The sequence below is a fragment of the Mustela nigripes genome, chromosome 12, assembly GCF_022355385.1.
Source record: "Mustela nigripes isolate SB6536 chromosome 12, MUSNIG.SB6536, whole genome shotgun sequence".
NCBI classification, from domain to species: Eukaryota; Metazoa; Chordata; class Mammalia; order Carnivora; family Mustelidae; genus Mustela; species Mustela nigripes.
The window spans coordinates 49,922,286-50,046,532 of NC_081568.1; the positions used below are offsets into that span (position 1 = coordinate 49,922,286).

General features: G+C 41.1%; 2 protein-coding genes across 14 annotated transcripts; one reads left to right on the forward strand and one right to left on the reverse strand.

Annotated features, from left to right (window-relative positions):
- Positions 1 to 25,595: 25,595 nt before the first annotated feature.
- On the forward strand, positions 25,596 to 69,677 carry TTC1 (tetratricopeptide repeat domain 1). Of its 4 annotated transcripts, none has more exons than XM_059417288.1 (8): positions 25,596 to 25,695; positions 27,092 to 27,456; positions 47,235 to 47,295; positions 49,145 to 49,257; positions 54,454 to 54,490; positions 57,549 to 57,697; positions 61,026 to 61,080; positions 69,044 to 69,677. In XM_059417288.1, the coding sequence occupies exons 2-8, from the start codon at positions 27,124 to 27,126 to the stop codon at positions 69,175 to 69,177; spliced, it is 882 nt and encodes a 293-aa protein (XP_059273271.1). In that variant the 5' UTR covers positions 25,596 to 25,695; positions 27,092 to 27,123; the 3' UTR covers positions 69,178 to 69,677. The 4 variants fall into 4 exon arrangements, with proteins under 4 accessions (XP_059273271.1, XP_059273270.1, XP_059273272.1 ...); XM_059417287.1 differs by having other exon boundaries at positions 25,639 to 25,721; XM_059417289.1 differs by lacking the exon at positions 25,596 to 25,695 and adding an exon at positions 25,701 to 25,791.
- On the reverse strand, positions 64,030 to 114,950 carry PWWP2A (PWWP domain containing 2A). Of its 10 annotated transcripts, XM_059417279.1 has the most exons (5): positions 114,297 to 114,950; positions 93,704 to 94,668; positions 81,733 to 81,852; positions 80,916 to 81,072; positions 77,174 to 79,367 (listed from the first exon to the last, which is right to left on the reverse strand). In XM_059417279.1, exons 1-4 carry the CDS (start codon positions 114,878 to 114,880, stop codon positions 80,933 to 80,935), a joined length of 1,809 nt encoding a protein of 602 aa, XP_059273262.1. In that variant the 5' UTR covers positions 114,881 to 114,950; the 3' UTR covers positions 77,174 to 79,367; positions 80,916 to 80,932. The 10 variants fall into 10 exon arrangements, 9 of the variants coding, with proteins under 9 accessions (XP_059273266.1, XP_059273262.1, XP_059273264.1 ...); XR_009407414.1 differs by lacking the exons at positions 77,174 to 79,367; positions 80,916 to 81,072; positions 81,733 to 81,852 and adding exons at positions 64,030 to 65,255; positions 66,814 to 68,537; XM_059417283.1 differs by lacking the exons at positions 77,174 to 79,367; positions 80,916 to 81,072; positions 81,733 to 81,852 and adding exons at positions 64,030 to 65,255; positions 68,403 to 68,537.
- Positions 114,951 to 124,247: the final 9,297 nt, after the last annotated feature.

The following is a 124,247-nucleotide window of genomic DNA, read 5'->3' on the forward strand; positions in this document are numbered from 1 at the left end:
TCCTCCTGCTGTGGGCAACACTGTGGGCAATGCCTGGCTTGGTCCTAGGGACCCCAATCCTAGCTGGAGCTCTGTAGCCGGGAGGGTAAGGTGGGTCTGGCACTTGAGAGGGAATGGGACTCAGGCAGAGAGCTGGCTTGGTTCCTTTCACCTCCTCCCTGCATCCCTAGGCCAAACACTCCATTGTTCACCCGGGGCCAGGGAGCCCGATAAAGAAATGCAGACCGAAGAATTTTCTGGATAAGATATGGATCCCTGTGATCAAGCAACATATATGAGCACAAGAACCCTCATAAGCTCTGCTAACTAGGGAGACTGTCTGGGGAAGAAGCACTGAGGAAAGTCACGCAGAGAGGTGGAGCACACCTGGGAGAAAGTAACCTCCATTCTAGCCTCAGGTCTTCTGCTGATTTACTGCTTTACCTAGAGAAAGCCACATTCCCTTTCTGCATCTTGGTTTCCCATCTGTGGTAATGATGGAATTGATTCCAGGGTCTTCTCTGCCTCTGAAAGCCTCCAGTTTGCTAAAAGAATAATAATAATAATAATAATAATAATAATAATAACAATAACAGTACTTATAATAAATATAAATATACAGGCTAGGAAACAAAACAGAGCATTTTTCTTCCCAGAAATTCAAAAAAAGCATGACAGGAACATACCCACCTCAATTCCTTTCTCTTCCCACTTTGCTTTTGTTTGTTTGTTTGTTTGTTCCTGAGCTTCCTACTTTCTCAAATGGCAGGAGACTTTTCTAATAATGTTAGTGCATCAGACATTTATTCTATGACATTTATTCTGTGACTGAATAGAAAATGCTTAGTGAAAAGGAGCAGTAGTTCAGGTAACTGAAAAGTGTAGGGGTATCAGGTATGGATGCATCCAGGAGCTTAAACAAGATGGTCAGCTTGCTCAGAAGGTTCTGACTCTTTCATTTAGCTTTCATCTTAGCTCTGCTTATCTTTCTTCATTTCCTTCTTGCAGATAACTTTTTCACACCATTCTTACAACTTGAAACTCCCCCAAAAGGAGAAATATCTCCCACCACTTCTGACAAAATATATAAAAAAAAAAAAAAGAAGTAAAAAGTCCTGAAAAGCTAGATGTTCTGTGTCAGAGATCCCTTTGAGACTGATGAAAGCTTTACATTCTTCTGCCAGAAAAAAAAAAAAAAAACGCACTATATATATAATATTTTTATACAATTTCAAATGACTCCTCCCTGTTTAAAATCCCATGAACCAAGCATGATATCCAGATCCACAGGTTATTCGAGCTAAACTGGATTTTCAGAATTATCTGGGCCAATCACTTCATCTTTACAGATAGGGAAACCACGGTAAATAACTTGACTAAGTGACACTGAACTAGGACTAGGACTCCACTCTGTTGCCTCCCTGTCCAGTACCTTTTACACTCCCTTATGCTGCCATGTTGGGGTTGAGTACATCCTCTAATAGAGAGAAGATGTCTTCTTGGCTCAATACAGATAAGAGTCCTAGGAAAAGAAAACCCTGAATCTGGGCGCCTGGGTGGCTCAGTGGGTTAAGCCGCTGCCTTCTGCTCAGGTCATGATCTCAGGGTCCTGGGATCGAGGCCCGCATCGGGCTCTCTGCTCAGCAGGGGGCCTGTTTCCTCCTCTCTCTCTGCCTGCCTGCCTCTCTGCTTGCTTGTGATCTCTCTCTGTCAAATAAATAAATAAATAATCTTTTAAAAAAAAAAAAAGAAAAAGAAAAAGAAAAGCCTGAATCTAATTTCCAGAGAAGCAGCAGCAGTCCTCTGAAAACATTTTGTTAATAACCCAGATCTTTCAAACAGTCCTTACATAGACTCCTGACATAATTGTGGCCCAGAGTGAAGAAGGAAAGGACAACAGAGCCTCAACCCCTTGACTGCTCTCCTCCCCAGCTCCTCCTTCTGGCATGCCCTAAGCACCCAAGGATTCCACAGAATGAGGTTTGAAAAGCACTGGTCTAGTGCAAGCAAGTGGGACCTGGAGTCGGTTGGACCTGGGTTCAATTCTTGGCTCTGTGTCACCTTGAGCAACTCACCCCTGCCTCTCCTGGCCTGTTTTCCCATCTGTCAAAAGGACATGATCATCACAGACTATCAGGAAACCCGAAGGATTCAATGAAATAATTGTGGTATAAACACCAAACTGCAGCTCGCTGGGCAGGATCAACCTGTAATTTGGACCAGAGATATCTGAAGCCACAGACACCAAAGGCATTTCCTGAGCTGCTCAGTTCTGATGACCTCAGACATCACTGGTGTTTGGAGGCCACTCAGGAAGGCAGCGGCACCCTCCTGCCTTTTTCCAGAAGGAGGGTTGGCCCAGCAGAGGCTCACGTCCTCATACGATGCTTGGTTCCAGATCAGACCCATGTCAGAGTCTGCATCACGCTACAACTTCAGGTTACTTCACTGTGGCCAGGCTGAGAGAGGGCATGGAATTCAAGAGCCCTCGGGGGAAAATGGCCTCTCTACTCTGACCTCCCCACCGGCAGCAAGGCAGCCCTACTGAATCTTCTCCAGCCACCCAAACACTCCTGGGTCATTGTCTCCCCTGGGACAGGCACAGGAATACATCTGCCAACCAAAGTAAAGAGGCAAGTGGCTTGGCAAGGTGGGGTAATAGTTGATCCTGCAGATTTGGGTTCAAAGCCCACTTCTGCCATTTAATAGCTCTGTGACCTTGAGCAGCTCATGTTACCGGTCTAAACCTCAGTTTTTTTTTAACTATAAAGTAAAGATAATAATAGTACCTACCTCAGAGGGACACTGGGCAGATCAAATGGGTTCATGAGTATAAATCAACACTTTGTCCGTCACTTGGAAGGAAGTATCTGATGAGCGATAGCTATTAGGCATTAACTATTCAGTCTTTACTTTAATACGTGAAGTTTAGAAAATCTGAATAAATGGACAAAGAAAATAAATTCTCTGTCATTCACTAGAGTCCAGGGTTTTAGGACTCAGTGTCTACCTTGAAGAAGAAAGACAAGCTTATGACAGAGTAAAAGAATTTTGTATCCTACAGCATGAAGAAACACATTACTCGAAGAGGGGATCAGCCCAAATTTGGAGGGAAAAAGGAAATTGGATAAAAGTTATAGAACATTCCAGGGTGACAAAATCAGAATGGGTGCATGAGGGAAGTCTGGATGTCTTAAGACTTGTGCATCCTATGATGGGGGACAAGGGCAGGGGGGCAGGGAGGGGGGCTGTGGGGCGCAGAGTTGCTCTGGGCACACACCTGGGTTCAAGGCTCAGCTCTACCTGATCCAAGTGCCTTGGCCTCCCTGTGGCCAACTGCCTTGCATGTAAATTGAGAATATAATTAGCACATGCCCCACAAGTTTGGGATACAACAAAACATGAAAGAGCTTGGCCCAGAGTAGGCACTATTTTTATTACTTGTGGGTGATGTTATATATCCCTCATTCCAGCAGTTCTCAACTTTTCCTGCATCAGCAGCTCCTTTAAGAGTCTTATGCAAACTAGAACGAAATGAGTGTAACAGCCCAACTTCACCTACAAGTCATGCCCCCCAAATCTCAACACGTGAAACCGGGTTATAAACTTCTCAAGAGATTTGACTCCCTGAAAATACAAAAGTAGTCAAATACAGAGCGAGGTACACACAGAGAAGAATGTCTTCGACCCTGCCCTCCCAGAGCTCAGCCTGGATGAGAGGTGGGCAGGCACCAGCAATCCCACTGGAGTGTACAACTGGAGTCAGGGAACTAGAAGCTTCCTTCCTTGGTGAGCCCCTGAGTGTCAGGCTCCATCTTCGGTCTGGAGCTTGGTGGTGATGGTTAAGTGCCTTGGGTTCTTGGAAAGGGGTTGAATGGCACTTGGGCAAAGCATTGAGCATCACTCCTCCAGCTGAAGAACAGGCCTTGTCCAGGCTGCCATCAGCCTCTTGGTGGCAAGAAGTAGAACAGCAACCACTCCTCACTGCAGATTGGGGGTTAACTTCCACCTGGTCCTGGAAACAGATGTGGAGGCCTCCTGCTGCCCCACCTCCTCTCAGCAGGTCCCTTCGGGACCCTCTCGACCCTACCTCACCACGCCATGGAATCTTTATATAGCCCAGCTGAGGGTAGGGGGAGGATACAGAGGGAAGCTTGGGTTAGTGTGGAAGAGCTTGCGTCCTTCTAGGGTTTTCCCATCTTATACCTGGCCCTGCCTTCTGAAACTCTAAAGTCAAGAACTTGACACTGTTTCTTTGGCTTTCCCTAGAAAATCTTCCCCTAGGAAATGAGTGACTTACTTGGCTAGAGTCAGAGAGCCTTGGTTTGCCAGTTAATTTGTTAAAGTATAGGTGTTGGGAGGTGGGATGGTGAGACAGAGACAGAGGTGTAATCTGCCTCCCTTCTCTCCTGCTCCTCTCCCCAACCCTCCCTCCCCTGCAGCCAGGCTACCTCTGTTGTCCCTTAGGTCCAGGAGAGCCCAACTCCCCACTCGGGGCCTTTGCACATCTGGTCCCTCTGCCTAGAGCCCCTTCCTCCGTCACCTCCTTCACACCTGTGCTGCAGTGTCACTTCTCAGTGGTCACCTGATTTCTCTGACCCCACCGCCAATGCCACCCAGCCCGCCCTGTGGCTCTCCTGCACTTTATTTTTCTCCATAGCTCTTGGCACTACCTAGCGTGTTATGTAGCCAAATTGTTGACATGTTTTATTTGTTCCCCCACACACACACTAAAATCCCACACTCCACGGGGGTGGAGATTTTTGTCTATTTTGTTCACTATTACAGTCTCAGCCTCTAAAGCAGTGCCTGACACATGGTAGTTGCTCAAATACCTTTTTCCAAATATTTTTGAATGGATGAGTATCTATGTCCCAAGCATGAGTATGGATGTGCTATAATAGCAGAACAGGGGACTTGGGGAGCTCATGGCAGGGGCTCCTGCCTCTAATCTGATGACAGAGGAAGGGACAATTCTGATCAGGGAAGGCTTCCTGTAGGAAATGACATCTAAAGAATGTCAGCTGGGCCCCCACTGCCTGACACTCCCTGTGTTTCCGTCATTAGTGCTCTCACACACCCATCAGGGGAGATGGGAGTCTCAAGGCCAGGCCCTAGGTCCCCACCCCTTTCTAGGCCTCTGTTTACTGACTGACCATCAGGAACACTGAACCAGAGACAACCGCTAAACTGTGCCAAACTGTGACTCCAGCTTTTCTTCTCCTCCCACAAGGGCGCAGTCCTCAGGGACAAGCTGTTTGGGGCAAGAACTTTTATGGGATTAGTAAAACAAACAGCTTTGATTCCTGCTAATGGGCTCATTCAGAGAAGCAGTGTCCTTATAAAAGGCCTGCTTGAGAGAAGAGGACAACACGAAAATCTGGTGACTGTCCTCACGTGTAGTGCACCCCCTCGGGAAGCATATTCCGTCTCAGTCAAGTGCCCCCTGAGCCAGCAAGCGCTCACCCCGTGCACTCCATGGGCTCCCGTACCCTACTTCATTCACCCGTGTGTTCTCTTGTTTATTTCACAAATGATCCTGGAGCACCCACACAAACTGGGAGCCAAGGATACAAAGAAGATCACCCAGCTTTGCTCTCATGAAAATTTCAGTCTGGAAGAGGACGCTGGACTCAAAAAACCTTATTATATACCAGGTAGAATGAGGTTCTGGTAGCACAGGGGTTAAGCGTGAGAACCAGAGAGTCAGATAGAACCGGGTGTGAAATCTGATTCACCCATTTATTAGTTTTGTCTCCTTGAACAAATCATCTGCTGTCTTGGAGGGGCAGTTTTCATGACCTGTGAAATAGGAATGATCATACCTGTCTTCAAGGGGTTGCAGGATTTCTTCTCCTTTAGTGCCCATGGTTCTTGGTCACACCACTTGGAAGAATGAAGAGGTAGACCAGATGAAGAGTGGTGGGCAGCAAAGCAAGGCATACTGAGCCATAGTAAAGTGATAGCACAAAGTTCCGGAAGAGGGAGGGGACCCAAAAGGGTTGCCACTGGATTGGTTTTCATGGGCTTGTTTATGGGCATGTTACAGGCAGGTATAATCTGATTAACCCAATCAGGTTTTTGTCACCTATCTATCACATGGGAAAGGGGGGAGGGCTCCTTCCCGGGTGGTGTAAAATCCTTGTAAGAGTGGTTTCCTTTTAGGGCAGGGGTGGGAGGGGTGGGGGGAGCCCCTTGTTCCTGACTGCCTTTCTTCCCACTACCCTTCATCAGAGAGTCATTGTGAAGATCAGTTTCAACAGGTCATGCTGTGTGCTTAGTATAGCCTGCAGCACCTGGTGATTGCTCAGTAAAAGGCCATTGTGATACTCAGTGCCATTGAAGCCATGGAAATAAAGGACTTCAGGAATTTGAGGGAGAAAGGGTTCCTGTCCATCTACACAGAATCAGAAAGGCTTCACGGAGGCAGTGGCATCAGAGCTGGGTCTGAAGACATGGCTAAGTAGTGATGAACAAGAAATAGGAGCAGGGGAAGCCATCTGCTGTTCTATGAGGAAGCTGAGGCCAGATGTAGATGTCTCTGCCAACTGAGGGCCCAGCCAGCCTCCACCATCAGACCTGTAAGTGATTCTTGAGTGAGAACTGCTCAACTGAGCCCCATCAACCCCGAGAATTATGACAGATAACAATCAATCACTGCTGCTGTTTCCCACAAGTTTCTTACACAGCAACGGACGCCTAGAAAGGAGAAAAGATTTCTGTGTAGGCAGTCTGACCCGGGAACCCCTGCTTATAACCATTACCCTTAGTGCCTCACTTGGTGTCCCAAATGCAATTCATTCTCTCTTGACAGAGCTAATGAAATGCTGGGCAAGATTTGAAGTCTGGCACCTTCTGATCTTGACTTGCCAAGGAGATGGAGGATGATAGGAAAGAACAGGAAATTGGGCCAGGAAGGGATGTGCTTTGTGGTTTGATTATTTTTCTCCAGCTTTACTGAGATGTAATTAACAAATAAAAATTACATGTATTTAAGGTGTACACATTGATGTTTTGATACATGAATACACTGTGAAATGGGATTACCACACTTGAGTTCATTAACATACCCATCACCTCACATAGCTACCTCCTAGGGATACGGGTCAACAACACTTGGAGTCTACTCTCAGCAAATTTCAAGTATACAATGCAATCTTTTGAACTATAGTGACCATGCTGTAACCAAGATCTCCAGAACTTACTCGTCCTGCCTATCTGGAACTTCGTACCCTTTCACCAACATCTCCCTTTCTTGCCTCCTCCAGCAACCACCATTCTACTCTTCACTTTTTATGACTTCATCTTGTTAGATTCCACAGACAAGTGAGGTCATACAGTCTTTGTCTCTCTGCGTCTGGTTCATTTCACTTAGCACGATGTTCTCTAGGTTCGTCCATATTGTCTCAAATGGCAGGATTTCTTTCTTTTTTAAGTTTAAATAATATTCTTTTATATACAACTACATGGTTTTCCCCCCCCCCCATCCAAATTAGGGGAGGCAAAGGGAAGATAGGCTCCCCTATCTCCAGGACCCTGGGATCATGACCTGAGCTGAAGGCAGATACTTAAGGACTGAGCCACCTAGGCATCCCTCCTCTTTTTTTAACACTTCTGTCACACAGCTTCCAATCTGGCTGATCACTCTCCTTCTGAACAGCAGAGAACTTTCTCCTCCCATCCCCTCAGTGCTAAAGCCCCCCAGAGCTCAGTTCTTTGGTTCTTCTCTCTACTCCCTGATGACTGCCTCCACTCCTGTGGCATTAAAATTTATCCACACAGTGACCACTCCCCAACTGTGTCACCAGCCCCAACCTTCCATTGGCATCTCAAACTTAACAAATCCCCTCTGACCTCTTATTTCTCTTCCACAACTGCTGCTCCCCTGGTTCCATTTGGTGATCAGATGTCATCCCCTCAGAGAGGCTTTCCCTGATCACTTGTTCTAAAACAGATCTCCTCTCACTGCGGCTCCTTACCTGGCTTTCCCTTTTCTACAGCACTTGCCATGAACTGATCCTGTTTATTTATTTACTTACTTGTTTATTGGCTGTCTCCTCCCTCAGAAGTGTGAACTCCACCCAGGCAAGAACTTGACCCATTCTCTTTCCTTCTGGATCCCCAAATCAGAGAGTAGTAATCAGCACACAGCAGGCACTCACTCAAAATTTGTTGAGTGGGGCACCTGGGTGGCTCAGTCTGTTAAGCATCTGCCTTTGGCTTGGGTCCTACTCTCAGGATCCTGGGATAGAGCCCCATATCAGGCTCCCTGCTTGGCGGAGAGTCTGCTTCTCCCGCTACCCCTGCTCTCTCTCCCTCTCTCAAATAAATAAATAAAATATTTTAAAAATTATATTAAATTTTTTAAAAATTTGTTCAGTGAGTGAATGACATCTTAGTGTCTGGTCCCTGATCAGGCCCCAGGTAGTGGTGTGCTGAAGTTGCCTTTTACCAGCCGTGAGGCTGATTATCACATGTCTTTCCAGCTTTACACTAGGTGACATCACACCCGTGACTTAAAGCCTGCAGCCCTGGGAATATGTATGCCACAGAAACTCACAAACGCTGCAAATCAGGGCTTTGGTTTTCTTTTTTGGAAGGCAGTTTACCAGCACACCACTTCTAATCTCTGAAGAAGCGCTTTCCTCAGAGGGCTTTGGGTCACTTGGGACCCCAAGCAATGCCACCTCTGGGCCCTGGTGACAAAATCTGACCCTGAGCTAGAAACAGGGGCATTCTGCTTGGAACAAAGCCTGGCTGGGGCCCCTTGAGATCTGAAGGGAAGACACTTCCAGCTGGCCCTAGAGGGTTTGCAGCTTTGAGAGGGCTGGGCCATAGTCCCAAGGGCGAGAGCTGAGGAGACTGAGCTGGGTAGTTACACTTCCCATGACTCCCTCAGTCAGCTTACTGGAAGCAATTGTTAAGGAGGTGGAAGGAGAAAAGGGATTCACAAGAGTCCCGCAGAAATACTTGGGAAGACTTTTTAAAGAGGATCTGAAGTGTAATAGGTGGGGATGACTAGACGGAAACTTTGATTATTCACAGGACCCTGCCACGGGCTGGACTAGAGTTAGTCACTTTGGAAGGGGACGGGTTCTCTTGTAGAGAAACTACCTGCTTTGGGTAGCAAGAGCTGAGGCTGTGGTTCTCAAACTCAGAGTAGAAGAACCGCTCAAGGGTTTATGAAGAATACACACTCACCTCTGCCCTCCTCCAGCTGATGTAACATGTGAAGGTGAAGCCGGATAATTGCATTTTTAGCAAATGTTCCAGGTGGTCATTTTGAGAAGCACTGTACTTCAGTACTGCCCGGACAGGAACAGGACTAGGTTTTACTCCCTCAGGATCCCCTATACGTCTACTGTCTGCGGAGACCCACTTTGCTAAACATCCAGTTGAACGAGCTGATTCCTCTCTCCCTAAGTCCTGATGGGGTAGCTTCCAGGGGTGACATGCCTGCCATCTGTTAAACTCAGGATGGCTTCAGAGAAAGTGAGCCTCTCATCTGACCCAGAATCTCCATCGAGGAAAGAGCCAGGACTGGAGGCGAAAGTGCAATGTCCTAAGAAGCTCCAGGAGCTCATTTCCAGAAATCAAACAGCAGTTGTTTTCATGCTTTAGTTTAAATCACGCCAAGAGATTTCAATCTGCTCCTTTTACAGGCTCACAATAGTATTTGGCATTAGGTTTTGGCGTTTACTGCCACTGCACAGAGCTGGGATCGCCAGCCCAGGACCGGAGCGCAGTGCCCACCCGGGTGCGCTGGTCTCTCCTGCGAGCGCAGCGCGCGGATGCCTTGGCGTCTCCAGCCACGCACAGCAGAGGACGAAGCCTCCCGGGGCCGCTCCAGGCCGCCCTGAGCCAGGCGTCCTTCCTCCTTTCGTGCGGAGACTGGGAAACAGTTCTGTAGACACTGCAGTGACGGAGACCACTCCACGCTCCCTTCCCTGAGCAGGTGCTCCGAATGGGACAAGTTTGGCGTTGAGGCGGACCCCGGCGCCACCTGCTGTCCCTCACGCCTAAGCGACAGAGTGTAAAAGAAAGGACAAGGAGACAGTCTCTCCTACGAGCTTCCAGGAGGAACCGCTGACACCTTGACTTTAACCCAGCGAAACGAATTTCAGATCCCAGCCTCCAGAAATATAAAAGAACACGTTTTTAGTGTTTTATGCCACAAAGTTTGTAGTGATTTGTTACAGCGGTAATAGGAAACTAATTAGGAATTACTAATTATAACAAGAAGCACATCTTAGCAGGCATCATACCCTAAAAGTGATTCGAGACTCCACATTCAACAGCCATTTACAATGCTGAGGGTCTCTGTGTGACTGGTCCTTCCCCTCTTCAGGAGGAGACAAGTCAGAGGCAGGAAGTGTAAGTAACAGTGATTTACTGAACTTCCACCCTAGAAGGGAGAGGTTGGGTTGGGCTGCGTTGGGTTCCTAGAGAGCCTGGAGACTACAAACGAGGCTAAAGCCCAGGCTGCTTTTTTCTACCTGGGCTATGTGGAGGTGTGCTAAAGGCCCCACAGTGCTGGAGGACAAACGGCGGGCATCTTCCGCAGCATCGATTTTACTGGATGAGGCGAGATTTAAAACATTTCAATATAAAACTAGAATTTTAAGATCAAAAAGAAACTTCGAAGACATTTTCCTCTCCCTTTAGCCATTTGCAATTGTGCTTCCCAGGTATACATTCATCCTGAGGTTAAGGCTATTTTGGTGGGAAAATCCAAAAAGCTCCAGATTAAGTGATGTTGGGCAAAGTGTGGAACATGCAGTTGGATAAACCTGGACCGCACAGAGGCCTCCAGGCCAAGAGGCTGCTGCAGGAGATCTGAGTGGGGGGGAAGGACTGCAGCCCACCTTGAAGGATCTGAAAAAGCAAACAGAACAGATGGGAAGGCATTCCTGGAGGGAGAAATTCCCAGAACACAACCTTGCAGGTTGGCTACTGTGTCCTTAGAGAAAAAAAGAAAGAAACAAAAAACACATGCAGAGTGGCCTGGGTTTGGCAAGCCTCTGAAAGCACAATAGGGAATATTTTTTTTTTTCATTGATCATCTACTGAGCATGTAGAGACAGAGACAACTGCATACAGTGCCAGGGTTGGGGGGGGGGGGTGAGGTAGTACAGATATTTTGGAGGGCAACTTGGCAATGCCTAAAACATTTTTTTAAAGACTTTATTTATTTATTTAACAGAAAGAGACACATGGAGAGGGAACACAAGCGGAGGGAGTGGGAGAGGGAAACGCAGCCTTCCCGCTAAGCAGGGAGCCCGATGTGGAGCTCTATCCCCGGACCCTAAGATCACAACCTGAGATGAAAGCAGAAGCTTAACGACTGAACCGCCCAGTGCCCCTGCCTAAAACATTTTAAGTGAATGTCCTTTCAGGGGTACATGTAGGCCCCTGACCTACAGACGGTGCTACATGCGTTTGAAGATGTACAGGGTGTTAAATGACGCATGGTCTGCAGTAGAGAAAAACAGAAGTGATGAACTGTCTACCCTTGTCTCCCCTCAGCTATGCAAGAATGAAATCGATCTCATTATGCCCTCCTGCTTCTTACTTTTTAAGATGCTGTAAGCGCTCAGGTGGTTTGCCCTAGGCCCACTTCATGATGATTTAAGCAAAACACTGAACGGGCCGTAATACTGAACCACAGAATGAGAAAGTACTCTCTTTTCAGCCTCTTTTACCTCTGATTATGTGATATTAGAAGTCTCACTTCAGTGCTCATAAATCCTTAACACCCCCTCACACTTGCCAATCTCTCCCCGCCACCCCAGACCCCTGTTTGTTTGTTTGTTTTTTTTTTAAGTAAAGAGGTGGCAGGGCTCTCAGCAGATCACCTCAGAATTCCAGTTTAATAATGCTGTTCTGTTTTCACTGTATTCAGTTTTACTGAACACTTCTCTTTAGAGCAAGTGGCACTGGTGTTTTAACTGTGCCGATGACATAAAATTTTCCTTTTAAAACAAATTTTATTAAGTGATGATATCAGTTTCAATTTACATAAGTAATAGAGGACCTCAGAAATGGCAAAAATCATGATGCGGATATACTATTGACTGTGGTTTGGGGAGATGGTTAGTACACTGTTCAATTACTGCTATTAATTCTCAGGAACCGTAGCCCATCAGACCTTGAGAAATTATAGGCTGTGGACAGAGTTCTGGTTTAGACTCTGATTTTACCAGTCCCCATTCTCCCCCACGCTGTCACTGTGTCACTGTAATGGAACAAGGAGAGTGAACCAAGGAGGTCTGTGGTTTGGAAATTAAAGCTGAGCAGACAGGAGCTGGCTTCTGGTCCAAGACTCTTTGAGCTGACCCTGTAGGTAGGTAATGGGGAACTCTGCTGTGAATCCATCATAGAAGGGCCCAACAGGGGAAGGGATGGCAGTCTGCAAAATGAATGCCTGGTCAATCTCACTGCCTCCAAAAATCCTACCTCACCCTTCAGACATGAAAGAATCTTCTAGAAAGAGATCTTCATGAGTTGGGCTCACATTACTAGTCCTAGTTATCTTCCCAAGAGGATGCCACTGGCAGGATCAGTCCCCAGGAGAAGTGAGGTCAAGATAAATTTGCGAGTACTAAAGTTTTTTCTTGTCTTCCATTCTATTCCAAGAACCCTCAAAGCAGTGATTACTAAGAATCCCCCAAATGAATACCATCTCTATATCTAAGATCTAAAGGGCTGTTCATTTTAAGTCATAACAAAACAACTGTCTGTGCTTTACCCTTCAGAAAAATCTTCCTAGATAAGAGAAAACAGTGTGAAGGTTTCCCAGTTCATTCAGACTGATGACTTGAAAGCCCTGGGATTTTAGAGTAGACAGCTGGGTTCAGTGGCTGACCAGCTATGTAGCTTCCTGGGGGAGAGGGGACTCTAGAAGAAATGCTAAAACGTCACTGGGATGAATTCGTAGAAAAGCTAATTGGTCTCATTCCTGTTCCAGAAGATAGTTCTTGGAGATTAAAAAAAAAAAAAATCAACTCTTGGCTAACACAGACCTAACTCTGTACATGTTTGGTGAGAGTCAACAAAATGTTGGTAATCACAGCATAGAGCATATCACAGCATAGTTCTGCCTGTGTTTGGGAACATTCTCATACAAATGCTTCTGCTCCTTTTAAAAATAAAAAATAAAAAATAGGTGTTCAAACAGTGATTGTATTTTGGCTCAAAATATGTCACAAATCAAAATATAACTTTGTACAGCCCCCTAGCAGAGCCCAGCTGAAAAAAAGCCCTACTAATTAAACTCAGCTCCTAGGATAGAATAGTCGTGTTTACAAATGTGCAAGAGATGGGCAGTTAGAAGCTGGCTCCAGCCTGAGGGACAAGACAAGGACTTCAGGCATAGGTGGAGGTCCTTGCCACATCCTTGTACTGCTCCTTTGTGTGATCCTGGTCCTCAGCATCATTCCTCGCAACCAACCCCGTCATCCACTCTCGCAGACATGAGAGGGAAGATCAAAGTTCTGACACTGGTCCAGCAGAAGCCACCAACTCTGGGTAAGAAAACTCCATCCAAAAAATAAATCTCCCCACCAAAATAGGCCCCAGTCCCTGGGTGTCTTCTGCCCTGAAGTCAGGAGACAGGAGAATGAAAGATAGACAGCTGACATGAGTCAGCTCATTTTTTGCTGTTTCTTTTTGTCCACACCAGAAAATAATGAATTTCTTTTCTTCCTTAGTGCCTGCTGGTAAAGAGTGATTGATTCACTTGAACCATATGGGTGGAGTAGAACAAGAACACGAAATAATTGATGTTAGGCTCACAGAGTCAATGGGTATCTCACCGTAGCTGAAATTCTGAAACCAAACAATGCATAGTTTGGGCCTGTTTCTGAGGACTGGGTGATTTGTTTCATTATCTTAATTTTGCACCCTTTAACCTGCATCCCCAAAAGTTATCCAGTTCAGAACAACCACAAAAGAGACTGAGAAAGAGAATAAGGCCAGGAAACAATGAGAGATGCTCTCCTGGATTTCTTCTTGGAACATTAGTTCTGCTTTACCAGTGCAAGGGGTCACTACTGAGTGATTTATCTGATTCTCTGAATTTTTATTTATAGAAAATCAGTTCTTCCTCATCCTCACTAAATGACATCTACAGGGAAAAGCTTGACAATTTGCTTTTGGGGTGAATGTGGGCAAACAATTATTTTAGTGACGTATTCATGGGAATGGAAACAAAACTTCTTAAGAGAAGGTACACATTAGCCACCCCTGAGCCAAGGAATTTCAAAAGCTGATTGAAGGGGGAAATAAAGAGATTGAGCACATATTTCATATTTTCATGAATTGTCCTGCTCATATTTTTATATAATTAAGTTAGTGTATTAGTCAGCTCATGCTTCCATAACAAAATATCACAGAAGAATTTATTTTCTCACAGTTCTGGAGGCTTAAAGCTCAAGATCAAGACATCTTCGTGGTTTCTACAGAACCTCTCTTTGCCTTGCAGATGGCCGCCTTCTTGCTGTGCTCACATGGTCCCTCCAATCCATCAGTGCAAAGGGAAGGAAAAGGACCCATTGGGGAAACAGCTCTGTCCTGCGACAAGCCTGTAGGCCAAGCATTTCTTTGGGAAACCCAACCACATCTTTACCCATCGCCCCGTCACCAAGGCCCATGGGCTTATGCACGCCCTGACTGCCACCAGCCCCCTAGCTTTGCGAGGGGAAGATACAGCACAGGGGCCACTGGAGTGGGGCAGGGGCGTTATTTGGTGTTGAAGGGCCCTTCTCAACCTCCCCACAACCCCTCCAATCACTTCTCATACCACACTCTTCCTGGAAAGTCAGCGCTGCTGGCAGGAACCACTCTCAGGGGCTGATGCAAGAAACCTGAGGAATATGGAGAAGTTGCCTTCGTCCCCGAATTTATACAAACCGCCTAATTGCCCCCATGTCTGTATTTGCTAGCCACTAATTATTAGGTGTTTTGTCTCTGTCAGCATTTTTCATCAAGTGTTCCTTTCGCTGAGACATGACAGGCATTCAATCAAGGCTGACCTGGAGGCCTGTGTAGCAGAGCCGTGACGGGATGCTGGGGTGGGCTGGTGAGGCCGTGTGTGGTTTGGAAGCTCGGAGCCAACCTGCCGGAAAGCACACTGAACCGTGGGGCCCTGGAACAGTGAAGGTGGTAAGCGCTGCCTCCTTCTGTGCACCTGAAATCCAGCCAGACACAGCCTTAAGTCCTCTCAGCCTTGAACCCTCACCAAGCAACCTTGCTTGGGGCTCTTCTAGAGGAGAGCTTGGAGAGACTCTGTCACCCAGCCAGAAGGAGGACCGTGTCAGTGAGGGAGTGAGTTTGGCTGCACATAAGAGAACATATGTAGCAGAGGCTTGAATATTCATAAGATATCGTTTTTCTCTCATGTGGGGAGTCTGGAGGTAGGTCATCCAAGGATGGTGTGGCCGCCCCATACTTCTGGGAAAGGCCCTTCTAGTGTTTGCCTGTACCATCCTTCTAATGTGGCCATCATGTCCCTCTCCCACTCCCAGATTGGAAAGGGACGAGGGCAAAAGCACAAGGTCAAAGGGCTGGCTCTGTCCTCCCCTTTTTTGTTTTTTTTAAGGTTTTATTTATTTATTTGACAGAGAGGAATCACAAGTAGATGGAGAGGCAGGTAGAGAGAGAGAGAGGGAAGCAGGCTCCCTGCTGAGCAGAGAGCCCGATGCAGGACTCGATTCCAGGACCCTGAGATCATGACCTGAGCCGAAGGCAGCAGCTTAACCCACTGAGCCACCCAGGTGCCCCTCTGTCCTCCCTTTAAGGACATTTCTAGAAAGTCCCATCTGATTGCTTCTGCTGTGTCACTTAGACACTCTTTTCTGCAAGATGGCTCTTGTATGTATGATATTGTGCAAAGTATTTACATATATTAGTGTGTTTATCCTTCATAACAGCCCCTGTGAGGAAGGTCTTTCCAACCCCTAGGTTCTAGTTGTTTGTTTGCTTGTTTGTCTTAATGTAGGGCTTGAACTCATGACCCTGAGATCAAGCATCACATGCTCAACTGACAGAGCAGCCAGGCACCCTCACTCCGGGTTCTAGCTTAGTCCCTGCTAGTACATGGCCAAGTCGTCCCAGATAAATCTTTCTCTCCCTGGACCTCAGTTTCCTCATCTGTTTATGAGGGATTGGGCTAGAGTTAAGAGTTCTTACTTGGGGTCTACAGACCCCTATAGGGCCATGGATAATATTCAAGGGGGAGAGTTAGGAATTCGAATGGGGAAAAATATTACATTCTTGTATTCACTGACCTCTACTTGAATTTTAATATTTCCTTTTATTATGACTGTAGGCAACAGACTACAGTAATATTAGAATCTGTGACTTCTTCAGCAAAAGAAATCACAGACTTTTTATAGAGTATTATAGTTGTTTTACATATGTTAAAATATTGTTTATGCTCATCACCACCGCAAAATTATGGTAGTTATTATACCTGCTATATTTAATGGGTTAACTATATACATATATAACATATGTATATCACAAAAATTTATTTTTTAATATTTCAGTAACTGTATTTCAATACAATTTATCTTGTTCATAACACTGTGTATTTTGTTTTATGCATTTAAAAACTTTTCTAAAAGGGATTCAGAGGGTTCAGCAGACTGCCAAAAGAGTCCATAGAACAAATGAGGTGAAGAACCCCTGAACTATGAGATTTCTATGTCCTTCTGGCTATATACGAAACTCTGCCACTAGTTATCATGGCCATGCTGAACACATCCCCTCAGTCTTGTCTTCTGTAGAATGGGAATAATGCATGCTTTGCCTAGCTCAGAGCTGCTAGAAGAACAGAAGTAATTACAGTAAGCATACTCAAATACAAAGTTTATGCGTGTTCAAGACTCTCTGAAATGCTAAGTAAATGCTGAGTGTTTAATTATCCAACTTTAAACCTATTTTCCAGAGACACTGATGTTTTTCTATCACTCCTGGATAAGTGTCCCACTCGAGCCATATATTTTCTAGTGCCAGATTTGGACTGAACTGGTATAAAATTCAATAATAATGGGGGAAATGCACCTTAAGTGCACTTAGTTGAAGCTACTTAAGACCACAAGGAGACAAAATGAGACTTCACCAATGGGTCATACAGCTGTAATTATCTTAGACTATTTTGAAATATTTGAGCCAACATACCATGGTTTAAAAAAAGTCATGGAACAACCAGTCATTTCCTCTGCCATCTCTAAACATAGGGATAATTAGACAAATAACAGGGAAGTTGAGAAAGTTGGTTTCCTTCCTAATCTGTGCCTTTAAAATATCTGTGGATACTTATTACCTTCTTATTCATCCAAGGCAGCCATAATTCATGTTTTAAACAGCAAAGTAAAGATCTACAAATACCTTATTTATTAAATTATATATTAGAAAGGACCTTAAATTATGGTTGGGTTAGTACTGAGTGCTTTCACAGTCTTTTTTTTTTTTTTTTTTTTTTTAACCCAGAAAATGAGCCATTCTTCAGTTCGGATATTTTATTGTTACTCAGAATCCTGTAGAGTCATAAACTAGCAGAACAGAAATATAAAAGGGCACAAGAGAGCCTGATTGGGCCATATGATGTTCAGCTCCCAGCAATATTTTCCAGGCACAAGGGGTTCTTAAACTCACAAACACAAGGTACTTAGCCAAAAAGTCTCTTCCTAAGTACCAAAGCTGGTACTTTGATCAATTTTCCTGAGGAGGTGTAGAAATACATACCCTGGGGTGTGGGGAGAATAGTCAGTTTTCACAAAGGAAGCTGCCTTTTCTTCTGGCTTGGAGAGAATTTTAGTCTGATGCTGGGGTCTGAGCTATGTAGAGAACCTAGTGAGAAATTAGACTCGGGGAAAATTTTTATGCTACTAAAAAAGAAAAAGAAAAACTTACTTTCTATTTTAAAAAGAAATCAACAGAGAGTAAACCCTGTTTGTTTTTTGTTTTTTGTTTTTTGTTTTTCATTCTGAGGCTAATAGAGTATCATTCATTCATTCACTTCTTGATGAGTGTTTCCTGGCTGCCTACTTTTTGGCCCTTGCCCTTGTGAAATGTAAAGGCTAATGTTGATAACATTAAACATTCTTAAAGATGAGTTCTGTTCTAAGTACTTTACACATGTTAATTTATGTATGTTTCCCAATCACCCTAGAAGGAAAATATTATTATTATACCCATATTATAGATAGGGAATCGGAACCTTACTGAGGTTAAGAAGCTCGTCAGGGGCTGAGTTGTTATTCAGTCTTGCCCAGTGTGACATTACAATCTGTGTTCAAAAACACTCAGCCCTCCAGCCAAGTCCAGCCCAATGTCTGCTTTTGTAAATAAAGTTTTATTGGAACACAGACATTGTCATTCATTTACATGGTGTCTATGACAGCTTTCATGTGACAATAGCAGTCCAGCAGAGACTGTATGGCTCAGAGAGTCTAAAATATTTACTTCCTGGTCATTTACAAAAAAAGTTTGCAAACTACTGCTCTAAAACTATGCTATAGTTTCTCTCTAGAAAAAAGGGGGGGGGGACACACATAAGAGGTAAGTAAAATAATTGAAAATAATTTTTTTAAAGTGCCATGATTTGTGAAATGGAGTGCTGTGAGAGAGTAACTGAAGTGGTAGGGTAAGATTAGAAGTGTCCTCTTAATAATGAGAGCCCCCAGGATGCCTGGGTGGCTCAGTGGGTTAAGCCTCTGCCTTCAGCTCAGGTCATGATCTCAGGGTCCTAGGATCAAGTCCCACATCGGGCTGTCTGCTCAGCAGAGAGCCTGTGCCTGCCTCTCTGCCTGCTTGTGATCTCTCTCTCTCTCTCTCTCTGTGTCAAATAAATAAATAAATAAATAAATAAAATCTTTTAAAAAATTAAAATTAACAAATTTTTTTAATAAAATGAGAGCCCCCAGAGCAGGGGCCTCCAAGCTAAGATCTGAATCCTGGGATGTGCTTCTTGCTGAGGAATTTGTACTTTACTTAGCTGTCCAAGTATCAACTGTCTCTGCCTTGACCTGAACAGAGGATGACAAAGAAACTGTTCTCCTTTCTGGAGTGAAAGGGTTTCCTTCCCCCTTCAAAGGGAGCCTGGGAGGATTCAGTGAGGGGAATGACAGATGAAAGTGTTCAGCACAGTGCTTGACACTCAGTTGGCACTCAACAAACATGCCCTTCTTCCTTCTGACTCCTGTCCTTGCCATCTGATGAATCAAAATTGGCTCTCTGAACTTGGAAAGGTTTGTACCTCATGAATACAGTGCTTTCAGCTTTTAGGTGGACATTGAAATTTAATATAGCACAATGAGGTTGGAGTATGGTTCCTAACTCAGAAAAAAATTGTTTGGTCTAGCTGATGAGTCCTGAGAGAAAAAATGTGCGAGGTCAGTCATTCCATTTGTGGTTGGGGCACAAATTCCATCTCTTGGACAAAATGACCAAGGCTGAGGGCAAAGGGGGGTTGGGCAGTCAGGCCAGTGGGTGCACGATGCTTACCTTGGGAGTTTTCTGGATGACTCACTCCAAGACAATCAGTCTCCATTTTATATGGGACCTTCATCCATCCATCACAAGTATTAAAGGCCTCATCTTTAGCCAGGCTCTGAGCCATTTGCTTGACACTAAAAAACTACAGAGTTTTCCTGCCAAGTATATACCCACATGTATTTTTATAGATATAAATCACCTTCAAAATCACTCCTTTTTGCAGTTAAGCTTATTCTATCTCCTCACCCCCTTTCTTCTTTAGAAAAACATAGACTTTGTGGTTTGACCCAGCTTCATGTTCTTGTTCTGTTCTATTAGCGGGGTTACCTTGGGGAAGACTTTTAACCTCTCTGAGCCTCAGTCTTATTTGTAATAATGATAACTACCAAACGTCATCCATTGATACAATATTTGATTGCCTACCGAGTGCCAGCCACTGTGCTTGCTCTCTGAATTTCACAGCAAAAAAAGACAGCCAAATATTTGGTAGTTCTGACAGTCTAGTAAAGGGAGTTATAATACTGGAGTAAGTAAATACTCAAGATTGTTACAGACAAGATGAATGATATAAAGGAGAAGCACAGGGTGACATAATAGAGTAAGCTACTTAAGTGATACTAAGGAAGACCTAAAGAAAAAAAAAAAAAAACGAGCAAACCACGGGAAAGGCTTTTAATGTCTTCAGACGGAGAGAATATTGAGTACAAAGGTTTGGAGATGGGACAAATACTGTTGTGAAGCAAATACTGTTCCTTGACTCTTTTCAAGTCAAAAAAACAGAAAGTAATATAGTAAGTGAAAGTGGCCACAAGAGAAGGTCAGAGAAGTGGGTGGAGACCAGATTTCATGGGACTTATGAATCATGATAAGGAATTTTGGATTTTATTTTAATCAGAGCGAGAAGTCAAGGCAAACAATTAAGACTTGTACAAGATTCGTGTTTGTTTGTTTGTTTGTTTGTTTGTTTTGAGAGAAAGAGAGATAGAGCATGAGCAGGCAGGGAGAAAGAGAATCTTAAGCAGGCTCCACGCCCAGCACAAAACCCCATGCCGGGCTGAGAGATCATGACCTGAGCCAAAATCAAGAATTCGACTCTTAACTGACTGAGCCACACAAGAACCCCAGGATTCATCTTTTGGAAGATCAGTCTGGTTACTGCATGGTGAAGGGATTACAAGAAAAAACAATGAAGGAGGCCAGGGCCATTGTAAGGATTACCTATAATTACGAATGGAAAATAATGAGCACAGCCCCTGACACTATGAATGTTAGTTAGCTGATGTTCTGCAAAGTCTGACCCTAATACAGTAGACCCTAGCTTCACGTGGCTGTTGAGCATTTGAAATGTGGCTAGTACAACCATGGACTTAAATTTCTCATTTTATTTAATTTTAATAAAATTTAAAGATGAATATTTGATTCAGTCATTGGGAAGTATATTTGAAAAAAACATAGATTTGCGAATCTATGTAACTGTAAATTTTATGAACTCTGATTCAAGTATTTTGGATGAAAGCCTAATGTCCAAATTGAGATGTGCTATGAGAGTAAAATATTCCCATGATCCCAAAGACTTAGTATGAAAAACCAAATAGATTCTCTTAAGTTTTATACCGATTACATGTTCAAATGAGAATATTTTAGACACATTGGGTTAAAGAAAATATTGTTTAAATTAACTTCCCTTCTTTTACTGTTTTCAATGCTGCTACTAGAAAATAGAAAGTTATATATGTGACTCACACTGTATTGCTATTAGACATGCTCATCTAAGGGAAAACAGAAACCCAGAAATTTAAATGCACAGAATTTAGCTCTTGATTGTGCTTCCTATCAAAAATCTCAGTTTGAAGTTTGGAACTGGGAAAAAATCAAAGGCAATAGTATACTTTGGAAACACTATACAAATACGTGATCTATATCTTAATTACGTATTTTATATAATACCTCTCATCCTCAAGGAATTCTTTTGGCATCCCTGGCTATTCCTGGATGCCAGACCTTGCTTTGGCAAGTTCCCCCTCACCCCACTCTGGGGGAATGTGGAGAATAGAGTTCAGGACTCAGAGGATCCCAGGACATAAATCTTTATCTTTAAAGCTGCACTCAGTAAGCCCCATGGTATGAATATATCCATTTTGGGCACAGAAGAGACTGAGTCAGTCAAGCATGGATTTAAATCTCTAGCTCCAGGGAGAGGAGATGCACAGAGCTTTCCAAAAGTTTAGCACGATGTATACATAAGTCACCAGGGGAAGCAGGAGTGATTTCCATCTCTGCCTGCAGATTCTCCACAAAGCAATTTATTTTGTGTTAAAGTTTGTATGAGGGTTTGTAGGAAGTGCTTTAGGTTTGTTATTTCATTTAAGCTTCATGAAACCGGGGTGCCTGGGTGGCTCAGTCCGTTAAGAGTCTGTCTTCAGCTCAGGTCATGATCTTGGGTCCGCAGATCAAGCCCCATGTCGGGCTCCTGCTCAGCAGAGAGTCTGTTTCTCCCTCTCCCTCTGCCCCTCTGATCATTCTCTGTCTCTCAAATAAGCAAATAAATAAACTGTTTCAAATAAAAAAAATAAGCTTCATGAAATCTTATGAAATGGATATCAAGGTTCAGTGACTTGTCCAAGATCAGATCACACAGCTGCTAAGAGGGAGAGCAGGGATTCAGACCAAGGAAGTCTGACTCCAAAGCCTAGACCCTTAACCACTATACTGGACAGTAATTCTGTTGTGCCAGTGTGTATAAGACTCCTTCCCTTGTATCATCTCATGCCACTAAGAACCCAGCTGCTCCAGAAAGAAAAGCAAAGAGAAAATGTTTCCTCTGCTATTCTCCTGGTTCATTGTTGTACAGACAAAGGTCTTATATGATGCCTAGCATTCATTCATCATTCATTCATTCATGTGCAGCTTCCATTCCCTCAACATACATAGGGGCTCCGTCCTCTGTCTGCAGGGTGTAAATAAAAACTTCAGAAATATTATCACTATTAATATTGATTATCATGAGTAATGCCATTAATCAAATTACCAGTACTCTTAGTAATTGATCATAATATTGCTAATACTGTGAGAACTTCATTAATAATAGTAATGCAATGACCACAAATGTTTATTGAGAACTTACCATCCATACTAAGGGCTGTTAATATTAAAGTATCTTTTTCTATCTTGAGCACTTCACTTGTGTTTTAGATAAGATATGATACCATTTAAATCCTACAATAATCCTATAAGATGATTCCAGAAGTCTCAGAATCTTTTTATACAACTCATCAGAGCCCCGAGTTACCCAATGTTTTGGCCGTAAATTTCTGAAAGAGAATCACCCACCCATGTGATAGCAGGATGGTCACTGAACCCGTACAACTGGAAACAAGACAGACATGGTCTCTGCCCTGGGAAAATAACAACAGAACAGCCCTCTAGATGAAAAACATTTCTTTCCTTTTACATAGTGTCTATGAGCACTAAGACAAAATTTCCATGTTTCCAGGCTCTGATGGGTGAACTTCCATTTGTAAAAATTTGTTTGCTTTGTGTTCCTATACTTCAGCAACATCCAACTATGTATCGTTCCCAAAAATATTCCTGAGATTTTTAGGATGTCCCCCCATCCTTCCCTGGTTTTTTTCCTCTTAATGAACTATTACTCTTCCCACAACATAACTCAAATATCTTATTAGTGAAGACTTACCAAACTAGGCCAATTGGATGTTGGCTCCTCATGGTTTAAAAACCAAAAAAAAATAGAGTGTGGATTGCTTCTTCCTTCAGGCTCAGTAGTGCTTTTATCTTATCCCCAATCTCCTCCTCCCCCCAATAGACACTGAGCTCCCCGGAATGGGGAGGGTGGGGCAGTGCCGTATTAGGTTTCCCATAACCAGCTACTGTCACAGGGCCTGTCACATATTGTTATTGTCTCTAACATTCATTAAACACTATGTGTCAAGCCCCGTGCACCTTGTCTTCTAGATTATATCATTTCTTTCTCCCAGACTTAAGGAGGAGGTACCACTGTTACCTAACCCAATTTTTACATGTGGGGCAAATTTATATATCAAAGTTTAGAAGCATTAAGTAATTTACATCAAAGTCACACAGCTAGTCAAGTGGCAGAGCCAGAATTAGAATTCAAATAATCAAATAATCCACGTAAAACAGTTTTTACAGCATGTTACACCTAATAAACACACAATCAGTAAATATTAGTTACTAGAATTATCATTTAAAGTTGGACAGCTAGTAAAGTAAAAAAGCCAACATTGTAAAGTTTATTTTATTTATTTACTTATCAATTTTGCTCCAAAATTCATAGCCTTTCTATTATACCAGAATTTAAGTAACAGGACTTATTTTTTTTTAAGATTTTATTTATTTGACAGAGAGAGAGAAATCACAAGTAGGCAGAGAGGCAGGCAGAGAAAGAGAGGAGAGGAAGCAGGGTCCCTGCGGAGCAGAGAGCCTGACTCGGGGCTCGAACCCAGGACCCTGGGATCATGACCTGAGCCAAAGGCAGAGTCTTTAACCCTCTGAGCCACCCAGGCGCCCAGGACTTATTTTTTTATTATTATTGAAGTATAGTTGACATACAATGTTATATTAGTTTCAGGTGTATAACATAGTGATTTGACAATTCTTTACATTATTCAGTGCTCACCACATAACTGTAGCCCCTATCTATCACCAATACAAAATTATTACAATATTATTAGCTATATTCCCTATACTTACTTAGCTATATTTCCTGTACTTTTCATCTCTGACTTATTTATTTTATAACTGGAAGTTTCTATCTCTTAGCACCTAACCAGACTTCTTAAAAGTTTTAAGAAACCTAACTATTGAACAGTTTTTAAGTTCCTGCCATATTTTTAAAATTTTAAATATTAAAAGTTTCCAAAATTCTGATATATTTTTAATGTTTTTTGTATATGGAAAGTTTTGACTTACACAAAAATGCAAGGGTGTGCATAATCTCATTTAGACATAAATTTAAAAAAAAAATGTTTGATATCCTTCCTGAAAAAAGTTCCTCTCAGCTATCTCTTCAATACGTTCTGTGAATTACAGAAAACTATTCTGCTGTTATCGCTGATTACCTATCTGGCTATCTCAACCAATATTTCAGTTCTATATTCCCAGCATGGGAATCTAATGGAGTCTAAAGATTCAACAAACATTTCTTGAATGAATGCGTCGGGTAACTGTTGGCTTTTGGTTCTAGGATCCCTTAACTCTCTTAATTTTAGTGAGGACCACAAAGAGCTTTTGTTTTTGTGAGTGTTATACTTATCAATATTCATTGTATTAGAAGTGAGAGCTGAGGGGTGCCTGGGTGGCCATAAAAGACGCCGTAAAGCATCTGCCTTCGTATCAGGTCATGATCCCAGGGTCCTGGGATCCAGCCCTGCTTGGGGCTCCCTGCTCAGCAGGAAATCTTCTCCTTCTCCCTCTGCTTGCCACTCTGCCTACTTGTGGGCCCTCTCTCTCTCTCTGTGTCTGTTAAATAAATAAAATAAAATCTTTTAAAAAAAAGAAGAAGAAGTTAGAGCTGAAAAATATTTAATATTTATTACTTTAATATAACAATACACCTATTATATGCCAACGTACTCTTTTTATAAATCACTGTATTTTCCAAAACAAAAAATCCGAGTAGTGAGAAGAGTGGCATTGTTTTGCATTTATGCAAATATCTGGCTTAATAGAAGACCGCTCGATTCTCATAGCTCCTTCTACGTTTAATACATTGCGCGATCACATGACACCGCCTCTGCAAAACACTGTATTTTTGAAAGGGATGTGGAAAAGCAATTAACTTAGTATTATGATGAAAACTGTTTTGATCTAGTAATGGGCCACTGGAAAGGCACACTTTGAGAACCATTAAAGAAAAAACTCTTTGGACAAGGTTTATGCTTCAGGATTCCTCTATACATTGTTAGCATAAGAGATCACAGTGAAGGAGTAAAAGTTAACGGCGTGGAGGCAGTCTCTTTCTTCCGTGCTGAGTAATGCAGAGTGTCGCCGTAACTCAAGATGACCACCGTCACTGGCATTTCAGTCCGTACACTGACGTCACACAACGCGACGCGCTCTCTCCCGGAGACTTCCACTACACTTCCCAGAATGCTTTGCCAACGACGACGCCATTGGTTGGTGTCGAGGGAAGTGCACTTGACTGAGCGGAAATAGAAGATCCCGGAGACTGGGAAGGTGAGGACGAGAGGGACTGGGAAGCTGTGAGTAGCTACGTGGGCTTGTCCGCTTTGGTTGTGAGAGACTCAGCTACAGGACGAACTGTTGGGAAATGTAGGGTGGCCCCTCCGTACTCTGGGGACCTTAAACTCGCGTTCTTCCTCTAGACCTGGCGGCAGGGAGAAATAGAACATTGCTGTGGAGGCGAAATCTTCGTATTAAGATCTTGCTGTTGGAAGTTTTCTTGGGACGAGCTGGGACGAATTCGGGCCCTTGTCGCGACACAAGGGGTCGTCGGCGTGATTTTGCTGCGACCCGAGGGGCGAGGGGCGGGGCTGCCGACGGTCTGACTCAGCTTCTGCAGCAGTGGTTTTCAATTGGCTGTACATTAAAATCACCTGTGATGTCTTTTTAAAAATACAGGTGTTCTGGGCCTAGGCCAGAACAACAAATCAGAATCTGTGGAGAATAAGGTGCGGGCAGCAGTACTTGCTAAAGCGTCCAAGTGTTATGTGGTCTAGCCAGGGTTGAGAACCACTCTTTTCAGTGTCTGAGTCTGACCCCCACGGGGATCCTGCGTAGGATCAGCTGCGCCAGAATTCTCCTCCCACTATAACCTGCGTTGGTTCTACAGCACACATTTGAGTGAAGTTGATGATCACTGGGCACCGATTGCGTTTTGAGCCCCATCGAAAACTTACACTTGAGCTTCATACGGCCTGAAAAGGCAGGCCGGCATTTTTTTCTTTTTTTGACTTAGAATCTGGCTCTTAATTCTGAATAAAGGTTAGGGCTGTTTCATTTTCTCGCCACTGTTTTAGCTTATCTTTTTTGCTACGCGGACAAAATTCAAGCGGTGGAACGAGGAAGAGCCACGTAAAAACCCATCTCCGGGTGGGAGGGTGGGGGAAAAAAACCGTTTCTTTTTTGCTTATATGAAATTCTGAAAGGAGAGTCAGTAAAATGTTTGGCATTATTTACGGGCTTATGATAACCAACTTCTTTATAATGAATTTTGGTGAAAGAAAATTAGGGTGTATTTTGGGTTTTGATGCAGAAGTTTATGTGTAATAGATAGGATTTTTTTTCAAATACAGGTTTCCCTTGCTATCTGAAAGTTGAGCATCCTGTCAAGCCTTTCCTAAGCTGAAAATGGCCTAAAGCAAAGGTTATCCACATGCACCGCCCCCCTTTTCAAAAGGTGGAGTTATACTGCTTAGCTTTTATGAAAAACCTACATTAATATTTATCTGTTTTTACTAATTGAAAGAAATCTGAAGGGGATTTTCACTTTTATGAAAACTGTTAATACTAATGTAGATATCTTAAAAGCTAACTGGCATAAAGCAGACATTTGGAAAGTGGTGGATATTTGCATGAGCACCATTACCTAACATATTTTCTTTTTTCCCAGAGCTTCAGCTTCACCTTCCTCACTGACACAGCATGGGGGAGAAGTCAGAAAACTGTGGGGCTCCAGAGGATCTCTTCAATGGTTTGAAAATTACAGATCCCCAGGAAGCAGAGTGTGCTACCCCTCCGGTTTCCAGTCCCAGAGATCACCATCTACAGAGCAAGCTGTTCAAGGATGTTGAGTCTCATTCCCAGGAAGACCAGGGAGAAGAGGAGTGTTTTCATGACCTTAGTGCTTCATTTGAGAAGGAGGAGCCAGGAGCGGACAAGGTTGAGAACAAACCTGATGATAATGTGAATTCTTCTGAACTTGATGAAGAATACCTAATAGAACTGGAAAAAAACATGCCAGATGAGGAGAAACAGGTAAATATTTATTGTGCACAATCTGCAACATAAACTGCTTTTTAAATTGAATAAATGTGGTTTCTACAGTATCATAGATTGGGTCATATCTATGGTGAAGAGTTATGTGCCCATCTGTGTCCATTTCACTTTAGTAGTGGTGGAACTCAGATAAATCAGTAGCATGGCAGGGAAGCATTCAGTCTCTGCTTAACAAACATTTCCTCTCTTTTTTTTTTTTCTTTTTGGTCAGCTTTAAGTTCTTATGTCTGTTTTATATAATTTTGTTTTCTAACACCCATATATACCTTCTAGCTTAAAAAAAAAAATGACCTTTTGGGGCGCCTGGGTGGCTCAGTATTTAAGCATCTGTCTCTTGATTTTGGCTCAGGTCATGAGATCAGGGTGGTGAGATCAAGCCCTGCTGAGGCTCCAAATTGGGCTTGGAGCCTGTTTAAGATTCTCCCTCTCTCTCCATCCCTCTCTGCAGCCCCAGCCCTTTAAAAAAAAAAAAAAAAATGACTTTACTGATGGTTGGCTGAACCATTACAGGCTGAAATTCTTGTAAGGGACATTTTCTGGTGAGACTTTAGAGTTATGATATGCTGCCTATTTGTGTTAATTCTTTGATAGCAATAAATGACTACCTGAATATCCTAGTGGTAGTTTGGTTGCAGAGGGCAATGACTGGGGCCTGTGTTATTTATATAACATCCTTGAGGAACAGAATTGTGTGTGATAGTAGTTATTTTTGTTAGCACCTATAGTGTACCAGCCACTGAGCTTAAAAAATTATTTCTGTTTTCATGTATTCTTCACAACACAGCCTTGAGACATACTGTTAGCATTCCCCACTGGAGAACAAAACTTAGTAACTTGCCTAAGATCCCACATCTAATAAATGGTAGAACTGATTCTCAAACTCAGATCTGTTTTAATGTAAAGTATAATGGAATTTAATAGCAAAAATAGTTCTTTCTACAAAGCAGGTACACTAATAAAATGTACACTTTCCTGCGTCTTTGCCCCTGAGCCACATTCTTAACTGGGTAAGCCTTCACTTTTGAAGAGAGAAGTCTTGGTATCCGCCCACATACCCTTCCTTCTCATCTCATAAGCAAGGTCATCTGAAGAGTTACCATAATATCTGAGCTTGTCTCAAAGAACTTGAATGAGATCTGTAGCTTAGGCTTCTGAAGAACTCACTTACAAAACAGGGTATGCTATTTGGGTAATGGGCCAAGATACTAATGTGCATTATTAACAGTGGGAGTGGGGAGGTAATGTGACATGGAGAGGAGCATCTTGTCTCTCCTTAGGCATTTTTCATTTTCAAGTCTGTAAGTCTGTTAGTTTTAACATGCATGTATTAGCTTTTGTGCTAATGTGTGCCATCAGAAGAGAAGAATAAAAGGCAAAAATGAGTTAGTTTCATAAAATACCTCAGCAGAAATGGCTCAGAAAATTAAATCATATACTATTTGATAATTAGGGAGGTGATTTTCCAGAAAGTGTTTGGTTCAGCTTTGATTTCACTTGTGCAGACTTTTTAGAAACATTAAATGTCTGTGTTAAAATGTTAGCTTGTTTTTCTGATACTTAGTACTTAATATATTTTATATTTTTTAATATATTTTGCCCTGGTACTGAATTTTCTACAGTGCCATTGGTTTGACAGTTGTGTGGTTTGTCTCAGCTTCCCATTTCCCAGTTTAGTAAAAACTTTGTGCCTCCTGGTCAGGAATCATATTTTAAGTTCTATAAATATTTAAAATAATTTTATTACCTATAAATTGAATATTCTAAATAGCACAATGCCTTTTAAACTTTTTTCTTCCTTTTAAAAATTAAGATGTAACTTATATATAGTGAAACTGTTCAAGTTCTGTGTACAGTTCAGGGAGTCTTGACTACCATATGCACCTGTGTAACTCACCCTTATCAGGATCCACAACATCTCCATCATTCCAGAACCTCCCTTTGTGCTTCACCACTCATTCCATTCTTCCAGCCCTACCAACCCAAGGGCCCACTGTTCTCTTTCCTGATAGGTTGGTTTTTTCTGTTCCAAACTTTAGTGTAAATCTCGTTTCAAATATAAACATTTTATATTTGTATATAAACCTCTGTTTATCATAGCTTAATTTGAAAATTTATAACAATATCTCTTATTGTTGTGAAACAATATGCTGTGAAACAATGTGCTGTGGTATTAGCCATTGTTATATTAACTCCACTAAGGAAACAACCTCCGAGAGTACAGACTGCCTTTACCTAATTGTGGTTCTACTCTATGAGATATTTTTATGCTGTTTTGATAAATATCTTGTGAAATTTTTAGAAAGCAAGCAGAACAGATGAAGAAATGTCTCCTCACTGCACATGTGTTTTGGTTTTATAGGCCATCTGAAACAGGATACCTTTGATTCTTTTAAAATAGAACAAAATTGAGATAATCAGCAACAATAAAATATACACAAATGGCCAAAAATGTGAAGACTTTCAGCCTCACTAATAATTTTTCTTTTGAGATTTATTTCTTTATTTTGGGGGGAGAGGTAAAGAGAGTGGATGCATACATAAACACACACACACCCAAGCAGGTAGGGGCAAAAGGAAAGAGTCATCAAGTGGACTCCGTGCTGAATGTGGAGCCCCACGTGGGGAATCAGTCTCATGACCCTAAGATCATAACCTGAGCTGAAACCAAGAGTCGGAGGTTCAACTAACTGAGCCACCCAGGCGCCCCCCCACTAATAATCCTTTAATGCAAATTAAAGCACTATGTCTTGGGTATTTATCTGATGTCAACAATGAGAGGACTAGGAGTGCATGTACTAATTTTGAGAGTTTAAAGTGCTATGTCATTTCTGTGGGATACAGGTGTCAAATTTTTATATGGATGTTTCTTTAGGCCAGGGCCATCAATAGAACCTTCTGCAATGACGGGAATGTTCTATGTCTACTCTGTTCAATATGGTAGCTACTGGCCATCAGCTATCATGTTTTAATAGTCATGAGCTGGAGCATTTGAAATGTGACTAGTAGAATTGAGGAACTGAATTTTAAAATTTTTTATTTCCTCTAATTTAAATAGTCACATGTGGCTAGTGCATACCATATTGGACAGCACAGCTAAACCTCTGATTCTCTTTAGTCATTTATTTTAAGGAAGTTACTAGAGATGTGTACAGATATATATAAAAATGTGTTGCAGCATCCATAATTTTGGACATTAGAAAAAATGTTCAACAGAGGGTATTACTTGAAACAATTCTGCCATTTTTACATGGTAGCATATTATGCAGTCATTAAAAAGAAAGATAAATCTTAATATTGACAGGGAAAAAAATGCCTGTAATGTTAAATGAATTAAAGAGGTGTGATAGGGGCACCTGGGTGGCTCAGTGGGTTAAGCCTCTGCCTTCAGCTCAGGTCATGATCCCAGAGTCCTGGGATTGAGCCCCACATCAGGCTCTCTGCTTGGCAGGGAGCCTGCTTCCTCCTCTCTCTCTGCCGGCTTCTCTGCCTACTTGTGATCTCTGTCTGTCAAATAAATAAATAAAATCTTTAAAAAAAAATAAAAAATAAAAAAAATAAAGAGGTGTGATAATATGGCTTATAATAAGAGATATGTATTTGGTTTTTGTCAGTTCCTGGCAGAGAGATCTTAAAACCCTTGGAATTGCCTAATAAGAGATAAGAGTATACTTTGTTATTTAAAACAAGTCCCTTTCAACCACACATGAGGTGATTTTTTTTGGAAAGCCCCTAAAGATGAGGTCTGGTTGTCAGAGTTTGGAGCTTTCAGTGCCACCCTACCCTGCCCCCACCTCCGGGAAGGGGACAGGGGCTGGAGGTTGAATTAATCACTTGTGACCAGTGATTTGACCAGTCATGCTTATGTACTGAAACCTACATTGAAGACTCAGAGAGCTTCCACACTTAGTGAACATGTAGAGTTGCAAAGAGGGTGACACGCCCAGGGGGCATGGAAGCTCAGTGCTCCTTCCCATGTACCTTGTCCTATGCATCCCTTCTGCCTATTGCCAGAGTTACAGTCTTTAGAATAAACTGGTAACCTGGACTTGCAGTTAGCATCTGAAGTAGTAGGGGTGGCATTGGGGCCAGTCTGGTGGCACCGAGCCTTTAATTTGTAGGATCTGACGCTATCTTCAGGTGAATCATGTCCAAATTGAGCTAAGTTGCAGGACAGCAGCTGGTGTCTGCTATAGAGTTGGAAGTGCTGGGTGTGGGGGAAACTCCTACACATCGGGTCACAGAAGTGTTCCATGTGAGGTTTTTTTTTTTTTAAAGATTTTATTTATTTATTTATTTGACAGACAGAGATCATAAGTAGTCAGAGGCAGGCAGAGAGAGAGAGGGGAGGAAGCAGGCTCCCCGCTGAGCAAAGAGCCTGATGAGGGGCTCGATCCCAGGACCCTGAGATCATGACCTGAGCTGAAAGTAGAGGCTTTAACCCACTGAGCCACCCAGGTGCCCCTCCATGTGAGTTTTGACAAGAGAGGAGACACACAAGATATGTTTTCCCTTTCCAGCAAGTTATAGTCAGTGATGTTTCCTTTTAAGTTAAAAACCTATGTGAAAATATGTTCATACAGAGAAGTTTGGACTGATACAGGATGTGATTATTAACTAATTTTTATTTATACACTTTTTTGACCTATAGTTGACATACAGTGTTGTATTAGTTTCAGATGTTTAATATAGTCATTTGACAATTCTATATGTTACTCATTTCTTACCATGATAATGCTTACTATCAACATACAAAGTTACTATTATTGATTGTATTCCCTGTGCTGTACTTTTCATCCCTGTGGCTTATAACTGGAAGTTTTACCTCTTAGTCCCTTTCACCTATTTTTCTGATTCCCCACTTTTTTCTTACAATAAGCATGCATTAAATAAACAACACAAGTTACTCCATTTTAAGAATATAAATAAATAAAAATTTATTGTTTACCACCAGCATGAACTTTTTACCAAGAAGCATATAAAGCTGACCTTTGAGGATTTAGAAAGAAATGTTATTATAGGATCTGTGTATTGGTAAATGTTTCTCTTCAGGAAGAATCAAGTATCAATAGCTAAAGCCTGTCATTCAAGCTGACTTGACCTGTCCTGTGCTGAGAAGATAATCCCGGGTCAGGAGGAGTTCCAGTTCTCAGCAGAACTCATAAATCATGGAGAGAAGGAAGGGAAGGGCAAAAACAAAAACAAGAGTAATGGAGGAGGAAGGCAGTGAATATTTTTTTTTTTTTTTTTTTTTTTTGGTGGGCAGCAAAGTCAAGTTTATTGAGTGATAATAGTACAAAGCTCCCAAAGAGGGTGAGGACCTGAGAGGGTTGCCTGGCAGTAAAGATTTTTTAAAACAGGCAAAATCTCTTAAGGAAAGTACTGTGTATATGTGTGTGTATATCTTAACCTTTTGTGAAAATTTGAAAGTTGACATGACTACCCAGAGGAATGGGATTTTAGCAAACATTTGAGATGTACTAGATCTGTGAAGCAAGTAAGTGATTATTAAAAGCCTGGTTGAAGTAAAGGACAAATCTGGTAGCACATGAGAATTGTTGCTATAATATTAAATGCAAAGATAACTTTATATTATGGGAACCTGTGAACATACTGGATTTTGGTGCTGTCGATCCTATAATAGAATCACTTTTTATGGGCTACTTGTCACAATGGAGTTCAGTACTCATGTGTATATTCTCTAGATGATTTCTTTATTTCTTTTTTTTAATTTTGTTTATTTGAGAGAGAGAGAGAGTGTGGACTGGGGTGAGGAGCAGAGGAAGAAGCAGATTCCCCACTGAGCAGAGAGCCCAGTGTGGGCCTTGATCCAAGGACTCCAGAATCATGACCTGAGCTGAAGGCAGACGCTTAACCAGGCGTGCCTCCCTAGTAATTCTTACATGCTCACTGAAGTTTGAGGACCTCTGTCTTGCACATCATCTTCCTTCATCAAGTAGCTGTTGAATAAATGGTGTGATTATCTCTGCTGTAAGGGCCAGTAATTGATCTTACAAGTTACAGTTTATCTCATTCATTTATCTACTCCAGAAATATTCGTATTTCTTCCATTTGTTGGACATTGTTTGAGGCTCTTAAGAATACAGTGGTAAACAAGACAAGAGGATTTCTCTTCTCTCATAGCTGGGAGATATTTTTTAAAAATTTAAAATAAAAATAAAGAAATAAATGATAAGATGAAGTGATGAGGGGTGGGATTGGAAGGATGGGAAGGACTACTTTGGGTTGGTCAGGAAGGGCCTCTCTGGAGAGGTGTATCAGCAAAGACTGGAAGGGAAAAAGGAGTTAAGTATGTGACAGTCGGATAGGGAACTGTTCCATGCAAGGGGAGAAAGTAGTATATAACACAATTCCTTGGCTACTGTGGGTGGATGGTGATACCGTTTATAAATACAGAGAAGACGTGGGGATTTTGAGTTCATTAGCGCTCTAGTGATTTAATTCTTGCTGTAAATAAAAAAGTTTATTTGTAAGCCAAAATGAAGATTTAGTGATTTTAAAAAGATTTAGTCATTTGCTGCCTCCTGCCAGTTGTTTATACATGGTATTCATTTGCAAATAGGTCCACGTATAGATCGATTTAAGTAAGGGATACAAAAGTCTGTTGTTTGGTGAACATGTACTCAGAGTGCAAGGTTCTGGGATTTTAAGACCTTTTCCTTAGTCTCCGAAAACATAAAGAATTGTTCGTTCCTTCAAGACCGTTTATGTTTAACCAGGAACCATTCTTGAAGTATTGGTTTGGAGCAGTTCTTTATCAGTTCTTTTCCTACCTCTCATTTTTCCTAACTCCCACAGTACTTAATCCTTTTGATTTCTACCTTTCTGCTACCTTTTTGCATTATTTGTTGATGTAACAATGAGCGTGTTTGCAGGGAACATTCTCTTAGTCACTTCCAGAGAGTTTTCAGTGACTTTTCTGTAATGGCCTGCATATTCTGTTAACCTTATGAGAAAACTCTTTCTGATTTGTTTCCCTTTTATTTAATTTTTAATGGACATTCTTTTGAACTAAGGTTGCCACATTTATTAATTTCTTAGAGTTTACTAGTATTGGGTTTAATAAACACTATTTTTTTTTTAATGAACACTATTGACAAGTGATCAAATAAAATCCTAGAACTTAAGAATTGGAAGGGACCTTAGATTTCTGACCTGAGTTTAAGTCAGGGGAAATAATATTTCCAAAATGTTTACTCCAAAATATTTGGAAGTTAGTGGGTTGTTGTTGGGTGTTTTTGTTTGTTTGTTTGTTTGTTTTAAGATTTTATTTATTTATTTGAGAGAGAGAGCAGGGGGAGAACTAGAGGGAGAGGGACAAGCAGACTGTCAACAGAGTGACCTTCGATGTTCCTTGTGTTTATTAAGGAAGATCACTTTATATAGATCAGTGGTTCTCAAACTTTATCATATCTAAGAATCACAGGAAATATATTAATCATGCAAAGTCCTGAGACGTGTCTGATAGCACAGACTTGTTAGGTGGCAGCCAGGAATCTGCTTTGTTAATGAGCATCCAGGATCATTTTGATATAGGTGGAACTGTGGCACTCTTTGAGAGACAGAAAACCAGACTGACACACGACCAAGCTTCGAAAACACAAATGTAACCAGTATACTGACTGCATCTAACATCAGAAGAATAGTTTACAAATGGGATGTTTTTCTTTTACCCTCATCTGTGCTTGGGGTCTCAAATAGACTTGTTGGGCAGAATTTAAACAGCACTGAAGTAAGGTCTTTTAAATTGAGTTTTGCAAATAGAATTTTCTAAGCTGAGAAGGAAATATTTCCAAGGTTAGTTCCTCATAGAGCAGTCGTCTTTCCTGAGAAATACAGAACTTAATGAGAGGTCAGGTTCTAAATACAGCTTACATCCAGAGATCTTCCCTCCAGGCCCCCTAGACGGTTTCTAAAAGTGACTTGTGAAGAGAACAAGTGTGTCTGTTTGTGTAAGGCTTCCACGTCTAATTTCAAAGAAAACAAAACTGAAGCTTTTGTTTCTTTTTTAATGATAAGGGACTGGCGTAATTTTCCATGTGTAATTTTCTCATCTCACCTGGATAACAGCAAAGCAGCAAAGTTTTGTTGCATGTGCTTCCATTTTCCAGCCCTTTAGCAAGTATGTAAGGTTTTTTGTTGGTGGTGGGGTTTTTTCGTTTGTTTGTTTTTGTTTTTTGAGGGTTTTGTTGTTGTTGTTGTTGTTGTTGTTTTTTAAAACACTCTCTTTGACCCTTATGGTACTTGATCTCTGGCCGCAGTGCTTGACTTGTTTTATTTTGTAGCAATTACTTTACAAAACTGCAGGGGGAAGCAGAGAGCTGCTGATAGATTTATGATACAGCCAGGGCTGTAACCACAGATTAGTAGAACCTCTGACCTTCCCTGTTTGCTTGCCACTCAGATTGCTACTTATTACTGACAACACCACTGGGCATGAGTTATTTCATCTTCTGCTTTGAATCAAATCAGCCTCCTCAAACAGTGGAACTGCTGGTTATTCACGGCCTACGTTCCAGAACCACAGTGTCACGTGATCAGAGGGAGAAGGGGAACAGTCACTGGCAAATAAGCCACAGATTTCAGGGTTGTTTCCTAAAGTTCAGTAATTTTTCATGAGTATGACTTTGTTATAAGCTTTTAGTCAGTTTTTGGGTCACCAAAGTGGTTGGTTTTTATCATTTTGTCCAATTTATAGTTGCTTTTTAGGTAGAGGATTTGGTAACCTCCTCATTTTGCCACATCAGAAATCCCACCCAGTATTGAATTTTGATCTGTGTAAGTATTTTACACATTAAAATATTAAAATTAAACCAGAACAGATGAGGAAAAGAATTAAGCCTTAAAATGGATTATACATAGAAGCAAATTAATATAACTATATCAAATTGATTACATAGAGAAAACAATTCCAGTAACTTTGGGTATAGTACTTTGACTGTTAACCCTGAGTAGAATATACTCTGAAGTTAGAACTGCAATGAAATTTTGAACTATACATAATAGGTTCATTATAGGTAATGATATTCGTGTAGTAATTTCAGCCCTTTTTTGTTGATTTTTGGATAGAGCGAATGAGTAAATATTATTGGAACCAGGGTTTTCAGTGTGGGAAATGGTGAGCAGGAATCCAGTGGCGTTCACTTGTATGAATACATACAAGATTCCGTGTGTATGTATTCTTTTGACTCATGAGATTTGGGTTTTTTTTTCCTTTTTTAAAGATGTATTTCCGGGGGCGCTGGGTGGCTCAGTGGGTTAAGCCCCTGCCTTCGGCTCGGGTCATGATCCCAGGGTCCTGGGATCAAGTCCCGCATCGGACTCTCTGCTCAGCAGGGGGCCTGCATCCCTCCCTCTGTCTGCCTCTCTGCCTACTTGTCATCTCTCTCTCTGTCAAATAAATAAATAAAATCTTAAAAAAAAAAAGATGTCTTTCCGGCCTTTCTTATGGAGAGGGCCTAAAAGCAGTGACTTGCTAGTAACAGGGAACATACTAGCATCCAGATCTTGGTTTCTAAATACCATTCATTCCCCATCAAAAGGATCCAGGACTCCCTGGAGAAATGGCTGATTCCAAGACCAGAGCAGGCATAGTACAAAGTATTGCACCTGGAACACAATATATACTTGGCAGCAAAGTCCACCCTTAGGAGGGCAGACCCAGGCAAAGATGAATGCAGCTTCTGGAAGTCAGCTGGGGAGACTCAGGCAGGAAACCCCAGAGCGTGGTCTAAAACGGCTCCATGGGAGGAAATGTACAATTATTTGAGGGCCTGGACAGGGGCCCCTCTTGCTAGGGTAAGGGCTGCACAGTGTTTTATACCCAAGAAATCATTTAAACATTAAGTAATATTCCAAACATTGTGCAATATTTTTATTGCATATATATACACATTTTTTAAATATATATAATGTGAGACAGAATTGAATCCCCAAATTAGAGGTACTAATGTACAGTGTGTTCAGAGAAAGATTGTGCAAGGAAGGAAGTAAAAGGTATCTCTGGGGAGGAGGTAGGCTTTGTGGTGGACTTTGAAAACAGGAAAATTTGATTTGGGCAGTTAGGAAGAAGTTACAGAAGACAAACAGGTATTCCAGGGTAGGGATGCATAAACAAAGGATTGGGATGAAGGATAGGGAGTGAGTGTTGAGAGGCCATAAAGAGATCAGATTGTCTAGAGGAGGGACTTTTGTTGGATGGTAATGAGAGATAAGGCTGAATAGATTGGAATAGAATTTTGGTGTAGTGTTAAAAAAAGAAAGGAAATGAAGAGATTTCTGAATCTTGATTTTCTTACCTGTAAAATGGGTAGTTTAATACTTTGATGCTTACATCTCAGAATTGCCTTGCAAAAGCAATGAGCTAACTAATACATGTGAATACAGATTTTAAGAAGCTATAGTGATGTAGATTATATTAAATTTTGAACTCCAGACTGAAAAGTTTGCAGTTGTGGTAGTAACTGTTGAAATAAACTCTATTCATCAAGAGCATTGTCTCTCTGGGGTTTTCTTGACAGCTCTTGTGATGATTTATAATGCAGAATAATACCCCTATTTCTGCCTGAGTTTTCAGTGATGGGGAGGAGTACTGAGTAAAAGAGCCCTGTAAAATTTCTTTGGTTTCTCTTGTTATGGAAATGTAATTCTAGAGCAGATGTTTCTCTGTGAGGTCTCTGGAGTGTGTTAAAAGACATTGTTGGAGGGGTGCCTGGCTGCGTCAGTCTCTAGACCCCACGACTCTTGATATCTGGGGTTGTGAGTGCAAGCCCCACATTGGGCACAGAGATTACTTAAAACGTTGTGGAGACATGAGAGGACTCCTGACCACATTAGACCAGAACCAGGAACGATTTGAACCTGGTAATGCTGCTGAATGTCAGCGCTATCAGCTCATGTACGTGTGTATACTCTTGGCAGTTAGCATGCTAAGTAACACTTACTCCTACAAAATCTGTCTTTGGGTTCCAGTGACGTTTACACAGTATGCATGCCATCTTTTGGAGAAAGAGAATGTTCCGGCAGCAGCATAAACCCTAGTCTTTGTACTGGGATCAAGTTAGTCTCTTGGCACAGCTGGGAGATAGTACAGCTTTCTCTTAAAAGTGCTATTTTTAGCTGTTTCCAAGGAGATGTTCAGCATGATATTGATAATTGCATTAATCCTCAATTTACACAATCTGTGGAAGCAGCAGCTCTTTTCCAGTGTTTACTGCTTAATGAGCCACTGAATTGTGATTTGTCAGCCAAAAAAAATAAAATGCCTTCCTTCAAATAATTGGCATCAGAAATATGTTCAGGATCTCTTCCCTTTACCAGTTCAACTCTTAGTCCTAGTTACAAAGACACCGAGCATAGCGTAACATTTAAACTTGTCAAATCACTACTTCATACACCTGAAACTAATGTAACATTGTATGTCAGCGACACTCAAATTTAAAAATTAATTTAAAAAAATAGGGAAAAAAAGAAACTGAACTTTTCTCAGTCTGCCTGCTCAGGCTGGCCAATACAGGTAATTCCTTCCGGGTATACCTTGGATCTAAGCTTTGCCTACTGGTATTTTAATGTTCTAAATTTACCAAAGAATGATTAAACTCCTTACAAACACACATACACACACACACACACGTCTAATCTGGTGGTCTGAGTGCTTCATCTGTGTTCATAAAACATTTCTGATGAATTTGCAGTGGAGAATAGATTATAAATCAGAAAGTAGCTTGAAATTAGAGTTAAAATAGGGGAGAATGTAAGTTCCTAAAGGATAGATAATAAATTCTAGTAACTTGATGAGTTGTTTAAAAAAATTTTTGTTTTTGAAATAACATTTCTAAATATTTTAAAGACCTTTAGGACCTATGTTGCATTTATTTTTATGATTATGTAATTTTCTCTTAACTTAATATGCTACATGGCATTAATATATATTGTAACATCAAACTAGCTTTTCATTTCACTTTTAGAACATTATTGGTCAATTATGCATGGGTGTATGATTTAAAATTGGCAAAGAATTTGCTATTACTTATAGGATTTTAAGTTTACTTTAATTGAAATTATTTTATAATTCTTTAATATCATTTTTTTCATACTCCTTTCATCCATTCTCCCACTCCCTAACCCTGCCTCTGGCAACTGCCAATCTGTTCTCTGTATCTGTGAGCTTGTGATTTTTTTGTTGTTTAGATTCCATATTTAAGAAAAATCATAAGCTATTTGTTTTTGTTTTGTTTTGTTTTGTTTAAGATTTATTTATTTATTTGACAGAGAGAGATCACAAGTAGACAGAGAGGCAGGCAGAGAGAGAGAGGGAAGCAGGCTCTCTGCCAAGCAGAGAGCCCAATGTGGGACTTGATCCCAGGACCCTGAGATCATGACCTGAGCCAAAGGCAGCGGCTTAACCCACTGAGCCACCCAGGTGCCCCTGGTTTTTTTTTTTTTTATTGACTTATTTCACTTAGGATAATGCCCTCAAAAACCATGCATGTTATGGTGAATGGCAGAATTTCATCTTTTTATAGCTGAGTAATATTCACTGTATGTATCTATATGGCACAATATTGTTTTTTTTAACTAGGTAAAGAACTTTATTAACCTTATTTCAAAGTTTATTCCCAGGCTTCTTCACCTTAATTAGCTGCAAAGAATGAATTATATAGAAGCAAAAACCGAAGAGAGCTACAGTGTCCAAGGGGCTTGGGCTTAAAAATATTAGAGATCTAGATTTATCAGATCCATGAAAAATTTTTTTAAAACAGTCATAATTTAAAATAGCTGCCAGGGTGCCTGGGTGGCTCAGTCAGTTAAGCGTTTGCCTTTAGCTCAGGTCATGATCCCCTGGATCACATCGGGCTCCCTGTTCAGTGTGGAGCCTGCTTCTCCCTCTCCCTCTGCCGCTCCCCCTGCTTAGGTGTGCCCTCTCTCTCAAATAAATAAAATCTTTAAAATAAAATAAAATAAAATAAATAGCAGCTCCCAATAACTCTTTTAAGTTTTACCTTCCAGAAGTTGACTCAGTTCAGTTTGCTTCATTCTTGGCATCTTCATCAAAATTCTCCACAAGATCTGGAACTTCATCATCCTCATCCTTTCCGATGGAAAAGTGATGCTTTTCAAATCCACACATTGTTTGGGCGGAGCTTCAGCCAGTCTTCTTAAACTAGTCAGACTGCCTTCACGAAATTGGTGTGAGATAGTAGCGTTTCTATCAGCTGCTGTCTCAGCATGGCCTGGAACGGTGAAGGCGTTCACTTCCCAGGTTGTCTGAACTTTGGCATTGTTAAAGTGGATCAGTGTTCTTTGAACATACTCATTTCTTCAGTACCAGAGATAGTGTTTACCCCAACTTCTTTAAGGCAAACTGAAGTTTTTTTATCATCTGTCGTAACTGTTTCCTGAGCCACTTTCTTTCATCAGGCTGTTCCTTTCCCACCATTGCATACTTGTACTTAAGAGTTTGGTGAGTTTCTCCTGGTCATGAGAGTTTCATTCATTTTGTTGGACCAAAATGGGAATGAGCAGGGGACTAGGGTTGGCATTCAGAGGATTTCAGGCAGACCAGCTGAGATTTAGGTGGATAGACAGCAGCTAGAAGGAGACTGGAAGTGATGGCTATACCATTTCTTTGTCCCTTCATCCACTGATAGACACTTAGGTTGTTACCATATCTTGGCTGTTGTAAATAATGCTGCAGTGAGCTTAAGGGTGCATATATCTTTTCAAGTTAGTATTTTCATTTTCTTCAGCTAAATACCCAGAAGCTGGGTGCCTGGGTAGCTCAGTTGGTTGAGCCTCTGCCTTCAGCTCAGGTCATGATCCCAGGGTGCTGGGATTGAGTCCCATGTCCGGCTGCCTACTCTGTGGGGAGCCTCCTTCTCCCTTGCCTTTGCTGCTTCCCCTTGCTCGTGCTCTCTATCAAATAAATAAAATTCTTCAAAATACATACATACATATATATGTATATACCCAGAAGCTGGTCCATATGTTAGTTCTGTTTTTAGTTTTTTAAGTAGGCTCTGTGCCCAGCATGAAGCCCAATGTGGACTTGAACTTAGTGACCCTAAAAATAAGACACGACCTGAGATCAGGAGTTGGATGTTTGACCAACTGAGCCTCCCAGGCACCCATATTTAATTTTTTAAGGAACCTCCTTTCAGTTTTCCATAATGACTGTGCCAATCTGCATTCCCACCAATAGTGCACAGGGGTTCCCTTTTCTGTACATCCTCATCAAGGCTTGTTATTTCTTGTCTATTTTATAATAACCATTTTAACAAGTGTGAGATGGCATTTCATCATGGTTTTGATTTGCATCTCCCTGATAATTGATATTGTACATCTTTTCATATACCTGTCGGCCATCTGTATGTCTTCTTTGGAAAAATGTCTATTCATATCTTCTGTCCATTTTTTAATCAGATTGGGATTTTTGCTCTTAAGTTGTATGAGTTCTTTACATATTTTGGATATTACCCCCTTATCAGATAAATGATTTGAAAATATTTTCTCCTGTTCAGTTGGTTGCCTTTTCATTTTGTTGATTCCTTTGCTGTGCAGAAGATTTCAGTTTGACATGTCCCCATGTGTTTATTTTTGCTTTTGTTGCTTTTGCTTTTGGTGTCAGGTTCAGAAAATCATCAGTAAGACCTGTCAAGGAGCTTACTGCCTATGTGTTCTTCTAGAATTTTTTATGTTTTCAGGTCTTATGTTAAAGTCTTTAATCCAGGGGCGCCTAGGTGGCTCAGCCAGTAACCATCTGCCTTTTGCTAAGGTCATGATCCCAGAGTGCTAGGATCAAGCCCCACATCGGACTCCCTGCTCGCTGGGAAGCCTGCTTCTCCTTCTCCCACTCCCCCTGCTTGTGTTCCCTCTCTGTGTCTAATAAATAAATAAAAATCTTTTTAAAAAAAGTTTTTAATCCATTTTGAGTTAATTTTTGTGTATAGTATGAGAGACAGTGGTCCAGGGTTTTTTATTTTTTAAAGAGAATTTTTTTTTTAATTTGTCAGAGAGCACAAGCAGGGGACAGCAGGCAGAAGGAGAAGCAGGCCTCCTGCTGAGCAAGGAGCCCAATGCAGGGCTCAGTCCCAGAACCCTGGGATCATGACCTGAGCCAAAGGCAGACACCTAACTGACTGAGCCACCCAGGCATCCCAGTGGTCCAGTTTCTTTTACAGTGTGGCTCTCCAGTTTTCCCAACACCATCTATTGAAGAGACTATCCTTTCCCCATTGTATACTCTTGGCTCTTTTGTCATAAATTAACTGATGGCACATGCGTGGGTTTATTCCTGGCCTCTCTAATCTGTTCCATTGATCTATGCATCTGTTTTTATGCTAATGCCACACTATTTTAATAACTGTAGCTTTGTAATATAGTTTGAAATCAGGGACCTTGGTGCCTCCAGCTTTGTTTTCCTTTGTTAAGGGTTGCTTTAGCTGCTTGGGATTGAAATCACTATTTTTATTTCAGTCTAGTTGACACGCTATGCTGCATTAGTTTCAGGCGTACAACAGAGTGATGCAACACAGTGTTATCTGTTATGCTGTGTACACCACAGGTGTAGTTCCCATATGTCTCCATATATCACTGCTATAATATCATTGACTAATTCCTTAGGCTGTGCCTTTTATTCACTCCATAACCGAAAGCCTTTATTTCCTGTTCCCTTTCACTCATTTTGCCCAACCCTCAGCCCCCTCCCTGCTGGCAACTGTCAGTTCTCTGTATTTATAGGTCTGTTTCTGCTTTTTGTTTGTTTATTCATTTGTTTTTGTTTGTTTAGGTTCCACTTATGAATGAAACCATATGGTATTAGTCTTTCTCAGTCTGACTTATTTCATTTAGTATAATATCTAGTAGGTCCATCCATATCGTCTCAAATGGTAGATCTCATCTTTCTTGTGGCTGCATAATATTCCATTATGTATCTATAATACTTCCTTATCCATTTGTCCTTTAAGATTTATTTATTTATTTTAGAGACAGAGTGTGCCCATGAGCAGAGGGAGGGGCAGAGAGAATCTAAACCAGACTGCCCACTGAGCACAAATCCTGACGTGGGGCTCCATCCCATGACCCTGAGATCATGGCCTGAGCCAAAATCAAGATTCAGATAGATGCTTAACTGACTGAACTGCCCAGGCGCCCCTGTGTCTGTCTCTTGATGGACACTTAGGTTGCTGCCATATCGTGGCTGTTGTAAATACATGCTACAGTAAATGTGAATAAGGGTGCATATATCTATTTGAATTAGTGTTTTCCTTTTCTCTGGGTAAATACTCAATTGTGGAATCATTGGATCATATGATGTTTTTAATTGTAATTTTTCGAAGAACCTCCATACTGTTTTCCACACTGGCTGTACCAATTTACATTCTCACCAATAATGCACAAAAGGTTCCCTTTTTTCCACTTCCTCATCAATACTTGTTACTTCTCATCTTTTTTATTTTAGCCTTTCTAGCAGGTATAAGATGATGTCTCATTGTGGCTTTGATTTGCATTTCCTTGATGATTAGTGATACTGAGCATTTTTTAATGTGTCTGTTGGTCATCTGTACATCTTCTTGAAATAACTTTTAGCTGGATTTGTTATAGGGTTTTCTTGGCTTCTAGCATCCAACTTCCCTTCCTATCTGGAGGAACTTTCCTGCATTGTAATCATGTTTGTGGGCAGTACCCCATGTTCCTCATTCCATTCTCTGACAGCCAAGGCCTATGAGCTATGCTTGACTTATTGGATGCTTTATTTCCTTTCTTTCTTTTTTTTTTTTCTTTTTATTTCTCTTTATTTGAGAGAGCGCAGGGAGTCTGATGCAGAGCTGGATCCCAGGACACTGGAATCATGACCTGAGCTAAAGAAAGACACTTAACCAACTAAATCACCCAGGTACCCTCACTGGATGCTTCTGACCAAGACTTTGAATCTCAACTGGGGCAAAGAAAAGGAAATAGGATTTATTTGCTACTATTACAGCGCTGTCTTGGGCATATTCTTCCACTAAAAGATAATGAATGCTTTCTTGCTTCTTGATTAACAGAGTTACCTGAGTCCTGCCCTTTTTCTTAGCCTGTGTTTCAGGCCTCCGGGTGATTCTGTGAGCCCCAATATCTTTCTAGTGAATCTTCCCTCTAAATTTTTTTTTTTTTGAAGATTTTATTTATTTATTTGACAGAGACACAGTGAAAGAGGGAACACAAGCAGGGAGAGTGGGAGAGGGAGAAGCAGGCTTCCTGCCAAGCAGGGAGCCTGATGTGGGGCTCTGTCCCATGGTCCTAAGACCAGGCCTGAGCCAAAGGCAGACCCTTAATGACTGAGCCACCCAGGCGCCTCTTCCCTCCAAATTTATACCTAAGATACAGTCTTTTTGCTTGCATCCAGAAATCTTGATAGCATAGAGAACATTATGATCTAAGCACCTCTGTCCTAGGTAGTACTAAGTAAATGTGACTATAGTCTTACATTTTGATTCTCATCACCACCACCCATATTATTCTTTTTTTTTTTTTTGATTCCCTTAGGATAGCCCTGTTCCAGATATGTTCTAGCTAAAAATGAAAAAATAAAAATAGTGGCACCTGGGTGGCTCACTGGGTTAAAGCCTCTGCTTTCGGCTCAGGTCATGGTGCCAGGGTCCTGGGATCGAGCCCTGCATGGGGCTCTTTGCTCAGCAGGGAGCCTGCTTTCCTTCCTCTCTCTCTGCCTGCCTCTCTGCCTACTTGTGATCTCTGTCTGTCAAATAAATTGAAAAAAAGAAAAAATAAAAATAAAAATGAATTACTGTATCTGCTGTACATCTGGCACATGGTAGATACCATAAAAATGAGATTCATTTTATACCTACCTTTTAGTTTTTTTATTGAGATTCATCATCCAGAGTATAATAATAAGATATTTGGGAAACACCCTTGTTTTAACAGTGTTTCTACAAATCTACAGAGATATAATATTTTTACTTTGGTTCCCTAATCTTAAGAATACCAATCATTTAGGCTCCCGACTTCTCCTGTGCATGAAATACCCTGCTATCTATATTTCCTTCCTTTGAAGTTTTTATTTAGTCAGAAGCTTTAAGAATGAAGGTGGAGATTTTTGGATTCTCTCTCTTTTTTAAGCTCTTTGAAAAGGAGGCAGGTGGTAGTCACTTGTGTCAGTTCTGCTTGTGCCGATCATATTGCTAAGATATTCAGGGCAGAAAGCACACAGGGACTCAGCAGGTGCCATCATGGCTTGGCAGAATAACATTCATTCTGCCTGCCCTTGAGTATGATGGGTGTTTGGCCATCTCTGTGAATGTCTGAGTTGTTAGAAGAAGCTCAGAAATGAGAGATGTATCTGGGTTTCTTCAGACGCCCCAATAGTAGCCTGAACAAAATTATTGCTCTGACCCTATAGGTGAAGTCGCTTCTTGTAGTGCACTCTGCCAACATATTGACTGTCTTCAACATGACAGAAACCACATAAACCATTTCCTTTTTTAAATTATTTTACAGAAAGGTAATAGCTCATATTTATTGAACCCTTATTTTCCAGGCACTGTATTAGGAGCTTTATGTATATTTTCACATTAATCCATAAAACTATAAAACCTCATATTTAAGATTAAAAAAACTAAGGCTTAGAAAGATCTGGAACTTGTCCAAGATCATTCATTTAATAAGTAGCAGATTCAATAGCCAAACTATGGAAAGAACCTAGATGTCCATCAACAGATGAATGGATAAAGAAGATGTGGTATATATATACAATGGAATACTGTGCAGCCATCAAAAGAAATGAAATCTTGACATTTGCAATGATGTGGATGGAACTAGAGGGTATTTTGCTAAGCATAATCAGAGAAAGACAATTATGATCTCCCTGATAAGAGGAAGTTGAAAGGCAATGTGGGGGGGCTGGGGGGTAGGAAAGGAATAAATGAAACAAGATGGGTTCAGGAGGGAGACAACCCATAAGAGACTCTTAATCTCACAAAACAAACTGAGGGTTGCCAGGGGAGGGGGGTTTGGGAGAGGGTGGTTGGGTTATGGACATTGGGAAAAGTATGTGCTATGGTGAGTGCTGTGAAATGTGTAAACCTGGCAATTCACAGACCTGTACCCTTGGGGCTAATAATACATTATATGTTAATAAAAAAAATTAAAAATTATAAAAAAAATAAGTAGCAGATTGAGAATTTGAATTTATGGTGGTGTACATGCCAGTGGGCGTGGTGTTTAGTTTCATTTTGAGTAAATGGAAATTAAGTGATACCCAAATTGCTATTCCATGCAAAAGATATAAACATAGGAAACCTAGGTTTTGTGTTTTAAGCCTCAAGAATGCAATTGATGGGGCGCCTGGGTGGCTCAGTGGGTTAAGCCTCTGCCTTCAGCTCAGGTCACAGTCTCAGGGCCCTGGGATCAAGCCCCACATCAGGCTCTCCACTCAGCAGGGAGCCTGCTTCCTCCTCTCTCTCTCTCTCTCTGCCTGCCTCTCTACCTACTTGTGATCTCTGTCTGTCAAATAAATAAATAAAATCTTAAAAAAAAAAAAAAAAAAGAATGCAATTGATGATTAGCCATATGGCCACATGCTTCTCTATGTCTGAGATTTAGATAAAACTGACCCAGCTCTCAAAGTCAAGTTGAAAAAAACAAAAGTCAAGTTGCTGCCTCTTAAGTAGCCTAACGAAAGCTAACCTTTTTGTTTGCTTATATTGTGGGAAATGATGTAATTGTCGGATCTCTTGCAGAAGAGAAGAGAAGAGAGCACTAGACTAAAGGAGGAGGGAAATGCGCAATTTAAGAGAGGAGGTAAGGCACTTATATCAGCACTGATGTCTGGTCATCTTGATTCCTCATTCTGTCTTGGAGTGTGAAGAAACACCAAAAATATTTGTAAACAGCAAACCTAAACTGCTAACAGTACATTGTTGCTTCCCAACGCCTTGGAATTTGATTTTTCACCAGGTCCAGATAACCTGCACCTAACGGTGACCAGTTACATTGTGTCTCTTGGCACCTGCATACTTTTTCTTTTATGTAATCCACTATAGAACCAGAGGTAGGGCAGACTTTTCAGCTGATACTTTGGAAAACTACTCTGAAACATTAAGAGGCTGGCTGTTTCTTTGATGTAAAAGTAAAAGCAGGGTCCCCCTTCCTCACTTGGAACAATTCTGTGAAAACTGGCCCAGTGGTTCTAGCATGGTCTGGAAAGTGTTTTGCTTGTACTTTAGTCTTTCATGTGCCTTTTTCTTTGGCTGCCTTAAGTAGAGAGATGTTCTGCTTGTCATCCTGTGTTTCTTATATTTGCTTAAGAATAATTAGTGTTCATTGAGTTAATTTGTGGTAACTATTTGATCTTATAATAACCTTCTATCACATATGTAAAGTGTATATGCTTTAGATGTCTGGGTGGCTCAGTGGGTTAAGCCTCTGCTTTTGGCTCAGGTCACGATCCCAGGGTCCTGGGATGGAGCCCTGCAGCAGGGCTCCTTGCTCAGCCGGAAGCCTGCTTCTGTCTCTGTCTCCCATTCCCCACTACTTGTCTTTCTCTCTAACAAATAAATAAAATCTTTTTTTTTTTTTAAAAGATTTTATTTATTTATTTATTTGACACAGACAGAGATCACAAGTAGGCAGAGAGGCAGAGAGAGAGGGAGAAGCAGACTCCCCACAGAGCAGAGATCCCGATGCGGGGCTCAATCCCAGGACCCTGGGATAATGACCTGAGCTGAAGGCAGAGGCTTTAACCCACTGAGCCACCCAGGTGCCCCAAATAAAATCTTTAAAAAAAAGAAGAAGAAGAAGAACTATATCAAAATGCATATGCTTGGGACATCTGGGTGGCTCAGTGGGTTAAGCCTCTGCCTGCAGCTCAGGTCATGATCTCAGGGTTCTGGGATCGAGCCCCAAGTCGGGCTCTTTGCTTGGTGGGGAACCTGATTCCCCCTCTCTCTCTGCCTACTAGTGATTTCTCTCTCTGTCAAATAAATAAATAAAATCTTTTTTAAAAATGCATATGCTTTAGAAAACTAGGAGTAGTAACATTATCCCCTACTTTTTAGATTTAAAATTTTTTTCGTTACATCTGGTTTAGCAGTCATCACTTTTTTTTTTCCTAAGTACTAATGGTTCTGATTTTGAAAGTTTATCTCTTTGTATTTTAGTGTTAAATATTTCAGACCTGAGAAAGGCATGAACAGGCAATTTTATTTTAGTACCCTGACCATAATTCTGTGAATGACAGAGAGTAAATAAATTTATCACCATTTTCTCTTTTAAGGTCTGTAGCCAACTACTGATTTTTACATTGTTGCTCTTAGCTCCATAAAATGTGTCTCCAGACATTTTAAGGAAGCAGTTTTGGCCAGCTTGACTGCATGAAAGCATATCTTTAATGAAAATATGTACATAGATTTTTTGTCTTTATCCCAAGCCATTAATCCCAGATTTTAGTCTCTTTCATCTGTCCAGTTCCCTAATCCCCTTTCATTATTCCTTACTAAATTGATAAGCCAAATAAAAGTTAAACATACAGAACATTCTACTTGAGACCTTTGTTCTGTGAATGGAAAGCTATGCATTCTGAGATACTATCAAATACAGTAATACCAGGAATAAAATCATAATGACCTCTTATCTTTTACCTTATCCTCAGATTATACAGAAGCTGAGAGTTCTTATAGTCAAGCCCTTCAGATGTGCCCATCCTGCTTCCAGAAAGACAGGTCTATTCTGTTTTCAAATAGAGCTGCTGCAAGGATGAAACAGGTATGTGTCTTTGACCTTTTCTTTTTAAGAAGCACATGAACTTGGAGTGTTTTCATAGGATAGATTCTGTTTCAAATTAGCAGAGGGGCTGTGACTCTTTGATCTCAGGGTTGTGAGTTTGAGCCCCATGTTGGGTATAGTGATAAGTTAAAAATAAAATCTTTTTAAAAAAGAAAAGGGGCTTAAAGTTGCTGCCTCCGTTTTCCTGCACATGTATTTCCCTGATGTAAAGGGCATAGGGAAGATAGGAAAGTATTTTGAAAAAAACCTGAGTCAGATTATTGCTAACATTCCTTATGAGAGTGGCTGATTGAACGCCTTCATGGCGAAGGGCTGACAAAGTCTCCACCAAACTAGGGCAAGTTAATGAAGCAAAAAGCCAAGTAGTGCATGTCTTAGAAGAGCTACAGCTGCTTAATTTAGGTCTCTGGAATTCTCAATAAAGACTCAAAGGGAGAAGGAAACACCAATGAAAACTCTGGACTTGGGGGTGCCTGGGTGGCTCAGTCATTGTGTCTGCCTTCAGCTTGGGTCATGATCCTGGAGTCCTGGGGTCTATCCCTGAATCGGGTTCCCTGCTCAGCTGGAAACCTGCTGCTCCCTCTCCCACTCCCCCACCTATGATCCCTCTCTCCCTGGGTCTTTCTCTGTCAAATAAATAAATAAACAAAATCTTCTCCCAAAAATTAAATAAATAAATAAACAAAACTCTGGACTTTGAAATGCTTATTGCTAGGATTCTGATTCTCTGCCAAAAGTGTGGACACAGGGAGAACTGTCCAACAGTTGGGATGAGAGGTGCCCCTAAATGTAAAATAGGTGTCAGGGAAAGTTCAAGAGCATTTTATATTTCTAAAGGATTGAGAACTGAGTTAATGAAGGCAAATGTTCAGGTGTACTGGTTTTGTACAACATTGGTACTAAAAGTTAGCAACCTAGATGGCTCAGCTGGTTTAAGTGTCTACCTTGGGCTCTGGTCATGATCTCAGGGTCCTGGTGTCACAGGATCACAGGGTTTTTGTCTCCCGGAGTCAAAGAATGAATCCCGCGGACACAGAAGGGCGAAGTGGAAGTTCATTAAGTGAACGTGAGAGCAGAAAGCAAAGAAGAAGCTCTCTAGAAGTAGAGAGGTCTTGATAGGGCCTCACTGAGGGCTTTTATTGGCAGTCTTTTATTGAGAACTGACTGGGAAGCTTGTAGCCTTGAGCTTCTCGTGACGCCTTGATTTGAGCATGGACTACTGATAACAGCCTTAATGACTTAATTCCTTGAGGTTTGGCCATTTTCTTTTCTTTTTTTTTTTTTTTTTAAGATTTTATTTATTTATTTGACAGAGAGAGATTACAAGTAGGCAGAGAGGCAGGCAGAGAGAGAGAGAAGGAAGCAGTCTCCCCGCTGAACAGAGAGCCCGATGCGGGACTCGATCCCCGGACCCTGAGATCATGACCTGAGCCAAAGGCAGCTGCTTAACCCACTGAGCCACCCAGGCCCCCCGAGGTTTGGCCATTTTCTATGATAGTGTAGCCCCCAAAGAAAAGTACTCCCTAACACCTGAGGCCAGGTAGTCTATTTCCTTATATCTTGTTCACTCTAGTTTAGCACTTCTGCCTGCCAAGAATAGTGTCAGAGCCCAGCCAAGGGCCCCTACTTCTCCCTGCCTATACCTTAACCCTGTCCTTATTTACTGGGATTGAGCACCACATTGGCTCCCAGCTCATTTGGGAGCCTGCTTCCCCTCTGCTGCGCCCACCCTCCCTCCTTCCTGTGCTCCTGTAGGCACTCTCTCCCTCTCTCTCTCTCTCTCAAATAGATAAAATATTTTTTAAAAAATAAAATAAAAGTTAGATTTGTTGCTGATTTGTCTGCTATTCCTATTTAGTCAACATGTCAATTTAAGTGGATTGAAATGATGTGAAATTTTGGCAGCGGGTAGGGGGGAAACCATTTGTTTAAATATGGCTATTTATATCCAAAGCACAAAGAAGAGATTACTTAGCATACCTTTAAGCAACCACAAAGCAAGGTCACGATTGGGTTAAATTGGTTGTTTGTTTGTTTTTTTTTATTGTTTGTATCAGGTATTTATTATGTCACTTTTTCTTGTTGCCTGAAATTCTCTAGAGCCTCTACCAAAGTCATTTTTGATGACCAGGGTTTTTTTTAAAAAGGGGTGAGGTAGGGAATACTTGAATGACTGCACATCAGGAAAGGGTTTGTGTTTTGTTTTTTGGTTCTTTTCGTATGTTTTATTATTGAATTCAGTTTCTAAGGTGAAGTATTTTTAAAGTGATTCATATCGAATGGGAGAAGAAATAATTAGAGTATACAAACAGACATTTTTGTTAGAAGAAATAATACAGGGGCGCTTGGGTGGCTCAGTTGGTTAAGCATCTGCCTTCGGCTCAAGACATGAACCCAGGAACCTGAGTTCAATGCCCACTCAGTGGGGAGCCTGCTTCTCCCTCTCCCTCTGCCATTCCCCCCTTCCACTCTTGCTCTCTCTGTCAAATAAGTGCTGTCTTTTAAAAAATAAAATAAAATACTTGTTTTAAGTTTACATAGAACAATATTCATTAATATATTCTACCACTGATCGGAATTCACACTTAGCTGGAAAAAATCTTTTTTGCTTTTGCTTCTTAGAGATACCTTGTCACATTCTCAGACTGGAAACTAATTATGAAATAAGATCAGGAATGTCTTCGATTTCAGGAAAAGGCCATTTGGCTCCTGAGATTTGGGATTCTTTGTTTCCATGGTTGCTAAGTTATTGATACTGCTTAGGTTGAGCTAGCATAATCGACCAGTTCTTAAGTTAGGAAATGTGTATGGTCTTGCTGGTCTTTTGTCTGTCACATCTGAGGAGAACTCAGAAGAAGTTGTTTTATGACTATTTCCTATATGAAGGGTAGGTTTGTTGGTACATGTTTTGTTTTATTCTTTGAAATTGTACTCTTAATATTTTAAGAAGATTCTATAATTAGAGACGTGAGTACTTCCAGGATTAATGCACTAAAGTGATTTAAGGAGCATATTCTGAGGCTTTCAAGAAGTGGTGGGTTAACTGCTTTAAGAAGAATTTCTGAAGGCACATTTGCAGGCTCAGCATCCCTGACTGAGTGACCCTGACCAAGCTTTACATTTCACATCTGGGAAGAAAAGGCAAACTGGAGTTAAGGTAGAGTTTCAGCTCCAAGCCAGGCTACACAAGAGCAGACAAAGCCCTAAAAGTGTAGGCCCAAAGTTTTGTGTACATTATGGTATGTGTATCTTATATAAGTTATGAAAGGGTGGAAAATAGGTTCTGATTTTTTTTATACACAGCCCTTTGGAGACTACCACTCTTAGCCGCAAATAACGCCTGAGGGTGACTGTGACTGCAAAGGATTCTGTGGTAAAATACCATAATTACTTGATCTGCGGAAGCTGATTATTGATAAGCTGCACTGCAACTTAGTGGTCTCTTAAGGGCCCAGAGAATACCACCACAAGTGTACACATAAGTTGTAAAGATTTACTCCTGTTCTAAACACTTTAAATTGTGAAATTGTGTGTCCTAGATTTATAGGAGTACAGTAAATTGAGAAAATACTGACTTACCCAAAGTTATACAGATTTCTTTACCATAGGACTTCATAGAGCTTTTAATATGTGAATTTTTAATGATGAGCGTTGGAAGAGATAAACTATATTTAGTGCCTCGCAGATGACTCTGAAACCTTTTTTATTTGTTATGGGTAAAATAAAATTTATTTTATACAAATAAAAAACCTTTTTTATTTGTAATGACCTAAAATTCACCATTTTAACCATTTTAAACTGTATGTTTCAGTACCATTACGTATGTTCACAGTATTCAGCCATTTACCACTGTCTAGTTCCAGAACTTTTCCATGGCCCCAGAAAGAGACCCTCTACCCATTAGGTAGTCACTCCCCATCCTGGAATTTTGATTGAAGTCTGAAACTCAGTTTGATAGACATTGATCTAAAGTATTGTGCAAAATATTTAGTATTTTCTATAGTAGCCATTATGGGAGTGTTGAACATTTATTTCTTTTTTTTTTTTTTTTAAGATTTATTTATTAGTGTGTGTGCACACTTTTGAGAGGGGATGGGGCAGAGGGAAAGAGAATCTCAAGCAGATTTCCTGCTGAGCATAAAGCCCAATGCAGGACTCAACCTCATGACCCTGAGATCATGACCTGAACCAAAGTCAAGAGTTGGATGCTCAACCCACTGAGCCCCAGGCTCCCCTACTGAATATTTAGTTGAATTAACATTTCTGTAATACTGTAGAAAACTTCTAATTTGGGGAAAATAGACACTTTAGAGCTTGAGGGGCTAAATAGCAGGTCACTGTCAGAACTGGAATTACAATCTAGTTCTTTAGATGTCCATCATTGTTCTCACTGTGCCTTGCTTCTAGATTCAGTGAAGTAAATTAGATATCTTATTTTATGAAATGTTTTGTATTTTTGTTTCACCGCTAAATTAAGATTTATAACCAAGGGCTGCCTGGGTGGCTCAGTCAGTTAAGCATCTATCTCTTGATTTCAGCTCAGGTCATAATCTCAAGAGTCCAGGGATGGAGCCCTGCCTTGGGCTCTAAGCTGAGCGTCAGAGTGTGCTGGAGATTATCTTCCTCTCCCTCTGCTCCTGCCCCTACTTCTCTCTTTCTCTCTCAAATTAATAAATAAAATCTTAAAAAAAAAAAAAAAAGATTTGTAACCAAGACTAATGACGAGCCACACTGTGTGTCTATAATGAACCATCTGTATGCTTTCTGAAAGATACCACCCTGGGTGTGATAATATAACAGCTTAGCCAAAGAGGAGAGTTATCAACAGTTACTCATAGTCACTCATTTGCCCTGCTTATTGATCATAACTTTCTCTCAGTATCAGCATTCTAATGTGAAGTACCTTACAATATAATAGGTCAATTCCAACAGTCTTTAAAGATGTTAGGAAGAAACAACTTGAATAATTTGTTGCTAGGAGGTTTGCACATCAGAGCTGTCACTGTATTTTGAATTTAAGCTTATTGTAAATAACATGCATGTTTCCATGTGATTTCTTTGAAGAGCATTGTGCATCTCCATAAGCAGTTATTAATGGTCAGCTTATGTCATTGAGCCTTTGAGCCATTAAGATTGAAGTAGAGTGTCACATATTAATGTTATATTTCCTTTTAGGACAAGAAAGAGATGGCCATCAGTGACTGCAACAAAGGTACAACTTTTTAGTCTTGTTACATGTTATATAAAAGAGCATTACCTCAGCTGGACAAATAGTCAGGTGTGTGTAGTTGACCCTTAAACTGCGTGGATCTACTTATACATGGCTTTTTTTTCCCAATAAATACAGTAAAGCACCCGAAATGTATTTTCTCTTACGATTTTCTTTTCTCTAGTTTCCATTACTGTAAGAGTACAGTATATAATACATAGAACATACATAGTACATATTAATCAACTTTTTATTGCTGTTAGGGCTTGAGGTCAACAGTCGGCTATATTAGTAGTTAAGTTTTGAAGTAGTCAAAAGGTATATGGATTTTTGGCTGTGTGAGGGTTGGGGTCAGCGCCCCTCGTTGTCCAAGGGCCAACTGCGTATGTGTATACCCTCACTCTGGGACCTTTAAAGAAGCTTTTATAGTTAAGCCTTCTTAGAGGTGCTGTGTAGTAGTCATCTTAGCATAAACACGCATGTGAATGGATAGTTCTGTCAATGTATCCTATATTAGTAAGTATGTGAAGAAAAATTCAAAGCTGCCTTGGCAACAGAAGCCTGTGGAACAGAGTTCACTTCCTGTTAATGTCTAAATTACTGTCTTTGGGGATTGAAATTGAGGATCTTAGGTGCTACTAGGGCATCTGTATCTGTGTGTTCATAGAGAGGGGGGCAGCTGTGGTGAGGGGCAGCTTCTGTTATGGAATTGGTATTCCCCTCACATGCAGTAATGCTTCCAGACCCACTTGCCATCATTTGAATTACCTTTTCAGGTTCCACACAGTGAACTGAGACTTTGCTCTCTGATACCTGAATTCTATTATGGTCTTTTCATCCCACTAACTTATAGAGATGCTCCCAGCTGTAGAATGTCTTTGGGTTTTGGTTGGTTGGTTGGTTTGGGTTTTTATCCAGAGTTTTCCTGATAGCCCAGACCATTGTCTTTCCTTTCTAACCAGCTTGGTTTGGAGAACACACATCATCACCTTTCCTTATATCTTACTCTTGAGTTTCTAGGAAATTACTAGTTTTTAGAATTTTTTTTTCAGTCTTCCATCTTTTGGATAATACATTCTGAGAGAATTGAAGAGTTAGTAGGTACTTTGTATGTTTATCTAGTCCTACTTATGCTCGGCATGAATTCCTATCCTTTTTTTTCTTTAATTACCTTCTCTGTTGGCTTTCTTTCTTTATACTTGGTATTTCTTGATATCTGAATGAAACTGCTAGTACCTTTGAATCTAGCAAAGTTCTTTTTACCTATTATATGTTGGCTGGAACTAATTCTGTTCCATGCAAACTCGACATCTCAAGATTCTTGGATGTCTGGTAAGCATTATAGATTTAAGGTATCCAGAACAGACTGGAACCTCCCCAGTCCACTCATCCACATACCCATAAACAACTTGCAGTTAGGCCTTTTTCATTCTTATAAATGGCATTACCACCCATTCACTTGCTTATTCTCTTTTTTTCATTCCACATAGTTAAATTAATTGTAAGTCCTGCTGGCAGACTTTCTAATTCAAAGACATAATCTTAATCTGGCTTTTTCTCTCCCTCTCCACAGTGACCAGCTTAGCCAGCATTCTCTGTCATCTGGACTACTACAGTAGGCTGCCAGCTTTCTTACTGCTTTCATTCTTGTCCTCCACACTGCAGCCAGGGGGAGAAGTCCTTTAAAACTGTAAATCAGATAATATCTCTAGTCTGCTTGAAACCATTCCAGTGGCTTCTCATCACACTTAGGAAAAAGTGTAACTTCCTTCCTGGCCAACAAGGCTTCCATGATCTGGTCTTTGCTTGCATCACTAACATGCCAAGGTTGTTACTGTTTTGGAGCCTTTACTCTTGTTGGTCCCTCTTCCTGGTATATTTCTCCTTTTAAATGGCTGGTCTCCTTCAGATACTGCCTTTTCATAGACTTTCACCACTGTCTGAAGTTAACTTATTTCCCCTTTCACTTGCATTTACTACCTTGTTTCATTTTTCTCTGTAGCACTGTGACTCTCTGAAATTACATACCTGTATGCTGTCTCCTCTTGCCTACTAGAGTAGCTTAAAGCTTTGTGGAAGGAGAACTCTGTCTTGTTTACCACTATACTCCAGAGATACACTACATGAGATACAGATATTAGGTACTAAAGAAATCATTACTGAAAACATGTATGAATAAAAACTGAGTATATTATTTGAAGGAAAAAAGTTACGGAGGCATGACCTTGCTTTCTAACAGAAAAAGAAATAACTCAAAAGAGTAGGAGAAATGCAGTATAGTTGATCCAAAACGTGGGCATAGGATTTTTAGAAGGGCAGGCACTGCTGGATAAAGGAAAGGATATTAAGCATCAGTGACCTAAAGGTGTTGGAACAGAAGTCTGAAGGAACAGTGAGGGTTTAGCCAAAAATATAACCTTGGTAGTCAAGGCATAACCTCGGTTGTTCAGGCCTAGAAAAGAGAGAATGATAGCAGAGTCTGCCACCAAACTCTTTTCCTTCCATTCTTTAATTTGTACTTTAAAATTCTCTCTCACTTTTCCACTGTGAATGTGGGTTCTGTGTTCTCGCCTATTCTGAACTAGACAAAGGGCAGGTATGTGAAAACAGGACTTCAGGTGTAGACCTGGGTTTCCTAAACTACAGCCAGCAAGCCGGATCCAGCCTGCCACCTGCTTATGGACAGGCCCCGAGCTGAAAATGGTTTTACATTTTTAAATGGTTGGAAATCAAAATATTTTGTGACATAGGAGGATTACATGAAATTCAAAGTTCAGTATCCATAAGCTAAGGTTTCTTGTAGCACAGCCATCTTTATTTACTTCTATATGGTCTGTGGTAGCAGGGTTGAGTAGTTGTGACAGAGATGGTGTGTCCTGCAAAATGGAAATTATGTATTGTCTTGCTCTTTACAGAGAAAGTGTGCCAGTGCCAGGTGTGGCCTTTGACAAATGACTTTTCCTTTTAGACCCTTGGAGGATGGTTAATAAAGAAACACAGTATCGCTGGGCACATAGGCCCTTTTTCTTCATGGTAACAATGATTTCTTCTCTTTTTACAGCAATTCAGTTAAACCCCGGCTATATCAGGGCAATATTGAGGAGAGCGGAGTTGTATGAGAAAACGGACAAGCTAGATGAAGCCCTGGAGGACTATAAATCCATATTAGAAAAAGATCCATCCATACATCAAGCAAGAGAAGCTTGCATGGTAAACCTGATTTTTAAAAAATATTTTTTGTTCTGTTCCCTGTGTTGCTACTCATTGAATCTTAAATAATCCTCTGGGACCAAACTACCTTCCCTTTATATATTTTTAAGGGCGTACCAAATATATGGGAGACCTAACTTTGAAGTGGTGGTCACAGACCCTCTGTGACCATGTACCATTTAATCTCCATTCTTTAAGTATTAACTATGTAAGCCTTTAATCCATAGGGTCAACAAGAACTCAGTTTCATTGTTGGGCTACAGAAATCTTGTACAATTTTAGTCCAAAATGAGTCTGAATATTAGAGGTAATAAACTTCTGGTTTTCTGCCCATCCTTTTCAGTCACCAAGTTTCTATTTACTATCATATGGCCAGCATACTTCCAATTAAATTTATTCCAGATTAGCCTTATCGTTATTAAAATTACTTTTGTCCATGACACTATAGATCCTCTTGGTTCTAATAAACATCATAATATTTTTATGTCACTTGTGAATTAGCTAAATGTTACTGATTTTCTCCCCCTTCAAAGTAACTTCAGGGGTGCTTGGATGCTGCAGTCGGCTGAGCGTCCGACTCTTGGTGTCAGCTGGGATCATGATCTCAGGGTCTTGAGATGAGGCCCCATGCTGGGCTCCACAGGGAGTCTGCTTAAGATTCTTTCTCCCTCTGTCTCTGCCCCTCCCACTCGTACTCTCTCTCAAATAAAGTCTTTTAAAAAAAAATTTTTTTTTTAACTCTCCAGATCTGTGCCTCTAGTTTAGCAGTGCTCTTAATCTCTAACATGCACAGCAACATATATTCTAAAAGACATGCTACAGAATCGGATGTATAAGCATTATTGCCCCCCAAATAGTGGGTATTCAAATAAGTTTGGGAAACATGGGCTTCATGAAATAGGTTTCTTCATGCCAGACTTTTCAGAGAGCCATTAGGATGAAGAGGTCCATCATAAATGCCTATGCACAGCAGAGATCGCAGGCCTCCAGCAGGGGGGAAAGGAAGCCACAAACCTGTTTTATTTAAGCCAGACTTTTGTTATGTTTGGGTTTGTTTTGTTTTGTTTTGTTTTTTTAAGATTTTATTCATTCATTTGACAGAGATCACAAGTAGGCAGAGAGGCAGGCAGAGAGAGGGGGAAGCAAGCTCCCTGCTGAGCAGAGAGCCCTATGCGAGGCTCCATCCCAGGACACTGGGATTGGGACCTGAGTCGAAGGCAGAGGCTTTTTTTTTTTTTTTTTTTTAAATCCTCTCCCCTCCTTTACCTTTTCATCCCTGCCTTCCTGATTAAATCCTGTTGACCCCCAGATCTTAGTGGGGAGGTCTTGTCCTCAGGGAGATATTTCTGATGCCTCCCTGGTCCCTGGGTTTGGGTGACCTTGTTCTAAACCTTCAAGGGGCCCTATAATTTTTCTTTAAATAGCTTATTTATTGGTGTACCTTATTCACATTTATTTATGTGATTATTTGTTAGTACCTGAGGATTTTGTTCCCTGTTATATCCCCAGCACCACATGTGGATTATAACAGTTTACTACAAATTGAGGAATGATGAATGAGCCCTCCAAGCCCCACGTAGTCTGACCCCTGCTTTCTTTCTGACCTCACTTCCACCACTTTACTCGCTCTCACTCTCTTAGAGCCCCACTGACCTGCTTGCTTTTCCCCAAACCTGGGAGGCATGCTCCTGTGTCCAAGCCTGTCTCAGTCTTCTTGGTCTGTCATAACAAAATAGCACGGACTACATGGCTTAAAGAACAGAAAGCATTTGTCTCAGTTCCAGAGGCTGGAAGGGATCATTAAGGTTCCAGCAGGGTTTGCTGTTGGGTGATGCTTCTCTTCCTGGCTTATAGATGGTAGCTGGGTCCTCACATGGTCTTTCCTTTGAGCACAGGGAGGATGAGGAGGGGAGGAGGAGCAGGAACCGAAAGCAGAGGCTTAATCCACTGAGCCACCCAGGCGCCCCTGTTGTTTTTTTTGTTTTTGTTTTTGTTTTTTAATTAAAACCAACATTTAAAAATGGGAAGATTTTACTAGATAAAAATCTAAGTCAGACCGCTCTTAAAAATTGTGAGATGTGGACATCCTGGGTCCTTCTTGAACTGCTGTATATTGGCATTCAGTTAGAACTCTTCACTTCATCACTGACCACACCACTCTCTATTGCCTGCCCAAAGGAGGATTCCTTTCCTTATTTACATTTCCTGTCTGACTGCTAAGAGTGTTTGAGCCCCTGCAACGCAAGATTTCCCACTCATTTCAGACTTGAGGAATGTTGACTGATCTGTCCTAGGTGATTTGGGTTTTGTTTTGCTTTGTTTTTACATTTGAGATGAATTCCTTCAATAATAAATGATCTTTTATTTATCGAGAAGTAGAATAATGGTAGACAGACTGATTTGGATTATTAAAAGACATAAGCAGTATGAAACCGGCTTTAATCCTTTACCTGACTTTTAATATCTCTGAATGGTGGTAGGATTGACTTTAATTTGAATGAGGAAAAGGAATAGTTCTTAAAATCTTAGCCAAACTCTTCGTAGCCTTTATTCTTGTTAACATTGGTTTTAAACCTTCTGTAAGAGGGAGCCTTTTATATTGGTTGTTATGTGCATAAAGAATTTATCTTATTTTGAATCATTATAACTGGGTTGTTAAAACTAAAATTGCAGAGTACTTATGGCCAATTACAGAGCTAAAAGCAGCTATGTAAGACTCTAATTTAGATCATTGGTTTTCAAGTGTGATGATTTAGTTTCCAGGGACATCGGCAGTGACTGGAGTGGTACTCTGGGCATCTAGTGGCCCAGGGATGCTGTAAACCTCCTACTGCACAGTAAAGAATGACCTAGTCCAGAATGTCAGTAGAGTCAAGACTTAAAAATCCTAGGTAGGCAATTCATTTAGAGATATCCAATATTGATCTGACCACCTCTTAACAAATTAGATTATACTAAGAAAGGACTTCAAGTTAAAGAATACAAGTCAGCCAAAAAATTTAAAATATGTAACCCGTAGTCCTACCACCTAAATACACCACTACAAACATCTGGAATGCATTCTTTCAGAAATTTTTTTGTCTGTATATTTACCAGATTTTTATTGAGGTCCTCCCTGGGCCAGTGTGCCAAGAACTGGGAATATAACAGTGAACCAAACAAAACTCCTGTGTTTGTGTAGCTCACCCACAAATACTATTTTTTTCTGTATTTAATAGGATCTTACATATGTACATCATCTGATCTCTCACATTAAGCTTGTTTATCAAATTCAAAATAAAGCCAAAAGATTTTTCATCAATCCTTGTTTCTCCTCTTTTCCCCTCAGAGATTACCTAAACAGATTGAAGAACGTAATGAAAGGCTAAAGGCAGAGATGTTAGGTAAGTTGGCTTCCCTTTCCCATGATCCTAGTAGCTAGGAGGCGGGGTGAGGAACAGCAGGATTTGGTATTTGCTGGAGGAGAATACAACAGTTAGAAATAGCTTTGGGAGGGGCACCTGGGTGGCTCAGTGGGTTAAGCCTCTGCCTTCGGCCTTCGGCCTGAGGTTATGATCTCAGCGTCCTAGGATCGAGCCCCGCATCAGGCTCTCTGCTCAGTGGGGAGCCTGCTTCCCTCTTTCTCTGCCTGCCTCTCTGCCTACTTGTGATCTCTCTGTCAAATAAATAAATAAAATCTTTAAAAAAAAAAAAAAGAAGTAGCTTTGGGGTCCATCATTTGTTGTGTGAACCTTACCATGGTGCTAGTGAGGTCTGAGCTGTCTTTGACTCCAGAAGGGTTAGAGTGGCTTAGAGAGGATGCCAGCTTTTGAAAAACAAAACTTCTATTTTGTTTTTCTTGAGTAATTTTCCTACGTTCAAGAATACAAACGTGATTCAACCTGGGATCCCACTAACCTCTATTTCAGATTATGAGTTTCATGAAAACAGTTGGGTTTCTTCACTGAGTAAACAACTTAAGTTCTTAATTTCATTAGAATACAGAAACTGCAAGTCAAAATCATGTCAGAACCGACAGAATGTTTGTTTTGAAAATGGCACTGAGAGTGCCTTTAGTGTTTGGAGAGGGCAGCAATTAGGAGTAAATAGTGAGGGGACGGAAGACTGTGAGTGGAGTGCAGGGCAGATGAACTCATGGGTTAGTTCTCGTGTCTGACAAAGCATTTTATAATTGGAATCAGAGAAGCCCTTCCATGAATAGTCTGCTTGACCAAGGGGAGTAAAAGTTCTTGGACAGAGACCTACCCAACATACTCTGCTCATACCCTGTCTGAGATATCCCTGCTCAAGATCTGTTTTGTGTTCTTCCTTATGAGTATTTTCTAAAATTACCATGTAAATTGAATTTAATATATTGCAATCACATGGTCCTAAAGGAAAAATCTTAAATTGAGGTTGGCTACTTATGGCCTTTAGGCGTTATATCCAGATAAAGAGAACATATTTTCCAAAGGATCACTCTGCTAGCAGAGCTGATTGAGAAGCCGTTAAACATAGACAGTCCACAACCCTGTGGCCCTTGCTGAGAACTGTTTTTAGAGTTGGGGAGACTTCTGGAGCCCACCGCAGTTTTTCCAAAAGACACTCCCTAATTACATATTTAAATTTGACACCATGTTAGAGCAGAAACATTATTTTGGAGGTGCTCTTTCTCAAAGAAGAGGGAAAAGAGCATTTTCCACCTATTCTAACAATGACTCTTTGTTCTAGAAATAATATAGTATGTGTACTTAGCTGTGTTTCATGCTGAGAGAGATGATGTTGGGGTGGCTGTGGTGGACTTGGAGAAGACTCAGGCATTGTTCTATGGGTCCATTTTTTTGAGCCAGTATGAAACCCTAAAGGGATGGATGTAAACTGAATCTTGAAGCTGTTGTCAATTCCAGATGGAATCAAAACTTCATTTTTCCTTGCCTGGCTGGCTCAGTCACTCTAAATTCTCAGGAGCTCAAGTTTCTGTCTACTCAGCTTTGGGTTTTACTTATATTGTCCTCTTCGTTTGAAATATTCAAGTCGAATCCATTCTCAGTTGCTTCTGTAAGGAATTCTCCTCTCATCAGACGTAAGCAGTTTACGTTGTGTGGTAAATATGATGTCAGTTTGTTGTTACACAGAAATAGTGTGAATGGCTAAATTCCTTCATCTTCTTCCTAAGTATAATGATCATGAACAAGATATTGCTTCTAGGCGTTCCCCACCATCGGAGAGCCTGAAAGGGAGAAACGGCTCTCTGTATGGAACCTCAGCCCCACAAAAGCTTCCTAAAGTTTTCCCCTCCCTGTTACAGAGGACATAACTGTGCTTCATGCGCTGTGAGATCCTCTGCAAGATAATGTCATCCCTTAGACATTCCGAGCAAGCTTTGCAGTGGACTGCACGATTTTTAGTGCTGGTTTCTCTGGAAACGCTGGCCTCTGCTGAAAAATTGGCAGTTAAAGATTTGAAAAACTGTTCAACACTGCTTGTTATTGGCATTTACGAAGTTAGGTAATTATTTAGCAAGGTGAGCTTTTATTTAGGTTTGTTCAATAATCTTTGACTTGCTTTTTCAAGTCAAGTAACTTGACTTCTTTTTTGTTAGAAGAGCCATGTAGCTGCCTCCATGGGGGAAAAAAAAAATCCCAATTGGAATAAAGAAGGGGGCAAAACATACTTAAACATATCACTCCTCCCTTTCTAGCCTATCATTTAGAAATATCATTAGGACAGGCATGGAGACAGAGTGGCCGTCAGTCCTAGTGCTACAGCCCTTTGTAGTCACAGGGAACAGCTTCAGATTTGGCTTCAGATTTGAGGAAAGCAGTCAGCAACTGTTATGTTTCCTTTTGTCCTTTTCTCTTGGAAGATTACCCTTGATGAGGTAGGAAATGTAAGTTTTAAAAGGACCTAGGGTATGATCAGTGGTGCTGGCCGGAGCACCCTGGGAAGCTCGAAGCTTTTTTAAGGGACTGGTAGTACTGGTTAGTAATCAGTGCCCTATTTATTTGGCTTTGCTCAAATCTAGTGATTTTCACTTTTTTTTTTTTAAATAGGAAAACTTCTCTTTACTTTTTAAGATTTCATTTATTTATTGGAGAGAGAGACAGAAATAGCGAGAGAGAGCAGGAGCAGGAAGGAAGGAGAGGGGGAAGCAGGCTCCCTGCTGAGGAGTCTGACGGAGGACGTGATCCCAGGACCCTCGGACCACAACCCGAGCTGAAGGCAGACGCTTAACTGACTGAGCCACCCAAGTGCCCTAGAGAACTTCTTTTTTAAAGATCTTAGCGATTACACCAAATTAGAACGGCTAGTAAAATAAAAGCAAGGAAAAAAACTTATATGAAACCACAAAGTAGAAAACAAAGAGTGGTATTTTATTTGTATCAGTTCAAATGTATAGCATTTATTATAATCAGAATAACCAGGCAAGTTTGATGAACGTAATAATTTGAAATGGGATTTGGATGGTAGGCACAGCCTCCTGAGTATCTGTATCTAATTTATTTCTGAGTTTTCACTTCACAACCTTAAATATTTTGTCCACCTAGGTAAATGGTAAAAACAATTTCAAAGGTAGAACTGATGAGACCTTTTCAGAATCCCTGAAGCTCCTCAGCTCAGCTGGCGCACACCGAGGGCCGAGGTTCAGTGTCTGCTCTGCATGTAGGAGCACCTCGAGAAGCCTGGCTGCTTAACCTTGTAGGGGAGACAGACCAGCGCCTTCCTGGGGTTCAGCTCTGTACACACTGGGTGATGAGCTGAGCCTCATCTTGGCAGCAAGATGAGGGCCAGAGCTGTGTACTTGGGAGGCCAGATGATGATGCTGACAGATCTCTGGATAAGCCTCAGTTGCAAACAGAAAAGGATGGGATGAAGGCTTTTGTTGTCATCATTTGTAAATTGTTTTGTCCTATATCCTGGCCTGGCCATGATATCTCAAACAAGTAGAATTGCTAAAAATCTGTACATGTATGTTTGCGGTTCTTTCTTAATCTCCTGTCATCTTGTATTGAACTGCGAGGTGGAAGATAAAGTTTGCTTTCTCCAAAAAGTAACGTGGGCTATTTTCACATCATGTAAGAGGGACACTCCGCCCAGGCAGCCTGTCCCACCAGTCACTCGAGACAGGTGTCCACAGTTAGTTTTCAGTACCAGGCTTCTCATCCTGATTCCACTGGCCAGATACAAAAGCAAGTTATTTGGGAGGGGCTGGATCGCAGAATGCATTGCTCAGCCCAGTTTCCCGTGAGAACTCGTTCAGAATGCACATTGTTCAGATTCCATCCCCATCCTGCTGAATCAGAGATGGCGGGGGGTGGGGGGAGTGGGGCGTAGCACTCAGAGTTCTGATAACCCCTCTCCGTGTTTCTGGGCCACGCTGGAGTTTATCCAGCACTGTGTGGGCATGTGACTGCTGTGTGGGGACAGAGTCCAGGTAGCCCAGGAGAGGACCTCAAAGGGAGTGATGGAGGTGCTTTGTGGAGATGCGGCCAGGTGTGGTCAGCCTCTCTGCTCTGAGCAGTTCCTCCTGAGCAGAAGCAGTGTGTCATGAATTTTGCCTTCCCCTCTTGTGCTGTAGCTGCAGCAGAGAAAAAAGGAAAAGCAGATATTTCACAATGCACTAGACTTGAGATCGCAGACAGCTTTCTGTGGCCAGCCATTCCTTTCCACGTTCCATTTCTGGTGTTTATTAGGACAAGCTGTCACTGGAGAAATGAGTCAGCTCACTGTGGGTTGTCACCATTTACCAAGTAGGTAGGGGTACAGGGTTCTAGAACCAGCTCCCTTACCCAAGGTCACAGGAAAGTCTTGACATTGTCACTGACTCTTAAAATTACTGAAGCCATACATTCCCTCAGGGAGTATCAGTGTGTATATTTTCACCACTTTCTGCCTCATTTCCTTGTTGTCACTCCTTCACCTCCTCTCAGGAGAACCATTCCCACTTCTTTGACAGTTCTGTCAGGCTTATTTCAGCCTCCAGTTTCACCCAAGAGCTCATCTAGGCATTTGATTTGGCTATGATTTTTATCTTCCATATTCTGCGCTGTCTCGTTTTTTGATAAGCCTTTTTCTTAGAGGAAACCAAGAGACAGCTTTTGTGGCTTAGGGCCTGCCTCATAAGAGGAAATGCCATGTCAGGATTCAGCTATATCCCATTGGGCCCAAACACCAGGGATCTTGAGGTGAAAATAAATGGCATTCCTGGCTCCCCTCAGAGTAAATGGACCACTCCACAGTGAGTATCTCCAAAGACAAGTTACACATGATGTGTCCATTGGGTTATTGTGATATATTGTGATACAGTGATGCTTAGAGGCATAATATCTCTTGTCCTAAACATTCTTGTCTGAGCACAAGCAGTTCTGGACTCTTCTCTTTGCCTGCAATCTAAGCAAACAAGAGGAGATTCTAAGTCAGGGACATGTTGACACGTTCTGGCTGAGTGATGGTGCCAGATCTGCTGCAAGTAGAAATCAAGAAACCCAATTGAGTACTCCCCAGATAGGGAAGGTGTCGAATGTGGCAAAGGACAGTGCAAAGGACAGCAGAGAGGCTAACTTGGCAGATGATCCTGTCTTAGGGACTAGAATGCTGCACTAGTCTCGAGCGTCCAGCCTGACTCTAAACAGCATCAGGGAAACTCAGTGTGACTGTGTATCTGTTTATGAGCAGGACTTGTTCAGTGAATAAATGCCTTCTTTCCTGTGTGATGTTGTACTAACTTTCTGTGAGAACCACCTCCAGGGTTTCCTCTTCTGATTCATTCATCCCTTTGCCATAGTGTTATTAACTGAGAGCTCAATTCTCAAACCATCAGCGGCCTTCCCTGTGGCACAAGAACCAGAGACCTGTGGCCTGGCTCACAGGATCCCTCCAGGACATGCCCTTCCACCTGCCTTTGAGTCCACTGGACACGCTGCTCGCCCTTGCCTGCCCTTCTGTATGCATTTATTCAAACCATGTTTGCCTGCACTGTCCCTTCCTCGGTCTCAAGTGTCTACAGTCCTGTCGGCCCTTGGGTGGTGATTCAGATGCGCACTCTTAGGCGGGAATCTGCCGGGTCTCCCCTCCTCCCTGCCCCCTGGGAAGGAGTCCTCTTATTAGCTCTCCTGGCACACTGTATCTCCGCTTACCTCTGAACCTTCGGCTTCCACGTGCACAGCTGTCTTCCCCTCGCATCTCAGCTGCTTCTTGTGCCACCACACACAGCAAGATGCCACACATGTGAACTTGGGACTGTGGGTCAAATTCAGGTCTGGTAATCTGTGGTCTTCTGATGGCAGACTTTCCCACTCTGTGTCTCTAGTAGGTGTCTCAGGCACTTGGCGTCCCTTGTGTCCTTGAGCAAGCGGAACTGCCTGTGCTCTCGTCATAAGATAATAGAGTAAAACTGCTGCGGAATGTTAAAAAGGCTGAGAAGGAAGGAAGACGACTAATAGCTCCATGTGTAGGTTGACCCCACAGAGAAGCAGAACCATGATTGGAATAGAAGGATGAGAGACTGATTGGGGACGTCCCTACAGCGGGGATGGGCGGAGAACTGTCAGGTGCCTGCAGAGGAGAGAGGAAGCCCATAGGAAAAGTCTCACAGCAGTGCAGTGCTAAGAAAGTTCCAGCAGAGACCGTGAGGACCCACAGTCACCTGTCAGAGTTCCTGGGCTGCCCCTACGGTGCTCGGTCATGGACAGGTACGCGCCGCCTGCAGTGGGAGAAGCACGTTTTCCTGAGTGCCTCTCCACAGAATCAGTTCAGCTCAAAGGGCCAGGCTCGTGGTGGTGGGCCGGGTCTGCAGCCAGTCAGGCAGAGGGAAAAACCTGCTGAAGGCCCTCAGTGTCCCTCTCCATCTGCAGCTTGAATGCTTGGCCCCTTACCATCTGTGACACGCGGTGGCACGCCAGCGCCCGGTACCTCCTGGTCGGTACCTCTGAGCACTGACGCGTGTGGTCTGTCCTGAGACGCCTTCCTCTCAGCCCCTGCACAGGCCGCTGAGCTCTCCTGCCTGGGGCACGCCCATCCTTGTGTCTGTGTGTCCTGGCCAGACTGAGAGCGTCCCAAAAGCCAAGAACCAGCTTTACTCTGTAGCTCCTGTCGCACCACAGGGACGATACTCTACAGTGGCTGCTCCGTGGTCACCGCGCCGCAAAATGGCCTTGCGGTGGCCCTCCATCCAGGAGCGCCCCGGCCTCTGCCAGTCCCAGCAGCTTGGGCGATGGGGTGCTATTGCTCCCGGGCAGCATGATGTGAAGACGTTTTGAGATTCAGTCTCACGTCACTCACTCCGAAGAGCCAAGGCTTGTGCCAGCGGTGACATTTCATTTGGCTTCTTGAACTGCTTGCTCCCTTCCCGGTTCTCCTTCCTCAACCCCAGGACAGACTGCCAATGCTCTGGGTCCCTCCCACTTGCCCGAGGACGCCCCCTCCTTTTTGTGCTTGTTGTGTCCCCTACCTGTGCATCCGTCCACTCGAGACCGTGCCCTGGCCGGCACCTGTGTGCAGGGATGGGCTGTGCCGGCGAGTCTCGGTAAACAGGCACGCCCGGCACATGTGTTCAGGTTAGGGTTGGGAAGCCTGCCTGCAGAATGCTCAGCCTAGGTTCTGGGAGCTTCCTCAGAATATGGAGAGCTTCTGGGGGCTAAATCTTAGACTGAGACCAAAAATTCTTTCCATGAATTATTAGAAAAGGCCTTGACATTTAAAGGCAATGTGTCTGTAAGTTCTTTACCTGGGCTTTACTTCAAGGTGGAGGCTTCAGAGGGATAAAGTTGATACACGTGGGAGGGCAGGAAGGAACCTATAGCTCCGATGATTAGGATTTCTTTCCCTTTGACCCCCATTCTCCTCTCCATTGGAAACAGACCTGCAAGAAAAATTATAACAGTTTAGACAGGGTCATAACTGTGTATTATTCTATCCCAGTCAACATTTTCCAGAACACTCTTAGTTTCAAATATTGCCGCATAAGTCCCTGTAAATCTCTCAAAGGTCCTGAAAACCCCAGCTCGAGGCATACAAACTCCTTGGCGGTCAGTTTGGCCATCATTCATCCCAGGGTTTGTGTCCTTGGTTCTCTAGCCAGACTGGACAGGAAGCTGTGCTTTCCCAGAGGGAGCCAGCAGGGCTCCCTCACAATCATCTCTGAGATCACAGGCATGGCGGCGGGGGCGGGGGGGGGGCGGTACTGAAGTGATGACATTGCCAAAGGGACTGACTGAAAGTTTCATAGTTTTAAAAGCAGCAGTTGCTTTAACTGCAGAGAGATGCTTTTTATACTTTATAATCAGATAATAAGGCAGGACCATTTGGGGTCTGAATTTTATTTATTTATTTCCCATATTTATCTGAATTTTCCCTTTTACATTGCAGGTAAACTAAAAGATCTTGGGAACTTGGTTCTTCGACCTTTTGGACTCTCCACAGAAAATTTCCAGATCAAACAGGATTCCTCTACTGGTTCCTACTCCATCAATTTTGTTCAAAATCCAAATAATAATAGATAACAATGTTAACAGTAGCTTGTAAAGCTGGCTTAGAGATTGTGTGCTGCTTACTATTTAGCAAGGGGGAAGGCCCTGCCAGTATTTAACTTTTAAAAGCGTTTTATCTCAAAAATAGGCTATCTCCTAGGGCCCAGTGCTCCCTTTTCCCTCTTGTTTTATAATCAGGGTGAAATGCACTTCTGATGTCATAAGCCTGATTTGATTCCCATTTTAAGGTGGTGTCTGTGCAGCTGTTGCCCTTGGTTCTGGCTGTTCTCGGCTTTGTCTGGGATGAAGCCTGCTTGTCAAAGCTGACTTCCCTAAGCTATAACACGCGAGCCCAGCCGGAGAATCTCCTGTCCCAAGCAGACCTGCGGGTTGGAGACTACCCAGATGTGATTTCCTGGGGTTCCTGCCTGCTGTCCCCTCTCCCTGATTACTCACAGTGCTCAGGCTGCCGGGCATGGGCTCCGGCAGCTCCTGGTTTCCTCTGTGGTAAATAAACGCTTTCTGTGACAGTCTGAGCTGGCTTGTGAATTTTGTCCCCATAACGACAGCTAAAGCAGAAGGCTTCTCTGGCTTCGAGAGCAGTGTTGCTGAGTGTTACTGGAGCCCACAAATCTCTCCAAAGTCTTGGTTGCCACCTCGAAGATGATCTTGAAGAAGTGACCATTCTACAGCATACTAGAATGCAGAAGAAACTCCATCTCACAGACTGTCTTGGGCCTCTTCAGGTTTGTCAGATCATTATGAAGTGAGTGTCTTTGCCCAAGAATCAGTCTTAACGGTGTCAACCTAAAATAGTTTCCTTCAGGTAGTGTGCTATGTAAATTCCAGAACAAACCATCATTGTTTAGGCTACATGAACCCCGAGGTTTCAAAGGTAGGTTGAGGTTTTTTCCTAGTCATCAATGATTGCTGGTGAGAAACTTCCCATTGCTCTGGTTTGAATGTCAAAGGCAGTGACGTGCAGATTTCATCTTAGAAAGGAAGTGCGCGTCTCATTGTGCGAGGAACGCTGCAGTGGCCTCCTCCGAGCGTGAAGCATGCAGTGCTGCTTTGATCTGTGCCTTAAAGCCCCTTCGCAAGTGTCCGCAGTAGCAGAACGACATGCGGTCCTAACTGTGATACCCTGAGCCTGTCCGGATTGTGAAAATGAAATTCTTCGTGGAGTTAACAAGGGGTAAGGGAGAGGGAGAAAGAGCGTGGTTACTTTTGCTTTGCTATCTTTGTGGTAAGTCTGGCATCTAATAATCAAAAAGAGTGTGCGTGTGAAATCACAGAAGTTGCCAGAGCCTCAGCAGTGAAGGCCTTCCGTGTGTCAGGCAGTGCCAGGATGGCAGCTCCCAGCTCTTCCTCCACACCCCCGCCCCCCGCCCTGGGGACCCCTTCACACTCAAGAAAGTCTAAACAGTGTTTTGGTTTATGTGGATTACATCCATTGATGTCAACCAGATGAGAAAATAAAACTGAGATTCTCTTAAATATTTAAGTAATTCCTTTAAAAATAACAAATACATTTCCTGTTAGTATAAATAATATTTTTAGAAAAATACCTCCAAAAACAAAAACTTTCAGTAAGAGGAATGACATTATTCTATTCTACATTTTTGCAAGTCCTTTTCACATGTGGGCTTATAGAATATAGCAAGATTCTCAGATCTTTCTGCACTCAGGTTGTTACGGTATCACGTCCCAGAGTCTGGAAGGTCCTACACTACCCATACCCGTGACAGCAGGACAGTGCGAAAAGCAGATGCCCCCTTAGTATTGTCGCAAAAAAAGCTTTGACCCTGTGGAGACCTGAAAGGGTCTCAGGAACTTCTGAGAAGCCTCAGCCCACTTGTTTGTTTTTCTTAATATCAGCTCTACACCCAATGTGGGGCTTGAACTCTTGACCTCAAGATCAAGAGTCACGTGCTCTACTGACTGAGCCAGACACAGTCCTCAGACCACATCTTGAGAGCTACTTTGTCAGATTATGACTTTTAAGTGTAATGGCTGAAACTTGGCAAAGGCAGGGGCTGAGATCCCTGAGCACCTCTCTGACCCTCCAGGGAGTGGGGAGATAGACGTGTTTGCCTACCTACAGCCTGCCCTAAGACACTACCCTTGCTGCAGGCTCCAGAGGTTTTGCTTCTCAGGCCTTCCCCTTCGTCCTCTCCCTTCTCTTCCACCTCCTCCACCACGACCTCCATCACTACCACACGGAAATCTCACTATGGGCCAACTAATGCATCTGGAAAGGAAAGGAAGGGAATCTAACTAGATGTCAATTTTCTTAATTTTATTAATTGTGAATTTCTTAATTCTCTTAAGCCAAAGAATGTTGTGTTGTTGTTGTTGTTTGTTTTTTTAAGTCAACCACAGTTCTCTACTTGCAAATCTGGGAGAAAAAAATAGATACAAACCTTTTGAAAATGTTTGACAATAGAATGGATGTAATAGAAAAGTTTAATATTGTGTATGTTCTTACTCCAACAATATTGCAGTGGATCAAAATAATTTTGGATCACCTTCTAGAATTTCCTTGAAGACTATAAGACACACTTTATTTAATTACTATGATCTACTATTCCCTGTCTGCCTCCCTGAGCTCCTAGAAGGTAAGGGCCATCTTTATGTTCTTAGCACCAACACCTACCCCTCTACCAGAAGCCTAGTAAATTGGTATTAAAGGAATTCTACAAGGAGTGTTCTTAGTGTGAAAAACCATCACTATCCAGAAGTCTCCAGATTTCTGTACACTGTGATCAGTCCCTGGTTTTTAAAATGTCTCCTTTGTTAACAATTATCTGTTATCTCAAGGTAAGTAGAAACTAAGCATCTTCCTCAAAATTTCAAGACCCAGCAAGTGATTCAAATGTCAGCTTAGAAGGTTTATGTGCTATTTTTTCACCTTCCAAAGAATGTGGTGGGAGGCAGTGCAAGCTGGGCTTCACCTAGTCAAGACCAGGAGATTGATCTAGGCTTCCCTGTGTATTGCCCAGAATGGCCACAACACCCTGCAGTTTAGGGTCCCAGTTGTGTCTACAGTAGTGTTTTTGTTTGGGTAGGTGTGAAGTCCTGGCTAATTTAGAGGGCTCTGCTAGGATTTCTTAATAGTGAATCCAGTACTTTGTAAACATGAAACTTAAAAAGACACTTTGCAAAGAAAATCACTTTAAACCAATCGAGCCCATCATGTGCCACCATGTAGAATTCCCTCAGGTATCAAGCACTCAACCTGGCTCTTAAGCCTACGTCTCCTTGTCTTTAAATTTTCATTTTTACATCTTAGATATCTGCAAGGATTTGTATATGTCCAGGACTTCCAGGAATCCCCAGCTTGTCCTCTCCTTTCAGCCTCTGCACCTTTTCCCAGATCACATTTCCACTGAATCTTGTGTTTTCTCTGTATCTCCACCTGTGTCTTAAGTACCCCTCTCTGACTTCCATTCACTGGAGCCTCCTGCAGAAGGTTCACCTGGGAACTGGGACTATTTCTGCAACAAAGTCCTACTGCAGAAGGTTCACCTGGGAACTGGGACTATTTCTGCAACAAAGTCCTACTCATCTGCTGCTTTTTCTATGGGGAGGACACTGTGGATTAGTTCCTTTTCCTCACATCACGGATCTGAATTATGGTTAAATTCTGTTCTTAAGATCCCCTTCTTTTTCCCAGAAGACTGCTTACCATACAAGGTTTGCCTTCCATCACAAGCACTACCCCTGGGTTCTTCCCCTGTATCCTTTTGTTCCTTGTCCCACCCGCAGAATGCCATGTCTTGATTACAAGTTGTTGTGCTTGTAGGGTAGAGACTATTACACCATGCCAACATGTGGAGGCTGGGGAGTGGCCGAGCGTACTAGCTAATGACCTGAACATCATGGCATTGGGCCTACATTTGAGCTTCAGTAAAATGACAAGACCTCACACACTGGACCTTCAGAGTTACTCAGGTATAGTCAAAGGCATGAATGTTTGTTTAGTCTATGACAAAAGTCCTATTTCCTGCAACATTTTGTGTCCTTGAAAGTAGGGAACTGCTTTTGGAAGGATTTGGAAGGAACTGCTTTTGCCTGGTGATTATTTCTGGTGCTCTGTGGGTCCCTGAGCTGGCCTCTAAGACTATTGCTGAATTACGTTTCACAAAGCTGTCATTCTGGAATTCAGACTGATTTAGGAAGACCAGACAAGGACATTCTGGAGGTATTTTACAGTCTGAATAGACTGCCGTGGGATGGGAAACTGGCAGCAGGTGTTAAATGCAAACCTGATCGGAAGATTGACTTGCAAGGGTTGTCTGTCTCATCCTAAGAGCTAACCAGACCAGCAAATCCTTCTTTTATGACTCCAGTTTAGCCAAAGTTGGAATGTCAAAGAGGAAGGCATTGATAGGAGACCAAGGACGAAGGGAACAGCTGTGCAAGTGAATGGCTGCTTTAATCTCCTTAAGAAAGATCTTTAAAGGGAAGGGTCCAGTAAACCGTCTTAAGACCAGAATGCCAATCTGAGAAACCCCCTAGGACAGAAAAATCAGTGACTTAAGCCTCTGTCCCTCTTACTCTGGTATCTTCTTCCTTAAGCTCTCTGTTGGCCAGAAAGGCAGCACTGAGCTGTGGGAGCTCAGTGTTTTGGGTGCATCCTATAGGCCTGCAGCCAGGGGTCACTGTCAGCCTGGTTTTATCTTTGTTCTATGCTGCTATTGCTGGAATCACTTCTGTGATCCTGCCTTTCACCTCATCCCTCCCTTATTTCTTATATCTGTCAGTGTGTACTACTCTGTGCTTGATACATACCCCTAAACCCTAGTAAAATCCTGGAGCAATTTTGGTGAGATGGGTCTGCTCCTTTTGTGTCTGCCTCCTCCGTGCCATGGTAGTAACAAGCCTAGTCCTTCTGTCACCTGCCTTTCCTTTAAAGGAGGAAGTATATGCACAGCAAAGAAATCTGTGCCTTCAGGGAACTGTACCAAAAAGGGAGGGTGTAATTTCCTGTTGCTTCCTTCTATCTGTGAAGAGCTGCCCTGAATCCACACTAGACCAAGCCCATTGACGCTCCTGATAATGAGAAATGGATTACTTGCCACCAGCCAGCCCGAGAGGGGGGGCTAAAATCACCCCCAGAGCCTCAGAACAGTTGCTTCAAACCCTTCAGGAGACGAGCAGAGAAACCAATTAACATGAGTTTATGGAAACTCTGAGGATGGCCTCATATTTCAGAGCACTAAACATTTCAGTCTTCCTGGCTGCAGGCTGGTCATGGTGAAGCTAGGGGTGCATACATGAGGTTCATTGGTTCTACCAGTCTGCCTTTACAAATGTTTGGAATACTCTGTAATAAGAATATTGCCATCTTCTAATTTTCTAACCTTCTGAGGCCTGCAAACTAGGAATCAGCTCCATCACGTAGGAGTTAAGTTCTACCAGCCAGAACTAGAAATATGACTCTACCTTCTTTTCCCTCTCACTCAAGGGGAAACTTTGGAAGCTCACATTTCCCTCTCAGCTAAAGCGTGGCATGGCCTGCTCTCCCGCTGCCAAGGAAGCCTATAGCTAACGATTTAGGGCCATGATTCAGTCCCAGCTCCTAGAGCTCTAGCTTGCTAATACAGAGCACCCAGGTGGGAATTCGGCCTCAAGCACTCCACCTAGACTCACTAGACGGCCACCTCCTACCGCCTGAGCATCCCAGGGCCCTCCAACTCCCCAAGCGTGGCAAGTCTGAAATCCACACACAGTCAAGTCTTCAAACAGACTAAAGACAGAAATCCTCAAGGAAGCCAGGAATGGGAAGACAGGGAATGGAGTGAAGTGGGGAGAACGGGTTATATTTTTAAAGAACGTAGGCTTTAGTGCACGGTCTCTGGTATTTGGTCTCAAGTCCACATTGTTTTATAGGGATAGTTTGACTACCCCAAATTAGAACGCGCCGTTTGCAACTGTACTTCATAACAGTCAGTGGGAGGAAAGGTCAGGTAGTTTCCTGGGGCTGTGTGACACGGATTAGACCTTGCCATTGGCAGAGTTGGCATCAGAAACCAGGAGTTAGAGCTTCAGCTCCTGCTACAAAAGTGTTTCCAGCCTGCCTTGTTCTCCACAGGTGTTAAAGGAGCTCCATTTAAACCTGTGAAGGATCCCCTCCCTCCCTGTCTTCTGCAAGGCTGCTTTGTCTTACTGGAGCCCCTGGCTGTGCTTTTCTGGAACAGTGACACAGCAGGTACTCCTTTACTCAGGGTACTTCACACTGCTGAGAGTTCACCTTCTTTGGATCACAGGTCTGAGCTGTCCACTCAGGAGCCACAGCAATTGGGCACTGAGCTTATAGACAAAATTCAAATATTAAGATTAGACCATTTCATTTATGGTACAAAAATTCCATCTTCCCTGTCTTGGGCCAGTGTGGCTGTGTGATGGTGTCAGGAAGGTAACTGGTAGAACTTGGGTTAAAATCCACGTCTGTAGAAGCAGGTCATTTGTATAGAAACATCCTGCTCTTAATATCAGCAGCTCAACTTGGCTTCCTTTGTGTTAGGTTGCCTGGACAGATGTGCCTCACAAGGAAATCAGGGCTAATCCTAGAAGTATTCTTTTTTTTTTTTTTTTTTTAAAGATTTTATTTATTTATTTGACAGAGAGAAATCACAAGTAGATGGAGAGGCAGGCAGAGAGAGAGAGAGAGAGAGGGTAGCAGGCTCCCTTCTGAGCAGAGAGCCCGATGTGGGACTTGATCCCAGGACCCTGAGATCATGACCTGAGCCGAAGGCAGCGGCTTAACCCACTGAGCCACCCAGGCGCCCCTTAGAAGTATTCTTAAGTACAGTGACCTAGCCACGACGTTTGGCCAGCTCTTTCTTTCTCTGGCACAGTATTCCTGAAGTACATTCTTTCATTCCAGGATCATTACCTTATTGATATCAGCAAAGGAGTTGTTAGACCATGAAATCTCATTGTGATGTTCATCACTAGAGAAAGGTGTGCTTAAAGGTAACACAGTGTGCTCTATTCAAAGCACTGAGGGAAGAATCAGTCATTACTTGAAAGAGGAGAAATGAGTTATCGGGTATAAAAGGAAAACAGCTTACTTTTTTCTACAATCCAGAAAGCTACTGGTACACATTCCATACATGATTTCAGGGCAGGAATCCAAACTTAGATTTTCTTACATGAAGATAGCCCCAGAAAGATCCCAAGTTGTAGCCATGGGTCTCATCCCTCATTCCCTCTCCTGTTAGGTGTGTCTGTCATCATGGGACACACGCATGCAACACGATCAGGAGTGTATTGGGGCAGGGTGGGTGTCCTGTGGAGACCTTCTGGATAATGTGCACATCATCTACCTTGGTTCTCTCTAGTTCCATTTTCATTACTAGGAAGCCTGAGGGGGAAAAGGATACTAACAGAGCCAGATTCCAATGGCCTCCTTTTTTATACTCATTTTAGATAAACTGAAATAGGATAATGTTTGCGAGAATAAAGACTCCATGTATACTCTGGAGTAAGAGGCAGCCTTCGAAAGGCCTGCTTTACTCAAATGGGGGTGCAGTGCGGGGGAAGCACACTAACGTTAAGTTTTGGGGTCAGTCTAAAAAAAATCTCAGCTGTCTGGTAGGTTTTAAGAGGCTCGTTTTTTCCTGATAGTAGTGTTTCTGTTCAAACACATTGGACATGCTGGGCTTTTAAAGAAGCAACCATTTATCTGTAAGGGAAGGACATCTTAAAAATTGAAACAAACATACCAGTAGATATTTGCTCAATTACATCCAGCTCTGAAGGGTAGCATATTTGTTTCCATCAGAAAACAGTCATGTTGTGCACAAGATCCTAATAAAACTCTTCACCATTCCTCTACTCCTTGATCGTGGAGGGTCCCCTAAAAATCTTCCAAGGATTAAAGAAAAACAGGCTGTTCTCCAAAGGAAGCAATGGTACTTACAGCCACTCCCTAAAGAACTAGTGACTGAAACTTAATAGTTAAAAAATAATGAGCTCTAGAACCTAACTCCTAAAAAGTAAACAAAAGTTTTTAAATAACTAAATTTTAAAAAATCAAGACTTTATTGGATAAATGTTACACAACATTCTTTAACATTTAAGTCTTAGCATACTTTAGATGAGAAACAACTTTTGTCATTCAAGTCTACAAAATGAAATAGGCTTGTGAAGATTTGAAATACAGACAAAGGTAGCATGGAGCAAAGCTTAAATATTAAGCAACTAAAGCAATGAAAAAGTGAAACAGCAACATGGTATGTCTAGATCTTAAATACCACCAAATTTCATTTATTAAAAAACGAAAACATGGTTTATAACAAAACACCTTTGAGAATTTTGTCATGAGAAAAAATATTTAGATAACTTATAAGAATTGGGAGAGATCAGGTTTTGCCTTTGTATTTTTATTCTCGGTCATTTCCATCACTGCGCAAAGAATCCTAAAGCTTCATTATTGTACAGTCACCGTGGTGTGGAGTTACATGATTCTTGAAGTGAGCCTGAAAGGTACTGCTGGTGTTCGATCTCAGAAAGAACAAGATGGACTCCACCCTAAGCCCTAGGGCCGTGAAGAGGGGCCACAGAGCTACATGTAATCTTTAGAGCTCCCTGCTGCTCCAGTTCCTGAGCTGACGTTTTCAGATTTGATCAAATGTGTATAATGACTTCATGAAGATTTCCCAAAAGACTTTAGAATGTCCTCCAAACTTTAAATTACTTGCCATGTAATTAGAATTTGTATTAAGCTCACTAGAAGACTGTCTTCCTTTACTTTTTGAGTTGTAAAAACAAGTCCTAGTCAGGTGTATGAGATGTTCTCCAGCTCTCACTCAGAACCTTTTCTTAATCCTGAGTGTGGGTCAAACCTATACAGTAAGATTATGGAAAATTAACAGATAATTTGAGCCAAATGCTCAGTTATCTGTTATGTTGCTTCAAATGAATTTTGTATTTTATTTTTTGGCATTTCCCCCCCTTTTTTTGTATTAAGTAGTCAATATGGTCTATCTTTCTGGTTTAAAAAATAAATCCGTATTGCCACTAAAAAACTTCAGTTTTATTAAAAGTACGGCACCATCAAATATAAAATGCCTTAAAAATGTAGTACTAATAGGTCCATCTGTTTTCCTCATGAAAGTTTTTCCATTCATTAAAAAGAAAAATTAAGGTTTTTCATAATATGTATTTTCCAAAGACAAGAAAAACATTATGGTCTCCAGTAATAAGAATTCATGTTCCATGCATGAAAGCTCTTTATGGATCTGTTCCTACTGCTTGTTCCCAGGGTCAAGTCCCACCTGACACCTGGGAGGGTATCTTGCAGTTGGAAGGAAGGGCTCTCCATGAGAGAGGTCCAGATCAAAATTCAGGAAAAAAGCCTTTCCACCACAGTAGAATTAAGAACTAGCTCTTAGAGTTCATACTTTCACTCTAAGGTCAACACTAGCCTATCCACTTTGAGTCAGAATTTAAAAGGTAAGAATGCAGTTATGAAAATGTGCACAAAATGTTAAATACTGGTGGCAAATAAATACATCTTAATATGTTCTAACAAGCAAACGTATATTCAAGATAATACAGCCCTGTTTTATTGAAGAAAGAAAAGATCCAAATTCTCTGCGGGGTGGGGCAGGGCACTTCACCATCCTTTTAGTAGGATGTTAGGAAATCTTTCCTGTTGTTTCCACTGGTACCCTGAAGGAGACCTTGGCCTCGCCTGGCAGCTATGACACTTGCTGTGTCCACAGGAGAGCCATCTTAGAAATACCTTTGCTCATATCTAAATGGATTAACAAAACCTTGGAGAAAGCACAAAATTTTAGTTTAAAAAATAATTCAGCATCTCTGTCTTCATCCCATGCCTTTTAGGCCTGTCCAAACTGTACTGAAAAGAACTTCACATTCAGAAAAAGCTACGGTCAGTGATTCTTGATACGTAAGATTCAAGTGAGTTCTCTGCGTGTTTCGTATCACTTTTCTCCTCCTCTCATGCATAACTTATTGCAACAGTTTATTTTTTATAAAATATTCCCCTAATACCTTTTCTTCAGTTTCATATAGCAAAATTTGCAAGTGCCCCTTTATAGACTGTTGGTTTTAACCACTGCCTTAACATTAACTTCTTAGTGCAGCTTTAAAAATCTGAGTCTCCAATGTCATTCAGTCCTGATGCTCTGGTGTGGTGTCATTATGGGACCGGTCCATGAAACCAGCATCCTGCTAATGTCTTTGTGCTGAAATACAGTAAAGAAAAGGAAGAAAATGTAGTTAAGCACAAGTAAATAAGAGAAAAATGATGTCCTCGTTCTTTAAATCCAGCCCTATTTATGGGGTCACACTTGTTTCTTAAAATCAGCTAAACTTAACCAACATTTGAAAAGACAGTTTACTTCCACTCTAGACCAGCAGAAGCATTCATCTTATTTCCAAAGTACAACTGGCCAAATTCCACCATAAAACTGTTGTCACCTTCACAGAGTCAAGCTGCACTTGAGGTTTTTAAAAATCCTTGTTGATGAAGATTTGCCTAGTGAGGGTCTCCATGCTGCCCACCCCCTTCCGCCCCGGCACCCACATTCACCTCTGGAAGTCCGCGCCACTGCCAATGGCCGCTCTGAAGCGCCAGTGGCCTTCCAAGCACAGGCTGCCCACAGGCTGAAGCCGATTCACATACGAAACCAAGCCAGGCACGGATCAGCTGCTGACCGTACCATCTGCATATGTACAAAGAGCAAACGTGGGGGTGGAGGGTGCCTTCCCCAAGGTAGACACACCAGAAGGCATCCAGAGCACCATGTTGCTACTCGAAGATAACTTCTGTACACTAGACTGACCAATGTTGTCCCTTATTACACCAGCACACCAGATCAGGAACAGAGGCTCTCTTTACCATACCTCCAACAGGAAGCGAGACTGAGCAAAACATTTATAGAGGACAAGGCTTAGAAAAATTACTGCCAGACAGCATGACCGGAATTTCTGCCCAGCGTTATCGACTTCCCTTTAATACCAAGTGGTAAGAACCCCACTGCAATCCTCTATCATCCTTGGTTAATGCCTCTCGGTTCCAGTAAACTAAGTGCCAATAAGAGTTTAAATTCCAAAAGAAGTGATCGTAGAGAGTATGATGATTTTTTTTTGGTCAAGTGTATTTTTAAACCAAAGATCTGTGGCATGTTCAGTGGAGTAATAACTGACAAAATAAACACAGAATGCAGAAAAAGAAAAACCACCCCCATCCTTCCCAATATTTAACTTCCAAAGATTTCAAAAGTCTTTGCCATTCTTTGCTAGAACTCTTGATCTTCTATTAGCTTCCTGGGTTGCCTTCCTGACTTACTGGATCAAGGCCTATAAAACACAGTAACAGGGCATTCTGCCATGTTTTTCTCAGGCAATAGCTAGCTGTAAATACCCCACACATCAGAAAAGAAGGTGAATAATCTTTGCTTCTGAAGAAACAGAATGCTTAACACCTTTAAATTTGATATTAAACTAAGAAACGTTTACTTTTTAAAACTGTTACTAAAATACTCTTTAGACCCACACAGAACTTTGGAAGTAAACTGAAAGGAAAAAAAAAAAAAAAGGTTAACAACCAAACAACCAATCCCATACATAATTCCATTTCTTTCTATTTATGACACAGTATTTGGCTTCAACCTTAGTGAGGCCTATTCAAGTGGACAAAAAAGCCCAGAGTCGAAGGAGGTCTTTCTATTCCTGCAAGAGGTACAGAGAACTAAAACACCATTCTCTCAAGAAATCATAAGGGTAGCTACCATCTCTAGAGTACAGTTCAGAGTCCAGAATCTCCCAGCCTCAATCTCTGATCCCAACTGTGCCGTTCTGACCCAGCTTGCAAATTACAGCTCCTGTGTAGTGTCAAGGCCCAATCGTGGCTCTTCGCTAGCTGCAAACACCACAGGGTTAAATAGCCTTAATTCAAGGAAGCAAAAAGAGATCATAAGTTCAAAAGCAGCACAGCAGAAATCCTTAAACCTTTCCATCAGTATAAGAGCCCAAAATAAACTTTAAGACACTATCCAAAGAGGTCTTGGTAAATGCACTTTATTAAAGAAAAAGATTACAGCCCCTCTGAGTTTTGACTTTTCTTATGTAAATGACAATGGTTTTAAGGTTAATTCACTAATATATATATATATATTCATATATGGATATATATATATTCTTATATATACACACATTAAGAATGACTAAGAAGTGGATATAAAAGTGACAAAGAAAGACGGAGATAGTGAAAAGATAAAGAAATCCACTATTTGACTTCATGGAGACTCAGTTGCTATTTGACATAGTTCTACAATCTGATACCAAATTTTTAGCACCCTAGGAAAAACTGTCATTTCACAGAAGCTCACAGGAGGCTGGCTCTACTATTTTTTCTTTTTAGCACAATTGAAAGTTATTTTCACTCATTAAAACTGTCACCTACATGAGGTACACCCAGCTACCAAGGTCAATGAAAACTACAGAAAAAGAACCAATGAATTCTTTCAGGTCTAGCCTTATCTACTTCAGAATGATTGATGACATGATGCCCTCTTCACTTTGTGGCAGGGCTTAACACAGACAGACCTGCCCGTCTCACTGTTAACTTCAATGCTCCCAGTCTGAATCCACAGTGGTCTGTCAGACACTGTAAGGGAGCAGCAGGACTCGTCACTGTCTGATGTAATAGCTGCCATTTGTTGAGACCTATGGTAGAAAAAACCAAGTTAACAAAAGTAGAGCAGTCATTTGAGTTCTTTTAAATCCATTTACAAAAAAAAATTTTTAAAAATAAGACCAAAATGCAATTGAAATTTCATGCTGAAGATATTCCAGATAACTTGCTGACTTCACAGGAAGTGAAGCTTGGGTTACTAAAGAGAACAGACTTGAGGTGTGTGCACACACCAGCACTGGCCAGGAGAGGGCACTCTCTGGCACAAGTCAGTTCATCAGCAAAACACCTTGGGGGGTCCACACTAAGATGCTAACTCCCACATGATGTTCCAGCTAAAAAATTCCTTCTAGCCAACCACTGAGCTAGGGTTGAAGTGGTCCTGATCTTCTCAATACATGGCGACGGCTGAAGTTGTCATCCTTGTCCATGTCAATCACTTCATCAATAAGCTCAAAGACCCTATTCTTGCAGAATGACCAGAAAATATCTGAATCCTTGTCTGCTTTGCAAATACTCAGGGCCTGACCTTCCTGTGTGAGACAGTACCTGCTTGCAATAAGCTTGACAAGATAAGCTTTCTCACTTGGGCTTTCAGAACAGAGACTTCAAATACAAAGAATAATTTGTTTGTCGCCTTACTCCCTACTCCCTTATTTTAAGTAAAAACAATTCACATCAGGGTAGTCAACTCTGGGATCACTGATTTAGAGGATTTGTAGTCCTTATAATGAAATAATTATTTTTAGAATACTAAGGTACATCAAAAACAGTAACATATAATTGTAACTTTTTTAAAAGGCTTTTCTGACGTTGAGAAAGAAATCTCATACACGTGATCTATAAAAATAATTACTTCTGAATTTTAACTCCGAACAATTTTCTTAAATCAGATTTAATGAGGTTATTCATCCTTTTGTTCATGGGAAAACTTAAATATACCACGTAAGTATATCTTACATATTTAAATAGACTATTAACTGTAACCCAGCAGCAATCACAGAAGGAAAAAAAGTAATCTGAGTGCATGAAACAATTTAACTTCAAACCTCTCCCTCCATAAGTAAAACTTGCTAGGTTTCAACGATCATTCTAAATCTCTTTGGGGGGATGGGGGGGCCTGGGTGGCTCAATCGGTTAAGCAGCTGCCTTCAGCTCAGGCAATGATCCCAAAGTCCTGGAATCAAGTTCCACATCAGGCTCCCTCTGCCTCTCCCTCTGCCCAACTAGTGCTCGCTTGCTCTCTCTCTCGCTCTTAAGTGAATAAAATCTTTTAAAACAAATAGATCTTTTAAAAAAAGGAAGAAAGTCGTGCTCTTAGAGCAAAATTCAGCATTAAAAACTAAAGAGGAGTTCAGATTATAAGATTACCGACATGTACCTGTTATCTTGCCAAACACTCTTTTAAGTTTTCCCTCAATACAATGTAGTATCATGCAACTTGTTCTCATTCTGGTTTTCTAGCCCTCATGCTATTTTTCTAACCACTTACTCTAATAAGGTTTCAATAGTTCTTCCCAGCCTACCAAGACGCCCCTCCCTGCTGGATTCCTTGATAAAAACTAAACTGGGGGTGGCAATAATATGCTTGTAATCAACAGCATCTAAAAATGAGCAATGGGTAAAGAGGACTACCTTATAGAAAATATGGCCACAATGCACAAAGATCAAGGCCTTAGAATGTGTATTTCCCTTCTAACATGTGAAAACAATCTACTCAATCATACCAGTAGCAATAAACAATAAAAAGGAATGTTCAACTTAATATCCATTTTTTTTGCCACTTGGCAAAACAACACTAAAAACACCAGGATCCCAAGGGAATACAGCATTTGTACCAATCAGCTAATTTATGCAACTTAAAGACTGACAGGCATAGCTGTGTGCTTCTGATCCCTTTGTAAAGCTCTCCTAAGAGGACCTCCACTCCACTGAGCACCACCAGTGCAGATACATCTCCTGCCTCTGAAAGGATGTGGGATGAGCCAGGCAGAATTCTGGGATGGCAACTCATCATTAGTATTTAACGGTCTAAACCAGTTACTCTTCCTCATTCATTCACAGGCAGACATCATTTCTCCTTTGTCAGGCCCTGTGCTTGGCATAAGGAAGAATAGAAACAGTAGAGGAATAGATTGGAGTTTATGCATTACATAAACAAATGAGGCAAGAGCTGAAATAGGAGGTGAATATAGTTCTCCCTTCACTATAATCCCCATGACCTCCACAAATGCCAGAGAAAGTTAATGCATTCTTCTAGATATTTATGAACAATCTTACTACAATTATTGTAATCTCAGATAAGAATACATTATAACGCTTTTCATTCATAAGGAGTATATGCTGCACAAAGATAAAAGCTACCAGGATGAAATTCCTATGCCACACACAGAAAGTGGTGGTTGTGGCAACAGTAGCAAGTTATTTCTCTAGGTCTTATGCTAGGCATATACTGCTTTAAATATTTAAGTTCTCACAATTACCTTACAAGCTACTATTATTTTCCCCATATCACAGAGGATGACATTGAAGTAACCCAAGATCACACAGCTAGCTTGTAAGACACAGATCCAAATCTTCCCTTGAATCTAGGAAGAAATCTGGCTCAAGACCCTGTCCTGTACTTTCAACCATGTACCTAAAAAGTGAGAAAGAATGATTCTTTGCTCAAGGCGCCTGGCTGGCTCAGTTGATGGAGCATGCGACTCTTGATCTCAGGGCTGTGTGTTTTGAGCCCCACATTGGGTGTAGATTGCTTAAAAACAAAATCTTAAAAAAAAAAAAAAAAGATTCTTTGTTCAATAAAAGCCTAGTTTGGAGTACTTGCTGGTCACTGGCAAGTTATATACTCCTAAGTATCCATTTCTGCATTTTACACTCAACAAGAGAACCTTGACATTCCTCCAAAAACATTCTCCCCAGGCAAGCAAAAAACTTTGTTTTACTAGGGAAAAATTATATCCCTTCTAGGCTCTTTCAGTAGCTTTTTTTTTTTTTTTTTTTTTTTAAAGAATTGGGGTGCCTGGGTGGCTCAATGAGCCCTCAGCTCAGGTCATGATCCCAGGGTCCTGGGATCTAGTCCCGAGTCGGGCTCTCTGCTCAGCGGGGAGCCTGCTTTCCCCCCTCTCTCTGCCTGCCTCTCTGCCTACTTGTGATCTCTGTCAAATAAATAAATAAATAAATCTTTAAAAAAACAACAACAACAAGAATGTATTTGACAGGGGTGCCTGGATGGCTCAGAGGGTTAAGCCTCTGCCTTCCGCTCAGGTCTTGATCTCGGGGTCTTGGTATCGAGTCCCGCATCAGGCTCTCTGCTCAGCAGGGAAGCCTGCTTCCTCCTCTCTCTCTGCCTGACTCTCTGCCTACTTGTGATCTCTGTCAAATAAATAAATAAAATCTTTAAAAAAAAATATATATATATATATATTTGACACAGGGAGAGAGTACAAACGGGGGAGGTGGGGGGGGCAGTAGATGGTGGCCGAGAAGCAGGTTCCCTGCTGAGCAGGCTGCCTGAGGCAGGGCTCAATTCCAGGACCCTGAGATTATGACCTGAGCCAAGGCAGACACAACTGACTGAGCCATCCAGGCACCCTCTTTTTCAGAAAGTAACTTTTAAGTGAACCTTTGCTGGAGAGAACTAATGAGGGACACTGCAAGTTAAAGTTATCTTACACATTTCTTTTTAAAATGCTTTGCTAAAATTTGACACACATTATAAGTTTGTAGTTTAAATGAAAAGGGGAAAAGTGTGATAGTAACAGCTTTAGCTGTGGCATATGTGGTTTTCCTTCTAGATAAAGGCCCTAGGGTAGAAAAAATTGAGCTTTAAATTATAATTTCTGATTAAGACTTAGATTTCTAAGTCAATAGTAAGAAGCTGTTACATTTTTATGATATAGGGAAGATTCCATATTTAAAATATGGCTGTGTTTTCATTTTTAATGAGGCCTTACAGAACTATCAGGAATTTGAAGAACATTTTAATTCACATTTAAACCAAGTTTTAAGGGGCGCCTGGGTAGCTCAGTCAGCTAAACTTCTGCCTTCAGCTCAGGTCATGATCTCAGGTTCCTGGGATGGAGTCCCACATTGGTCTCCCTGCTCAAGGGGAAGCCTGTTCCTCCCTCTGCCTGCCACTCCCCCTGCTTGTGCTCTGACAAATAAACACATAAATCTTTTTAAAAAATAAATAAATAAACCAAGTTAAGACCAGGTATTTTTTAACTTCTCTTTTTCAACATCTAAGTTTTAAGAAACTGCTGCACAAATAAAAGTGTCCAAAAGGAGAAGACCCATAAGTTAGACAACAAGGTATTATAAGCCATCTAACTTATTCAGTGGAAAAATGAGAATCTGACTCAGAAACTCAGCATTCTGATAAGTCCTTATAATTTTTGAGTCCATGTTTCTTTTCCTATACACCTCCCACAACCAAACTTTATTTGTGCTAGAATATATCTACAAGAAAATTCAGGTTAAGCAATTACTTTTTTTCCCCAGAGATTAGATGCATTAAAATTTAACATGATCCATCCCAAGATGGACTTAAAGACATGATATAAAAATAACTTAAGGTATGTGCCTGGGTGGCACAGTCAGTCAAGCTTCTGACTTGGTTTCAGCTCAGGTTGTAATCTCAGGCTCATGAGATCAAGCCCCAAGTTGGGCTCTGTGCTCAGCATGGAGTCTGCTTGAGATTCTCTTTTCTCTCCCTCTGCCCTTCACACTCGTGCTCTAAGTTTTAAAATAAAAAAAGAAAATTTAGGGATGCCTGGGTGCCTCAGTCAGTCAGGCGTTGGCCTTTGGTTCAGGTCATGGTTTCAGGTCCTGGGCTCAAGCTCTGAGTCAGCTTCTCTCTCTGTGTAATCTCTCAAATAAATAAAATCTTTTTTAAAAAAACCAATTTAGCATTTCCTACCAGAGTGTCATCTAAAGATAATCTTAGAATTTTATATCAAGGAATATTTGTTTTCTGTTAACTATACTGACATTAAAAGTGAAAAAAGTGAGAAACAATACACAAATTTGAAAATACGGCAAAAAAAAAAAATACACAAGTGTAGTAAGTTCTGGAAGCTAATTCATTCCATTACTAAAGTAATTTAAGTGGTTTCCGTGTTCATAAAGCTGCCCAAAACAATTGTTTTTGTTACTGGGAGGGGATGGTTTTAACTTAAAATCCACTCATAAGAGACTTTAATTGGCAAATATAATCACACTAACTCACCTAAAAATTTTACCAAGAGGCAGTTGAAGCAGTTACAGTTCTTAAAAATGGGGTGCCATGGGGCACCTGGGTGGCTCAGTCTGTTAAGTGTCTGCCCTCAACTCAGGAGGTCATGATTTCAGGGTCTTGGGATCAAGGCCCACATTGAGCTCCCTGCTCAGCAGGGACTCTGCTTCTCCCTCTCCCTCTGCCTGTCACTCTGCCTACTTCTGCCCTCTCTGCGAAGTAAATAAAAAATCTTTAAAAAAAAAAAAAAAAAAGAAAAAGAAAAAGAAAAGAAAGAAAGAAAGAAAATGGGGTGCCATTAGCATTGCATAGGACTGCAAGCTGATTATAAAGGAATCCTGGAAGCCAGGCAGCCCAGGTGCATGTTCCAATCACAGTGCTTCACCAAGAAAAACACTCCTGTGACTTCACTTCCAAATACCTTCTAGAACAATATCAGTCCAAATTTATTTTTTTAATTTTTTAAAAATATTTTATTTATTTATTTGACAGAGATCACAAGTAGGCAGAAACTCAGGCAGAGAGAGAGAGGAAGGGAAGCAGGCTCCCCGCTGAGCAGAGAGCCCGATGCTGGGCTCAATCCCAGGACCCTGGGATCATGACCTGAGCGAAAGGCAGAGGCTTAACCACTGAGCCACCCAGGCACCCCATCAGCCCAAATTTAAAAGATTTCTATCAAAAGCCAAATTACAGACAGAAGGATGATGACAGGTGCATAACATGTCAATGTACTTAATGACACAGAACAGTACACTTTGTAAAAAAAGGTTGAAATAGTTAAATTGTATATTAGGTGCTCTTAACACTTCTTAAAATACAAAAAAAATTAGTGTTCTATTAATATGACAGGAAGAAATTTCCACCTAAAGTCACAAGGAAAGGAAAAAAAAAAATCCTTGAGTCTATAAATATTAAGTCTCTTGAGCAAAGATTAAACAAAGAGTTGAGCTGTCTCTCTGATCTTAGTGTCAACTATCCATTGTAGAGCCACCACAACATCCTAGCAAACTGAAAATACAGAAAGTATCTATACCACTAGGACTTTAAACTTTCTATTCCTTTATTCAAAAGAGCACAAGAGCATATTAACTGCTAAAGCTTTTTTTTTTTTTTTTTTTTTTTTTTTTTTACGATTTTTATTTATTTGACAGGGAGAGAGCACAGGCAGGCAGGGGAAGAGAAGATCAGCAGCCTCCCCACTGAGCAGGGAGCCCGACATGGGGCCTGATCCCAGGACCCGGAATCCTGACCTGAGCTGAAGGCAGACGCTTAAACCAACTGAGCCACCCAGGCACCCCAAAAGGTTTCAGTTTTAATTCTACATAGTCTGTGCAGTGAAGGCATACTGTGAGTATATGCAAACTGTAGATACAGAATATGAAGAGCCTATTAACTCAGAACCAAGTAACAGTAACTGATTCAGCTTCACTGTTTTTTCTCCTGGCCATTGGCATGGCACCATCCTCTTCTTTTCTGAACTGCCTATATCAGGCATTTCAATGAGAGATGGTCTTAACAGCCACTGTGCTAATACAGTGTCAAGGCAAACGCTAAATATGCCCCAACTTAGAAATAAGGTCTTCAATCTCTCTGGCAAATTCCCTATTGGAGGCCTTCATTGGGCCCAAATCAAAACAATATCCTGAATCAAAACATCTGATCAACTTTTCTAGACTGTCAGTCCCTTCTCTGCTAGGAGTACTAAACAAAAATAAACTGATAACACAGAAAAATTCACAATTTACAAGGAAAAAACCTAATTTTAGATCCAAATTATAGATTTAAGGTACAGGCATACCTTGTTTTACTGCGCTTCACTTTACTATGCTTCGCAGATATTGGCCCCCCCCCCCTTTTTAAAACAAATTGAAGGTTCAAAGCTTCAGTGGTGGAAGTAACTGCAGATGTGGTAGAAACAGCGAGAGAACTAGAATGGGAAGTGGAGCCCGGAGATGGGACTGAATTGTTGCACTCTCATGAGAAAACTTTTAATAGAGGAGGAGCGGCTTCTTACGGATGAGCAAAAAAGTATTTCTTGAGATGGAATCTACTCCTGATGAAGATGCTGTGAAGATTGTTGAAACAATTTAGATTTAGAAAGTTATATCACCTTAGTTGATAAAAAGCAACGGCAGAGTTTGAGAGGACTGACACCAGTTTTGAAAGAAGTTCCTCTGTGGGTAAATGCCATCTAACAACACCGCATGCCAAAGAAACAAACTGTTCATGAAAGGCAGAGTCAATCGATGCCAGCAAACTTCACCACCATCTTATTTTAAGAAACTGCACAGCCACCCCAAACCTCAGCAAAAACTACCCGGATCCATCAGCAGCCATCAACATCAAGACAAGACTCTCCATACCAGGAAAAGATTACCACCCACTGAAAGCTCAGATGGTTAGGATTTTTTAGCAGTAAAGTTTTTTTTTTTTTTTTAAATAAGGTATATATGTCATTTTTTAGACCCAATGCTACTGCACAGAGACTGCAATATAACTTTTACATGCACTGGGAAACCAAAACATTCAGGACTCCCTTTACTGTGGTGGTCTGGAACCAAACCCACGAGATCTCAGGTATGCCTGTATTTCCAATACCTAATTCAATTCTAGGTAAAGGAATCCTGTATGTAGGTGAAGGAATGCAAATGTGTATCTTTCCTTCAACATAACCAATAAAAAATACAACCTGCTCAAAACAAAGGTGCAAGTCAGTATTTTGTATTAAACACTCAGAGGCACTAAGATACACATTTGATTTTAGTGCACTTTCATACTGCCTGAAGTCTGTCTTCATATCTATATTCTTGTCTATTCTACTTAGTACTAATTTCAAATTACTGTTTATAGAATTTCCCATCAAAACCACATTGGATATAGCATGTCATGCAAATGGGCTCCAGACTATGAATTTTACACTCTCCACCTCACTGACCTCTTTTATGTCTAGTTCCACATCTAAAATGAGTCAAAGATATCCCTTTCAAATGAACAGTCAGCATTCTATTCAAAAGATTCTGGGAAACTAAGAGAAAAATACTGATGCTTTAAATTTCTGAGCAATTCTAGAAATAAAGACCACTTTGGCTGTTACAGCTCTTATTTTCACTTGGTTTCTCCCCTTGCTAATCTTTTTTTTTTTTTTTCCTTTTAGATCACTGGATATTTGGCCTAAGCCTAGTTTTCTCTCTACAAAAGGATAAAAACATATTTGGTTATCGCCAAAGAATAAATGCCTCCTTTCACCACTTTAAAGGAAAATAGCTACAACTAGCCAATTCAACTCTATCTCCTCCATCTGCAATAAATACTGGATAAATTTAGCTGCTTAAGAAATTTCTATTTGGCATTATGTAGAGAAGTTCGATCACTATGTAGTATATCTGAAATTAGTATCATGTGTCAACTATACTCAAAATTTTTTTAATTTCCATTTTAATAAAACACTAATATGTGGCTATTGGATTAGTGTTTAGAATATGTGTATTTTAAGATTAAGAAATTCTTTGAAATTTTTCCTTACTGAAACATCAGATGAAATATGCCAGACAGTTTAAAATGGAGGGATCATTTGGCTCATTTAATTAGAGATCATGCACATTTATGATTATGCTTCAAACTTTCCCTTAGTGATATGGACTATATAAAATTGAATGTTATTTTTGTATTCAACAATCATGACTTGATCCCCATGCCCAACCCCACCCCAACCAGGGCTTCCAAAACAAATGAAATTTGGTTTATGCCACCAGAGCACATTTGCCAAAGCACTTATTAGCGATATCCACTGTCAAACCCACTATGTTAAGATAAAACTCACCTGGATCGTTACATGAAGGCTTGGAGTTACATTATTTTAAGTGACTTTTTGCTCCGCCTTGCTTAAATCTTTCTAAACCTTAGATTCAAACTCAGAAATATCTGAACAAGTTCATTAATCTGAAAAAATACTCAATCTTTTAAGATACTTCCTTAAAACCCCTCAGTCACACCATGAACATCTTTCAACCTGTTATAATCAAAAGAATTTTAAAAATAGTATAGTTGTTTCTGTTTGCAGGAAAGAATATGTTCTACTCAAGTGAAAGACATTGTTTTTTTCAATTGTGTGTTTAGTTATAATCAAAAAGCATTGACTGAGTTCCCCAGAAGAAATTCTACTTGCTTTTGCAGAAATCAGTACATAAATCATAAAAGCCTGTTAACTTTAAGTAGACAGATTATGGGATTTAATCTCCATTAATCTGTTCATTTAATTCCATAGGTAACTAAGACATTTCAAATTGGATTACTTAGAATTACAACAGAAAGTTGCTCTCTTTAAAATTTTCAAGTTTCCAAAGTGTCAAACTGATATTCTATCAAAATTCAAAAGGTAAAACACAAAAAAATATGAAAACAACTTGAAAAATCTTGGGATAAACTTGCCTTCACGGGCAATCAGATATATTTTTCACTAACAATAAAAAGCTAAAAATGGAAAATAAGTCAAATCTGAGGGACAGATGGACCATGTAGAAAAACAGTGATAGAAGTTACTAGCCCCAAAAGCAAGGATACCTGAGGCAGACCAGGCAAGAGACTGGTTTTAACTACCCAAATATAAAACAAGAGCCATGTGATTAAGTATCAAGGCTAAACATGACGAAAATTAAACCCACACATTTATGAGAAATTGGCGGGAGGATCGTCTCAAATTTAGAAGCATATCAGACCTCTACACTGTAAAACCTCATTTTCAGAATATATGGATTAATCACTTACTTGAATTTTATCTATGGTCAGGTAATATATTCTCTGATAGGACAAATAGGAAAATAAAGGTTTTTTTTTCATCTCCTCTATAAAACTATTACAAAGAGTAACTTTCTACCATCTTGAAATTTTTCAAAGCTTTTTGAGAAACACACACAAATAATTTGGATTTAGTCGATTTTATTTACAGCTTTTTTTTTTTTTTTTACATTTCAAAGCATTACACAATTACATTTTCTCATTTTCTGACCTGCAAACAGATACCTTAAATGAAATATTTTTTTTTAAATTATCAAATTAGGTACATCCAAAATGCAACAATTACACATATGACAATTCACAAAGTGTAATTTACCAGGACGTATCCTAAGAATTTAGGAACAGCCAGTCAGGAGAAATCTGACCAAATTTAGCAATCAATTATTTACATATCCAAAGACAAACCTACCTAAACTCCCAAACCAGAAATTTGAAAGTTTTTGTTAAATCCCCATTAAACAAGAGTTTAAACCTTGTCAGCCTTAAAAGTCTTAACCCCAAAGACTGGGCTATTTCCACAGTCAGCAACTGAATAGCAAGCATCTCAGTTTGTCAAACACCTAGGTATCAAACTCTGGCGCCATTGTGCACATAGAAAGGCTAAGTATTCATTAATTAAAAAACAAGTAGTCATTAAATAGCCACACTATTCCCCACCCCCAGCCCCCAACCCAGCTCATCAGCCCTTACTGCAATCCCAAATACGCAACCTGTGTCACACAGTGACAGGCTCTATGTTATATATATGTATGTATGCATATATACACATATATGTACATGTGCATATATATAAATACACACACATACACAGTACTAGGTACAAATGGCCATTAACAGTCCCTGCAAAAATTCATTTTCAGTTGAGGCTATGGCTCCTATGCCTTGGGATGGTTTGACTTCAAAACTGAAAAATACTGCTAAAATCTCACTTCCTTAAGACAAAATTTGACTGCTTGTTCTTTAAGCTTCTCAGTCTATTAAAAATGGCTATTAAGGGAAGTATAAAAAAAAGCAGCCAACTGAGTACAATTCCTCTCTCCGATCAGGCCAAGCTATTTTGTAGAAGTTACTCCTGACTAGACTAGAAAATCTGTGGCGCCTTCCAATGGTTCTTGCCTACCTTACTGTCCATGTTCACGTTTCAAACTGTGTCAACAGAGCCCGCACTTCAGGGGTCAGCTGCTTGGCAGCCTTAGCCGCCTCTGTGATAGCCTTGCGATACAGGCCCTTTCTCTTCTTATTAAAGCGTGACTGGAAGTTTTCTAAAAAGGGGGAGAGTTGCGAAAGAGCAAGAAAAGAGGTTGTTGGAGACCCAAACCAGGAAATACGGGCCTCCTGTCGGACTAAAAGGCCGTTATCTTTCCGGCTCACAGTTATAGTAAGAATACGGGCTGGCCACCAAGGGAAGCCATAGATCTTGGCCCAAACAATGTCCCCTACACATATGGTCCTGCCATCTGGTGTGACGCATTTAGAGACGTTTTTGGAAAAGACTTTCATTTTCAAGGAATTACTGAGCTTTTTCTCTTCCTTTGAAGAGGAGGAAGTGGAGGAGGTGGAAGGTGCATGCATACTGCCTGGAGGAAAATCAAAGCTTTCAGAAGAACTACACTCAGAGTTGGAGGATTTCAAATCATCTGTGCTATCAATGCTACACACGGAAGCACTGGAAGAGTCAGATTTCTTTTGATTTAGGGTCATGTAAACAGAGAGATTGCTTTTGCTGCCCTTTTTGCCCAGTGTCTGTGGTTCATCCTGCTCACCAGGCACAAGCACTTCATTTGTGTCCTGAACCTCACTGCTGGCCTCTTCAGGGCCTTTTGAGGGACTCTGATTTTCTGAAGGGGCCTCACCTGCTGAGCGGGTAGAGGTGCAGCGAGACTGGGGCTTGGGTGCCATCTTGCCACTCCGCATTTTCTCAAGTCCCGTCTTCAAAGAAGAGTCATTTTCTTCATTCCTGTACCTTTGTGGTTTTAAACGAACCCGGGGTGGAAGGGAACCTGAGCTAGGACTCTGATAGCGACGTGTGAAATGGACTTTTGAATGTGCATTTTTGGATGTAGAGGTTTCACTTTGCTTCTTTTGTGCCTTTTCTTTGGCAATTTTCAACACTTCCCGAGCTTTTGCATGATCCATGTTCTTACTCTGGAGCACTTTTTTAGTACTTAACTGAGCTTTTGATGTATTTGCCTGAGCAGAAACTTTGACTACTCTGCCTCTGCTGTGAGCAATATTGGAAACCTTCACCACAGCATTTCTTTTCTGGCTTTCATTTTGGTTTTTCCCATCCACTTTATGGTCAGTTTTCAGTTTTTTGTTCACAGTAGTTACACTTTCGTTTCTCCGTTTTTTATCTTCGTATTTAGAAGAGTCACTTGCACTACTACCTTTTCTAATTTCCTTTTTCTCTGCAACAACACTGGTTTTACACTTGTCACACAGGACTTGCCTGGGTCGCAGTTTAATAGCATTCATTATTGAAGTAGGTTCTTCCCTGTACATTTTTCGTTTGGGTCGCTTAATTTTCCGAGGCGGTGGCTGAGGTATTGACTGGTTATAGGTGTCCCTGATAAACAAAGGGGGAGGGTAAGGTGCTCCTTCATGGAAGAGAGGCGGTGGTTTGGAAGTCCACAGGCTTTCAGCCAAGCCTGGCTCGGGAGGCGAGATGGGAGAAGGGTCATCGGGAACAGCACCATTCACTTCACGCTTGACTTCTGTCCCTTCTTGGAATGTATTACTTTGGAGCTGCATGGCTTCAGGTTTCTCCTTATATTCCCTTTTGGGAAACACTGTCACAGGGATCCCATGGGGCCCAAACCTTGGAAAGAAATCAAAGAAAAAAAGAAGCCATTAACTCAAGGTCTATGATTTAATTTCTTAAATTGAAACAATACTCAGTGTTTGTACATATGACCTTTCCCGAACTCTTATTTCATACTAAAGAATAAAAACATAAAAATAAAAACCTACTGACCACTTCCCCACCAAAATCCAAAAGCCCCTCATTTTTTATTGGTCCTACATTTTAGGTATAAACAGATTACAAATTTAAGTATGAAATCAAATGACCATTCTAAGCAGCGCCAGAAGAGCTGATATTATTTAAAACAGACCTTTCAGTCTTAGATCAAAAGGCGTTCTATCAGACAGTTTAACATTTTATATCATTTGATACTACATTTGCTGGACTTTGGACAAGTCCAGTAAATTTAACTCTAAATATGCAACATACATAACTCCCTCTGGTTCTAAGAGCTTTCAAAAGCTTCACAAAACAAATTTAGCCTTAACTACCCAAAAACACTGAATCAATAAAATCCCATCTCAACTTCACTTAATCACTAAAGATCCAAAGACCAGCTACCAGCTGCTCCCTAACTCTTTCATCTACCTCCTTCCCCGCAAAACCACAAAAATGTGAAAAATTCAGATGCCCAAATTACCACATGAGCAGACAGGTACAGAGCTGTGGCTAACTTTTTAAAAAATGTATCACACATTAAGAAATATTTTCATATTTTAATCAAGTAATATTTATGTATGTATACATGCACACATATATACATATACACACAGACTTAAGCTGAAGTTTCACTAAATGTTTAACCTTATATTATGTGATATATGATATTTTTTCCCTAGTACTATTTCATTTATTTTAATGCTAGCCAGACTCATTACATGGATTTTAAAACTGGTCCAGACCCAGTTTGCAAAGCACTAATATAGAAGACAAACCTTCACAATTCTCAGTTTTTGATAAAACAAGAGTCAACTTAACCTTGTTTATCATGTAGACTTAGAAATCACTGTGATTTAATCCTCCTAGGTTAACCATCTTAAAGCTAAAATGCTACACTGATTCCTTCACATTAAAATAAAATCACACTACCAAATAATTTCATCATGTGCATGTTAACATGTTAACTTTAAGCACTGTCTGATGCTGTCTGAATAGCAGTGAACACAATTCTCTATCTCAATCCTTTAAGGCAGCAAGGATTGGCTTCAGGTTGTCAGAACTCCTAAGATGCAATGTTCTTGCACGTCTTTTTCTAATAAATGAGTCTTAGGTTCTCGTTCTCTGGCATATGTCCTTATGTCCCTCAAAAGGCTCAGCATATCTTTGTTGGGAAGAAATCTTCACATTAAGTTTTAAGGCTATAAACACACCTAAACTCAGACGGGGATGTAGTAAGAGCCAACACCACCAGTTCTGTTTCTCATATCTATGTTTATTCTTTCTCTTAAGTCATCTGTTAGTTTGGTGACCACAAACCAACAGCTTGTAAGAAAATACATATAAGCCACAAAGGAAGAGAAAAACTTTTTACCTGGGGTGAGACAGACTTGAGTATGGGCTAGTCCACAAAGGATACCCTCTTCTCTACATCAGATCTGCAAAGTGGCTTTCTATTCTAGCATAGGTCTGGTACTTACATGTTTGCTTCCTATTTACCTGCAGGGCATTTTGAGCATTTAGCCTTTTCTCGTATGAACAAGAGAGGTGAGATTTTTGGATTTTCACATACAGGTCCATTAAACAACATAACTTATCTGAGGTGAGACCACTACTGATACTAGCAATCAAATTTCTAACTCTTAAGAAGCTATTATTTTGCCCCACTGCACTTTCACATGGGGCAAAATAAAAAAATTTAAAATTTAAAATTTAAAAAAATTTATTCACAGCTGAATACAAAATGCCCATCCTCTTATTAGGCATTAGGCGTAACTAAAACTATAATCCCCCTAATGTCGGAGGTAAAGTTTCACACCTGTTCTTACCGACTTTGTATCCATGGTGTTACTAAATGTCTCTAGATGCAGATTTTTGTTGCGTAAAATGGGCTAACGCTACTTTTTCCTACCATAAAGGATTCGACTAAGGGTTAACAGGAAAATGCCAGCCATTTTCTTTTTTTTTTTTTTTTTAAAGATTTATTTATTTATTTGACAGAGAACACAAGTAGACAGAAGCAGGCAGAGAGAGAGGAAGAGAAGCAGGCCCCCTGCTGAGCAGAGAGCCTGATGCGGGACTCGATCCCAGGACCCTGAGATCATGACCTGAGCCGAAGGCAGCTGCTTAACCCACTGAGCCACCCAGGCACCCGCCAGCCATTTTCTTGACTAAAATTTACTTCATTTAATTAATCTAATCTTACTTTTTTGTAAATTTTTAAAAAAGATTTAATTTATTTAATAAGAGAGTGAACGAGCTTGCAAAAGTAGGCAGGGAGGCAAGGTGTGAGAGAGGGAAAAAGCAGGCTCCCTGCTGGGGGGTGGGGCCTCTTGATCCCAGGACCCTGGAGCCAAAGGCAGAATCTTAACCAACTGAGCCACCTATGAGCCCCATTTGATCTTATTTTAAACTTATTTACTAGACTTCAGGATCATTTCTCTATCTTAATTAATAGCCTCAAAAAGAGGATGAGCTAGCCAATTATTTTAGAACTTTGTACCAAATAATCTGTGGAATCTATTATGCTCTCCCTCGGGAGTTTAATAAAAACATTAATTTCACTTCTGGGGTTTGTTCCTTGCCTTTCTCTCTAAAGCATATAAAACACAAACATTAAACATTTTTAAGTAACATAGCAAGGCACTTCATTGTGTCCTAGTAAGACACCAAAAAGGGGGTGGGGAGGAAGCCAAGCTAGTAACTGTGGGTGGTTTATATTTGGCAAAAGTAGAAAAATATTTTTCTACTTTTCTAAAATGTTAACAATAAAACTTTCTCAGAGGAACGGAAAGATTAAATCACCTTAAGAAGAAAAGGGACATCAATGTACTACTCCATCTTAGTAATCATGCTGTCTTCCTAACATCAACAACACTTAGTATTATGATGGTGTTTTCAAACTAATGGTGAGACGTTCTGCGAAATCAATTTCCAGGTTCACATCTATGATTTAAAAATTAAAAATCAGGGCGCCTGGGGTCGCTCAGGTCATGATGCTGGAGTCCCAGGATTGAGTCCCACATCGGGCTCCCAGCTCCACGGGGAGTCTGCTTCTCTGATCTTCTCGCTCATACTCTCTCTCACTGTCTCTCTCTCAAATAAATAAATAAAATATATTTTTTAAAAAATTAAAAATCAGGGGCACCTGGGTGGCTCAGTGGGTTAAAGCCTCTGCCTTCAGCTCAGGTCATGATCTCAGGGTTCTGGGATCGAGCCCCGCATCGGGCTCTCTGCTCAAGTGGGGAGCCTGCTTCCTCCTCTCTCTCTCTCTCTCTGCCTACTTATGATCTCTGTCAAATAAATAAATAAATATTTAAAAATAAATAAATAAAATTAAAAATCAGAATCTATTTATATGTAACTGCAATGAAACTGTTTCATATATGCATGTATATACACACATCCATATATAAAATACATTTGTAACTATGCTCAAAATTTTGAAAACCATCAATTTATGAAACTGTAACCTTAGTAAGAATATAAAGTAGCAACAAAACTACACCCTCTCTGGGCACCTGGCTAATCCAGTTAGTAGACCATGTGACTGATCTCAGAATGGTGAGTTCAAGCCCCACACTGGGCATGAAGCCTATGTATAAAAAAACAAAACCTATGTTCTCTTAAAAAAAAAATCTCATTCTCAAGTGTGTTCTCTAAAAATCTGCAACACTCTATGGGGTTTGAAAATGAAGATTCCTAAGGGCTGCCCCAAGACTGAATAATAAGACCCTTCCCTGGTTGGAATGCAGACTTAAATTTTTAGCAAGCATTTTTGCTTTAGGTTTTCCTAAGGTGAAGGTGAAGGTATTTATGTCTCATGTGAATGCTCACCAAAGGGCACCTCAACAGAGGAGGATTTCAATCATTCCAGAGGTGAAAGGCTGACTAGTCCCCCACTTGCTTGAGCTTTAGGAGAACTTTTCATAAACTCTGTAAGACTTGAGCAGTAAGGTGCAATAGCATCTGTCCTCTTTGCTCCACCCCTTCTACATGCAACACGAAGGTATTTATTATCAGTGACTCATCCTAACCCTTACCTATTTTCAGTATTCTTTAACTACTATCCAAATATTCTACAAGAAAAATATTCAGGTATTATGACTTAATTAAAAATAATGTCTGGGGAACCTGGCTGGCTCAGGCAGTGGAGGATGTGACTTGATCTCCGCATTGTGAGCTTGAGCCCCATAATGGGTAAAAAGTTTTCATAAAAATAAAATCTTTTGGGGAGCCTGGGTAGCTGTCCGTTAAGCATCTGACTCTAGGGTTTCAGCTCAAGTCGTTATCTCATGGTTGTGGGACTGAGCCTGATTCCATGTTGGTCTCCCCACTCAACAGGAGTTTGCTTGAGATTCTCTCTCCCTCTGCCTCTGCCCCTCCCCACCCCAACTTGGCTTGCTCATGAGCTCGCTCTCAAAATTTAAAAACCAAAACAATGAATTGATTTTTTTAAAGACCCTTTAAAAAATAAAAATAAATATGGGCACCTGGGTGGCTCAGTGGGTTGAGCCTCTGCCTTCAGCTCAGGTCATGATCTCAGGGTCCTGGGATCAAGCCCCACATCGGGCTCCCTGCTCAAGGGGGAGCCTGTTTCCCCCTCTCTCTCTGCCTGCTCTCTTCCTACTTGTGATCTCTCTGTCAAATAAATAAATTTTTTAAATCTTAAAAAAAAAAAAAAAAGATAATACCTTCTGAGGAAAACCAGGTGAAGTGTACCAGAGATCTCTGGTACAAAGTCCTGTGAATCTATAAAATAAAGTTTTAAAACTAGCTACCTTAACTGAGGACTGGTGATAGCCAAAATTTTGAGGAGGAAGAATACTGGGGCTTAACAGCCATTTTGTGCAAGGCAAGAGAAAGAGAGAAAGGATCCTCACCTAATATAAAGGTGAAACAAATGTAATATAGAGTATTTAATAAGCTAGAATTCCAAAAGTGACATAATTATAGTAAGGATAACAATATTTTCTAGTATTTAGGTTCCACTTAGGTCTGAATTTTATTGATGATTCTAGATTTGACTAAGTTAAGCTTTTATTCACCCACTAATAAAATTATGGTTATTTGCTTAAGATTTCTAGCATTACCAATTATTCCTATACCTAAATAGGTAACACTACTTGGAGTGAAAACTATTATCAAAATTCCATTTCCACAGGAATACTTCAAACAAAACAAAAAATGTTTACCAACAACTCTTACCTCTTATGCTGAAAGTTTTTTCTAATGCTGATATATTTAAAAAAAAAAAGAAAAAAAAAATGGTGATGTATTGTTTACCAGCATTCACTTCACAGCAACCTCAATCACCTTATCTCTGACCTAGGATTATAATCCTTTCCTTCCTGTTTACAATAGTTTAATAGTGCACAACTGATTTTCACTTTCTTCTTTCAAATTCTGGTTGCCAAATTCCAACTGTAAGAGGAAATTCTTGTAAAAATATTTTACAGTAAAAAATATACAAAAAACTAAGGCATTGTATTTTAGGCAAGCAAACGGGTCCTGAAGAATTTGACACCCCAAAAATTCCAGAGGGTTAGTTGCGACAGCCCCATTGACGAGACTTCCCTCCAATAAACAAAAAACAAAAAGAAAGCTTTCCTTCCCAAAATTATGTTCTCTTGAAGAATCTACAGTAAGCAAAATTTAAATGCAATTAACCACATGAAAAATAATAATCCAGATTCATTTCAATTCAAGCAGTTGTTTCAGAAATAACTTCTGCCTTAAATTAACAACAGGTTAAATCTAAAGGAGGGAAAACTGTAAAGCAAACTTATTTTGGTTCACATGCCATCTCTGGAGATTGGTTATTATGTCAAAACTTAATCTCAGGACAAGTGAAATTAATAAGCTGCAAACAGAAAATTTTACATAAATAAGAGTGTATATCTAAGCCCCCCAAAATTAAAAATTCAGGCCAGTATACACACTTCTGGGCATTTATAATCAAAAACACATTCTCCAAGAGATATTTGCACACCCATGTTCACAGCAGCATTTTTCACAATACCTAAAAAGTGGAAACCAAGCCACCCATCAACAGATAAATGGATAAATAAAATGTGGTTATGTACATACAATGAAATATTACTCTGCCTTAAAATGGAAATCCTGTCACGTTACACATGGATGAACCTTGAGAACATTATGCTAAGTGCAGTAAGCCAGAAACAAAAAGGGACTGTATGCTTCCACTTATATAACATAACTGAAGTAGTCAAAATCAAAGAAGAATTTGGTGGTTGTCAGGGACTAGGATAAAGGGGAAATGGAGATTTCTTTAATGGGTCTAGAGTTTTAGTTTTACAAGATTAAGAAGTTCTGGAGATCTGTTTCACAATGTGAATGTACTTAACACTAGTTACTGAACTATACACTTAAAAATGCTTAAGATGGGGGGTGCCCTGGGGCACCTGGTTGGCTCAGCTGGTTAAGTGGTCTGTCTTTGGCTAGGGTCATGATCCTGGAATCCCAAGGCTGAGCCCCTTGCTGGGCTCTGCACTCTGCGGGGAGCCTGCTTCTCCCTCTGCCCCTTCCCACTCATGCTCTCTTTCTCTCTCAAATAAACAAATAAAAAATTAAAAAAAAAAAAAAAAATGGGGGAGTGCCTGGGTGGTGCAGTTGGTTAAGCAGCCCACTCTTGATGTCAGCACAGCTCATGATCTCTGGGTCCCACGATGGAGCCCTACATCAGGCTCCAAAGCTCAGCAGAGTCTGCTTAAGTTTCTCTCCCACTGCCCCTTCCCCTGCATGCCCTCTGTCTTTAAAATAAATAAATCTTTTAAAAAATGGTTAAGATGGGAGGAGTGCTTCCTGGATGGCTCAGTCAGTTAAGCATCCAACTACTGATCTGTGCTCAGCAGGGTATCGGCTAGAGATTCTCTGTCCCACACCCCACCTCTCCCTGTGGTCTCTCTCTAAAGTAAGTCTTTTTTAAAAAATGGTTAAGATGACACATGTAGGTGTTTTTTTACATTTTTTTTTAACATTTCAATTGTGTATCTACCTAACATAGAGGGGAAAGTCTGATGATAAGCAGTTTATTTTCATGATAGTAAAGGAATGATTAGTACAAGGGATATAACAGTAACTACACTGAGGAGAAACAGGACAACAATGTGACCTGAAGGAGAATCTAAGTGAACATCAGCAATGAGAGTAGATGTGGAACCCCGAGAATACTGCATCACCTGTATAACCTGATCCTCTGATGAGCAATTATCAGAGACCTAAACTGAGGAACAATCCCTATTCCATATATTCTATGGCAACCGAATGCAATACATGATCATTTACTGGAGGAGAAAAAACTTTAAAGGACATTATTGGAAAAACTAACAAATAATGAAATACGGGCCGCAAATTAGGTAAAAGTATTGTTTCTTGCACTTAAAAACTATACTGATCTTAAGAAATAGATGCACAAGTATTAAGGGGTAAAAGAGAATGCTGTATGCAACCCACTCTCAAAATAGCTCAAGAAAAAAATACATTGAAAGAACAATAAAGCAAACATGACAAAATGCTAAAAATTAGTGAATTTAGATAAAGCTTATTTTATTACAGGGTGCCTGGGTGGCTCAGTCAGTTAAGCATCCGCCTTGGATCAGGTCAAGATTCCAGGGTTCAGGGATCAAGCCTCACATCAGGCTCCCTGCTCAGCCGGGAGTCTGCTTCTGCCTCTCCCTGCCACTCTGCCTACTTGTGCTTTCTCTATCAAATAAATAAACTATTTTAAAAAATAATAATAAAGCTTATTAAGAGTTCTCTGCTGTATGAAATTTCAAAATAAAGAGGTTTTCAGTATTCGTTTTGTGGGGGATTTTTTTTTTTTTTTGGTTTTCAATTCGTTTTTAAAAAATATAATCTTAAATTTAGTTCACTTCAACTCCACCAAAACATTTTAAGCAAAAAATGTTTATAAAAAAGAAAATTTGGGGGCACCTGGCTGACTCAATGAGTAGAGCACAGGCTTCAATTTCAGGGTCATGAGTTCAAGCCCCACATTGGGTGTGAAGCCTACTTAAAATAAGAAATTGAAAAAAAAAATTGTTCTACTTCAGCAGAAATGCCAGCAAACACACCTCAAGTACCACTAGGTACAAAATCTATATTCAGACAACTATGTTAATTATTCAGAGGATATAAAACTAAGTCCCAGCCCTAGAAGCCAACTTAATAAGCAAGACCAAAAAATGTAACACTTGTTGCCAAAAGAGACTACAGACTTTAGAGGGAAAGGAATCACTGTGGATTAGTGATCAGGCAAAGAGCTTCTCAAGAAAGAACCACACCTAGAAGGGCACAGGTAGATTTACGGAAAAAGCAAAACAGGGAGTGGGAAAGGGTGGTTCCACAATTCTGAATGCTAATAACCATCTTTGTGGTTTAAAAATGTAGTTTAATAAAGTGAAACACTTGAGTAGGTGTGGTAAAAACCAGCTGATGACCAGATGCATTAGGAATCACCAGTCAGTAACCTGATTCCCCCTTCCAGGAGGCAGGTAAGAATTCAGAGGCTTAAAAAAGCAATGAAATAAAGATCATCCATCTGGCAGAAAGAGAAGGCATGTTGGAGAGGGTGTTTGTTAGGAGGGAGGGAACTGCTTAATAAGGGTTTATGCAAAGTGTGGTGAATGGAAAACACTACTCTCTTAAAAGGAGACCAATGAAGGCTTCTGATTATACAATGATGGAACTAAATGTGTCTCATCACTTTGTTAAAAACAAGCTCAGCTATGCTAGCCTGGTCCTATCATTTAGTAAGTGCAAAGAAAAGCAGAAAATTATCTTCCTTTTGCAAACTTTGAAATGTGTCATTCTCAAAGGTGAGCCCTTGTCAATGTTTTAAAAGCATATGGGAAGGGCGCCTGGGTGGTTCAGTGGGTTAAGCCACTGCCTTCAGCTCAGGTCATGATCTCAGGGTCCTGGGATCGAGTCCCGCGTCGGGCTCTCTGCTCAGCAGGGAGCCTGCTTCCCTCTCTCTCTCTCTCTCTGCCTACCTCTCCATCTACTTGTGATTTCTCTCTGTCAGATAAATAAATAAAATCTTTAAAAAAATAAAAATAAAAATAAATAAAAAAAAATAAAAGCATATGGGAAGCAGAGACACTCTAACTACTAAATTTCTCTGAGACTAACTTTTTCTTTAGGACAAAGCCCGTAACTTCCTCACAAGCCATCTGCCCCAAGGGGTTAGTGGGTAGAAGATTAAGAAACATTCTGTACCATACATTATGCAAGCATCTCCTAGTTATCTCATTCCCCAGTAAAATATAAACGTTATCCTTCTTTATTAAAAGGGTAAAGTTATACCTCACAGATATTACCTAAAGCTTCCACAAATCATTTCAAGGTGCTTTAAAGATAGATTATTCTGCAACGCAACAGGACTTAGGTTGAGTGGCCAGTCAAACAAATGATATTAATTAATTCTGCCACTTAGGAGCTACTTCTTCAAAGTCTTAAAGATTTTTATAATTTAGAGTTCCCAAGTGCCTGTGAGTGGGGGAGGAGCAAAGGGGAAAAGAGAGGCAGAGATTCTGAAGCAGACTTTGCCCTGGGGTGCAGCTTGATCTTTGGACCCTGAGAGCAAGACCTAAGCTGAAACCCAAGATTCAGTGCTTAATAGACTGAGCTACCCAGGTGCCCCTGTTGATACATATTCTTAATTAATGTAGATGACAATTCTTTCAAGATTTTAAAAATCTTTAAAGAAAAAAAAATGCATAATTGCTCATCTTAGGGCCCAGTACACAGTAAGTAGGCACAATATATGGTAATTATCGAAGTTAAAGTGTATTCAATTTTATTAACTGTGACTATGGATGATGTTTTTAATTAAAAACTCCCAAGCACTGTAAGAGCAATTTGTAGGAACTATGGGTACCCAAATGTGCAAGAAGATAGGGAGGATAACTTTATCAAGATAAAAACAAAATATGTGGGGCGCCAGGGTGACTCAATGGGTTAAGCCTCTGCCTTCTGCTCAGGTCATGATCTCAGGGTCCTGGGATCAAGCCCTGCATCAGCAGGGAGCCTGCTTCCCTCTCTCCGCTTGCCTGTCTGCCTGCTTGTGATCTCTGACAAATAAATAAAAAATCTTATAAAAAAAAAAGCACCAATTCTGACCCAAAATACCAGGAAATATCTTTTAAAAGTAACTGATGAGTGGATGCCTGGGTGGCTCAGTCAGTTAAGCAGCTGCCTATGGCTCAGGTCACGATCCCACAGTCCTGGATCAAGTCCCACATTGGGCTCCTTGCTCATGGGGAGCCTGATCTGCCTGCCCCCTCCCACAGCTTCTGCAGCCTCTGTCGCTCTGTCTCTCTCTCTGACAAATGAATAAATAAAATCTTAAAAAAAAAAAAAAAAGGAACTGATGGGGGAGTGAGGCTGCATAAAAGTTTTTAAATAACATCTTTTTAACCATAAAAATTTACTCCATCTTTTTAGTCTATCCAATCCTCTTTTATAACATCATGAATAGCTTTTGGGGAGGGCAAGGGGTTAAACACTAATAATTTAGAGTTTAAGCTCCCCATCATGTACGTTCAAACAGTCCTCTAAAATTTTACCTGGATAACTAGGTTTGGAAATTAAAAAGTGGAGACAACTATAGATAGAGACAACATTTATACTTAGTCTTTTGAAAAGTATAATAATAACATCTGTATGGTATTCAAATTATTATTCCTTACTAGTAAATTCTTTTTAAAAAATAACCATCCAATAAATTGTAATTGCCACAACATGGCAAAATATTTTTAAGAGCAGACAAATCTTGACCTCACTTTTGTATATCACTTAGAGAAATATAGTTGACATTTTCCTAAGAAAATGAACACTGATATAAAAAGATCTAATTATTAATATAAACAACTCATCAGTTTGCAAATTCTTCAACAGAATTCCCTTGGTCCTGGCTCCAAGATACCAAAAAGCAGTTTCACATTTTCTAGGTTTCCATTATTAATTCTAAGTACTTTTAATATTTCTTTTATATTATGTTTAATGGAACCCACCACACAGGCCTAAATGACTTCTCAACAGACTAACTTTTTAAAGAAAATTTATTCAAATTATTTCTCTATTCCTATTTTACCAAAAACAGTATGTTCAACAACTTAGTTTTAATCTTTAAAATTATTTTCCAACTCAGCCACCTAGCACTTAACAAATGCTGATCTTGTGCTCAGCAAGCTTCAAATCTGACATTTTGTGATTCCTTTCTCAACCAATGGACTCCACTGTTGCCAGAGCCAGGCCAACCAAGGCAAAACATACCAAAACCATGTAAGAATTAGAAAGCCCATTTCCGGGACACCTGGGTGGCTCAGTTGGTTGGACGACTGCCTTCGGCTCGGGTCATGATCCTAGAGTCCCGGGATCGAGTCCCACATCGGGCTCTCAGCTCCACGGGGAGTCTGCTTCTCTCTCTGACCTTCTCCTTGCTCATGCTCTGTCTCACTTTCTCTCTCTCAAATAAATAAATATTTAAAAAAAAAAGAAACCCCATTTCCGGGCACCTGGGTGGCTCAGTGGGTTGGGCCGCTGCCTTCGGCTCAGGTCATGGTCTCAGGGTCCTGGGATCGAGTCCTCTCTCTCTCTCTGCCTGCCTCTCTGTCTACTTGTGATCTCTGTCAAGTAAACAAATAAAATCTAAAAAAAAAAAAAAAAAGAAACCCCATTTCCAAAAATGCTCAAAGTGTTCACTAAATTAAACTGAAGGGCAATCATATTTTTTTAACTTGTTTTTTTTGTTGTTCTTTTTTCTTTTTTCTTTTTTTTATACAAACCCTTGTGTAGGGGGCTGACTTTCAATAGATCGCAGCAAGGGAGCTGCTCTGCTACATACGAAACCCACCAGGTTCCCCACGAACGTGCGTTGCGTGACGGGCCAGGGGGCGGCCAAAGGGCAATCATATTTTAAAAGCAAGCAGCTATTGCCTGGTTGAGAGAGGAACAAAGACTTCTATCATTTCTACCTACCAAGGTAACACTCCATCAAAATCATAAGCTAAATGGTAATGGTAAAAATAATGAAGTATATTAGAACAGGATTGTTTTCAAATCATATGACAACTGCATATTGTTCAAAAAGGGCATCTTTATCTACTAGTATCTTGTATTTTAATATAAAATAATGTAAACATAAATCATGCATTTTAATATAAACATAAAATATGTAATTTTAGGCAATTTACTAATCTCTCTGAGCCTCAGTGTCTTTATCTGTGCAATGGGATTGGTGGAATTTACTTTATTGGGAGTTCCAAGAAAGTAAACTGAAAACAGTGTATTAAAAGTGCCCAGTGCCAAGTTTAAGAGTAGGAACTATATAGTAGCTATTGTTAATTACATTAAAGACTGGCAACCTTCTTAGATGATGGGAAGATACAGAAAGTGAAAATCAAACCATTATTGGAGGAATGAGTTTTAAAAGGCTAAACACCGCTATTCTATTGTAAAGACTAAGATAACTGTTTAAAATTGGCCCAAGGGAAAAAGATGAAAGTTATGAACTACCAAACTCCTAGCAGGCAACCAGACTGCAGAAACCTACTTGCAAGTCTCCCATTTCTATAATAAGGATCTGGATCTGGATCTGCCACCCAAGTGGCCCATCCCCCCAACGTATTGCTTACTTTTTAATTATATCCCAATCAAAATTAACCAGTAACTTTTAAAACAGGTTTAACAAATTTATGGTCCTACTATTCTGGTAAAACTACTCCCTAAAAATTACTTATCTCCAAATATGGTACAAGGATCACCTGCATCAGAATCATCTTGGTTAAAACTGCAAACTGCAGTGGAGCTCAGAAATCTTAAGCACATCTGTTTAGAGGAACACTCCCCAAAGTGTTTAGCAAAATCATTCTATATTAAAACCACCCAAAGCGTAACTTAACCTCCACTTACTTTCTTGCAAGATCTGCCACTAGACCAAGCTCTGTTCTGCTGGTAATGTGTGCCTGAATTAATCTGGGAGTTTGGGGAGAACAGGCCAATAAATATCAAGAAATAAGGATGCACTTCATAGGCACAAATAAGTACTTAGACCATCTTTCATTTTTTAGAGAAGATGAGCACAAACTACATAAACCTTTAAATAGCCCTCCCCAGAATCTTATGAAGCTTAAACCTAATTCCATCAAGAACTCTGCTTTAAAAGAGTACACAGTGAAGTATGGTCTGTCTTACACATGAAAGACTGAAAATTAACCTCACTAGAAGCCCTCAGTCCATTAAAACATGCCTGGCATAGTTTGTGTTTGTAACATTTGGTTATCTAGTTTATAAATTGAGTTTTAAAATCTGTTTTTAATACCATAATGTTTGTTACAGGATTCTTTACACTCAAACTAGGTTTTTAATGTCCAACAATTCCTCACCTCAAAAAAAAAAAAAAATCATCACAGTCCAACATGCTATGGAAGAGCACACTTTCAATATAGCATACACACTGCTTTAGTAGTGGGTGTCCTCAAACTGTCTGGGTCAGAAAGTGACTGACACCTGCCTCTGTGCTATGTAACTGTGGGAACCCTTTATCAACACCTTGGGATATAAGCAGAATAATCACCAAAAAAATGTGTGTTAAAATTGTACAACTCAATAGAAGCATTCAAGCATACTACTTGATGACCTAAATTCTTGACCTGGATGCTTAGTATAAGCTACTAATACCACTACTCACTGCTTCACCAGAATGGCTGTATATTTTTCCCACCAAAAGTAGAGCTATTGCACCATACGTTTCATGGTCTCTGTAAAGAAAAAAAATCATTGTCTTGGTTTATATTTCCTTAAAAAAACAAGTAACTTCTCTACAAATTGTTTTATGAACTTAGTGAATCCTAAAGTTTTTTAAAGAAATCACCTCATTTCTCTTTAATGCAACCGTACCCCATAGACACAGACAAAAAGTATTTGTTAAAGGTCAATTCTGAAATAAAACTAGCTACAACCTTTAATAAACAAGTACCACAAATTAAAATGCGCAAGTTTTTATGCATAAACATTTACTTCATGACTCCTCAATTCACATCAGAACCAAAAAAATGGAATTTAAGAGAAATTTTTCAGGATTTCTAAGTGGCTTTAGAACTACTTTTCAAGATACTGGAGAAGAGGCCTAAACAGTTGAAATGATCATTCTGTGTAGTTAGAAACCAGAGGTCCCAGTAAATATTGTTCCTTAGGTATGGACTGAGAAAGCTGACACTGCCTCTTCAGAAACTAGGGCTGAAGACTTTTACCCTTCACAGATAATGTTGACTGGTTAAAATTTTTTTATATTTGGAATTATTAAAGTTGGATGTGTGTTTAAGGAATAGATCTAGAGTATACAAGCAGGCAAGAGATGTTCTATTATTTCTACTAACCCAAAGTAAGAGATGAGAGGCTTGCAAAAGAGGCCCTCAGAGGGCTGTGGTTGTTGCCCCTCCAGTTTGCTCCTAAAGGAAAAGAACTATTTTTAAAACTTACGGAAATTCAACCAATGGGATACAATTGAAAAAAAATCTAAAATGTGGGAAATTCTGCCAAAGTCTATGGCTTAACAAACTTCAAGGAAATAAATAAAAGGGCAAGAGAACTACAAATAAAAAATTTATGAAACTCATCAACCAACTGCAATGTTTAAACTTTACTTGGATCCTAATTTAAAACTTAGATGTTGATTGAAATGTTAATTCTGAGATACTGTGAAATTTTAACACTGACTGGCAGGCCATAGGATGACAACAAAAAGGAACTGCTGTTGTTATTTTAGTTGCAATAAAAGAAGTACATTATGGCTTTAAAATCCTTATTTTTTCAGAGCCCTATACTACAATTCTTATGGTAAAGAATGTGTTTAGGATTTGCTTCAAAATTATCCAGTGGAGGAAGGCATATGATGAAACAAGAATGACTAATAGTTGATAAATGTCAAAGCAAGGATCATACCTACATGGAGGATCATTTCCCATAATAAAAAAACAAAAAAATCATGGTACAACCACTGGTTTACAACAACCTGAAGGAATGCTTATTATAGAATGCTAAAAGAAACAAATGTGCTTATGTCAAATTTTCAAAAAACTAAGGTTAAGGAAGAAAAGGGAATAAGAACCAAACTGAATTTGTGGGTTAGTTGATTATTTTTATCTGCTCGTATTAGATTATTGTCATTACGTGTTACTGATGAGTTCAGGCATAGGCAGGTAATTCAAACTACCTTAAGAGAGCTGGGTATAAAACACCAGTGGAGGAGCCTAAAATAAACTAAAAAAATAAAGTGGCTCAGTCAGTTAAGCCTCTGCCTTTGGCTCAGATCATGATCTCAGGGGCCTGGGATCCAGTCCCACATCAGGCTCCCCACTCAGCAAGGAGTCTGCTTCTTCCTCTTCCTCTGTGCTCTCGCTCAAGAAAATAAAATCTTCCCAAAAAAATTATTTAAATAAAGAATGCCTCAAAGGATTTTCATTTTCAAGTAAATCCTATAAAATCAGTTTTTAATCAGATATTCAACTATCTTCATTTTTAGGGTGACCATGTCATTTGTACAGTAGCCAAAGCAAGCTGCTTTGAAGACATAAGGAGTAACAATCAAACTGGGATGGTACAGGAAAACCAGACCACCTGGTCATCCTATTCACTTTCTATAAACATAAACTGAGGAATGAAGTTTGTTTGCTTGTTTGGGTTTGTGAACCTCCTAAAGTCAAATGAATTCACCTCATAAGAACTAGAGAGAAACTGGAGCCCAAAGAGGCAAAGAGATCTGTCCAAAAGTCACAGTATCAACTGGAGAGCCTGGCACTAGAATTCAGACCCCAACCATTTAATAAGTGGTACTACCACCTTTTCTGTTTTTTTTTTTTTTTTTAATTACATATGTCCTGTTTCTTTTTTCCACGAAAAGGATCTCCTCAAAAATGTGTTCTTCAATCAAATAACTAAAAATACGGCAAAAAATAATACAATGGCAGGAAGGTGAAGAATGGCAAATGCTTACAAAGTCATATATTTATATAGGTCAACATACACACACACACACACACACACCCTTATAAACACTTTTTTCTACATAGTGAACAACTCTTCCAACTTTAAAAGACATTTCTGTACCATGGATAATGTCAGAATAAAATAATCAAAAAAAAAAGCAGTAACTGGCCCTTTTCCTTAAGACTAAAGAAAACCATACACATACAAGGAGGCACTTAGTCTCCCAAATGTTAATTCTCTCCTGGGTACCTCATTGAATAGGCAAGAACCAGGACTTCAGAGACTGCTATGTGTTCTGCAATATACAGCTTAGGAAATGGGGACTCTCCAGAGCAGACGGTCTCACGGCTATTACCTGACTAAAGAATCTGCTTGGTTCCAATACTCGTACCCTTTGTATTATCCCATACAGCTACTGAAGTCAGAATAGGCACTAAATTTCAGAAATAACCATTTTTTACTGATTAAAGGAAAATCTACCAGCCCAACTTTCTAATATGAAAGGAGAAAAAAGGGGCGCCTGGGTGGCTCAGTGGGTTGAGCCTTCTGCCTTCGGCTCGGGTCATGATCTCAGGGTCCTGGGATCGAGCCCCACATCAGGCCCTCTGCTCTGCAGGGAGCCTGCTTCCCCATCTCTCTCTCTGCCTGCCTCTCTGCCTACTTGTGATCTCTGTCAAATAAATTAAAAAAATAAATATTTTAAAAAGAGAGAGAGAGAAAGGAGAAAAAGTATAGGCTTTAGAATCAGATCAACCTACATTTGAATCCTTACTTTGCCATTTATAAGCTCAATAATTGGCCGATTTAAATGAACCTCAATTTCCTCCTATATAAATGAAAAATATCACTAAAGCAAGTGGTACAATGTCTGGTACATAATAGGAAGCTCTTATTTTTACCCAAAGCTTTCATTAAATGGCCAATTCATATAGGATAAAAACGGTTTTTAAAGCAGCTGATTACTATAGTCATGGCAGAATCTATGAAGAGGATCTCCTGGATCATCATTTAACCCCAAAACTGTACATCAAGTACACAATGAAAGTAAACAGCAGATTACAAAATATATGGGTATATCTGTTTCACCAAACTGTAGTACAAAAAAGAGATAACTAGTCATCATTAGTCCAAAAATAATTCCTTCAAATGCTAATTTTAAAAACACCTTTGTGTGTTGTTTCTTCACCAATTCCACTATTGTTACCTCCCAAATATAAGCTTCCAGCTGCAGGGACTATAACTCATAACATTTAAAATACTAGGAGGAAAAAATAAAATAAAATAAAATACTAGGAGGGTGCCTTACACACAGATGTGTTCAATACTATTGAATGAAAAGTTGATAAGGTTTCCTTAACAAGCATTTAAAAAAGACTAAATTATTGAGCAGCACAGTTAGCAAAGCAGAACAAAACTCAAAAAATAAACTGCAATTTATTAAAGAAACTTTAAAAAAAAAATAAAACACCAACACAATGAGCACCTCAACAGAGGAAAGAACTATCCATTCCATTTCCAGGAACAACTTACCTTTTTTCACCTTCCTTTTGCAGATTTGAAATCCAGATTCTCACACAATCACTGGCCTTCACTTCTGTTTGATTCAATAGCATACACACTACTGAGTCTATCTCTCCTTCGCTATTAAATACATCAGTAGAAAGCACACTGGTCTTATTCTGCTTTCTAACTATGAAAACATAAGTGCAAAGGTCCTAATCCAAAATTCTCAAAAGAAGAAAAACAAAAAATTTCTGGAGTTAAACAATTTCATTAGTAATTATAGAGGTGCCCGGCTAGCTCTGTGGGTTAAGGGAAGGACTCTTGGTTTCAGCTATCATGAGTCATGAGATGGAGCCATTACAGGGCTCCACACTCAGCGGGGAGTCTGCTTAAGATTCTCTCCTTCTGACCTTCTCCCCCACTTCACACTTGCTCTAAAATTTAAAAAAAAAAATTAAAATAGTGGGGTGCCTGGATAGCTCAGTGGCTTGAGCATCCACTCTGGGTTTCATGATCTCATGGATCCTGAGATCAAGAGGGGAAGACACACCTCCCCACTAGGAGTCTCCTTGGATATTCTTCTCTCCCTCTGTCCCTTCACCCAACCCCGCTCTCTCTCGTATACATAAAATCTTAAAAAAAAAAAAAAAAAAGAATTAAAGTTTCCCATCATTTCCCTGCCCAAACATCCTAATTCAACTTGAATTTATTTTTTTCATGGTCTCTCCTGCCCTGTAACTGCCTTCCATATGTATTTCAAATTTTCCCCCCCAAATGTGAAAAAGACGACAGTGTCCTTATGCGAGGACAAGAGGTAAAAATAAAATATATTGGGCATCTGGATGGCTCAGTGCTTAAGTGTCTGCCTCCGGCTCAGGTCTTGATCTCAGGGAGCTGGGATCGATCCCATCCCCAGCCTCCCTGCTCGGAGGGGAGGAGTCTGCTTATCCCTCTGCCCCTCTCCCTGCTCATGCTCGCATTCTCTCTCTCTCTCTCAAATAAATAAATTTTTTAAAATAAAAGAAAAAATAAAACATATTAAAGTAAGCCGTTTCCAAACAGGTGAGATACCCATCAGAGTGTGTGCTGTTGCAGGAAACAGAATGGAGAGCCGTGAATGGGAGTCTCTGCACTTCATATCTGCAAAAGAAGAGAATAAAAAGGTTAACTTAACTCTAGACTTAGAACACCTTTTTTTTTTTTTTTAAACCTGTTTAAACCAATGCCCACAAACATTTTAAATCAAAGATGAAAATGTGCTAAGCCAAAGGCTTGGGGGTGAATTCCACCTTCTTGCCCTTTTACATAAACTGTATCTACAGTACCAGAAATCAGTATTTGAACATTCCTATATCACATCATCCCAATACTAAAGGGTAAGAAAATCTTAAAACTATCATTTTAATTAGCCAACTGTGCTTCCCTACAGCAGTCACCTACGGGTAATTAGTGCTAACAGTAACCGTTAAGAGGTTCACTTCTAACAAATACTCTTCCCCCATAAGGAGTGACAGTTAACCTTTTGGGAACCCAAATGCACACACCCCTTTCTCCAACCCCGCTAAAGGTGAATTCAAGAAAAAAAGTGCCTCGCAAGCAAGCAGTGTCCCCCGCCCAGTGCCAGGTTCTCGGCAAAACTCCTGCATTCTGCATTAACCCACCAGGCCACCGGAGTGGGTGCTCCAGGGCCAGGTCGCGGAAAGAGCCTGGGGGTGTGAGCTGCGCTCTGCCAGCGGGTCAGGCACCCGCGCCCCCCACCTGGGAACACACCTGCCCTCACCAGCGCGCACCTGGGGCGGAGACCGCCCTCTCCCGGCCTCGCGCGCCTGCCCCCACGAGAAGCGCGCGCCCCGCGCCGCACGGGACCCGAGGGCGTGCAGGCGGCGGGAGCCCGGGGTGCAGGGGCCGTCCTGGCTCGCTCCCTCCCTGGGGACCAAGGGGGCCCGGGGACGTGCTGGGGGCTGGCGCGGTACCTTTTGGACAGATCCATAAGGACCCCGGAGAAGAGCTTCTCCCCTAGACGGAACGACACGACGAGCGCGTCCTCAATGATGTGGTCCAGCGTGACCCGCACCTCGGAGCCGGGAATCAGCTGCGACACCGCGGAGTCCCCGCCCGCCGGCGGCACGAGCGCCGGGGCTGCGGGCTGGGGCAGCGGCGGTTCCTGGCGCTCCTCGGGAGCTGGGGGCTGCTCGGGCGGCGGTGCAGGGGAAGGTGGAAGGTCGGGTCTTTCCTGAGGCGCGGCTGCCGCCGGCTCCGCCACCCGGGCGGGCAGCTTCTCCTCAGCCTCCAGCTCCGGCCCCGCCGCCTCCGGGCTGCGGGCGAGCTCCCCCGGCGGCGGCGGTGGCGGCGGGAGCGGCGGCTCGTCGGCCTGAGGAGAAGACTGCTGCCCGTCGGCCTCGCCGTCCGGCACAGATGCTTCCGTTGCGGTGACCGGGAGGGGGTCAGTGCCGGCCTCGCTGCCGGGGATGGGCTCCATCTCCGGCTCGGCCTCGCCGGCGCCCCCCTCCCCGGGGGACGCTGCAGTCGCTGCCGCCTCTGCAGCCACGGCCGCCATTTTCTTCCTGGCTTCTCCCTCCTCCAGCTCGGGGTGCAGCGGCAGCGTCAACGCTGCTTGGTTCCCTGGGCCTTCCCCTCCCTCCCTTGAACAGTTTCGTCCCGCCCTTTCCCTGATGCTCGTTATTGGCACCGCGCCATTGGTTCCGTTCTACACCCCTCCCACACTTGTGACACACCATTGGCCAGATGGGGGCGTCTATCACCCAGTCAGTCCCTCCCTCCCATACAGAGTAGGAACTTCTCATTGGCCGGATGAATTGTCAAATGTTGAATCTTAGAGGAGGAGTGAGGGAACGGGGGAAGTCACAAAAGCAAAGCCATATACTTACCGCCTCTTTCTATTGGCTGGAAGAGGAAATAAAGTTTTACGGTTGGCCTACGCTCTTGCCCATTATCAGTCAGGCTTTCAGAGGTGGGGTAAAGGAGAGAATCATGTGGCGTGCCAGTTCTTTCAAAGGCGACCGAGGGGAGGAGTAACAAGGGAACGCGGGAGGGGAGCCGCTTCCCAAGGATCCCTGCGCGGAGGTCCCTTAGAATAAATGTTATTTCTAGGCACGGACCTGCTTGCGGCCGTGTGTGGGTACCACGGGCTTCTTTGAGAAGGCCAACTTTGAAAATAATTGTCGACACTGTTTTGAGCGCCTACTAGGCTAGGCACCGTGCTAGGTGCTGGGGATAGAATGATGTGCAAGACATTCTCTATAACCTCGTGACAGACACTCCAGCCCCCACATGAAGAGAGTTTTCATGGACTTCTATCCACTTTCTAGGAACAATGCACTTACTTATTTCAAAGTAGGAAAATGCTAGTGGCACGAGGAGGGCCACCGTGCATACTGTATCAGGCTGATGAACGCCCCAGACAGCAGTCCTGAGGCACTGGAGTTACATGTGAATATTGTTTGCTCTCCAAATTGACTGGAAAGTGGACGCACCTGGTTCCTTGTTTAAGCCCTTTCCTTTCCTGGCCTCTTTTATGCCACAGGTTCAAAAAGCCTTTCTCTTCAATGTCCTGATGCTCCTACTTCCCTTCCCAATTTGAGTCTCTTGATTTGTTATGTCCAGAAGAATCTACTGAACCCATTTATTTCAGAATACACCTCAGAATCAGCCTATTCTTCAGAAGAAATTATGAGAACAGAAATGAAATTCTAAATAATTATAGTTAACATTTATTGAGCACCTTCTCTGTATGAGGGCTTAGTACAAACCCTTTGTAGAGCATCTCCCTTAATCCTTATGCTATTCCTATGAGACAGGTAATATTATTATACTCATTTTACAGATAAAGAAGCTGAAGCCTAAAGAGGGTGCCCGCTGTCAGCTAGTAAATTTCAGAGACAGAATTTCAGGTTTACATTGAACGGACTGAAAATGGCAAAAGCTAAGTATCACCATATGTTCTGATTATTTCAAGCCATGGGGCTCTTGGGAAAAGCCAATAGGAAATCCTAGCCACTGCAGGTTTAGCAACTCCAAAGTACTGGAAGAAAATTGAATTATTGAGTGTCCACTTTGTCCAAGATTTTCCCATTAGCTCTCATTTAAAAATCCTGTCAGTTAAGTCTTCTCCTTCTATTTCAGATGAGAAAACTGACCCTTAGCCAGGTTAAAGATCTTCTCAGAGGTCACACAGCTAGCAGCAGATCCTACCTAACCCAACTCTGCCAAGTGTGTGACTATTCCACTCACTCAGTCATTGAACAAATAATTTATCTCCTACAGGCCAGATCCCTGCAGTAAACAGAGATGGATCTCACCTTACAGGGCTTTCACCGTGATCACTTGCTCTATAATTCACCATAGTCAATTAATTAAATATTATATATAGTTCTATGAAACTCCTAGAGCTATGCTGAGTTCCCACACTGTATAATTCTCAGAAGGAAAAAAATATAGTTCGGGTCCTGGGCCCTGATTAACTCTGGCAGTAATTTATTGCAAGACTGCAGTGAATCACTTAAATTAAGGATTTATGGCAAATTGCAGCATACCAAGTCCTCCTTCTAAATCACCATTTTCACCCTGCAACTGAAGAGCCTCTCCTGGGTCACTATGTTCACTTCAAGTATAACCCCTTCTGCTTGTCTTTCAAGGCCTTCTCTGTTCCTTCTCTGTCTTTCAGATTTGTTTTCTACTATTCTTCAAGCTTGCTAATATTGGAAAGATCTGTTCATGCATCTTTATTCCATTTATTCAACAAATAAATGTTGAGGGCCTACTATGTGTCAGTTAGTTACTGGCTAGCCAGGCCAGAAGCATGCAGAAAGAACATGAGAAACTTAGTGGCTGGCCTCCTAGAGCTTATTTTTTAATTAGGGAGTTAGAAAACTAGCAATGAATAAATAAGATGATTACAGACTGTGACAAATACCATAAAGGAAATAAACAGGATGGGGTGATAAGCAGTTCTTGCTAGCAAAGGAACAGAGGGTGTCTTCTTTAGGTAAGGTGGTCAGAAAAGGTGTCTTATCCTCTGAGGATAAGACATTTTAGGTAAAATACAAAGGATAGGGGTGTCTGGATGGCTCAATCAGTTAAGCATCTGCCTTTGGCTCAGGTCATGATTCCAGGGTCCTGGGATCGAGTCCACATCTGCTGCTTCTTCTCCTTCTGCCATTCCCCACCCCAGCTTGTGCTCTCTGGCTCGCTCTCTCTCTCTCTCTCTCTGTCAAATAAATAAATAAAATATTTTTTAAAATAAAATAAAAAATCAAATGCAAAGGATAGGAAGGAACCAGTTGTTGACATTGTTGGACGAACATTTGGGTCAAAAGGAACAGCAATTGCTAAAGTCCTGAGGCAAAAGAGGGCTTTGCTTATTCCAGAAACAGAATGACACTAGTTGGGTTGAAGAGGAGTGAGCAAGAAGATAGGAAGGTGAAGCAGGTTTGGAAAAGAATACAGGAGCCAAATCATATTTTATGTACTGCAGATATAAAAACAAGAGATTCTACCCTCAGGGAGTTTCAAGTCTAGAGGGAACCTAACTTTTACATGTGCTGCTGTACCTTAGTCACCCCTGCATTCAGCCTCTTCCTGGCACAGAATCAGCATAGAAGAAGCCCTTGTATTTGTGGAATGGATGGCTACATGCTATTTGGGACTAGATGGATGGTTAGATGAATGGATGGAGGGTTGGGTAGATGTTTGGAAGGTTGGATGGTGTCTTAGTCCAGTCAGCCTGCTAGAACAAAATGCCACAGACTGGCTATTATAAACAACAGAACAGGCTTAAAAACAACCGAATTGTATTTCTTACAGTTCTGGGGGCTGGGAGTACAAGATCAGGGTGTCCCCTATGGTCTTGGTGATGGCCCTCTTCCAGGTTGCAGACTTTTGGAATACTCACATGGCAGGAGGGGACAAGGGAGCTCTCTTTGGCCTCTTGTAGGACATTAATCTCATTCATGAGGAGGACCCCACCCTCATGACCAATCACCGTCCAAAGACACCCCCCATCTCTTAATTTTATCACTTTGAGGGTTTAGGATTTCAACATATGAATTTTGGAGGTACACAAACATTCAGACTGTAACAGATGGATAATTGGTTGATTGGACAGATCACTGAATGGATGGACAGATGGGTGGATAGATAAATGGCAGTGATAAGGACTACTCAAGTGGATCCTCACTGTCACCAGCTGACTTTGATCTTGATCTCTGTGGGGGTACTACAGTTTCAGTTAGAAACTCAGAATGGAAGTGAATGAACCTGTATGTGACTCCCCAGTTGGCCTCTGATGAGCTGTATGACCCAGGCATGATCTTGGGCTAGTTGGCTAAACTGCTTCCTCATTTATAAAATATCTAAAATATCTAAAATATATTATATTATATTATATTATATTATATAAAATATATAAAAGATAATAATAACAACTACATAAGGGTGTGTTTGTTTTTAAGTTATATAAATACATAAAGTGCTTAACATAGAACCTAAATCATAGTACACACATCTCCATCACTGTTAACAACTAGATCTAGAAATTCAGTCTTTTTTTTTTTTCATATTTTATCTATTTATTAGAGAGAAAGAGACAGAGATAGTGACAGAGATAGCAAGAGCAAGCACAGGCAGGGAGAAGTGAGAGAGGCAGGCTCCCAGCTTAGCAGGGAACACGATGCGGGGCTCAATCCAAGGACCCTGGAATCATGATCTGAGCCAAAGGCAGACACTTAACCGACTGAGCCACCAAGGTGCCCCAGTCTTTTTTTTTTTTTTTTTTCCAGTTTTATTTATTTTCTTTAGTTATCTCTATACTCAGTGCAGGGCTCAACCTCACAACACTGAGATCAAGAGTTGAATGCTCTTTGGACTGAGCTAGCCGGGCACCCCTAGAAATTCAGTCTTATTCCATCTGGTGTTGATCACATTTCAGGGCTCTGACTCCCAATAACCAACTTTGTGAAAGACTAAATAAAACCCAAACACCAAGGGGTTAGTTCATGGAGAGGTTTAAATATGGCTAATTGTGGTTATTTTTTTTTCTGGGCCCACTCTCTCAAGAAATCAAATTACAGACAAAAAATAACATGGGGAGCGGAGACTCAGGGCAAAAGAAACAAACTCACAGCACATGGCTGCAAAGCCACGGTGGCTAAGCGAATCGTTCATCCTTTTAGGATGATTTCTATCCAGTGTCCAATATTTCTCTTCTAAAATCAGATTGCCTACTCTCAGATCAAGACCTCAATGGATATCTACTGACAAACATGTCAGTAATTGGCTCTCTATCCTTGTGTCTCAATGGTTCTCAATGTAAGAACGGATCTCTCTGGGGTTAACCCTCGGCTCAGGTCATAATCTCAGGGTCCTGGGATCAAGTCCCACATCAAGTTCTCTGCTCAGCAGGGAGCCTGCTTCCCCCTTTCTCTCTGCCTGTCTCTCTTGCCTACTTGTGATATCTCTCTCTCTCTCTCTGTTAAATAAATAAATAAAATCTTAAAAAAAAAAAAGAAGCAATCTCTCTGAGAATCTGCTAGAAGCTATTTTACATATTGTGTGATCCCATTTACATAGAGTACCAAAATAAGCAAAACAAATTTTTGCTGGCAGAAGTCAGGAGAGAGGTTATTCTTCACCAGAAAAGAGGGACATTTCAGCCAATGACTAAAAGGGAATATGAGTGGGGTTTTCTAAGATATTGATAATTTTCAATTCCTTCATCTACCTATTATTGGCTATATAGGTATGTCCAGCTTATAAAATTTCATCAAGCCATGAACTTATATGTGATTTTCTGTATACAGATTTATTAGTTACCTATTACTGCTAGTGTCTGACACATCATACCTTTATCACAGTGTCTGTGAGCAAAAATTCAGGCATAGCTTAGCTGGATCCTTTGTTTAGGGTCTCTCTCAAAACTGTAATCAACATGCCAGCAAGGGCTGCAGTCTCACCTGAAAGCTTGACTAGGGAAGGGCCCACTTCAAAACTCACGTGATTCTTGGCAGGATTCCATTCCTCGGTTGCTGTTAGCCAGAGATTGCCCTCACCTCTTTGCCACATAGGACTTGCTTCATCAGAGCAAGCATATAAGAAAAGTCAGAGAGAAATGGAGCAAGCAGGAGAGAAATCACAATCTTTGATATCCCAATCTCAGAATAAGCATCTCATCACTTGTGCTAAGTTCTATTCAGAAATAAGTCACCAGGACACCTGGATGGCTCAGTGGGTTAAGCATCTATCTTCGGCTCAGGTCATGATCCCAGAGTCCTGGGACTGAGCCCTGAGTCGGGCTCCCTGCTCAGTGGGGAGCCTGCTTCTTCCTCTCCCACCCCCCACCCCGCTTGTGTTCCCTCTCTTGCTGTCTTTCTGTCAAATAAATAAATAAAATCTTTAAAAAAATAATAATAAAAACTAAGTCACCAGGTCCAGCCCAACCACTAGGAGAGAATATTATACAGGGCATGAGTTCCAAGAGGCGGGGATCACTGGCACTAATTACCACATAATTTAAAGGTTTAAAAAAATGGAAAGGAAAAATATTTTAGATATTTCCCTAAATCTTCCCCCACACCCACAAACTCATCCACAGACTCTATTAAATCTTCTTGTTCTATGTGGATGTTTTACATCTCATACCATCTGCTCCCCAGTAACAGATCCACACCTCAGACAGGCAAGTGGGAGAAGCCCTCCTATTGCAAAGGTCGATCTTAATATGGAGAACAGTTCCTATAGGGAAAGCCATCATTGAGTTAACCATTTAGTAATTACCTACTCTGCACAAGGCAGAGACCACAGCCAGATGAGGGGGGGCAGGGGGACGATCAAAGGTTAGCTCCATTTCTTTCTGACTTTTCTTCTATCAAAGCACAGCAAAGGTGGGCACTGTCCTGAGACATTTCCCCTGCTGTTTTTTCACATGCGCCCCCTCCCTTCTTTGTATACTTTCAACAGCTGCTCCATCAGCAAAATTCCTTAAAAATAGACTTCAAAGGACACTACTTTGGAGGGGGTGGTTCTAAGTTGACCATCCCAGTTTGCCTGGGGCTGAAGGGGTTTCTGGAATGTAGGACATTCATCATTTAAAGTGGTACAGTCCTAGGCAAGCCATAATAGTTAGCCAGATTTCAATGCCACGTGTCTTGCAGAAATGAACGTTGATCCTCACAACAATCCCAAAGGAAAGGGAGCCTCAGAGAAGTCAAAGAAAGCTTCCAAAGCTGGAAACTGGGATTAGGATGGGAACTAGCCCTGTCAGTCTCCAAAGAATGTGCTCTTGGCAACTTTGATCTCTTGGCTATTTTTTCTGTTTCCTTCACCATTCCCTGGGATCAGATCCTTGGATAAATGGCATTTTGACGTGCACTTTTTGTCCAGTTTTCTAGTTCGAAACCCACAGGTTAAACCTGACCTTCAATTCTAAACACCCCTGATTGTTCCTACAATCTCAAAAAATTCCACGAACATTTTTTTACTTGACATTTCTCTCATTTGGGTTCTCGTACTGCTTCAAATATGGTGGCTCTTAGACTATCAGACTCATAAAGACTTCATGTTATAGCTTCCTTAGAACAGTGCTTATCCACATAATGATACTGAATCTTTATCATGTCCTTACTTCCTATCGGGCATTAAATCAACTAAACTGTATTATACCCTTATGAGGGACATTCCATAATTATCACCATTACAGATTAGGAAACTAAGGCACAGCGAGGTTAAGTAAATGGTCCAAGACCTCACAGCTAGTAGTAGGAATAGTAGCTAGTAGGAATAGGTATCAGATGGGGCACCTGGCGGGCTCAGCAGGAGAAGCCATGCTACTCTTGGTCTCGGGATTGTGAGTTTGAGTCCTAAACTGGGTGTAGAGATTATTTAAAAAAATAAATAAAAAAGAATAATAATTTAAAAGAACAGGTATCAGAAAGCAGTATTTTGCACATTGATTACAAAGAACCCCTGTGTTTTCTCTGGGAAGACTATAGTTTGCTCTGATAACCTCAAGTGAAGCTTTCTGAAAAACAGGTGAAAACTCAGCTAAAGAGGCACATATGATATGAGAGCCAACCTGGAAAAAGCCCCCACCCCATGATCATTTTGATAGAATTGCAGCTGTGTCATGACAGTTTCCGTCTCCGTTTCCTCATCTGTAACATAGGCATGATAATTATCATCTCTCCCTCAAACAGTTGCTGTGAAGGTTACATTAAATCGGATCATGTCGTTGAGGTGGTAACAGGTCTTTTATCCCTCCCAGAGCTCTAGAGGCCCCCAGTGGGAGCATGGAAGTCATTTGGTGCATCTGATAGAAATTCAGAGCCGGAAGCAGGGACTAGGCACTAGCCTTAGCATTTATTGAAACTTCCAAATGGCTATTCCAGAGTTTACCCCTGGCCTTTTCTCTGACTACACATGCAAATAGTTCTATGCATTGGTTCTTTTTTATGCCAAATTCCTTCTGTTTTATTTGTATTTGTTTGTTTTAAAAACAGCCAAGATTTTTTTAGGAAGGAATGTGTGTATAGCTATACGTAGAAAACAAAAAAAACAAAATAAAAAACCGTGTGATGTCTGTCTTGTGTATCACTGCACCTCCCTCATGGATCACCGTGCCCAGCATATAGCAGCTTCCAAAAAATATTTGTACAATTCATAAGCAAATGGCCTAAGTGAACAGTTATTTCTAGGGGGTAGAATCCCTGTGGGTTTTGTTTTGTTTTGTTTTGGTTCATCTGCATGTCCCAGTTATCCCAATTTTCTCATTTTTCTATAAAGACCACATATTTAAGAAATGTTTCAATCCAGGGTGCCTGGATGGCTCAGTGGATTAAGCCACTGCCTTCCGCTCAGGTCATGATCTCAGGGTCCTGGGATGGAGTCCCGCATGGGGCTCTCTGCTTGGCAGGGTGTCTGCTTCCCCCTCTCTGTCTGCCTCTCTGCCTACTTGTGATCTCTGTCTGTCAAATAAATAAATAAAATCTTTAAAAAAAAAAAAAGAAATGTTTCAATCCTTACTTAACAAATAAATACAAAACTAAGTGAATAAAATAGGGCCTGGGTAGTCTTGTAATGGGAGGATTCCAAACACGGAATCGCAGGACACGGTGTGCAGTACAGCAGGCTCCAGTGGGTTGTCCAGGATCTAATGGGGGAGGAGGGATAAGAGAGTCCACATCCCAGAACCCAGTGGCTTCACCAGCCTGCAGTTACCATTCTCCTTTGGGTCACAGCACATCATATTTTACTCTGAAGTCTTTGCTGCTTGAAGGCGAGAAACAAGTCCCAGAAGAATTTTTCAAGGGTCTAGTGTAAATGATTCATAAGGAATCCTCCGGAAGCGGAGGCCAGGGTGTTGGGGGGCACTGAATTGGAGGTGGTGCCGCTCCCGACCCCGCCCCACCCGTCAGCGAACATTCTGAGGTGACCCCCCCCCGCGCCCCCCCTCTCCGCTGGGCGGGTGAGAGTTGGCTCCCGCATCCAAATCTGAATTCCTTCCAGTCTTAGCCCACTCCACCCTGGTCGGTGGATGCTGACGAAGAAGGGAATAGACAAGCCAATTTAGTTGTCGTCCTCTCTTTGTTCCTTGACCTTGAGGCACTTAACGCAGCCGAGCCCGCGGAGCAGGGAGCCGGGCAGAGTTCTGGAATGAAAGGCAAGAGACCTTGGAGGGCTTTTGGAGCCCGTACTCGTTTTCTCTGCTTTGGTCACCATAGTGACTTCTCTCTGAAGCCTCAACCCTGTGGTTTTTGCTCGATATTCATTCATAATAAGGCCACCCCTGCGTTTTCCGCCCACTGGGGAACACAGCTCCCCCGCATTTGCAGTCACATGGCTGTTGTGCTGGGCCTTTAAACTCTGTGTGTGTGTGTGTGTGTGTGTGTGTGTGTGTGTGTGTGTGTGTGTGT

Excerpts from the sequence above, each read along its gene's own strand:
- TTC1 (XM_059417288.1), top strand. The coding sequence starts at position 27,124 with ATGGGGGAGAAGTCAGAAAACTGTGGGGCTCCAGAGGATCTCTTCAAT. Across the intron at positions 47,296-49,144 it reads TGCGCAATTTAAGAGAGGAG|ATTATACAGAAGCTGAGAGT; the intron begins GTAAGGCACTTA and ends CCTTATCCTCAG. Across the intron at positions 49,258-54,453 it reads CTGCTGCAAGGATGAAACAG|GACAAGAAAGAGATGGCCAT; the intron begins GTATGTGTCTTT and ends ATTTCCTTTTAG.
- PWWP2A (XM_059417277.1), bottom strand. The coding sequence starts at position 114,880 with ATGGCGGCCGTGGCTGCAGAGGCGGCAGCGACTGCAGCGTCCCCCGGG. Across the intron at positions 94,669-114,296 it reads CTTATGGATCTGTCCAAAAG|GTTTGGGCCCCATGGGATCC; the intron begins GTACCGCGCCAG and ends TTTCTTTCCAAG.